Here is a 110,795-nt window from a genome sequence, read left to right on the forward strand (position 1 = left end):
ATGGGAGGGAGGGTGGGGGGCAAAAAAAATCAATAAAATATATTTTAAAAAATCTATTTTCATCAAGGTCAGCCTTTACAAAAATAAAAAATAAAATAAAAAATAAAAATAAAATCAACCGCTAGGAGCCAGGGAACTGAAAGTGAAGTGTGGTGTTGAGTAGTTGACTATGTTGATTAACCTGTTAACCGAGCGGGACCTATAAATCCGTCAAACGTAAACAATATAGGGAACGGGTAGGACGTATGAATACATCCTTGAAATATACGTTGCGCCCTGAGAGGAATGGTATATATTTTTTGTAATTTTTAAAAAATATTTTATTGATTTTTTTTACAGAGAGGAAGGAAGGGGGAGGGATAGAGAGAAACATCGATCAGCTGCCTTTTGCACACCCCCCACTGGGGATGTGCCGGCAACCAAGGTACATGCCCTTGACTGGAATAGAACCCAGGACCTGTAGGTCCGAAGGCCGACGCTCTATCCACTGAGCCAAACCGGTTTTGGCTATTTTTTGTAATCTTTATAATTGTTGGTAAAAATTTGTAATTTTTTAATTCGGTGTTTCCATTTTTTTTGTTGGTATTCTTTTCTATTTGTTTGTGATTTTGTATTTTCCTTTGTGCTTTATATATATATATATATATATAAATAAACAAAATATATATATATCATTTATTTTAATTAAGTATAACTAACTAAAAATAATAATAATATGAAATTACGTCCTCCGGGAGTGACGTACTGACACGTCCTAGTGAAAGAGTACCCATGTGCCCATTACAGGTTGCGTCATTAAAAAGGGAACTCCCTGGTTAACAGGTTAAATTCTGTGTTCCAGGCACTGTGCATGAACGCCACATGTGGTATACATGCATCCTGTCATTTCACCTTCACGACAGACCACATGGCATGCCCTGAGTATGATCTGCAACTTACAGGTGAAGCTCCGAGAAGACAAGCGACTCAATCCAAGGTGACAGAGAACACCTTATAGTTGGAGAGACCTCTTACAGTTCCCAAAGTCCGTGTGCTTGCACTGTCGCAGAAAAGCCTCACAACCTCCAGAGGAAAAGAGAAGCCTGGCATGTTAGAGTCCATGCCCTGACCCGCTCAGGATCTCACAGCTGGGGGAGGCGGGCTTCAGACTGAGGCCTTCTGATCCCCGAGGTAGGGATCCTCCCTTGTTACCCAGGGACCCTCTTTAGCCCACCTGACTACCACGCTTGGACAGTCCCCTGAGGCCCTGAGTGGAAGGGCAGGACTCAAAGTGCTAAGTTCCAAAGTGCCATTCCTGCTGCTCACATCTTTTTTACTAGTAGCTGCATGGATTTTAGGCAGATTACTAACCTCTGCGTGCCTCCGTTTTAAATCTGTAACGTAAAACCTATGTATAGGGTCGTTGGGATGCTTGGTTTGTAAACAACTGGGTTTTGCCTATTAAAAACATTGTACTGACCAGTAGGTTTTGCCTTTCACAGTTGAACCAGATTTTTGTACATTCAGTTTTCAATTTGATCTGATGGGTAAAGACCTTGTAAAAATATGTATAGGTAAAAGGGAATAATAAATTTTCAATAATTTAACTCTAAGCCTTTGAATCTTAGGTCATTTAGTTTCGTTTTAAATGCAAAGTAAATGTTAGCAAACCTCTTTTCCTTCTATATATATATATTTTCTGTTAATCCTCACCCAATGATATATATATGCCTATATATGTATATATATATATGTATATATATGTATATATATACATATATATATACACATATATATATATATTTTTTTTTTCTTAAACATATTTCCATTGATTTCAGAGAAGAATGGGGAGGGAGAGATAGAAACACCAATGATGAGAAAGAATCATTGATCAGTTGCCTCCTGCACGCCCCCTACTGGGGATTGAGCCTGAGACCCATGGATGTGCCCTGGGCCAGAATTAAACCCAGGACCCTGCAGTCCACAGGCCAATGCTCTATCCACTGAGCAAAACAAGCTAGGGCATGGTATTTTTTTTTTTTTCTTTCATTGATTTTTAGGGAGAGGAAGGGAGGAGAAAGGGAGTGAAAGGGAGAGAAACATTGATATGAGAGAGAGACATCTATCAGTTGCTTCCTGCATGTGCCCCACTGGGGCCCTGGATCAAACATACAACCCAGGTACATGCTCTTGACCTGGAATTGAGTGCTCCGGCCAACATTGCAATCACAGAGCTACACCAGCCAGGGCCCTTCTATATTTTCTTTAGCTATGTTATTAAAAAAATTTAAACCAAAAATTATTAACTAAAGAGCAAAAAATAATTGTTAATGCTTTCTGGTTCACTTTAACTAGTACATGTAATGGATGGCTAAATAGATTGCTAAGATGTGAGTCTCTTTATTGCTTATAACCTAGTTGGAGTCTCCTGGGCTCTTGCTCAAGTAAGTAAACCACTCAGCTAATATGCTGACTCAGTTGTTGGTTCTCATCTTCTTCTCTTCTTGTCGACTCAGCACCCAGTCAGTTGTATATCCTTTCTACACCATCCCTTGGAAGCTTGTCCTGACACAGCTTTTGCTGGTATCCAACAAGTTGGAACAGAAACCTGGTTTAGTCAGAGCGTACAGAGCCAGTAAGCAAATTGCCAATTTCAGTACTGCTACTGGAAAAGGCTGTTTTGTTCTTTTGGACCCTTTTACTGGTGTATATTTTGGGAGAGTGATAAAGTATAAGCACATTTCTCTCAGCGTGTGATAGCTGATGGAACCCTATACTTGGAGTAGGCAGCTGTAGGTGAAACCAAATCTTGAAAAGAATCCTGGTCACCCTAGCTGGTTTGGCTTGCTGTATAGAGCATCGGCCTGTGAACTGAAAGGTCCCAGGTTTGATTCCGGTCAAGGGCATGTACCTTGGTTGCGGGCACATCCCTAGTAGGAGGAGTGCAGGAGGCAGCTGATCGATGTTTCCCTCTCATCAATGTTTCTAACTCTCTATCCCTCTCCCTTCCTCTCTGTAAAAAATCAATAAAATATACTTATTAAAAAAAAATCCAGTGAAGTGATTCCAGACAGGAGCTAATAGCTGTGATGTTTTGGTGGAAGCTGCTACGTGATATTCATTTAAGCATTTCCAGAATTTGAATGCTAAAACTTTATGACCCAGGCAAAGGGAAAGGAGATTTGAATAGCAGCTAGGAAACCAGACTTTTTAGTCCCTGATTTTCCTGCTGGGAAACTTCTTACTCAACTTAAACCTCCTAAATAGTGTTAATGAAGAGTAAGAGTTGAAGCAGTATAAAATGTAAATTATATATGTTTATTGATTTATGATTCACAAGAAGACTGTACATCAAACTCAGGATCTGGAGAGAGATGGAGTGTCTGATGTATCTCTAAGTTTTTATTTAGAAATCTGAAGTAATCACAAAATGTTAACATCTGTTAAATCTGGGTGGCAAATACACATTTCTTTTCTGTTGTATTTCTATAAAATTTAAGTACTTACTAATTAAGGCATAAAAGTGTCAATAGAAAACATCTTACATATGTGAAAATGAATCATAAATCAAATTTAACTCTCTATATTTTTTTGTAGAATTAAAGTTTGTAAGGTAAATTATTTATTTACTAGAGACTTGGTACATGGATTCAATCACTGGTGGGGTCCCTCGGCCTGGCCTTGGGGGTTGGGCTGAAATCACAGCCTGACATTCCCTGAGGGGTCCTGGATTTCGAGAAGGTGCAGGTCAAGCGGAGAGACCCAATCGGTGCAAGAATAGGGCCAGGGAGGGACCGCGGGAGAGCTCCAGGGTATGTCTGGGACCCAGCAGCAAGCTAACCTACTGGTCAGAGCTTCTGCTTCCTGGTGGTCAGTGTACATCATAGCGACTGGTCAAATGATCCAATGGTTGGATACTTAGCATATTAGGCTTTCTTTATATAGGCTTTTTGGCTAAGTTTTTTAGGGATGAGGCATTCTGACAATAGTCATATGCAAATATTTGGGGAAAAGTGAACTACCCACCACCACCATCATTGTCACTGTCACCATCTAGCCTTGGATATGTTAACTTCCTAGATAGCTGTCATTAACAGTATAAATGGGATCTTTATCTGTTAAAAAGTGGTGATCTGCCAGAGCACATATATATTTTTTTAAATATATTTTTATTGATTTTTTACAGAGAGGAAGGGAGAGAGATAGAGAGCTAGAAACGTCGATGAGAGAGAAACATTGACCAGCTGCCTCTTGCACACCCCCTACCAGGGATGTGCCCGTAACAAATGTACATGCCTTTGACCGGAATCGAACCTGGGACCTTTCAGTCCGCAGACCGACGCTCTACCACTGAGCCAAACCGGTTTCAGCCAGAGCACATATTTTATTGTTGAGTTCAGGCTACTAAGTCTCTGACTATGTGGTTCAACTGTTACCTGTATTTATAAGTCCATTTTAATGAGGATATGACTCAGATAAATGTTGACTTAATTAGTATTCACTGAATCTTAAAAATTGGTATTTATTTGCTATCAGTCAAAAAGAATGTAACATTATCAGAGTATATTGCTGGCTCATCTGTTTGGGTGCTTAGCTTCTGTTGGAAACAACTGCTTGTTTCAAAAGACAAGAGATGTTCTTCCAAGGGGAAAACAGTACATTATTTACATGATACATTTAGAAAACCATAGCAAATAATATTACTATAGGAACTTTTGGCTATGAAGCAATCCCTAACCCTAAACATAAACCTAACCCTAAGCTGAATCCTAACTCAAAACCTAAACATAACTAAATCAAAACCTAACCCTAAAATTAATCTAACTCCAACCCTAACCTTAAACCTAATCTTAAAGTTAACCCTACTATAACCCCAAACCTAACCCCTATCACTAACCATAACCTAACTTTAACCTTAAATATAATTCTAACCCCAACACTAACCCTAACTTTAACCTTAAACCTAATCTTAAAAGAAAACTCTAAACCTAAAGTTAGACAATTTTTCTATCTTTTTATAGTTCAGATAGTTAAAAGGAAGACCTTTTAAAAGGGAGCAGTGAAATTCAAATGTTATTACAAATTAACAACTTTTTTTTTAAATGAATTCTATGTTTGTTCTGTTGTGTGTGTGTGTGTGTTTTAAGTTAAGATAAAAACACTGGCCATATTCTAAAACTCAAACACAGTTTACCCTATAGATAAAATTTTCTTTTAAAAATATTTTTTATCTCAGAGAGGAAGGGAGAAGGATAGAAACATCAATGATGAGAGAGAATCATTGATTGGCTACCCCCTGCTGGCCCCCTACTAGGGATCAAGCCCATAACCTGGGCATGTGCTCTTGGCCAGAATCAAACCCGGGACCCTTTAGTCCTCAGACTGACACAGTACTCACTGGGCCAAACGAGCTAGGGCAATAAAATTTTCTTAATGGAATTTTTGAAGAGAGATCACAGAAATTGAGGATATTTCAGGATTTGACTACTAAAACCTTATTTATGACCTAGGCAAAAGCAAAGGACATTTAAGATAGCAGAAAGCCCAAGCATTAGTCCCAGATTTTTCCACTGGGAAACTTTACAGAGAGAGTTAAGGAAGAAGCTGAAATCAGGGAAATACCTGGGTAAATGAATTTAATGTTTAAAAAAAAATAATATATATATACACACACACACATATATATTAAAATATATTTTATTGATTTTGTACAGAGAGGAAGGGAGAGAGATAGAGAGTTAGAAACATCAATGAGAGAGAGTCATCGATCAGCTGCCTCTTGCACACCCCCTACTGGGAATATGCCTGCAACCAAGGTACATGCCCTTGACTGGAATCGAACCTGGGTCCCTTCAGTCCCCAAGCCAACGCTCTATCCATCGAGCCAAACTGGTCTCCGCTTAAAATATATTTTATTGGGCCGAAACCGGTTTGGCTCAGTGGTAGAGCGTCAGTCTGCGGACTGAAAGGTCCCGGGTTCGATTCCGGTTAAGGGCATGTATCTTGGTTGTGGGCACATCCCTGGTAGGGGGTGTGCAGGAGGCAGCTGGTCGATGTTACTCTGTCATCGACGATTCTAGCTCTCTATCTCTCTCCTTTCCTCTCTGTAAAAAATCAATAAAATATATTAAAATATATTTTATTGATATTTTACAGAGAGGAAGAGAGAGGGATAGAGAGGTAGAAGAGAGAGGGATAGAGAGCTAGAAACATTGATGAGAGAGAAACATCGACCAGCTGCCTCCCGCACACCCCCTACCGGGGATGTGCCCGCAACCAATGTACATGCCCTTGACTGGAATTGAACCTGGGACTTTTCAGTCCGCAGACCGACGCTCTTCCACTGAGTCAAACCGGTTTTGGCTAAATTTAATGTTTTTTAAAAATTGACTTCAGAAAGAAAAAGAGGGATAGAAATATCAATGATGAGAGAACCATTAATCAACTGCCTTGCATGCCTCCTACTGGGGATTGAGCCAGAAACTTGGGCTGGTACCCTAACTGGGAATCCAAACCTGAACTCCTGGTTCATGGGTGGATGCTCAACCATTGAGCCACACTGGTGGGGCTGAGTAAATAAATTTTTTTTTTTCCAGCCTTTCCACCAACACATATTTCCTTTTATTTATTAACTCATCACAAACTACATACTATTGCTTAGGCATAATATTTAGTAGTGATACTATACAGATAAATAAAACAACTCTTGCCTTTTAAACTCACAAAAGAGCAGGGTAAATGGAAATCCACAGACAAACTTAAAAAGTGATAAATATGAATTAAATTCTTTATGTGTGCCAGATTCTATTCTACATGCTGGGAATTTAATAGTTAATGAAATACAAGTGTTCCATTCTCATGAACTCACTAGGTATACCAGTTAATAATGGAGGATTTTGTAATCAAAGAAAACATGATAATTTCAAGAGAAATATCTAAAGTTCTTAATTCAAAGTAATGTCCATCACTAGCTACACATTTTCCCCATCTTTTAGGTAATTTGTGGATACTATCCCAGTAGAACTTTTCTTGTTTTAAAGAAAACCATTCAGAGACCCAATTTTCCACTTCTTCATATGTTTTAAAGTGCTCCTCAGAAAGTTCGTGTGCCATCAATCAAAACAAGTGGAATTCTGAAAGAGCAAGATCTGGTAAATATGGCCGGTAGGTTATGAGTAAATAAATTTTAAAAAAATGTATTTTATTGATTTTTTTACAGAGAGGAAGGGATAGGAATAGAGATCTAGAAACATCAATGATAGAGAAACATCGACCAGCTGCCTCCTGCACACCCCTACCAGGGATGTGCCGCAACCAATGTACATGCCCTTGATGGGTATTGAACCTGGGACCTTTCAGTCCGCAGGCCGACGATCTATCCACTGAGCCAAAATGGTTTCGGCTGAGTAAATAAATTTAAAAGAGCAATGTTACATATTATATAATGATTTCATGATGCAGAAAATGCTATGAATCGAATTCAGGATCTGGAGAAAGATCATAGAAAATAATCAACAGGCCCTCGCTGGTGTTTTCAGTGGTTAGAGCAGATGATGGGAAAGGAAACCAGTCCATGTGTCTCACATCCATGTTTCTCTCTCTTCCCCTCCTTTCCTTCCTTGCTTCCATTCTCTCTGAAGGCTTCATGCCAGTGGGGCCTTGTAAAACATTCTCAGGTGAGGATTTAAGAAAAGTAACCAAGGATAAAAATATATTAAAAATGTATATTATCAGTGGAATGCAACTTTTAAAACTTAGTTTTACTGTGATTGTTAATGAAATGACATACTAATATATGTAGGAGATGCCCTAAGTCAGTGGTCAGCAAACTGTGGCTCTCCAGACACATGTGGCTCTTTGGCCCCTTGAGTTCTTAGCAAAGGCCAGCTTAGGAATACCCTAATTGAATTAATAACAATATACCTACCTATATAGTTTAAGTTTAAAAAATTTGGCTCTCAAAAGGAATTTCAATCGTTGTACTGTTGATATTTGGCTCTGTTGACTAATGACTTTGCCGACCACTGCCCTAGGAGGTTTGTAATCAGACCTTGCCTACTGCAATAATCTTCTGGCATCCTTGCCAGTTCTTTTTAGGCTTCTAAGATTTGAGGATTTCTGGAGATGGGGGATTCAGTGAGTCTCAATGTAAAGCACTAGTCTGAAGCTAGCTCCAGGGAAGCCAGTGCCCCTAATTCCACACCCAAGGTGACTCAGACACTCGCCAACCCTGCATGGTATGGCCTGCACCGTGAAATAAGCACACACACTTTAACATTCGGCTGCTTCTCTGGCAGTGCGAAACGACACTTTGGATCTGGCTGACTCCCTTTACAGGCTCGTCTTCAGGAATACACTAAATCACCCCAGCCAAGTCCATTTAATTGCTCAAGCTCTTCCACGCTTTTTAGACACCATTAAAAGCCTCCACATCTGTTTACAAGGCCCCACTGGCACGAAGCCTTCCCTTTCTCTCTGCCTCTGCTACTTCACTCGGCACTTTGCGATCAAACACAGCGCTTCTTGAACACCTGCATGTAAGCACTCCAGGCTCAGGCTGTGCTCAGTCTGGGAGAGTGGATCCAATGAATGAGAGGCCAGCTGAGCGGCAGGAAGGCTATTTTTAACCCAGAGGCGGTCGGACCCAGAGAGGACCACAGCCCGGGCTCCCGCGGTGCCTCCGTTATTCTCCGCGGCGGACAGGGTGGGCGGGGCCTCGGCGACCCCCTCTGTCCCGGCCCTCGGGCCGGCCTCCAGGTTTCCCGGCAAGCCCCGCGGCAGAGGAGGTGGGGAAAGGAGGTCACCGCGCCTGCGTGCTAGGAGGCATGACCCGGGTGGGAAAGCCCTTCGCGTCCGCCATTTTGGCTGCCTCTGTCGGTCCGTTCAGTTACCACGTGAACCGCCGACGGAGACCCGTGGTGGGTGGGGGGAAGCGGCGGCCGCGTATAAAGTGAGAAAGGGGGAAAAAAAAAAAAAAAAAAAAAAAAAGACAACGAAGGGGAAAGGGGCGTCGCGGTTGGGAGACGCCGGTGACACCCGAGGGCCCGGTCGCGGCGGTGGATCGGGGCATTCAAGGCTGAAGCCGCCAGGGAACGGCGGCGGTCGGACAAACACACTGACCGAGCCGGGCGGTGGCGGGAGCAGCGGGAGGAGCCGGAACGATGCCGGCCGTGAGCCTCCCGCCCAAGGAGAACGCGCTCTTCAAGCGGATCTTGGTGAGTGTGAGGGCTCCGGGCGAGCGGTGTGGGAAAGGTTCCGCCGGCACCCGGGGCCTGTCACCCGTAACCTCGGCCCGACGAGCTCCGGGCCACCCTCGCCCGGGACCCCGCCTTCGTGCTTGTCGTCTGGCGGAGTGAACTCTCTCGTCCACCCCTTCCCTACGGTCCCCACTCTGGCCCGTGCGCCGGGAGGGAGGTCTGAGGCTTCCTCCTCCCGTCCCCTCCTCACTCCGGAGGCTGTGGTCCCCGACTAGGCCCTGTCCTCCCAGCTCCTGGCTCGCCGGTCTCCATATCCCTCCCTGAGCGAAGGGAGCGCAGGCCGCCGGGCCTTGGGGAGCGAAGCCGGCCGCGGGGGCTGGAGCCCCGGCCTGGGCGGTGCGGGGGCCCTGCCGGCCGGCCGGCCGGGGTGGTGCCCCTGGAAGGAACAGGTGGGACGGATGCGGTGCGGCTCATTCATTGCCCGAGCGCGGCTCTTCCTCCGCCGGCTGGCCGTCCCTCCCTCCGCCTCTCCGCTGGGGATTCACCTGTCCCCGCCCGGCCGCCCGGCCGGGAGTCGCTTCGTCGTGACCCGGGAGGTTGGAAGGGGAGGAAGGAGTTTTTAAAAGAGAAAAGGAAGCTTTTTTAAACGACGACTTCCTCTTGGTTAGTTGCATACGTGAGTCTTCAGCATCTTGGCCTTTCTCTCTCTCTTTTTCTCTTTCTTGCTAGAGGAGGGACGGGACATTTATTTCGTAGTTTCTGAGCGGGAAGCAGCCCCACCCCATCACTCTCCTGTGGAGGTGGGGCGCATCGCGTGGGGGCGGCCCGGTCGGAAGTGAAAAGTAGACGAGAGGGTTTTTGCGGTGACTGAAGGGCATTAACACCAATGGAAAAATTTAGCAGCAGAGAATATAAGAACTTTTGAGACGGATCCTTTTTTTTTTTTTTTTTTTTTTTTTTTTTTTTTTAAATATATTTTATTGATTTTGTACAGAGAGGAAGGGAGAGAGATAGAGAGTTAGAAACATCGATGAGAGAGAGTCATCGATCAGCTGCCTCTTGCACACCCCCTACTGGGGATATGCCCGCAACCAAGGTACATGCCCTTGACCGGAATCGAACCCGGGACCCTTCAGTCCCCAAGCCGACGCTCTATCCATTGAGCCAAACCGGTCCCGGCGAGACGGATCCTTTTTTGACATTAGCTCAAACACATTTATTCTCTCTACATTTCGAAAGTGTGCAGTTTTGCTTTTTTTTTTTTTTTTTTCATTGTCCTAAGTGCAATGTTGTTTGGAGGGACGGTTTACCTTGTAAAATACGTTTTGTCGCCTTGGCGCTATAATTAACACATTATAGCACCTTTTTTTTTGTTTGGCATTTAATGTGTGGGTTGCCCCTCTCATGCAAACATTTCTTTGTGAAAGAATTAACTGTATTTGCCAAACTAAAGACTTTCAAAGTTTTTTTTTTTTTTTGGGGGGGAGGGTTGTATGAAAGTGTTTGTTTTCTCTCTTGCGATTTCAGTTTATTTCACTTGTTTGAAAAGTAGGACAACTCTGGGGATCCAGGTTTCCTAGAAATAAGAAAGTAATCCATGTTGAAATAACTTTGATTTTGCAAAAATAATCATATGTAATATATACATTTATGCATATTAAAAAACACCAGAAAGTCACATCAAATACCATGTAACTTTTAGTTTCCTTGACATTCTTATTGCTATTTTTGTTTTGTTTTAGGAGGAATTGGAGTGTCAGAGGGACTATAGTATAGTTTTGCCAGAACAATTTACTTATTTTTAAACCTTTTAAAAGACTAATTGGTGTTTAGGCTTGACTATAACATAGTTTCAGATGAGCAATTTGTCTTTAATCTTCCCCAGTTCTTTATTTTGAAAATTCAAGCTGAAAAGTTGAGAGAAGAGTATGAAGAGCATTTATAAACCCTTTACCTAGATTTAATATTTTGCTATATTTTCTCTCTCTCTCTCTCCCACCCATACTTATAAAAGAGTTAAAAGTAAGTTGCACACATAATAGTTCATTCCTAAATGTTTCAGCACGCATCTCCTAAGAAGGCCATTGTTCTGTAAAACCATAATACTATTATCAATCATTCCCTAATATTGTCTAATACCCAGTTCATATTCAGGTTCTCCCAATTGATAGGGGTAACACTTAAAAAAAAAAATCAAACTTTAGGGTCACATCCAGTTTTAACAAATAATACATTGAGATGCCTTGTACCCATTACCTAGTTTTCTTAATGCTAATACCTTGTAAAACTGTAGTTCAGTATCATAACATTGATACAATCTACCAGTCTTATTCATATTTTTCCTTTTTACTTGTACTGATTGTGTATTTAATTCTGTGCACGCTTATCACGTGTAAATTATATAACTATCACAACAGTCAATATACAGAACAGTTCCATTAGAACCACACCCACTTCCTTCCCATCGTCTCTACCCCCCAAACTCTGGCAACCACTACTAATTTGTTCTTTTTCTATAGTTTTGTCATTTCAAGAATGTTTACTAAAAAGTGCATAACTTTTAGGATTGGCCCTATTTATGTAACATAAAAGATTCATACAAGTTGTTGGGTTTATCAATAATTGTTCCTTGTTATTGCAGACTAGAATCCTATGATATGGATGTACCATAGTTTAATTATTTCATAGGATAACAATTTTTGATTAAGCATCAAAAACTTTTTGGTGGTGATGATAAGAGTGAACATTTAAATTCATTGCTAAAGTTAAAGTACTAAAGGATTTATTGGGATAGGTACATGTAGAAGAAAATTGAAAATCACTACCTGAAAGTAAAGGACATATAATGTCCTTAATATCTTACGTTGGAATGAAGAATGAAGAAAGTAATATTAATAAAAAGTATAATTAGTATTTGTTTTTTCAAAACTGTTTTTGTTTCCTCAGTGTTGTAGTTAGCTCTTTTGACTGTAAGTTTTTCCTCCAAGTAAGATAAAGGAAAAGTTGGGCATACTCTAATGCCTTGTAATCATGGTTCTGGGTTAGTAACTTAAGTCATTTCAGTGGCATTCAGCTTTTAAGCTACTACTTTGTTAGTTGTACCATACGTATCTGTAGTAAAATGTGTAGGAAATGAAATTAATTTGTGTTTTATAATTTCAAAATAATGAAGTATGTGTTTGTCTTAATTTGTCAAAGGAAACCTGGTTTACACATCAGTTTACAAAATGTTGCAGTTTTTTTGTAGTGGATTTGCCTGGCTTATTCTAGTCGACTTCATATCTAAAATTTAATTTTGTTGCGTATTTGGTCCATCCCCACCCCTCCACCCCCAATTGCTGTTTTCTGGCTATAAAACATTGTCATAAATTGGTCAGAATTTCTGCAAAAAGTGTCTTGTATATAATTTGTCTAACAAAAGGGTGGGAATATGAGTTTAATGTGGTATATATTATATATAGGAGTTTAGTTTAAAAAAGAGATACTTGTTTTTGCCAAACTTTTTTTTTTTTTTTTTTTTTGTAATTACACATTATTGTAACAATGTGAAAAACTAAGTCATTAAAAATTATGGCTTTGCATAGCCACTTTCTTAGGATATAGGTGAATGGTAGGAGAGATGAGCTGGTCAGGATAGAACAAAATCCACACTTCTGTAGATTTTAGCCCACTTGGAAAAGTTGGACATATCTCTTGCCTTGTAGTTAAGTGTTGCTAGGTTGGTGACTGGTGCTGCTTTCTTCTCTCTTCACTCTCTATGTGTTAATTTGAGTTGCAAGAAAATCATCTAACTTAGAAGTACTTAAAATATTGTACATTATTTATTTTTGGATTTTTGTCTGAATGATTTATGGTGTTAGTTAAAAGTCTAAAGAATAGAATTTTCCTTCCTAGAAAAGTGGTAAGAGAAGTTAGCATAGCATGGCGGTAATGTTTGTGATTTACTGAAAATTTACAATTTGTACTGTAGAATACAACATTCTGTGGAGATGGAAATGTTCTGTGTCTGCTCTGTCCACTGTGAGAGCCATTAGCTACATTTGGCTGTTGTACACTTGAAATATGGCTAATGGGATTGAGAAACTGAATTTTTAATTTTAATGAATTTAAATTCAATTAGCCACATGTGGAGGGTTATCATTTTGGACAGTTAAAAGACAGTGCCCACAGAAGCAGACATGGTGCCCTGAACGATTGCTGGACAGAAAGCTACTGGCCAACTGGCCTTAACTGAAGGGATTTCTTTACTTAGTCTGCATTCTTTTTTTTTCTTCTTTTTTAAAATATTTTATTGATTTCTTTTTTTCTTTTTCTTTTTTTAAAGGTATTTTATTGATTTTTACAGAGAGGAAGAGAGAGGGATAGAGAGAAACATCGATGAGAGAGGATCATCGATCAGCTGCCTCTTGCACACCCCCTACTGGGGATGTGCCCGCAGCGCAGGTACATGCCCCTGACCAGAATCGAACCCGGGACCTTTCAGTCTGCAGGCCTATGCTCTATCCTCTGAGCCAAACCGGTTGAGCCAAACCGGTCTCGGCTATTTTATTGATTTCTTACAGAGTGGGAGAGAGAGGAATAGAGAGTTAGAAACATCGATGAGAGAGAATCATCGATCAGCTGCCTCTTGCATACTGGGGATGTGCCTGCAACCAAGGTACATGCCCTTGACCGGAATCTAACCCGGGACCTTTCAGTCCACAGGCGACGCTCTATCCACTGAGCCAAACCGGTTTCAGCTACTTAGTCTGCATTCTTATTCCCTTTAATAATTGTGCTTCTGAAAACATACCGTATTTTTCGGACCATAAGACGCTCCGGACCATAAGATGCACCAGTTTTTAGAGAAGGGAAATGAAGAAAAAAAGATTCTGAAACAAATAGTGTCCTAAAATATTTTATGTGCATTAAAACCCAACATCACAGTCATAAACACATGTAATCAACCCTGTAGAGTAGGGGTGTCGAACTCAATCAGAGAAGGGGCCAAAATCTAAAATCCAGCCTAAATCACGGGCCGAATGGTTTACTGAACAGTCATAAACTGTCATTGTGATGGAAACGCAGCGGAGTGCAGTGATGACAGCGCGGTGCAGGCCACATTGCAAGGCCTGGCGGGACGGATTTGGCCTGCGGGCCTTGTGTTTGACACATGTGCTGTAGAGTAAACAGCAGCATTTAGAACCATTTTAGAGCCGGGCAAGCACACAGAGACCACACAGAGCCGGGCAAGTAAAAAACCTTTTTTTAAAAAAGTATATGTGTAGGCTATATTTGGACCATAAGACGCAGGGACTTTCCCCCCCCCACTTCTGGGGGAAAAAAAGTGCGTCTTATGGTCCGAAAAATACGGTAGTTCTCTCAGAGCATTGACTTAAATATATATATCTTCTTTGTTCATAAGTGTTTTTGGACATAAAAGACTAAGTCATATAGGGGATCACATGCAAAGGACTGTTTGTTCAAAATTTTCTCTCCTAGATATTTGCATGGCTCATTTTTTTTCTCATTTCTTTTAGAATTCTGCTCAGATGTCATCTAAATGTTATATAGAAGCCTTCCTTGACCAGGAGAAATCCTCCTCAATCAACCTTCTTATTTTCTTCCTTGCTTTCTTTTTTCCCCATACCACTTTTCACCACCTGACAAGTTATTTGTTTATCATATGTCTTTCACAATTAAAATGTAGTTTTTATGAAGCTATTTTGTTTTGTTCATTGCTATACTCAATAGAATAATGTACCAATACAGATATTTAATAAATATTTGTTACATGAAATGAGTGTTAAACCATTGACTACAGGGCAAGAAAGAAAGAGCTTTGGATTGTGTGCTTGCACAGAGATTTTTGTAGAAAGAAGGTAGTTAAGCTGAGCCTTGGCTTTGTAGAGTGTAGAGTACATTACTACTAGTATATGAGGTAATCGTAGGACATCTGGCAGAACCTGTATTACCTGGTAAGAACTTGGATGTTTCAATTTATGAATGAATCGTAGTATTAGTTTGTTTACATGGCCTTTCTCCCATCACAAGAGCATAAGAGAAAATTTGATTTTTTTGTTTGTTTGTTTTAGCATTGGAAGAAAAATAACATCTCCATTAAATGATGTGAGGAGCTTGCTGAATCAGGTAGTAGCCTTACAACTGATAAAGCTCTACAACTGATTCTAACACAGTTAGGGGTGAGAATCTGCATATGCTGTTACTAATATAAAATGTTAAAAGAGGAAATTTTTTTCTTTTAGTTTAGAGTTCTTTTGTGAGTTATTTTCAGGAAATTAAATAACCAAGTTGAATTGGAATTTGGAAAGGTATGCTGGAAGCTGGAGTGTCAGAACAAGACATGTAACCATCAGTGAGCGTAGGCAACCTTCAGTGTTCACTTCTAAATACGTACACCTTTGCTCTCTAATCCTAGGCAATAACCATATTAAAAAAAGAAAAACTTAAACTTCTTAGTGAAAATTGTTTTGAGAAGAATGTCATTTGCCAGTGCTGATGGCAAGAAAAGCAAGTGAAAAGGTTTAAAAGAGTGGTAGTTCTTAGTATAAAAATTAGGGTGTGGAGAGGAGGGAATTTTATGCTGTGATTGTATTCTTGACTTTTGGAAATTTCCCTAGTATATCTGTACTGTTTTGTAATGCATGCTGTATGTACAAAGCTGTATTTAAGTTGTAACTTGAAAAAAAATAATTTAACTTGTTGCATATGCATTTCCTTTCTTAAATAAGCTATGAATTATATTCACTATTTAATTTGTAATTAAAATAATTGCTTAAAATTTCCATTTAGTAAAAATAATCTTTTTTTTTTCCTATTTAAAAGTAAAATAAAAATAGAAATAAATGAATGAGAGGTTAATGTTTTTGTTCTTGACATTCCACTGAGATTTTCTTTGGTTAATAAAATAGGAAAAGACCTAGCCGGTTCAACTTAGTGGATAGAGTGTTGGCCTGCAGACTGAAGGGTCCAGGGTTTGGTTCCCATCAAGAGCACATGCCCGGTTTGTGGGCTTGATCCCCAGTAGGGGCCGTGCAAGAGGCAGCCAATCAGTGACTCTCTCATCATTGATGTTTCTATCTCTCCCCCTCCTCTCTGAAATCAATAAAATTATATTTAAAAAAATAAATAAAATAGGAACATATTTTCAGTTGGTATAATTTGAAATTTTTACTAAAACCTACTAGGGAAATTGTAATGTTATTTTTTAATTGAATTTACTGGGGTGGCATTGGTTACTAAAATTATATAGGTTTCAGGTGTACAATTCTGTAATACATTATCTGTTTATTGTATTGTGTGTCCACCACCCCAAGTAATTTATCTTCCCTTTATCTTCTACCTTCCTCTTTCCCCTTTCCCTCTAATAATCACTATACTGTTGTTTATGAAGTTTGTGTGTTTTTTTTCCTTAATCCCTTCACCTTTTCCCTCAGTTCCCCAATCCCTCTACCTCTGACTGTTCTCTGTATCTATTAATCTGTTTCTATTTTGTTTGTTCATTTTTTTTGTTCATTAGATTCAACATATACCAGTAAGTGAAATCATGTGATACTTCTCTTTCTCTGACCGGTTTATTTCGCTTAGCATAATACTCTCTAGATCCTTCTATGCTGTCTCAAGATCCTTCTATTTTACTAATGTATAATACTCTCTGATGTAAATGTACCACTGCTTTTTTATTCATTCATCTAGTGATGGATACTTGGGCTGCTTCGAAATCTTGGTTAAATGACGTTAAAATGAACATAGGGGTGCAAACATTCCTTCTAATTGGTATTTTGTTTTTTCAGGATGTATTCCTAGAAGTGGGAATCACTGGGTCAAATGGCATTTCCATATTTAATTTTTTGAGAAAACTTCACAATTTCCTACAATGGCTGTATCAGTCTGCATCCCCAGTACCAATGTACTAGGGTTCCCTTTTCTCCACATCCTTGCCAGCACTTGTCATTTGTTGATTTGTTGATGGTAGCCATTCTGACAGGTATTAAATGATACCTCATTGTCATTTTAATTTGCATCTGTCTGATGATTAGTGACTGGCATTTTTTCATATGTCTCTTGGCTATCTGATTGTCCACTTTGGAGAAGTGTCTATTTAGGTCCTTTGCTCATCTTCCTTTGGTTAAGTTGTATGAGTTCCTTAGATATTTTGGATATTAACCCTTTATCACATGTATTATTGCCAAATACATTCTCTCATACAATGTGCTCTCTTTTCATTTTGTTGATGGTTTCTTTTGCTATGCAGAAGCTTTTTATTTTTATTTAATTCTGTTTGTTTATTTGCTATGAGAGATGCCTGCGATTTTGCTGCCTATGGTTTTTTTTTTTTTTTTTGGATTTTTATGGTTTTATGACTTTTATCCATTTTGAGTTTATTCTTGTGTATGTTATAAATTGGTGGTTTAGTTTTATTTTAGTGCATGTACTTGTCCAATTTTCCCAATGCCATTTATTGAAGAGACTTTTCTTCATTGTATGCTCTTGTCTCCTTTGTCAAATAATAATTGAGCATAATGGCTTGCTTGGGTCAATTTCTGGGTTCTCTCTTCTGTTCCATTGATCTATATATGCCTGTTGTTGTTCCAGTACCAGGCTATTTTGATTACAGTGGCTTTGTAGTATAACTTAATATCTGGCATTGTGATTCTTCTAACTTTGTTCTTCTTTCTCAGGAGAGCTGCAGCTATTCGGGATCTCTTATGGTTCCATATAAATTTTTGGAGTATTTGTTCTAAATCTGTGAAATAATGCCATTGGTATTTTAATAGGGATTGTATTGAACCTATAGATTGTTTTGAGTAGTTTGGACTTTTTAAAAAAAAATACATTTTATTGATTTTTTACAGAGAGGAAGAGAGAGGGGATAGAGAGAAACATCAATGCGAGAGAAACATTGATCATCTGCCTCCTGCATCCCCCTACTGGGAATGTGTCCGCAACCAAGGTACATGCCCTTGACCGGAATCGAAACTGGGACCCTTCAGTCCGCAGGCCGAGGCTCTATCCACTGAGCCAAACCAGATAGGACCATTGGTTGCTTCTTGAATGTCCCCTCAACCAAAGGTCAAATCTGAAACCTTGGTAGCGGGATGGTGCCAAGGCTTTCATTTGTTGTTTTGTTAATTCTTACCTGAGGATATTTTTTCTATCAATTTTTCAGAGCGCATAGAAGAGAGGATGGGGGAGGAAGAAAGAGAGGGAGAGAGAGACATCGATGTGAGAGACACATTGATTGGTTGCCTCCTGTACCTGCTCCTTCTTGGGAACAGGGATTGAACTTCCAATCCAGGTACAGACCTGTGACGGGAATTGAACCCATGACTCTTCAGTGCTTACGCTGACCCTCTTACTTACTGAGCCACATTGACCAGGACCAGGGCTTGCTTGCTTGCTTGCTTGCTTTCTTTCTTTCTTTCTTTCTTTCTTTCTTTCTTTTTTTTTTTTTTTTTGCCAGTATCTGTCCATTTTCCCAGCACCACTTATTGAATAGACTGTCTTTCTCCCCTCCCCCAGTGTTTTATTTTTACTTTTATTAATTTTAGAGAGGGAGGGAGAGGGAGAGACAGAAACATAAATGATGAAAGAAATACCATTGATTGGGTGCCTCCTGCAGTGCCCCACACTGGGGTTTGAGCATGCATTCAGGGTATGTGCCCTTGACTGGAATTGAACCTGGGACCCTTTGGTCCAAAGGCCGACATTCTATCCACTGAGTTAAATCTGCTAGGGCTGAATAGACTGACTGTCTTTATTCCATTGTATGTTATTGCCTCCTTTGTCAAATATTAATTGACCATACAGTTGAGGGTTTATCCTGTTCTTTCTATTCTATTTATTCTGGTCTTTCTATTCTATTCCATTGATCTATGTCTATTTTTATATCAGTACCATGATGTTTTTGTTTTTTTTCTTAAATATTTTTATTGATGCTTTCAGAGAGGAAGGGAGAGAGAAACATCAGTGATGAGAGAGAATCATTGATTAGCTGCCTCCTGCATGTCTCCTACTGGAGATTGAGCCCACAACCCAGGTATGTGCCTTTGACTGGAATTGAGCCCAGAACCCTTCAAATTGCAGGCCAATGCTCTGACTACTGAGTCAAACCAGCTAGGGCAGTGCTGTGATGCTTTAATTACTATGGCCTTGCTATATAGTTTGATATCAGGTAGTTTGATTCCTCCAACTTTGTTCTCTTTTTTCTTTTTTCTTCAAGAGTACGGTGGCTATTTGAATTCTTTTGTGGTTCCACATAAATTTTTGGAATATTTGTTGTAGTTTTGTGAAATACACCATTGGTATCTTGATAGAAATTGTATTAAATTTAAAGATTGCTTTGGGTAGTATGGACATTTTAATCATGTTAATTATTCCCAATTCATGAACATGGCATATGCTCCCACTTGTTTGCATCTTCTTCAGTGCCTGATTATTTTCCATGTATAGGTCTTTCACATTCTTGCTTAAATTTATTACTAGGGTGTTTTTTTTGTGTGTGTTTTTTTTGATGTAGTTGTAAATGGGATTGTTTTCTTAGTTTTCCTGTCTTATAGTTTATTATTGGAGTACTAGTACCTGGTGCATGGATTTGTGCACATTGAAAGGGAATTAATTAAAGAAAGATTTGTGCAGTAATTACATTACTGCAAAATATTACATGTCAAAGTAGTATATATAATACCTATAATAATAAAAGTATAATATGCTAATTAGACCTGACAGCCGAACGACCTTCCCGATGTCCTTCTGGACAAAGCGGTGGCAGTGGGACGGAGGTAGTTAGGGGCAATTAGGCAGGCAGACAGGCAGAGGTAGCTAGGGGTGATCAGGCAGGCAAGCAGTTAGGAGCCAGTGGTCCCAGATTGCAAGAGGCAGTCGGACATCCCCTTAGAGGTCCCAGATTGGAGAGGGTGCAGGCTGAGCTGAGGGACACCCCCCCTACCCCCATGCACGATTTTGTGCACCAGGCCTCTAGTAGTATTATAAAATTAAAATGTGTGTGATTGGCACCAGCGAGAGCTTCATATATATCTTGCATGCATGAATAACTAGAGGGAGCGGGCCTAAGTCATCAGACTGACATCCTTAGCGCTGCTGGAGAGTCGGGAAAGGCTCCCACCACAGCCACTGTGCTCACCAGCCATGAGCCTGGCTTCTGCCTGAATGGCGCTCCCCCCTGTGGAAGTGCTCCTGGGTTGAGAGTCTGCCCCCGGTTGTCAGTGCACATCTTAGTGACCAGTCGTTCAGTCATTTGGTCGATTTCCATATTACTCTTTTATTATATAGGATTGTCAGTGTGTATCATATGTACCAGCTGGTCAGTCTGTTGGTCCGTCGGCCAGACAGTCAATGAGTAAATTGTGAAGTGGTTCACGTTGAATGTCAATAAAAACAACCAAATTCACTATCAATAATAACAGATTGAAATATACACATGTGATTGACGGCAGCAAGAGCTTTGCATGTATCGTGCATGTGAGAGTCAATGTTTAAATTGCCAGTGTGTGTCATATGTACTGGCTGGAAGGTTGGATGTATGTACAGTCAATCACTTAGACTTTTATATCTTTATATATAAAAGCCTATGCGACTGAACGACCAGTTGACTGGTTGCTATGACACATACTGATCATTAAGGGACAGTTGCTCAACACAGGATTGGGGTCCCTTCTGTCTGGATCAGGCCTGTGGGGATCAGGCTGAAAACGGCTATCTGACTCCCCCCCAGGGGTCCCAGGTTGTGAGAGGGCGTAGGCCAGGCCAAGGGACACCACCGGTGTACCCGTCTTCTAGTATATATAGATAAGAATGCAATTGATTCCTGAATATTTATTTTGTATTCTTCTACCTTATTGAATTCAGTTATCAGGTCTAGTAGCCTTTGGTGGAATCTGTATGGTTCTCTATATATAGTATCAGATCATCTGCTTGTAATCTTTTTTTTTTTTTAAATATATTTTATTGATTTTTTTACAGAGAGGAAGGGAGAGAGATAGAGAGCTAGAAACGTTGATGAGAGAGAAACATCGATCAGCTGCCTCTTGCACACCCCCTACTGGGGATGTGCCCGCAACCAACGTACATGCCCCTGACCGGAATCGAACCTGGGACCTTTCAGTCCACAGACTGATGCTCTACCACTGAACCAAACCTGTTTCGGCTGCCTGTAATCTTATTTTGAAGCTAGTGATATATTTCTAAAAAAATATATTTTATTTTTTAATTTATATCAGGAAGGGAGAGGGAGAGAGTGAGAAACATCAATGATGAGAGAGAATCTTCTACTCAGTTGCCTCCTGCACACCTCCTGCTGGGGATCAATTCCAAAACACAGGCATGTGCCTTGACTGGGAATTGAACCAGGACCTTCTGGTTCATAGGTCAGTGCTCAACCCCTGAGCAACACCAGCCTGGCTATTTCCTCTTTTTATTGTTAACTCTGTTTGCTACTAGGGTTTTTCCTTGGACAAGAGCAGAAATTTTAAGGAAAATTTGAGGTAAATTAAGTTGGATATTTGTTGTTACTTGTTCCATTAAGTCTTGAGACTTTTGTCATTTGTAATGAGTGACCTAATGTAATACTGCTTTTAAGGGAAAAAAAAAGAGATCTATTAATATCTATTTCCTTATACACATGCTGATTCTTGTTAGGAGAGTGAATTCTTAGCAGTTATTTGGAGAGGTATGCCATTCTGAATTATTTTCACAGGTCACATTAACAGGAGATAATTGGGTTAATGGCATCACATATAATTTCCATATGGAAGACTGCCAAATTATGTTAATTGGGAACATAATCATTAGGAACTGAAGCTTAATTACTGTTCTGAAGTGTGATAAAATAAAATGCTAAGTGCTATAGTATTAGCATTTCATTCCAATAAAGTGGAGTTTGATTTTTAATTTTAATTTGTTAAATGTTTTATTATCCTCATCTCATTGCTCCATCATTTCTCTTTTATTTCTCCTGGTTATGAATCATGTTTTCCTGTTTCTTAGCTTATTCACTCATTTTTTATTGGGTGTTGGGCATTATGAATTATACATTGTTTTTATTGGATTAACTGTCTTTAAAGACTTTAAAAAATATATATATATTTTATTGATTTTTTACAGAGAGGAAGAGAGAGTCAGAAACATCGATGAGAGAGAATCATCGATCAGCTGCCTCTTGCACACCCCCAACTGGGGATGTGCCCGCAAACAAGGTACATGCCCTTGACTGGAATCGAACCTGGGACCTTTCAGTCCACAGGCCGACGCTCTATCCACTAAGCCAAACCGGTTCCGGCAAGAGTGTTAGACTTTATTACAGCAGGCAGTGAAGGTACTTATACATTAGTCTGTGGCTTTGTTAGGGTGTGTCTCTGGAGTATACTTAATCCAGGGCTAGTTTTGTCTTCTTACTGAGTAGACTTTTCCACAATACTGGTGTATACTGAATTTAGCTGTTTATTGAAGCTCTATTCTGGCTACATGGAACTCTCGGTACCATGTGCATCCTACGAATTGTTGAACTTACTGCTTTGTTTGACTTCATGAAGTTTTATCCTACATATGCAAGACTTATTATTCAATAATTTGCAAATCTTGGATTTCTTTCTCTGAATAATTCCATTGTTTTTGCAGATGTTGTTGGACTTCAGTCTTTGTTTCTTCAACTTTGTGGACTATTGTGCTCTGCTTGGGATTCTCTTGTGCTGTGATCTATAAAGCAGTGGCATTTCTAAACTCATCATGGTTTATTCCTCCATCTCATAATGGTTCGCAATCCAGCCCTGCGTGTTGTTCAGTGTCTGACAACAGTTAATTTCATATTAGAGTCCCAGTGTACTAATTCATGCACTGATGGGATCCCTCGGCCTGGCCTGCACCTCTTGCAATCTGGGACCCCTTGGGGGATGTCGGAGTGCTGGTTTCGACCCAATCCCTGCTGGCCAGGCTGAGGGATGTGCACCAGACCTCTAGTATGCATATAAGACCTCTGGTTAATCTCTTTCCTTTTTAAAAAAAAATATATTTTATTGATTTTTTACAGAGAGGAAGAGAGAGGGATAGAGAGTTAGAAACATCGATGAGACAGAATCATCCATCAGCTGCCTCTTGCACACCCCCTACTGGGGATGTGCCTGCAACCAAGGTACATGCCCTTGACCGGAATCGAACCTGGGACCTTTCAGTCCGCAGACCAACGCTCTATCCACTGAGCCAAACTGGTTTCAGCATGGTTAATCTCTTTCCACCCTTTGCCCTCCCTGCTTCCCTCTGAGATTCATCAGTCTGTCCCATGTTTCCATGTATGTGTGTTGAGAGCATCTGTCCCTGGTGGTCGGATATAATGGTTAAGTGGAATGGCTTCCTAACTCTGTGTCATAGCTACCGGTTGAACAGTCACTTAGGCTTTTATATACATATATATAGATATATATATAGATATCTCTATATATCTATATCTATCTATCTATTTATCTATCTATCTATCTAGATAGATATTTTGTCCAGTTTTGTTTTTTAAATTGATTTTAGAGGAAGAGAAACATCTATTTAAAAATATATATATTTTATTGATTTTTTTTTATTGAGAGGAAGGGAGAGGGATAGAGAGTTGATGAGAGAGAACCATCAATCAGCTGCCTCCTGCTCACTCCGTACTGGGGATGTGCCTGCAACCAAAAGTACATGTCCTTGATCAGAATCGAACCTGGGACACTTCAGTCTGGAGGCTGACGCTCTATTCACTGAGCCAAACCAGTTAGGGCTCTTCAGTTTTGTTGTTGGAGAAGGGCAAGTACAGCCTCATCCCATCATGGCCAAAAGTAGTAGTTCTTTTAATACATTTTACACAAGTAAGTTTTTAGAAAGCTAATTGAGGGTTTTAAGAATAGTGCACTTAAACTTTCATTGTATGTAGGTTTTTCCTGGAAAATGTGACAAATTAAGTGACCCTTTTAACTAGCCTGGTCTTTATATCATAGTTTCCTTTAATGCTTTTTACTGTTGTTGTTATAATTATATTAGAGGCCAGTTACAGGAAGATTCCTACAAGAATAGGGTTTCCGCCCTAGCTGGTTTGGCTCAGTGGATAGAGTGTCTGCCTGTGGATTGAAGGGTCCTGGGTTTGATTTCAGTCAAGGGCATGTACCTTGGTTGCAGGCACATCCCCAGTAGGGGGCATGTAGGAGGAGCTGATCGATATTTCTAACACTTGGTAAGATGGCGCAGCCTTCCTTCTGAGCCCGTATGATATTTCTAACTTTCTATCCCTCTCCCTTCCTCTCTGTAAAAAGTTAATAAAATATATCTTTTTAAAAAGAGAATAGGGCTTCCTGTGGCCTTTCCGCTGCCTCACTCTCATCTCCGCTGCCTCACTCCCATCTCCGCTGCCTCACTCCCATCTCCGCTGCCTTGCTCCCTCCCTTATACAGCGCTTGGCTTCCTTCTACACTGTCTTCAGTCTTCGATCTGCCCCTGCCTGCATAGGCAAATTAACTGACATCTTTGTTGGATTAGTTTGCATACTCGCTCCTGATTGTATGTTGGGCGTAGTGGAGGGATGGTCAATTTGCATGTTTTTCTTTCTTTTAAAAAAATATATATATTTTATTGATTTTTTACAGAGATGAAGAGAGAGGGATAGAGAGTTGGAAACATCAATGAGAGAGAATCATTGATCTGCTGCCTCTTGTACACCCCCACTGGGAATGTGCCCGCAACCAAGGTACATGCCCTTGACTGGAATCGAACCTGGGACCTTTCAGTCCACAGGCCGACGCTCTATCCACTGAGCCAAACCGGTTTCGGCCATTTTTCTTTTATTAGTGTAGACTAGAGGCCTGATTTGTGGGTTCATGCACTGATTGGATCCCTCAACGTGGCCTGCAGAGATCAAGCCGAAACTGGCAGTCCAATGCCGCCTGCTGCTCTAACTCATTCCAGCCCCACTGCACCTGCTGTGGGCTTGTGCCCAGTCAGTCCTGATTGGAAGAGGCTTGCATCTCCACAGTGACGCCAGCCATGAGCCCTGTGTCTGGCACCTGTCAGTTAGCTAAGTGGTGCTCCCACTGTGGGAGTACACTGACCACCAGAGGGCAGCTCCTGTGTTGAGATCTGCCTCCTGGTGGTCAGTGCATGTCATAGCAACTGGTTGACCTATTGTTCTGTTGTTTAGGCTTTTATACATTAGATAAGAAAAATGTTATTTTTAAGCCTTCTGCTAAGTAAATAGGAACACTAAGTTTACTTGCTTAGTCTTGTGTTTTCTTGGTTACATATATTTGTTAACAACTCCCAAGTTATAACTTTTGTTCTCCCCTTCCTCTTCCTCTTATCTCCCAGGTCATTCAGCCTGCTGAGTGCTGTTGACTATGGGAGGGGCAGAGAGTTAGGAAGCATTTGCAGAGAAACTGGGACTGATGGACCTACTAGATCAGGGGTGGGGTACCTCTGGCCTGTGGATTCATTTGATCTGGCCCTGCCAAGGAATTAGGGGTGAGTTAATTAAATGTTTGACCAAGTATAGCAGGCTAATTTTCAAGTTGTTAATTTTGTATGGCCTGAGAATTATGTTATAAATATCCAAATGGCCCTTGGCAGAAAAAAAGTTTCCTCACTCCTTAACTAGAGGATGGAATTATGATGGAAAGAAAGGACCAAGGATAGTTTTTTTTTTTGTGTGTGTGTTTTTTAATCATCATCTGGTAGGATGAATTGAGGGGAAAGTATATGCAAAATGGAAAAGACTTGGTGAAGAATAGATTTTGGGGTGAAATCAGTTGTGTTTGGGATATGTTAAGTTTGAGATGTGAAAAAACAACCAAACAAGACGGTGAGTACATAGTTGGTATAGAACAACTATAGTTGGCTGTAGTATTGAGCTGTAAACAACTGGTTTCTTGATGCTACATGTAAAACGTTACTACACATTCTATCATCTTGTCATCTTTTGCATTAATTATCCCCCCCAGATTTTAAATATATTATTTCCAAAGTTGTAAGTAAAATTTATGACACTGAATATCTTTTAGATGCAGGTTTTGTGTTGTTTTTTCATACAGTGATTTAAAAAAATAATTATTATGAAATCACATGTTGATACCTAAAAATCAAATGATAAAAAAGAAAAGAAAAGGTAATTCCTCCCACCAAGCACCCTCAGTCCTAGCCATTTTATCTGGTATTTGCTTTCTTTTGTTTAACAATAAGTCACTATTTAATGATACATGACTTTTTTTTTGTGGTGGTTAATCCTCACCCGAGGATATTTTTTTTCATTGATTTTTAGAGACAGTGGAGGGTGGGAGGGAAGGACAAGAAGAGTGAGAGGGAGAGCTATTGATATGAGAGAGATAAATCAATCATTTGCCTCAGGGTTCTGGATTGAACCTACAACATAGATAGGTACCTCCGTGATTGTGATATGAACCCACAACCCCTCTGGGTGCTGTTTGATGCTATAACTACTGACCCTCACCAGCCAAGGTGATAAATGACTTTTAGACATTTGCTGACTTTGGTTATGGAAAATGAGTACTTAGAACCACATTATTACCATGTTTTCCTTCTTTCCTTTTCCTCATTACCTCATATCACAATATTTCAGTAAATTAGTACTTAATATTTACATCTTTATGATCATGTATGTGTTGTTCACTGTTAAGCCAAATTCTATATAATAAAGAGGTAATATGTAAATTGAGCATCACTCCAAGATACAAGATGGCTGCCTCCATGTGAACACAAGATGGCTGGCAGGGGAGGGCAGTTAGGGGCAACCAGGCCTGCAGGGGAGGTCAACTGGGGGTGACCAGGCCTGCAGGGGAGGGCAGTTGGGGCAACCAGGCCAGCAGGGGATTGCAGTTAGGGGTGACCAGGCTGGCAAGAGAGGGCAATAGGGTGACCAGGCCGGCAGGGGAGGGCAGTTGGGGGGAACTGGGCCGGCAGGGGAGCAGTTAGGCATTGATCAGACTGGCAGGGGCATGGTTAGGGGGTGATAAGGCTGGCAGGCAGAAGCAGTTAGGGGCAATCAGGCAGGCAGGCAGGCAAGCAGTCGGGAACCAGCAGTCCTGGATTGTGAAAGGGATGTCTGACTGCCACCGGGATCGGGCCTAAATGGGCAGTCGGACATCCTTCAAGGGGTCCCAAATTGGAGAGGGTGCAGGCTGGACTGAGGGACGCACCCATCCCACCCCATCCCATGCATGAATTTTGTGCCCTGGGCTTCTAGTCCTATCTAATAAAAGGACAATATGCAAATTAATCATTACTTTGACACAAATATGGTGATGTCCATAGCCACAAGATGGCAGTGCCCAGTCTTCTCAGCCCCGCTGAAGTCCCCCAGTACTGGGGAGGGTCAGGGGAGGTGGCTGCTGAGAGCGGGCAGCGTGAGCGGCCTGGCGGAATGCTTGCTTTGTCGCTGCCATGACAAGGCAAGCATTCTGCCTGGCTGCAGATGGACCTCTGGCCAGACTGGGGCACTGATGGGCCTCTGGGCAGCAGGTGTGGAGTGGCCAGGCCACACAGAGAACTACTGATGCACGGATTCATGTACAGGGCTACTAGTAATTACAATAAGATCACACTTCTTCCTTATATAAGCTTTTCTCCTGGAGTTAATTCCTATCTCATTTATGCAGTTATCTGGTTTTCTTTCCTTTTGTTAATTGACTTTAGAGAGGAGGGGAGAGGGAGAGGGAGATAAAGAAACATCAATGAGAGAGAATCATTGATTGCCTGCCTCCTGCATGCCCCACTCTGGGGATCTAGCCTGTAAACTGGGCATGTGTCCTAACTGGGGAATCAAACCATGACCTGGTTGCTCAACCATTGAGTCACACCAGCTGGGCAGTTGTCTGGTTTTCTGTAGACCTGTTACTTTCCCCCGAAATGTGCCTGTACTGCTGAAATGTACATATAAATACTATTTTCCATATTATGAAGTATATTAGTTCCAATTTTGCCCTTCCATGGTGTCCTTTGGCTTCCTGTTTCATTTTGGAGTTGTTGTTCTCTAGTTCTTTTTTCTGCATTAGATTCCTTAGTTACTAACTTTCATTTTGTCTTGTTGAATTTATTTTGAGTCTTTTTAATAAGCTTTTTAAAGGAAGAATACATAGAAATAAAATTTTAACTTTCTGAGAAGCTTTAAAATGTCACATTGCTCATATAGTTGATTGCTAATTTGGCTGGGAATAGAATTCTAGATTGAAACTTATTTTCCACTGAATTTTGAAGGCTGTGTATAGTTTTCTGGCTTTCAGCAATATTGCACTACTACTATGGAATAAAAGTTAGGTGCCATTATGATTACAGATCATCCTATGTTTGTTATTTTCCTTCTCTTTCTCTGGAAGTTTTTAAGGACCTTTTCTTTTTGGGATTTGAAATTACATTATGATGTTTTATAGGGTGGGTCTTTATCCTTTTTCTTCTTTATTACTTTGCACACACTTGTTTGTCCCTTTGCAGCTTGAGAGACTTCTTTCCTTTAGTTAAAAAGAAAATTTATTTTGAAATGTAAAATTTCTGCGCTTTTACTTTTTTTTCTTTCTTTTCAGATTTCACTTTATATAATAATTGTTGGACCTTTGAAGTGAGCTAATGATTTTATTTTTTCTAATCTATATTTTGCTCTTTTGTTTTACTTTCTGTATTTGAACCTTCTGTATTTTTTTTTACTGGGACATAAGAGAATATGGAAATAATCTTTGATATTCTAATGTGTGTTACAGAATAAAAAATTTAGCGTCTAATTGACATTTTACATTTCTTGCTAAAGTTGATTTTTTTTTTTCTTTGACAGAGATGTTATGAGCATAAACAGTATAGAAATGGGTTGAAATTCTGTAAACAAATCCTCTCTAATCCCAAATTTGCAGAGCATGGAGGTAAGTGTAAATATCATATGCTTACTTGTTAATATAAATAGACAAGGCTTTGCTTACTTATCTGGCTTCATTTATTTGGGTTCTATCACTCTCAGATGCCTTAATTTCCAGAGAGAATGGACTTTCTTATCCTTGACGTTTGTTTTTTTGAATTTAGTGTCAAGAAAATGATACACACATTTTATTTGAGTTCTGACTTATCTATTTTGAGAATAAGCATGGCAGGGGAGGCAGAAGCATCTAGTGGAATAAATATGCTTATTTAAGTTGAATCATTAAATTAATTTAAGATGTTATAAGAAAAATTTGCTTTAGAATTTTGAGCTGGGGAACTTTATTCCTTATTCAGAAAGTGCCCATTTGTTCTCAGCGTCTTTTTATTTAGCATTATATCTTAATTAGTTTTTCCAGACAGTCATATTTAATGCACGATTTGTATATTATAATGTTCTAAAATTTTTTTTGCCTTTTAGTTTTCGCATATGTGAGGGTAGAAGATTGGACAGTGAGATATTTGTAGAGAAAGGGAAGAGTGTTTAGCTAAACTTGTGATGAGGCAATGGAAAAATAAGCTTTCACAGGTCAGAGTTGTATAGTTAGGAAACATGGCTCTTTGGTAATTAATTTGATAGTTTTCTCACTATTGGAGAGAGAGTAATAGTTTTCTATTAGTTTTCTTTACTTTTATTAAATTAAGAGCACTGTTTTCTTCCTTTTTTTTTTTTTAATCCTCATCCGAGAATATTTTTCCATTGATTTTAGAGAGAGTAGAAGAGAGAGGGAAATACAGAGGGAAATATTCATGTGAGAGAAACACATCAATTACTTGCCTCCTGCAAGCATTCTGACCAGCGCCGAGGCCCAGGAGGAGCCTGCAACTGAGGCACATGCCCTTGACTGGAATCAAGCCTGGGGTCCCTTGGGTCTGCAGGCTGACGCTCTGTTCACTGAGCCAAACCAGCTAAGGCTAAAAGTTTTTTAATGTTAAAAATATTTTTTTGCTGGCCAGATGGATATTAGGTAGTTTACATTTTTTCTAAAGTATGCATACTGCTCATATAACTTTTAGTAATGTAATAATAGAATTTCAATATAGCAGAGATCAAATTTCAATGTTCTAAAGTTCAGTTTCTCATATTTTAACATACCTGAAATCAGGTTGCATATGAAGGATTGTAATTTAATTGAAAATATATATTTTTAAATTTCTTTATTAAGGTATCACATATTTGCCCTCATTCCCCTATTCTCATCCCCCACCCCTTCCCAGCCCCCTGAAAATATTTTTTAACATTCATAAAATAATGGTTTGTCGTAAACGTAATGGCAACCTGGGGCTCCATTAATTAAGGAACTTTTAAGATGTTTAGTAAAACTTGTAAGAATACATTTTACTTGTTTGATAACAAAGGGTTACTTTTTACAGTACCTTGCCAAATATATTTGTTTGCTTTCTTTTCATTTAGAAAAGCGTACAGCACTAGAGGCTTGGTGTATGAAATTTGTGCATTGAGTGGGGAGGGGGGTACCTCAGTACCCCAGCCTGGCCTGCACCTTCTTCCAGCCTGGGAGCCCTCAGGGGATGTCTAACTGACAGCTTAGGCCTACTCCCCTATAGTCGTACATCCCTAGTGCTGCCACAGAGATGGGAGAGGCTCCTGCCACCACCACTGCACTTGGCAGTTGTGAACCCGGCTTCTGGCTGAGCAGCGCTTCCCCTGTGGAAGCTCACTGACCACCAGGGGGCAGCTCCTGCATTGAGCATCTGCCCCCTGGTGGTCAACGCATGTCATAGTGACCGGTTATTCCACTATTTGGTTGATTTGCATGTTAACCTTTTGTTATATAGGATGATTTATAACAATTTAGTACATGATTTTTCCCCTCTTTTTTGCTTTTATTTATCTGTACTTTCCTATAAATGTTTTTCCTTTTGAACCATATTATCTTTTATTCCTACATAATTTTTCTATAAATTCTAAATTTTAGTTCTGAAAGTTAGGCAAATACATTATAATGAATATTTTTATTCTTTTTTACATCATAAAATATATATTATAAAATTAATTTTTTTCCCTTTTCTAAAATATTCATGTTGCCCTCAACTTCCTCTTATATTTATTTTATTTTTATTTTTTCATTAATTCTCACCCGAGGATATTTTTTCATTGATTTTTAGAGAGAGTGAATGAAGAGAGATACATATCGATTGGTTGCCTCCCACACACACCCCTACTGGGGTCAAGGCCAGGGATGGAACCTGGGACACTTCAGTCCGCAGGCTGACTGTATCCACTAAGCCAAACTGGCTTGGGCTCAACTCTTTCTTTTAATTTATTCATTGTGAGTGACAGGAGTCTGCTAACTTTTACTTTTATATTAAATAATATCCTCAAGAATCATTGTAAAAGAATGAAATTTATGCAAATCTGAAATGTGTAAGTATATAATTTATGTGTATATTTTAAGCATTGAGCAATGATTTTAATCTCTAATTTGGGTTCAAAGAAGTAAAGCCTGTTTTGTGAAAAGTTTTTCATACTTTAAAGTAGGGGTGTCGAACTCAATCAGAGAAGGGGCCAAAATCTAAAATCCAGCCTAAATCGCGGGCCGAATGGTTTACTGAACAGTCATAAACTGTCATTATGATGGAAACGCAGCGGAGTGCAGTGATGACAGCGCGGTGTGGGCCACATTGCAAGGCCTGGCGGGACGGATTTGGCCCGCGGGCCTTGTGTTTGATACATGTGCTTTAAAGGAATAATTATATAAGGTCACTCTATAGAATTTCCCTGAAGAATAGTTATTACTGTTATATCTTGTTAGCATATGAATTTCCAGATATTAATGCATTTTGTACCTTTCATCTAAAAAAAAAAAATATTAGGTCTAGTAATAATTAATGTCGTTTTCTAATACTTTTTAAAATCGAATTTATTTAAACAATACAACAAAATTTAATCAACAATATAGTTGCCATTGTTTTCTACTACTTGTGCCCAACGCTCAGGAAGCATTTTAATCCCTCTGTTGTAAAATTCTTGTGATTTTGATGCAAAAAATTCGGTCAATGCATTTTTGAGGCATTCTTCATTATTAAATTTTTTTCCAAGAAGAAAGTTTTGCAAAGAACGAAACAAATGGTAATCGGAAGGGGCAATATCAGGAGAATATGCAGGTTGAGGCAGAACTTCCCATTCCAACTGGCACAGTTTTTCAGCAGTGATTCTTGCAGTATGCGGTCGTGCGTTATCGTGGTGAAGAATTACGCCCTTCCGATTAATCAGCGCGGGTTCTTTTTCTCTTAAAGCTTGGGCTAACCTTTCCAATTGGGCACTATACACTGCACTTGTAATGGTTTGGTTAGATGGTAAAAGTTCATAATGAAGAATTCCTTTAAAATTCCACCAAACACACAACATCACTTTTTTCGCATGCAAGTCAGGTTTTGGCGTGGGCTGCGGAGCCTCGTTTTTGTCCAACCATTGAGGCCGCCTTTTCAAATTAACATACAGCACCCATTCTTCATCTCTGGTAACAATTTGCTCTAAAAACGGCAAACGGTTTTGACGAGAGAGGAGCGAACTGCAAATTGTGACTCTTTTGATTACAGTTGTTGTCGGTCAACTCATGAGGAACCCATTTTCCAAACTTTTGGACTTTGCCAAGTGCACGCAATTGATTGGAAATTGTTTTTTGTGAACAATTTAAAGTTGTCGCAAGCTCTTGTTGGGTAATTTGAGGATTTTGCACCAAAAGAGCTTGAAGAGCTTCTTGATCAAAATTGGACACACGGCCTCGACCACTCTTGTCATCTAACGAAAAATTTCCCTCGCGAAATTTCTCAAACCAACGCTGGCATTTTCTGGCGCTAACTGCATCTTGACCAAGAGCACTACAGATGTTTTTTGCAGCCTCACTTGCTTTTCTTCCTAATTGGAACTCGTAAAGCATGCAGTGCCGAATATGCTCTTCATCCGCCATCTTCTTAGCCCTAGTTTTGCAACAAAAACCAAACCAAACACAAACTTTTTCAAGCAAAACTTGTTAATTGCACTTCACACGTTCTGTAGATACCACGTGTTTGAAGGTTATGTCAATACAAGTCAACGCCAAGCAAGATTTTAAACGAATGTTTAAAAACGACATTAATTATTACTAGACCCGATATATAGGGATGCCTAGAGTACAGAAATGTGGTTTGTCGATTTTTAAAATATTTTAATTCTGTGCAAACCTGGAAAATTTCCTAATCTTCAGTTCTTAGGGTAACGTAACATTTTGTCTTTGAGATTATGGTTATCTTTTTTGTTGTTAACTATTTTAAATGTTTGATTTTCTTTTTCTACTTTTTATTTTTTAATAGAAACTCTGGCTATGAAAGGATTAACATTGAACTGTTTGGGTAAAAAGGAAGAAGCTTATGAATTGGTTCGTAGAGGTTTGAGAAATGACTTGAAGAGTCATGTGTGTATCCTTTTTGAGATATATATATATAAAGATTGGATTTGGGTTCTTGAGCTAAGGCAATAAGTAGTTTGGGAATCAGCAGTTTTATATTCCTCTTACCATGTAACTCCAGAGGAGTAGCAACTACCTTCATTCAGTGAACACTTTTACATATCTACTATGTTCTAATGTATCTATTTACAGATTAATGGACTTGCCTTTTTAAAGTATCTATGAAAACTCTTCCCATGCTTCAAAAAGAAGGCACCCCACAGACCTTGTCATGATGACAAAGAAGGGTGTACACTAAGGAATATTAGAGGCCATATAGAGCACTGATTAAGAGCATAGGTTTAGGAGTGTACTTCACTTAGATTTGAATCCCAGCTCTCCTTCTTTCTGGTTGTGATCTTAGGGTTTAGTTTCCTTATGCGTAAAATGAGAGTAATCAGAACCACCTTACTGTGGTGTTGTAAAGATATAATGATGCTTATCAAAGTCCCTGGTACTGCTAATTACTATGCTAGATAAATTTTAACAAAGTCCCTGGTACTGCTAATTACTATGCTAGATAAATTTTATTTTAGTAAGGGAAATATGAGAGTAGCAGCAAGTACAAATGTCTGAGGGAACATCGAAGGAAAGATTGTGGCTTGCTATTTTTTAAGTCATTTTTAAACAAATATTTTCCTGCCTATTTTGTGGGCAAACACAATTTTAAGTGCTGAAATACTTAGCAGATTTTCACATGTTTACCAGGCCTTTGGCATAGTACAGATTAAGAAAGGAAAGGGATTAATTTATATTCATCCTAAGCGTATACAGAACATTTCTGAGTATTATATGAAATGTTAGTTCATGTTGAAAAATTATCACAATTTCAGCCCTGGCTGGTTTGGCTCAGTGGATAAAGCATTGTCTGGGGACAGAAGGGTCCCATGTTCGATTCTGGCCAAGGGCACATGTCCAGGTTGCAGTCTCTATCCCTAATAGGGGGCCTGCAGGAGGCAGCCGATCAGTGATTCTCTCTCATTCTTTGATGTTTCTAACTCTCCCTCTCTCTTCCTCTCTGAAATCAATAAAAATATATTTTAAAAAAAATATCACAATTTCAGTAAAAAAAAAAAAAAGTGAGTTGTGAATAACCAGAAACTAAAAGGTAAGTAAATATTAATTAATCAGATTATTGTACAATAGATATCTTTTTATAATTTTTAATGATTGCATAGTGTTCTATATGTTATTTGCCATGGTTTATATAATTGGATTCCTCTTGGTGGACATAAGACTCCTTGACAGTAAATATTTAGGAGGTAAAGATTAAAGGCAGTTAAAAGGTGTTACAGTGCTCAAGAGGTGATTCAAATGGGGAAGAATGGAAAGGTAGATAATGGGGGCAGATTATAAAGAGTAGTGTGTTTTAGGCTTTTCAGAACCATGTTCCAGTCAACAGAAGATTTTTTTAAGCTTTACTTTGTCATTCATATTATGAAAAGATTATTTTTCAAGTAAATTTTAATTTTAAATATATACGTATTTTTAGCTAAACATGCCAACCTAGATATTCTATATTTTACTGTTCTTGAAAATCCTTGCTATAAAAGTTATTAAATTACAATTTTTAAAAATACATTTTATTGACTTTTTACAGAGAGGAAGAGAGAGGGATAGAGAGATAGAAACATCGATGAGAGAGAATCATCGATCAGCTGCCTCTTGCACACCCCCTACTGGGGATGTGCCTGCAACCAAGGTATATGCCCTTGACCAGAATCGAACCCTGGACCGTTGAGTCCGCAGGCCGACGCTCTATCCACTGAGCCAAACCGGTTTCGGCTGTATATATGTTTCTTATTAGACTCTTTAAGTTCTTTGCATGCAGGAGACTGCCCATTTGGGTCATCTACCACCCTAATTATTAAGACATTTTAATATATGTGGAATGAATATTTTTATTTTATATGTGGTTAATTTTTTAGGAACTTTGTTCTGCACTAAGAGTTTTCTTCTGAGGACCATGTTAGCTAAAAAAAAGAAAATATACATAATCAAAAAATTGTTTGTTGTGAATACCCATCCCTCTTTTTTCTTTAGATATTAGCTAATATTTATTGAGCATTAGATGCCAGCCAGTGAGCACTTTATATGTTATTCCAATTAATCACCAAACTAATCCTTTGCTTTATCGACTTTCTATTTACATTTTATAATTGAGGAAACATGGCCAGATTAAATAATTTATCGAAGGTCATAGAGCTAACAAGGCAGGCTAGACCTGTTTGCTCTGGTTTGAAAAGCTGTACTGTTTTCCATTGTATTAAACTATTCTATCTTTATATTATCTCCCTTTTATTTAATGCTTGTAATTTTATAAATAGCTATAGTTCTCTGTGTTTCCTGGGGCATATTATTAGAATACTATTTCTTGGCTTAACTAAGTCCTTTAGGTTGTATCCTTAACTAATTCTTTTAGGTTGGCATGTTTATGGCCTTCTCCAGAGGTCAGACAAGAAATACGATGAAGCCATTAAGTGTTACAGAAATGCGCTAAAATGGGATAAAGACAATCTTCAAATCTTAAGGGACCTTTCTTTACTACAGATTCAAATGCGAGATCTTGAGGGTTACAGGGTAAGTGAAATAGAGAATGTATTTTATTCTAGGAGAAAATACTGTTAAAATATAAACCTTTTTTTGAGTACTTTCTAATAACAAAATCTTCCATTTTAAAAAAGAATTTAATTAAATCTTACACCTTCCCCCAGCAGTGATTGTGTTAGTGACTGGACTATTCAGATTTTAAAAATAAATTATTTTACTTTGATGCAGTTAGATTAGTTAATTAAAATTTAGTTAATCAAATCAGTAAAAATTAACAATATTCCTCACATAGGCAATGCCTTTGTCTGCTATTAGCATTTAAATATTAGTTACATTTTTCTGGGAAGCAAATTTTTTTTGTTTATTTTTACCCTCATTGAAACTAACATTCTGTCTTTGTAGCTACATTTTAATTCTTAAACATTCTATAAATTAGATAATTTTGTTTCTTTTCCCCCCAGTAGTACCGGCTGAGTTGTTTTCTATAGATCTTAATTCAATAGTTGTGCTTTGTATTTTCTTTAAAAATGTTTTTCCTTTGTACTATCTTTCCCATCTGTCTTTTCTTAGAGCTAATCAGGAAATAATGATGAGTACCTAGTTATAACTTTTTTTTTTTTTTTTTTAAATTACAAGATTACCTTGGAGGCTTTACTGTACCCTTTTTAAAATACTTAGCTGAGAATATGTTTTTTTTAAATTGACTTTAGAGAGAGGAAGAGTAAAAGGAGAGAGAGAGAGAGAGAGAAAGAGAGAGAGAGAGAGAAACATTAATTGCCTCCTGTATGCACCCAGATCAGATCTGGAATTGAACCTGCAACCTGGGTATGTGACCTGACCAGGAATTGAACCTGTGACCTTTCTGTTCACTGGACATTGCTTCAGCCAACTGAGCTACATAGGCTAGGGCTTCATTGTGCTTCTTAAGAAATATTTTTTTGCTTCTGTAAAGCTATACAATATGGATATTTGAAACTGTTTTCTGATATTATTCCCTGCATTGTGTTGCAAATTGCTCAGTGTTGTGGGGAAATTAATATGATATTTTAAGAAGCGTATGCTTTCACTGTAAACCTAAGAAAAAGTTTTTTCCCCCTGCCTTGAAGGAAACAAGATATCAATTACTTCAGCTTCGACCTGCCCAGAGAGCATCATGGATTGGTTACGCTATTGCTTACCACTTATTAGAAGATTATGAAATGGCAGCAAAGATTTTAGAAGAGTTTAGGAAAACACAACAGGTAACACTCAGAAGCCAGACCTAGTAAACTAGGCCCAGTTGTAAATATACCTAAAAGAAAGAAGTGTGTAAGAATAGTATGCAAAGAACTTCCTAGAGGAGTTTACACTTTACTAATTTAATATTTAACAAATTTATCTTATAATCTCTATATCTATTTATCTGTTTACTTTCTTCTAAAAACATTTGTGAGTACTTGCAGACACAATGCTCTTTGACTCCTAAATGTTTCTATGTAGTATTTCCTAAGAATAACCCTATAGTTGTGAACTCTATAGGATGGTACTGTGTAGAGTATTTAAAACTTAAGAAACTTAACATTGATAGACTATCTAATCTCTAGCCCATTTATCAATTGTTTATATTCTTTCTAGATTTTTCTTTTCCCATTTTAGGATCTAGTTTAGAATCATATTTTACATTTGCTTATGTTTTCTTTTTGGTCTCTTAAATCTTTGGAAGTTTTGAAGACTTCCTTTGTACTTCATGACATTGATATTTCTGAAGAATATAGGTTATTGCTTTTTTGTAGAATGTTCATCCATTTGAATTTGTTTGGTGGTTCCTCATAATTTAGTTATAGTTATGTATTTTTGGAAGGAAACCACAGAGTGTTGTTGAGCCCTTCTTCAGCTCATCACATTAAGAGGCACAAAATGTCTGTCTGTTCTATTTGATCACTTAGATAAGGTAGTATCTTGTATAGGTTTCTTCACTATAAATTTATTTTTTCTTTGTTATTTTTTTTCTTTGTGTTAATAGACAATTCAAGATTTTATGGGGTAGCCTGTTCATCAAAGTTTACATTTATCCACTAGTTTTAGCATTTATTGATTATGATTCTTGCTTGAGTCAACTGTTTCAGTGATAGTTACAAAGTGGTGATTATTCTTATTCCTTCTAGATTTATTATTTGACATTCTGCTATTAAATAAGAGCTTTCCTTTCCCCCTATTTATTTATTATATGTAAGGACTTAGGGATTCTTAAGTCAGTGGGTTATAAGTTATTACTATCATTATTTACTTAATTGTTCCCTATACAGATCCTTACTAATTTAAAAAAATTAGTTTTATCAATCAGATTGTATCCTTAGACTTCTTGTATGTATTTGATTGTATAAACAATTTTCTAATATAAAAACAAAATTCTTAACTTAATATTCCTTATATCCATACATAGACATCCCCCGATAAAGTGGATTATGAATATAGTGAACTCCTTTTATATCAAAATCAAGTTCTTCGGGAAGCAGGACTCTATAGAGAAGCCCTGGATCACCTTTGTACCTATGAAAAGCAGATTTGTGATAAACTTGCTGTAGAAGAAACCAAAGGTATTTTTTTTTAAAGAATATAATTTATTCTAGCATTTAATTATGACAAAGAGCAAGGCTAAAAATTTAGTTGCTATTGGAAATTGCATGTAATTCAACTTTTTGATGATAGAAAACCTGTTTGAGTCATTTTTAATCTGGGAAAATTACATTTAAACAATGAATATTTAGGTAAAAAAATGTTGAACCATAAAAATTATTGAATGAAATGTCTCAAAATATTTTTTCTTTAAATAAAGTATTTTTGATCTTAAAATATAGGGGGTTGATAAAAAAACAACACAGGAGGTAATTGCTTATTTTTATATAAAATAGGATTAATTTTCTTAGAAACCTTAGTAGAACAGGATGTGTATACCAGATTTCTTATATAGATATATCAATCTTTACTAAAGTATATATGGGGCATTTCTTTTCTTTTTAAAAAAATATATTGATATTTTACAGAGAGAAAGGGAGAGAGATAGAGCTAGAAACGTCGATGAGAGAGAAACATCGACTAGCTGCCTCATGCCTACCGGGATGTGCCTGCAACCAATGTACATGCCCTGGACCGGAATCGGACCCGGGACCTTTCAGTCCGCAGACCGACGCTCTACCACTGAGCCAAACCGGTTTTGGCTATATGAGGCATTTCTAAAGTTCTTTGTAGTTTATCTGGATATGGAAAGAACATGAATTGAAATCAGAAATTTGGTTTTATATGTGTGTATTGCAGTAGGAGGACAGGTTTTTAAATAAAAATCGTTAATGCTGCCATTTATTATAGGGCTGAAAAAAAGGGAGTTTTATGGTTTTAAGAGTTGAGGGAGTGATAATGGAATATGAAAGAATGACAAATAATTAAAAATACAAGTACTTTTTAGGAATTATCATCTAAAATGTTGCTTTACCCTTGTTAGTCCAGGGAACTGAAATTTGCTGGTTCCAAATTCCATTGGCTTCCCTTGAAGTTGAACACAAGAAAACTGTGGTATCTGTTACATAAAACTGGAAGTAGCCATTGTTTGCCAGATGGATTTTGAGCAGATGATATTGCTACTGGCAAGAAAAAATGGAAATTTAAGGTTTCTGAACCTCAGTTATGAACTATAAATCCCGAACAGCTCTCTTTCATTTGAGTTGTCATCTCTTAATGGCCTATTAGTTATAAAGGGAGGAGATTTATGACTTAATGGAAATATCACTAGATTGGGGGAAAAAATAGTTCAATTCCTTGATTGGCTGGCTCCTAACTAGCTATATGATCAGGGGCAAGTCTTGGGCCTCAGTTTCTTTATGAAAGTACATGACAGTTTTCAAATTACTCTGAATACAGTATTTCATTTGCTTCTCTTGATAACTTTATTATAAGGAAACTGATGGGTAAAATGGGTTACAAGATCAACAAAATATTTTTATATATAGCATGTGCTTATGTTTACTTGAGAATGATCCAGTAGACACAGAATATTTGTTATAGTAGAGAGTTTATGATCTAGTGGATAAGTTTAAGGATTAGCCTTAGATAACAACATGATTAATTCATCCCCCATAACAAGAGATGATAGATTATATGGACAAATGGATGTGTAGATGTAGTGGGCATTTGGGAGTTCTAATTGCTTTCATTTTCTCAGTAAAGGAGGAAACAGAGCCATTGGTTCATTCCATAAAATGTGTTGAATACCTGCAGTGAGTCAGATATTGGGGGCAATATATATATAAAGAGAATAGAAAGGAACTGAGAGTAGAATCATCGATCTTTGGGAATTCCAATAATAAAGGCATTGTTTTTAATGGTGGGGTGGTAGTCAGGATAATTTGGGAACCTCTTGAAGTAGGGGAGTGGGCATATAGATAGGCAGAAAGTTTCATTCTTATTCCATCAGCTTCTCTTATAAAAAAATGTGGGAGAAGATGAAGGGAAGGAAATATGGGTGGTAAATAGGATATTTTGTATATTCTTAGTGAAGTAGGCTTTGGGTTAATATAAAGCAGGCTGTCAATCTCAGCACTTTTGAGATTTTGGGACCGAGATGTTGGGGGTGGAAATCTCCTGTATGTTGCAGAATGTTTAGCAGCATTGCTAGCTTCTATTCATCAGATACCATAGCATCCTCCCCTCCACCTCCCTTTACTGTGACAACTAAAAATTCTCCAGATATTGCCAAATGTTCCCTGGTTGGCAAAAGTGCCTCTGATTAGAACTGCTGGTATAGACATTAAGAATATGCACCCATTCAGCCAAATTGCGTGGGTTTAAATCCTGACTCTAACAATTAACTAGCTGAATGACCCTCAGCAAGTTGTACTTAATTAAGTCCTCTCTGCTTTAAAATTATGAAATTAATGGTAACCTAACTCATAGAGTTGAGAATTGAGTTAGTTAATGCATGTGAAACATTTCAAAGTCACTAGCATAAAGTAAGCACTCACTAAATTTTATTACCTGGTGAAAGCAAATGGTGTAAGGATGAAGTTATAGTTTGAAAATAATACTTTTGGTCAATAAGAGCTGTTCCGTTAAGGATAAGAATTTTGAGTAGTGTTTGAGGCTTACGTGAGTTTGGAGCTCATACAGTGTCTCAGTCCATTCATCTGATGACTTTGCTTTTTTGTGTGTGAGAAGGTGTGGAACAAACAATTTGGGATGATCCAGGCCTTAAATTGCTAAATAAGGGAGCTGAGGTTTGAGACTGATTTTGATACTTGGGGCTGCTAATAACCATTCAGGGACGAGATGGGTCGTGCAGCCCAGAGAAGACATGCAATGAGTCTACGGGTTGCTGAGAAGGCCTAAAACAGCATCGCCCACGGACCACTGGTGGTCCATGGCAACCGCTGGTTTAAGGAAACCTTTGGAACAGCTGGTCACCAACTGGTGGTCTGCAGACGACTAGTGGTCTGTGAGGTCCGAAAGGTTGGCGACCACTGGCCTAAAAGAAAAGAAAGGAGTGGTTTTTTTTTTGTAAGGTTGAAGGGTAGGATTAGTAAGACCAGAAAGAGGAAGACAAGTAAGTTAAGCTTAAAGCAAGATGCCTATTTGGTAGTTGGAAGCACTAGAAAACACAGGTTTTGGATGTCATGAATATAGGTCTATAGCAGAATAGCTTCATAGTTAAAAGATGATAAATTTAGGGTATTGGGGTAGGTCATTAATTTGGATGTTAAATTATCCATATGATGTCAGAAATAAGTAGTAGGTGATGGGTTTGGTGATTGTGTTAAAAGAATTTAAGAACTACCTTGGAGTTAGACAAATATCTGAATAAATTAAGGATGTGATGAGAATGGCATTTCTAAATTTGAACTTCAAAAAGGGAGAGACCACAATATTACATGGTAAATAGTCTTGTTGAAGAAGTTGGGAACTCAGGAGGATACCAAGTCCATCTACTTCTAAACATTGAGGAGATTTTAAAATTTGAGGAAAAGTTAAAATTATAACCAGAAAATATGTAGTTAACTTCATTTGTGTTTTATCAGGGGAACTTCTGTTGCAGTTATGTCGCTTGGAAGATGCAGCTGATGTATATAGAGGATTACAGGAGAGAAATCCTGAAAACTGGGCCTATTACAAAGGCCTAGAAAAGGCACTCAAGCCAGGTAGCATTATTTAAAATTTACTCTCTAAGTTTTAATTGCTTCTTTTGTTATTAACATGCATTTTAAAATATATATATTTTTTATTGATTCTTTACAGAGAGAAAGGGAGAGAGATAGAGAGCTAGAAATGTCAATGAGAGAGAAACTTCTTCCAGCTGCCTCCTGCACCCCCCCCACCGGGGTTGTGCCCACAAACAATGTACATGCCCCTGACCGGAATCGAACCTGGGACCTTTCAGTCCGCAGACCGACACTTATCCACTGAGCCAAACTGGTTTCGGCTTATTAACATGCGTTTTATTAACTCATCCAAAAGCATAACTAGAAAAATAAGTAGTTAAGAATTGGATCCGAATCTGAATACAAAAGTACATTTATAAACTTCCATTTAATATGGCAAACAGCATTTTCTGAAACTGCTACATAAATTCATAGAAATAGTTGAGAGGAAAATTTAGAAGCAACTTTTAAAAATTTACAAATGTGCCCTGGCCAGTTGGTTGGGCAGTCACATGTACCAAGATTGCTGGTTCAATTCCCCAGTTAGGGCACATGTCTGGGTTTCAGGCTTGGTCTCTGGTAGTGGGTGTGCAGGAGGCAGCTGGTCTATGTGTGTCTCTCACATTGATGTTGCTCTCTCTCCCTGCCCCTCCCTTCCTAAAAATCAATTTAAAATCTTTTTAAAAATCAAATGTAAAAAATTCACAAATGCAGCAGCAGAAGCATGAAGGGGAAATTTCCATGGTCAGAAATGAAGATGTCTCCGTAAAGGAAAGAAGCAAACATAATTTCTGTGGTAACCTGTGGCCACAGCAGAATCGCCTGCCGGGGCACATGAATATAGCTGCAATGTGGGAAGAGGGACTACATTTCCATCACTCAAATAAATTTGGCTTTTGAGACTTCCCTCCTCTCCTCCCCAATTTCCTCCATTACCCTCTCCCATGAACAGGACCCACTTGTGAGGATAGGCCCAGAAACATGTTATCTATGGATAGGCATGCCTGTTCCTCAGCCAAGAGAATCTGATTTGAAGCTATGTTTCTCTCAAGACTGGTATTGAGCCATTTCTGATACAATAAGATATGCAGGAGGAACTTTGTGACAGTGTCATGCTATCCTAGAACACCAGCTCATGAATAAGGACAGGGAATGGCAGCCATGAAATATGAATAGTGATGAGAAAATATCATTAGGAATCTGGGAAACGAAAAACCTAGTACTTAGCAACTTAAGACTCTTGATTGAATAAAAGAGAGGCCACAACTGAGGGGAAATTAGTGAAGTAAAAGATTGATGAACTGAGAGAAGCCTCAGCTGAATGTAAAAGAGAAAATACAAAAGAAATAAAGAGAAATGGAAGGTAGGGGACAGATCTAGAAGCTCCAAAGTAAATCAGAGGATAGGAGTTAGAAAAGGAGAGGTTGCCCCAGCAGGTGTTGCTCAGTGGTTAGGCACCAACCCATGAACCAAGAGGTCACCAGATCAATTCCCAGTCAATCCCCAATGCCTGGGTTGTGGTCTAGATCCCTAGTGGTGGCATGCTGGAGGCAGCCCAACAATGGTGTTTCTCTTGTATTGATGTTTCTATCCCTCTCCCATCCTCTAAAAGTCAATAAAAACATATTTAAACATAAATAAAGAACAAGATATATCCGGTCATTAAAAAAAAAAAGGAAGAAAGAAAAGGAGAGGTTGAAGAGAATAGTGGAAGAAACCATCCATGGAAATACAATAATTGAGCCATTCTCAGAACTAGAGTACAGCAGTCCTCAGATTTTGAAAAGCTGCATAGAATAGAAGAGGATAAAGAAAGTTATGTATTTTATATGAGTATAGATATTTAAAATGTGAAAATATTAGAAGGAAGTAAATATTCTGAAATGATTACTGATACATTTAAATGGTTAGATTATAAATAATTTTCTTCCCATCTGCAAATTTTGTTTAATATCCTATTTATATACCTTGAGAAATTTGTAATTTGTTAGAAAAATATAATATACTTAAATATAAAAATATTTTTTTGGGGTCTGCAGCTACTATGTTAGAACGACTAAAAATTTATGAGGAGGCCTGGACTAAATATCCCAGAGGACTGGTGCCAAGAAGACTGCCATTAAACTTTTTATGTGGTGAGTATAATTGCAAGGGGATGACAAGGATAGTATGATTTACAGTTTCCTTCACTTTAAACATACAAGGGTGCATATTGTAGGCATTGTTAGAGTTGTCTGGGTAATTATAAGTCAACAGGATTTTTTTCTTCCAAGGTGAGAAGTTTAAGGAATGTTTGGATAAGTTCTTAAGGATGAACTTCAGCAAAGGTTGTCCACCAGTCTTCAATACTTTGAGGTCATTATACAAAGATAAAGAAAAGGTAAAGCAAAATACTTTTTAAAAAAACTATAATTTCTTTGCTTAGTATTTGAAATAATTGATTCTTGCTTATCTGTGCACATAGTACACATTTCATGAATCTAGTATCAGTCTTCCTAGCTCATAGTTTAAATGCACCTGTGCCTCTTCTTTCTTTATCCAAATAATTTAGTACTTATTTGTTTTAAGTTAGTGTAGGGATTTTTCTAATCTCTGCTCATGGTGAAACTCAGAAGTGGTTTCTTTTTTTAAATTAAGTTTTAGCTCAGTAATATGTCTCCTTTTTATTTAGTATAAGAAGTTCTGTCAGAAGAGTTTATTTGCTGTCCCAATAAGCTAACTTACTCTTTTAGCTATATATTACAATATTCAAATGCTTGTTAAGAGGATGTTTTGATCTTAATTTAGATTATTTTGCTTGCAAGTACAGTGGCATCAAGACATGTTGGTTGGATTAAAAAAAATCAGTTACAGTGAAGAATCAGAAAGATGGGACAAATTAAACATGCTAAACACTAACCTAAAGCACATAAGGTACACTTATTTGCCAGTCTTTTGTTGCGAGGCCCAAGGCATGGGCTTTATTGATGACTTTCGCTTTTTTTATCTTGCATAAATCACATTTATAAAATGTGGTCTGTTATTTTCAGTTTGGCTAGAGAACTTGATGATTGCAAAAGCAGTTTTAATTGTAGAATTCCTATCTATTTTAATGGTATATATGGTTGTCTCATTTAAATCTAAATTGGTTAAAAATATCTAATTTATTCTGAGTCTTTCCACAGTACTCAACTTACAGAAACAGTTCTTTTCTTCTCATTTCTTAAGTTTACATAATACTGAATTAAATTTTATAATGATGATAATAAATGCAACTGATTTAAACAGGTTTGGGAAAACAAAACTTAGTAAGCATGTAGCTCAACTTGTGGGACCAGAAGAACATGGGCGCACCAGAATAACCTAGCTGTGGCCATTCATTCTCACAATTTTCTGAGGTAATGGAGAGAGCTAGTGTTAATCTATTGGATCAATTAAGTTGAGGTCATTAAAGAGAGCTTCTGTAGTAATAGAAGTCAATTTAATAAGCTTTCTTAGGAAGATAGGAATAAGTAATATAGTCATGACTCAGGAGAAGCCAGAAGAACATGGATACCCACTCAGTCTCCTGGACCTCAGAAACCCATCTACTGTTCTATGTTGATTTTTATTAATGCTTTCCTCCGGATTATGAAATTGAGAGTTTGTTTCACATAGTATTTAATTTTGATTTTTGAAGAATAAATGCTAATTTGGATTTTATTTATATGGATTGAGATAAAAATCATCCACAACACTACTTCTTTTTGTCCAACCTTTTCTTGATTTCTAGTTCAATTCGATGCTTTATTTTCTAGCAGGGAAAGGAGTTGCCAGTAAGTTTTTTAAAAGCTATGTCTTATACACAAGACATATGGTTTACTTGCCTTTAAGCTTTTAACAAATATGTTTTTATTGATTTTTAGAGAGAGAGAAATGGAGAGGGAGAAAGAGATAGAAACATTAATTGGCTGCTTCCTGCATGCCTCCTACCAGAGATCAGACTGGTGACCTCTTGGTGCATGGGGTGATAACCAATTGAGCCACACTGGCTGGGGACTTGGTTTTAAATTTTTATCTATAGATTAAGAGATTTATAAAAGTGTGTGTGAATGTTTATGTAGCCCTTTAAAAGTGAATTATACATTTTGCACATACATACATACATACATACATATATGACATATATACATGACATATATATAAAATATATAAATATATATAAATTTTTTACTAAAGTGTGCTTGTGTATTTGTACTCTAGGTGGCAATCATAGAAGAATTAGTAGTAGGTTATGAAACTTCTTTAAAAAGCTGCCGGTTATTTAACCCCAATGGTAAGTTTTCAAGTTTTGGTTTAAAAAATATCTTGAATTTTTTAATGTACTATGAAATTCTTAATTAGAAGATCATTACTGTTCCTTATTTAGGCAATAAGTTTAGTAAATGTAAATGATTTTCCCCTTTATGCTAGAGATGCATTAATTTAAACATTGTATGAAAATATTTTGGAAGGGAGAAAATTATATTAGCTTATTTAAACACATTTTATGTAAAATTAAAACCATCTCCAAAATAGATGATTATCCATTTACCTACCACCTAGCTCCAGTTACTTTTATTGCCTGGCCAAACTTTTTTCATTTATATTCTTACCTATTTCCTTCTACTGCCATGTTATTCTGAAGCAATCCCAAACATCACATAATTTCATTGATGAATATTTTACTATTCTAAAGATGGTGGCCATAATATCATCACCACACCTGAACATTAATACTTCCTTAATATCAAAGAAAAAAAGGTCCATGCTTATATTTTCAGCTTTCTTAGACACATCATTTTTTTCTTTTTGTGTTCAAAAATAGTTTGAATGAAGAACCAACTGAAATCTATATTGTGAATTTGGTTGATTAGTCTCTTCACTCTCTTATTTATTTATTTAAATAAATATATTTTATTGATTTTTTTACAAGGAGGAAAGGAGAGGAATGGAGAGCTAGAAACATTGATGAGAGAGAAACATCGACCAGCTGCCTCCTGCACACCCCCTATGGGGGATGTGCATGCAACCAGTGTACATGCCCTTGACCGGAATTGAACCTGGGACCTTTCAGTCCTCAGACCGACGCTCTATCCACTGGGCCAAACTGGTTTTGGCTTTTAACTCTGTTTTAATCTATAGGCTTTTTTCCTATCTTCTCTTCTTCCTGCAACTTTTTGGTTAAAGAAATTAGATATTCTTGAGTTTTTCTATAGTCTAGATTTTGCTGACTGTACTCCCATGGTGGTGTTTAACGTATTATTCCTCTATTCTCAGAATTTATTATAAATTGGTAGTTGGATGTACAATTGTTTTAAATTGATAGCCATTAGCCACATGTGGCTATAAAAAATTAAAAATTCAGTTCCTCATTTGCAATAGCCTCATTTTAAATGCTGCTCAATAGCCATCTGAAGTGACTGCCTATTGGACAGGGCAAATACAGGACAAGTCCATCATCACAGACACTTCTAATGGACAGAGGCTTGATGAGATTTAGAAGATGTGATGGGTGGTGGTATGTTCTTCCATCAAGAGAAATATAGTATTTGTTGTACATGTTAGCAACTGGTAGAAATTATAAACTGATTATATTCCAGCATTCATTTTTTGTTACCTTATAAAAGTAAATTTTTTCCATCTATTTGTGCTTATCCAGTATTTCATTATGCATAGGAAAAATAAGATAAATGCTGCTTTTTCTCCCTGCCTCTTCTACCTTTTTTTCCCCCTCTCCTCCATTTAAGAAAAAATAAATCTTTATTGTTCATATTATTACAAAAGTTCCTCATTTTCCCCCCCTCCACCAGGTTCTCACCCCACCCTCTGCCCTTTCCCCACCCCCCATTGTCCTCATCCATAGGTGCACAGTTTTTGTTCAGGCTCTTCCCACAGCCCCCACTCTCCTCTTTTCCCCAAGAATTGTCAGTCCACTCCCTTTCCGTCCTCTGATTCTATTATATTCAACAGTTAATATTGTTCATCAGATTTTTTTTTAATTCCCTTGGTTTTTAGATTCACTTGTTGATAGTTACATATTTGTTGTTCATAATTTTTATCTTTATTTTCATTCTCTTCCGAAAGAACCCCCTTCAACAATTCATATAATTCTGGTTTGCCGGTGATGAACTCCTTTAGCTTTTTTTTATTTGTGAAGCTCTTTATCTGATCTTCGATTCTGAGTGATAGCTTTGATGGGTAGAGTATTTTAGGCTGTAGGTTCTCGTTATTTATCACCTTGAATATTTCTTGCCATTCCTGTCTGGCCTGCATGGTTTCTGTTGAGAAATCAGCTGACAATCGTATGGGTGCTCCTTTATAGGTAACTACCTGCTTTTCTCTTGCTGCTTTTAATATTCTCTCTTTGTCTTTTCCTCTTGGCATTTTAATTATGATATGTCTTGGTGTGGTCCACTTTGGATTCCTTTTGTTTGGAGTTCTGTGCACTTCTTGGACTTGTAAGTCTAATTCTTTCACCAGGTGGGGAAAGTTTTCTGTCACTATTTCTTCCAGTATATTTTCATATCTTGTTCTCTCTCATCTTCTGGGACCCCCATAATTCTGATGTTGCTTTGCTTGAAGTTGTCCCAGAGTTTTCTTACATTATCTTCAACTTGCTGGATTCTCTTGTCTTCTTGCCTCTACGGAGGACTGTCCTCTGGCTCTTTGTGTTTCAAGTCTTTGACTTGATTCTTGCAATCTTCCATTCTGTTTTTAGGACTCTGTATAATATTTTTTATTTCAGAGAATGTATTCTTTATTTCTTGTGGATCCCTTATTATTTCTAGTTGATCCCTTATTATTTCTAGTTGATCCCTTTTCATATCTTCATAGGTCTTGTTTATTTTATCGGCCTTGTCTAGGAGATTCTTGAAAAACCTTATAAGCGTGGTTTTGAACTCTAAATCCAGTCGCTTTTTGTCCTCCATTTCTTTCGTTTGTGATCTGTTTCTTTGTCTCAGCATTTTCACTGCTTCCCTGAGTTGGTAGGGTGGGAGGATCACCTGTGCCTATGCCAGGAGACAGCCTTATTTGACTAGACTTGGAAAACTGCAAGAGCCTCTGTGCTCAGCTTGGATGGGGCGGAGTTTCAGGGTGGAGCCTACAGCATTGGCTTTCGGTTAGCCCCACCCTATGAGGTTTCTGAGTCTCAGTGTTCCTCATTGTCCTTCGGTACTCACTGCTTTGTTACTCGCTTCAAGCACTTCTGAGAGAAAGGTGCCCTTGAGTTTCGCCCGCTACCATTCTAGTCTCTCCCCCAAAGAGCCCGCAACTGGGGTTCAGTGCAGTTGGAATTGGGGATAAGAGCAGTCCGGAGCTTATGTCTCCTTCCTGCTAGGGCAATCTAGCAGCATAGTCAACAGTCAGTCCTCTGTGCACAATGTGCACGACTCCGGGGCTCTGCCTGTCGCTGCTCCCCTGAGCTTCAGCCTTACAGGCCAGATTCCCTCTGTATGAACCGAGGCCTGAGGGTCTTGCCCAGTACTGGGGTTCAGTGCTGTCGGAACTGGGGTTTAGCACAGTCCGGAGCTTTTATCTCCTTCCTGCTAGGGAACATCAGCCAGGCACTCAGCTGCCCCTTCTCTCCGGCTCCGTCCTCTCCGCGCGCAACGTGTCTCTGTACCTTATGCTTTTACAGCTCCTCTGATTTTCCTTCTGGTTTTCTCTTTCCTTCTCGTAGAATTTCCAGTCAGTCAATTTTCCTGTAGTTCTGGATATTGTCCACTTTATATTTTGGTTGTATATTTTGAAATTGTTGTGTGAGGCTGCAGTTAGGTGGTTACCTATGTCGCCATCTTGGTTTCTCCTCTTCTCCATTCTTTACCAGTTTTCAAAATAATGAATTGATTTAGTTTGTAGCATCCTTCAAAGATGGCTAGTACATGTTTGAAAGGTATTATGAATTCCTGGGTTTAAACATATTTGCTGTTTTATGTCTTTGCAATTTTAAAAAATATATATATTTTATTGATTTTTTACAGAGAGGAGGAGAGAGGGATAGAGAGCTAGAAACGTTGATGAGAGAGAAACATCGATCAGCTGCCTCTTGCACATCCCCTACCGGAGATGTGCCCGCAACTAACGTACATGCCCTTGACGGGAATCGAACCTGAGACCCTTCAGTCTGCAGGCTGATGCTCTACCCACTGAGCCAAATCAGCTAGGGCAAGTCATTGCAGTTTCAGTGGTTCTAGCCTTCTTATACCATGGTAGTAGTTGATAGCTTCCTTGCAATTTGATTATTCCAGTTTATCTTATACACTGCCCATAATGGACCTGTAATCAATTGTTTTTCCCCCCAAGGAGCCCTGGTTCTTGCAGTGGGAAAGCCCAATATGGGACCTGGGGTGCTCACTGCTATTGGTTTCATCATAATTTCTAGGTCTCAGATTAATTTTTATACTATTTAGAAGGCGTTACCATGGTTTCATTGGTTAATCATCATAATATTCCTTTGGTTGTCAGCATTTTCCTACATATTTTACAAATGTGGAAGAGGTTCAATGACATGCCCAAGAATATGCAGCATTTAGTTGCAGATCTATCAGATCGGGAGTTGGTGAGTTCCACTCCTATTGTTTGTCCACTGAGCCATCCTACTTTTACCAGGAAAAAAATATGTAGTCTATTGCTTTCTTTGAAAGCAAAGAACAATTCTCCGATTTTAGAAATTTGTGTTATAAAAGCACTCTTTAATGTGTGGGTTGTGTATTTAACCTACACATTTTCTTATGAGTATATAAAAGTTAAATTATGAAATAAAACATAGAATAAATATTTTTACTTATTTACTAAAAGATAACTTTTTTGTATATAGTTCTTATTCTACCCCAATTATGAATTGTTGCATATTCATCGTAGTATTAATATATATCAAGAATATTATAATCACCAGAATTTAACCACATCATAAATATATCTATATTTCAGTATATAGTGAGAAACCCAGTTAAACAGTTGGGCCTTGTTCTTTTTTTTTTTAACCTCACATTAATGGAAAATTTCTTTTGCCTTTTTTCCCCTCATATATAAATTCCTCATAGTTCTAGTACAACTTGTCTTTCCCCACCCGTTTCAGTTTCCTTTTAGGTAATATAGCTTTGATTTCATGTACCCACCATATTTATTATGTAAAGTTCTTACTAAATGCAAGGAATTGGGCTAGGTGCTAGATACAGAACAAAGTGTGATCCTATTCAAAGATCTTATACTAGTACATTTAGCGGTAATTTTGCAGTAGTTTCCTAAGTGACATGGTTCAAACTACTTTATTAATAAAGATAAAATGCCCATTTTGATGTGGGTATCCTCTTAATATAGATATATATAATGACTAATCTTGACTAATCTTGGTTTCTTTACTCTTCTACCCGTCTCCCCTACTTTTTAAAGATGATGGAAAAGAGGAACCGCCAACCACATTACTTTGGGTTCAGTACTACTTGGCACAACATTATGACAAAATTGGTCAGCCATCTATCGCTCTTGAATACATAAATACTGCTATTGAAAGTACACCTACGTTGATAGAACTCTTCCTTGTGAAAGCTAAAATCTATAAGGTAAAAATCTATTCCCTTTTTTTCTTATAGAGTAATGAACTTAGAAATTTTTTCTATATTTTATTGATTCTTAGTGCTATAAGAACAATGACTATTTGACAGGTCATAAAACATGAAGTAACAGGTATAGTACATTCTTAGTCTGACTATTGTTGCACTTGTCATGGTTATGCTAATTGGATCACTCATATCTATCTATCTATACACAGATATATGGTTATTTATATGTGGTTATATATTTTCATACATTCTCACACATATGTATCTGCTTATTTTCTTGGTTTTAAGTAGTAAGAGTGTAGGTAAGCAAATAATTATGTTTGCTGTGAAATATTTGTTTCTGTTAACATTTGAGTTTGATCATATATCAATATCTGGTAATGTTAATGAAATTAAACTAAAGATTCTATTCTGAATTTTACATATTATATCTTTTGCCTCCTCAATTCTTGGGTCTTGTATGAGAATTTCTAAACATATGTTTTAATATCATCTTAAAATACACTTGATCTTAGCCAAAAGGTCGAGAAGCGATAATATCATCTTAAAATAAAATAAATTATATTAAAATACAAATATAAGTTAGTAATAAAACTTACTGGGGAACCAATAACTTATTTACCAAAAAGAAAGAAATCAAGTAATGTTTAAAAGCACTTTTCAAAGCCAGGTTATGTTCATTAGTTTTGTGGCTTTGCCAAATGGACTAGTTGGGATCACTGTGGAATGTTCACTAATGGTCCTAATCAGTAATGTTTCCATGGTTCCTTTGGGTAGAAATTGGTCATCCCTTTGCCTTTTATGACCTTTACATTTAATGTTGTTCTCACTTAAAGGTTTAAATTATTATTCTTTGATTCAACCATTACTTTTGAGTATTTACTGTGTGCTAGCTCTATTGTAGGCAATGAGGTTATAACAGTTGTCAATAATATTAAAATAAGTCTTTACTATTAGAGAGCCTATATTCTACATGGCCAGAAAAGTATCAGAACTTATAGCAGAATTTATGCATCTGCATTGATTAGTCAGAAGAATACCTTTCACTTGTGATTTCAGTCGTTTATCAATAGATAACTTGCATAGGAATGTTAGCATACTGACTGGTTTATTTCGTTTTTGTACCCTGTAAGCATGCTGGGAATATTAAAGAAGCTGCAAGATGGATGGATGAGGCTCAAGCTTTGGATACAGCAGACAGATTTATCAACTCCAAGTGTGCAAAATATATGCTAAAAGCCAATCTGATAAAAGAGGCTGAAGAAATGTGCTCAAAGTTTACAAGGGTTTGTACAGCTAATAGTCTTAAAAATAAACAGTTCATACTTGTATACCTTACTTATTGTCAAAGTTTGGTTCTAATATATATCTTAAAAAATATATTTATTGATTTCAAAGAGAGAGAGACATCAATGATGAGGTAAAACCATTGATTGGCTGCCTTCTGCATGCCCCTTACTTGGTATCAAGCCTGCAACCCAGGCATGTGCCCTGATCTGGAATCAAACTGTGAATTTCTGGTTCATAGGTCAGTGCTCAACCACCAAGCAACACTGGCGGGGCAGTTTTTAATGTTTTTAACATAAAAATAGTCAGGATTTTGCCAATAATGGTTTGGCTCAGTGGATAGAGCATTGGCCTGCAAACTGAAGGGTCCTGGGTTCGATTCCGGTCAAGGGCTTGTACCTTGGTTGTGGGCACATCCCCAGTGGGAGATATGCAGGGGGAAGCTAATCGAGGTTTCCCTCTCATCGATGTTTCTAACTTTCTATCCCTCTCCCTTCCTCTCTGTAAAAAATCAATAAAATATATATTTTTTAAAAATAGTCTGGATTTTAAGTCACATTATTAGCAAAAAATTGAAATCAATGTTACTATAAAACATTACTAACTTTTTAGATGGTTGTACAATGTGTTTTGAAACTCTGATTTATATTGATGGATGATCAGATTAATTTTTTTAGAGATGAAAGAAATTAATATTAATTGAGTAACTGCTATGTGCCTAGTGTTCTGTTTCTTAAGTTACTCTCTAACCCAATTATATAGACATTTTGATTAGTTGTTTACAAAGGTACATATTTTTTGTGTGGTTAGAAATATTTTTTGAAATAGGAAATATCAGTTTCTTTCACATTTTAACTATTCCCTCTTAATTTAAGAATGGGTTAAAAAATGATTTTGAAATAATTCAGATCACTCAACCAAATTTTTCTGAAATCCTGTGGTAGAATAATGTATTTGGTAAGAAATGTTCTTGAATATGTATGATTTTCACATAGGAAGGAACATCAGCAGTAGAGAATTTGAATGAAATGCAATGCATGTGGTTCCAGACAGAATGTGCCCAAGCTTATAAGACAATGAATAAATTTGGTGAAGCACTTAAGAAATGTCATGAAATTGAGAGAGTAAGTACCCTGAACATACAAGTTTTTCATTTTACTTTCTTAAATATTAAAGATTTGGAGTAAATCCCATTTCCTCCCCTCTTTATAAGTTACAGTAAGTGATTTCTAAATATTAGTATTTACATTTTTCAGTTTTTATAACGAAAATATTATAGACTGCATTTTCTGCAGACTTTCCCATTGCTTACTCTTCCTGCAAGAATTCATGTAAAAATATTTATGGAAAGTTTGTATTTTATGTTTTCATTGATTTTTTTTTTTTAATGTTTCTTTGAAATAGCTGCTGTTCCTTTAGTAACATATACAAAGTTCATTAAGTTATCCTAGAAACCTGTTTTGTCATAGATTTGATTAGGGATACCATATTCCCTTGATATTTATGAGATGGGAGCTTTGAAGCCTTTTTACAATATTTAAATAGCCTACGTCAGTGGTCGGCAAACTGCGGCTCGCAAGCCCCATGTGGCTCTTTGGTTCCATTGAGTGTTCTAACACTATTTCTTCAAAATAGACTTGCCCAGGGCGGAAACCGAATTCTGCGTATGGACCACAAAGTTTCAATTGCCCTGTATATGCATGCCTGCATGTGATATTTTGTGGAAGAGCCACATACATTCAAGGGGCCAAAGAAAGGCCAGAGAGCCACATGTGGCTCGCCAGCCGCAGTTTGCCAACCACATGCCTGTGTAATTCCTCATATTTTATAAATTCATTGTTTTCATAGTCCTCTTCACTTTTGATTATTTTTTGTGTTTTTTTCCCCCCAGGTAAAAATAGATTATATTGTATAATTTTATGCTTCTTTTGTTAATAGGAGCACCCCAGAACTTAGTTGAATTGTGTTAGCTTCTGGTTGCCTGATTTACTTGCTGATTTCTACATACTAGCATTACTATTTCATAGCATTCATATTGGTATCCTTATAAAAGTTACCAAATACTGAATATTATAATATTTTACAAATCGTTCTAAATGTAAAAATTGAATGTTTATGCAAATCTTACTATATTACATCATTACGTATACTGTTTATCATGATAGTTTTATATAAGTACTAGAGGCCCGATGCATGAAATTTGTGCAAGGGACTCAGCCCCTTGTAGCCTTGTGTGGCCCTTGCAGCCCCGGTTTTGTACGGAAGGTGTCTGGGTGGTTGCTGGAAGGTTGTCCAGAAGGTCGTCCTGTTGGTCAGTCTAATTAGCATATTAACTCTTTATTTTATAGGATAATTAAGAAAGGAATAAATAAATGCTTTAAAGCATTATGTTTCCTTTTTATATAACAAGTAATTCAGTGCTTTGTATATGTATATATTTTGCTAATTGATGATGGTCAATTATATTTGCTTATTTGCAAAATTTTGGTATATTCAATGATTGTAACTTTTTATGTTATTTTACTAATGTTTTTATGCTTAAAACACTAGTTCCAAGGCTTTGAGTTTTGTAGTTTTCTTTGGTATTGCTCTATTTCAATGTAATAAAAAAGACAATTTTGTTAGCATTTTATAGAAATCACTGATGACCAGTTTGACTTTCATACATACTGTATGAGGAAGATTACCCTTAGATCATATGTGGACTTATTAAAACTAGAAGATGTACTTCGACAGCATCCATTTTACTTCAAGGCAGCAAGAATTGCTATAGAGATCTATTTGAAGCTTCATGACAACCCCCTTACAGATGAGAATAAAGAACGTGAAGCTGATACAGGTATGGTATAATATACAAAGAACTCTTATTATTTGCTGTGTATGAGTATGTGTATTTATGTTTTTGTGTAATATATAAATTTTTCCTGAGCAGTTTGTTAAGCATTTCTGGGAAGATACTATAACCAGCCCTTCACATCTGTGGGTTTTGCATCTGTGGATTCAACCAAACATGGGTTGCTTGGTGGCCCTGGCCAGGTTGCTTATTTGGTTGGAGCATCATTCCTTGTTAAATAAAAAAGGTCATGGATTTGATTCCTGGGTTGTAGGTTCGATCCCCAGTCAGGTGCACAGGAGGCAACCATTCAATGTAAAACTTGAATTTATCATGTGCCAAAGCACTGTACTGAATCCATGTAAACAAAGTGATGTTTGGTCATATCATGTTGTAGTCTACATGTAAATACTGCTTCATTATATAATGGACTTCAATATCCGGGGATTTTGGTATCTGGTGGGGGGGGGGGAAGATCCAGAGAATACTGAAGGTATACAAGCTTAGAAAATGATGACACTCACTTTGTGAATTTCTCTAAACAACAAAAGAAAAATACTATTCCCCTAGCCAGTTTTGCTTAGTGGATAGAGCATCTGCCTGTGGACTGAAGGGCCCCAGGTTTGGTTCAGGTCACATGCCCGGGTTGTGGGCTTGATCCCCAGTAGGGGGTGTGCAGGAGGCAGACAATCAATGATTCTCTCTCATCATTGATGTTTCTCTCCTTCCTCTCTAAAATCAATAAAAAAAATATATATATGTATCTTTAATATATTTTATTGATTTTCCACAGAGAGGAAGGGAGAGAGATAGAGAGCTGGAAACGTCGATGAGAGAGAAACATTGACCAGCTGCCTCCTCACACCCCCTATCGGGGATGTGCCCGCAACCAAGGTACATGCTCTTGACCGGAATCAAACCTGGGACCTTTCAGTCTGCAGACCGACGCTCTATCCACTGAGCCAAACCAGTTTTGGCTAAAAATACATACTTTTTAAAAAAGCACTGTTTACTTTATATTTTCAAAAGTTAAGAATTTGTAACTGATCATTAGCTTTTAAGAAGTTGACTTTTGTGTGTTTTACATTTAATAATTGGTTTATTCAATATTGTAAATTGCTAGCTCCAGTACTATAATTTGCTAACTATAAAATAATGTTGGCATTCTACATTAATGTTGACTGCCAGTATGTCTAGTTATTCCTCTTTTTAATAATAATTTGTAATTAACCCACTAAAAGATGAATATTGCTTGAAAATTAAAAGCCAGCTTGGAATTAAGCTATTAAAATTGTCTAGTGATTTATCATTTGACCAGTTGTTATTTTATTTTATTTTATTTTATTTTTTTTATTTTGTCATTTGATCAGTTTTTAAAATGCCATATATATATATATATATATATATATATATATATATATATATTCTTTTAAAAAATATATATATTCTTTTAAAAATGTATATTTTATTGATTTTTTTACAGAGAGGAATAGAAAGTTAGAAACATCAATGAGAGAGAAACACCGATCAGCTGCCTTCTGCACCTCCCCCTCCCCAACCCCCAGGGGATATGCCTGCAACCAAGGTACATGCCCTTGACCGGAACTGAACCCGGGACCCTTGAGTCCACTGAACCAAACCGGTTTTGGATATATATATATTCTTATTGATTTCAGAGAGAGAGAGAGAGAAACATCAGTGATGAGAGAGAATCCTGCCTCCTGCACACCCGCAACCTAGGCACGTGCCCTACCAGGAATCAAACCATGTCATTCTTCTGGTTTATAGGTTGACACTCAACCACTAAGTCATGCTGGCTGGGCTTAATAATTGCCTTTTTCATGGCAGGGTGTCAGTATATGTAATGAGAAATCTTTCTTAGATAATTATTGGGAAAATAATCTCAGAATGAAAGTGATCTAGCATACATGTAAAAGGATATAAATTAATTGTATGTCCAAATATTTTGTGACTGATGACAAAAATGTTACAGGAGTTGAGGCATAAAGAGTGTGTTAGATTTCTTTCTTTAATCCTAAATTTATTTGTCTTCTGATATTATAGTTGGTTGCATTGTGTATTCTTCCTCCTGCTAAATACCTTTGGAGTTTTTGTTGTTAATTCATGATTAAATTTTTTTTTTCATGATTAAATTTTATTTCCTGGTAGGCAAGAAGAGTTTAGAAATTTCTAAGGTCACACATTAAAATCATTGTACAGGTTCTCTAGAATCTGTTGCTACCTGTTGTTTCTTCAAGTTTAAAAAAGATACCAGTAAGATTCTACCGGACAATTTATAGTTGAAGCTGAGAGCTGAGATCCCCTGACTTTATTGTTTACCTTTTTGTTCACATGTCCTGGCTTTCTACTCTTTCTCATGTTGTACAAATAACACACAATTAACTATACAACATGAAACAATTCAGAAGTATCCTTAGTAAATATGAGAAATCTTTCACTTTTCTCCTGCCCAAAGGTTATCTCCTTTCAAATGATTATCTCTATGAAAGGTGCAGTTTCCTTTATACACAATTGTAATTTCCAGAGTTTTATGTATACATATACTTTACATATTCACTTTAGGGTAGTTCTTTGTATTTGCCCTTGACTGGAATTGAACATGGAACCCTTCAGTCCACAGTCTGACCCTCTAAGGCTAAGGCCCAGTGTCCTTGTTTTAATTTATCATTAGTTCATTAGCAATTATTTCATGGTTTTTTTTGTGTGTATTTTGGTATGCTGTGAGGCCCTGAAAATACAAAGATTATAAATAAAACACGGTCTCTGCTACCAACTTGCTCAAAAATCTAAATCGGAGACACATGTACACACCAAGTTTTGTGACAAGCAAAATACAGGGTGGGGCAAAAGTAGGCCTACTGTTGTGATTACATGAAACTATATTTTGTTTGTTTGTAATGCCAGTTTATTGCCAATAGCAGACTATGCCTGGGTCTAGTAGAAAATATATTAGTACTATAATGACCTCTTACAGATGTAGCTAGGCTGGAGCGGGGAGCAAGCTTTTGTGGACACTGATCCCTGGTAGGGAGTACAAAGTGGCTGTGATAATATCAGTGGAGAGGCCCTCCACCCTCCAGACCAATGGAAGTTTCTATTCCCTCCTGGTACCCAAAGGGGCCAAGTGGAGGCCAGGTTCTCAGCTACCTGGAGCTAAGTTAGCGGAAAAAGGCTGAAGGGAACCCTCAACAGGAGCAAAGAGGAAACCAAGGCTTGTATCCCAGAACATAACAGGAACCTGGAATCCCATGTAGTCACAGGATGACACAGGGAGGATGGCTGTTGGTGATCTGGGGATTCTCCGTTACTGGCCCCCGGATGGCCTCAATGTGATCTTTCTTGTAAGGGAAGCCCCCATTTTCCAGCTTAGAGAACACCAGCTGTCCATTGATCCGGATCTCAAAGGCCCCTGTACCCCCCAGGCGCGACTCGATCTCGATGACAGGGTATTGCTCCTTTACGGTGCTTGCCAGCTCCAAATAGGTCACCTCAAAGCCGCAGGGTTCACAGTACTCCACCGAGATGCGGACCCAGCTGCCTGGTTCCATCTCCCCGCGATGGGGCACTGCAGATATTGGCCGCATGTCCCTGCTTATTGCTGCCGGCTCCGTTCCAGCTGCTGCTTCCGGGTGTTACTTGAAACTGTATTATTGTATTATTATTTATTAATTTATTTTCCATACGGACAACGGTAAACCTACTTTTGCTCCATTCTGTTATTAATCAAATAAAGCACCAGTGCTTTGTCATTGGCAGCACAGAGTAGAGAATGAGTAAGTTTGACAAGGTAAGAGAAGACATGACTAGGAGAAAGCATAGTAGAAAACCATAGAGATATGAAACAACTTGTTATATTCCTAAAATTGTTAAGTAGTTTGATATTGATGTAGGAACTTTTATACTTTTATGCTTTGCTGTGGTTACAGCACCAAGTCTTCACCTGTTTTCAAAATTTTTTTGAAGTTGTTATAGGGTTTTCTGTCAAATTGTGGAGCCATTAAAAGGCTAGGTACACATTGGCATATGAACATATATAAGGTAATATTTATGGGAGTTTGTATGAGAATATTTAGAAATTATCATTACTAATCTGATTAATAGTCTTACAGTTCTGTTAATTAACACTTATTGCCTATAGCAAACATGTCTGATAAAGAACTAAAGAAACTACGTAATAAACAAAGAAGAGCTCAGAAGAAAGCCCAGCTAGAGGAAGAGAAAAAAAATGCAGAAAAAGAAAAGCAGCAGAGAAATCAAAAAAAGAAGAAGGATGATGATGATGAGGAAATTGGAGGTCCAAAAGAAGAACTTATCCCTGAGAAACTGGCAAAGGTACTTAATACTAGTGTTTATAACACAATTGCATGGTTTCATGACCAACTATTGTCATTTTATTTTATTATTTTTTAAAATATATTTTATTGATTTTTCACAGAGCCGAAGGGAGAGGGATAGAGAGCTAGAAATGTCGATGAGAGAAAAACATCGACCAGTTGCTTCCTGCACACCCCCTACTGGGGATGTGTCCACAACCAGTGTACATGCCCTTGACCGGAATCGAACCTGGGACCTTTCAGTCCGCAGATCGATGCTCTATCCACTGAGCCAAACCGTTTCGGCCAACTATTGTCATTTTAAAGTATCTTAATCATTTTGTTATAGATTTGAGAGCAAAAAAAAAATAATTTTTCAATTTAGTCATCTTCCTTTTTTCCCCTTGATCACTTTTCATGTTTAAAACTTGAAATAACGATCCTGACCCAGATAGTATAGATCAGTAATCGCCAACTGGTAGTCCACGGATAGGAGGTCTGAAAGGTTGGCGACCTCTGGTCCAGATGGTGTAGTGGAAAATTTGGGCTTTTGAGTCATTCTGATCTGGGTCCACATATCAGTTCTTTTTTTTTTTTTTTTTTTAATATATTTTATTGATTTTGTACAGAAAGGAAGGGAGAGAGATAGAGAGTTAGAAACATCGATGAGAGAGAGTCATCGATCAGTTGCCTCTTGCACACCCCCTACTGGGGATATGCCCGCAACCAAGGTACATGCCCTTGACCAGAATCGAACCCGGGACCCTTCAGTCCCCAAGCCGATGCCCTATCCATTGAGCCAAACCGGTCCTGGCCACATATCAGTTCTTATACTTCACTGTGTGTCTATGTCTAACCTCTCTGATTTTTTTTTTTTTTCCATCTGTAAAATGGGATTAGAAAAATTCTCTACTAGGAAAAGATGTTAGGGCTAGCGAAAATATATGTATAAAGAATGTAGTATCTATCTGTTATAAATGGAAACATGCATGTTTTTATATCTGGGCAATTTTAAAAAATATATGTTTTATTGATTTGTTTTTTAAGAAAGAAGAAGGGAGACGGAGAAAGAAACATTGGTGAGAGAAAAACATCAATTGGCTGCCTCTTGCATGCCCCTTTTCTGGGCATGTGCTCTAACTGGGAATCCAATGGGTAACCTCTTGGTTCATGGGTCAATGCTCAATGACTGAGCCATACTGGCAAGACTTTATGTAGGGAATCACTTGTTAAAAAGTGAGTTTTATATGTGTATCTTTAACCCATTTGTCAGTTTACAGTATTTCTTTATTGGACTTTGCTATTTATTTCTTTACTAGAGGCCCAATGCATCAAATTTGTGCAAGAGTGGCCTTCATTCCCCCAGCTTCCAGCACTGGCTTCCCTTTGGCACTCGGGACCAGGCTTTCCTCGCAGCCCTGGTTTCGTCTGGAAGGTCACCTGGAAGGATGTCCAGTCTAATTAGCATATTATTCTTTTATTATTATAGATTTTTATGAGGAAGGAATAGGGAGAGGGAGAGAGAGAAACATCAGTGATGAGAGAATCATTGATTGGCTGCCTCCTGCATGCCCCTACTGGGAACTGAGCCTGAAACCAGGGCATGTGCCCTTGACTAGAATCAAACCTGGAACCCTTCAGTCCACAGGCCAATGCTCTATCCATTGAGCCAAATCAGCCAGGGCTGACTTTGCTATTTAAACCTAATATCTTAGCTGAAACTAAGATACGCTATTCATTGTCACGAGCCATTTTGATTAATAACATACCTATACAGTTTCTCTTCTGGCCCTTGACATCCTTCTACTCCATGTAAAAATAATTGCATAATTCCTTTTATTAAAGCAATATAGTAATGAGGACATTGCCGTAGGATTCAATTTTAGCCTTACTAGTAATAAGTAAAAGTTCAAAAATTGTTGAATGCTTCAAAATTAAGGAAAATTATAATACCTAACAAATAGAATTAGAAAATAGTTTTAGAATTACTCAATATACCAGAGAAGATGGACAGTAATATAGCATTATTGCTATTAAAGTCCTATATAGAAATCTAGCTTGGATTTCATAAATATATATTAACACCCTTTCACGAATAATTGTATGTAATCTAGGAAAAAATATGTTACTTTTTTATTGTTTGGGGGAATTTATTTGAAGGGTATACTGTAAAGTAAGTAATCACAAAAGCCTTTAGGCTTTTGCCGGCTCTGCTCAGTGGTTAGAGCATTGACTTGCTCACTGGAGGGTCGCAGGTTCAATTCCAGTCAAGGGCTTGTACCTGTGTTGCCCCTGTCGGGGTGCGTGTGAGAGGCAACCAACCATTAGATGTGTCTCTGTCACAAAGATGTCTCTCTCTCTCTCTCTCTCTCTCTCTCTCTCTCTCTCTCTCTCTCTCTCTCTCTCTCCCCCCCCCCCCCCCATCCTCTCCCCTCTCCTTTCCACTCTTTATATCCTCACTCTCCCAGTGAGGATTTTAAAAAAAAGAAAGAAAATTGTCCTTTTAGGCCTCATGGAGAGCTGCAAAATTATTCAGGGATAATATCAACTTCCACTTTTATCCTCAGCTTTATTACCACTACTTTACTACCATGACTGCCTGCCACCATTATTCTTTCTACTTGCTTTCTCTCTACCCAATGACTTTCCTTAATGACTTTTTTTCTTTGTTACTCTTCACATCTTGCATTATAGGTCTTAAAGGAGAGGATCTATTTGGATTGAGTACCCCTGCAAAGCAGAATTCTGTACCAGGCCTCTTTATAGACTATAGGGTTTTCCTTGAGTCAAGCCTGTTTTGGCTAGTTTTGGATTAGATGTCAAGTTGTAATCTAATCTTGTAGACTCTCAGAACAAAATAATGCCTACAGAATGTGCTTCATTTGGAAGAAGCCTAGTGGAATGGACCCAGTTTCATAGACCATTCTTCAATATATACTATTCTTACCTGTTAGGCACATAGCACTCTCCCTATAACAACTGTCTTCAAGATGCTCCCCCCATCTAATACCAACCACATTTATCTGTATCCTCAATGTGGTGGCAGTGCCAAATTACATCAAGCTGTCACAACCAGAGCTGGCTTTGTAGGCCACTTTAAAAGCTCCTGGCATATCTGGGCCTATGATCTCTATTTGCTTTTTTTGTGATCCTTTATTTTAGGATTCTTGTGATAAATGGTAAGTTTAGTGTCTCCAGTTGAGGAATATATATATATATATATATTTAAATAAAAGCATTACTAGGTTAGTAATTCCTGTTAAGGAAAATAGGAAGAGGTTTAGTTAGTGAGTTTCATACTCAGTTAGTGCCATATAAGATCTAAAGTCTTGGTGGACACTGTGTTTCTTGTTTCTCCAAACTATGACGGGGAGTCGTTGGTATTTATAAGTTCCCTCATGCACTGCCCCTCCCATGTTTCTCCTTGCCTTCAGCCAGGATTCATCTCAGCTGGATTTTTCTTCCTATTGTGTCTGCACACACATTCCTTATCAGGCAGGGGTAATGAGTCCTTAGTATTCTGTCTGTATAGAGTTTTAATAGTTTTTAAACTTTTTGTTGTTATGCTGAGAATGTAGGGAGATATATTCCTGCACAACGTATCTTGGTATCTTAACACAGATTAGATTTCAGGTTAGTTTGTAAATTAATATAATCAAAACTTTCCTTGCAAATAAATGTCTTACATTGCCCATCAATACAGTTATGTTCTACATTTAAGTAAATTCATATCTTCATGACTGGATGTAAATTTTTTTTTTTTTTTTTTTTTTAAGGCAAAAATGAGTATGAATAATGCTGGCCATTCCAGCCATTATTCTACTCAGTAAACATAGGGGCCCCAATTGAGTCTAAAGTGATTTCGTTTAGTATAATGCTTGTATTTATTCAACTTCCTTATCTTCCTTCCTTCCTTCCTTCCTTCCTTCCTTCCTTCCTTCCTTCCTTCCTTCCTTCCTTCCTTCCTTCCTCCATCATCGCCTGAGGATAAGTTTTTCATTGATGAGAGAGAGAGAGAGAGAGAGAGAAACGTAATGTGAGAAAGAAACATTGATCAGTTGCCTCTCATATGTACCCTGGTATGTTTGTTCCCTGAACAGCTCACGAGATGATGTTCTAGCAAACAGCCACACCAGCCAGGGATGTTTCTGTGTTTCAATAGCAGCCATGTCTAAGTGATCTTCATTTCAATTTACAATCTTAGAGTCATGAAAAACTTTATGTAGACCCATGGCAATTTCCATTTCCAGTTCTTTTCCTTTCCTTGGTAGATGTTTCTCCACTGTATACCACAAATTCCAACACAGTAGAACTTAGAATCATGGGAATAAGAAATAAAATATTTACAAATGTCTGAGAAAGGTATACTTATGAGTACCCCTATTTCCTCCTTCATTTCTTAGTATCTGTAGCTATTAGAATGGTAGTACCATGTATTGATTTCTGGTTTAGAGGATGTATCCTTCAGAACAATGCCAACAGCTTTACATGCTGGTACAAGGCAACTCCCATAGATAACACTTCATTCTGTAATAATCTCTACAGTGTTTTTCTTATCCCTTTATCCTATTTCACATAACTCTTCTTTTTTTCCTTAATGGTTACCTTAATGGTTTCTCTTACTGTCTTTCTTTGGTTATATTGTATTTTCTTCCTTACTTATTGGATAGTTTCTATCCAGAGGTAATATAATCTCTATGGTTAAAATTCATTTTAGAGTTCAAAAATCTCCCTTCTTTAGATTATGGGAATTTTAATATGACAGTTATTATTGGGTGAGCTATATTTTTTAAATATATTTTATTGATTTTTTACAAAGAAGAAGGGAGAGAGATAAAGAGTTAGAAACATCGATTAGAGAGAAACATTGATCAGATGTCTCCTGGACACCCCCCACTGGGGATGTGCCTGCAATCAAGGTACATGCCCTTGACCAGAATTGAACCTGGGATCCTTCAGTCTGCAGGCTGACGCTCTATCCACTGAGCCAAACCAGTTAGGATGAGCTATTGTTTTTTAAAGTGTTTTTAATAGAAAGAGTAATATCATCCCTCCCCCCTTCCCCCACAACCAAATCTTGTTTCCATTTGTATAATCTCTTTTATTTTTGTTAGGTTGAAACTCCATTGGAAGAAGCTATTAAATTTTTAACACCATTGAAGAACTTGGTGAAGAACAAGATAGAAACTCATCTTTTTGCCTTTGAGATTTATTTTAGGAAAGGTAGGCAATTAGGATATAGTGGCCCTGATAACATTGATTACTGTATTTCTTAGATATAGTCTCTGAACTCCAATAGCCTCACAACTGTTTGGCAAATGCCAGTTCAGCTTGCCTGCTATGCACAATATGTTGTGGGGAGGTACAAGAATATGATTATTTCTTCTGGGACATTAAAATCAATAATAAATGTACATGCATAACTAGGATTAGGATCAGTTATAGTAGCTCTTATGTGTGTCTGTGGATAAAAATTAGTTAATATATGTAGAGCTTAGGATGGTATCTGGTACATAGTAAGCATTAGTAAATGTTAGCTATTGTTAAAAATGGAAGATCTGATGCTTGAGGTGTATCTTGAAGGATGGCTCCTATTTCTAAAAGAAAAGATGTGTAGAAGGGAAGAGGCTTTGTTAAGAAAACACAAGTTTGTGTAAATAAGGTAATGTTGAGGTTGGCTATATTCCCTGAGCCAGGTAAAATATAAATGAGAGTTCTTAGTTGCCAAGTTTAGAATGCTTATACTATATACTAGAGGCTCAATGCATGAAATTCAAGACGGGGGCCTAATCCAGCAGGTAGACATCCCTTTTGCAGTCTGGGCCCCCTCACTCCTTACTGCCTGTTTGCTTACTGCTTTTTACCACTTGACTTGCTGCTCCATAGCATTGTGGTGAAGGTGGGAGAGGCTCCTGCCACCGCTGCTGCCCTCACCAGCCGTGAGCCTGGCTTCTGGCTGAGCGGTGCTCCCCCTGTGGGAGCGCACTGACCACCAGGAGGCAGCTCCTATGTTGAGCATCTGCCCCCAGGTGGTCAGTGTGCATCATAGTGACCAGTTGTTTCGGTTATTCCACCATAATGGTCCCTTAGGCTTTTATTATATAGAAGATATTAGGTAATAAGAAGATTTTATGCTGTTGAATTGGTGTAATCCCAGTGGTTTATTGAAAAAGAAAACTTTATCACTAATACATTAAATGTCCAGTCTGTTTTATCTTCAGGATAGAAAGTATAGTGTCAGTCACCAGTGACTGACAGGATGCTTAGTGTGTTAAGATGATACATTTTGAAGAGAGAGAAACTGATTATTAAGATCCAATAGAAGATTGTTTCCAAACAATTTAACTGTCCTTCTAAAAAAGATTGAATAAAATGACACCTCTGTAGAGTATCCATTAAAAATCATGTTTACCAAAAGTAATTTATAATGTTAGGGAAAGCTTGCCATATACCATTGTTTGAAAATAGGACACAAAACTAACTATAACTTGATTTTCATTTTAATACTAGAAGCCTGGTGCATGAAATTTGTGCACTGGTGTGGTGGTGGGGGGTCCCTCAGCCAGCCTGCACCCTCTCGTAGTCCAGGAGTCATCAGTTGGACATCATTAGCGCTGCCGCGGAGGCAGGAGAGGCTCCCACCACCACTGCTGCGCTCACCAGCCATGATGAGCCCAGCTTCTGGCTGCGTGGCGCTCCCCTGGGGGAGTACACTGACCCCCATGGGGCAGCTCCTACACTGAGCGACTGCCCCCTGGTGGTCAGTGTCTGTCATATTGACTGGTTATTTGCTGTCAGGCCAAAACTTGCTCTTTGATATCCCTGAGGGGTCCCAGATTGCGAGAGGGTGCAGGCCCAGTCGAGGGACCCCACTAGTGCACGATTAGGGCTGGGGAGGGAGGTGGGAGGTTGGTCAGCCGGAGAGAGACTGTGGGAGGGCCCCATGGCATGTCCAGCCCATCTTGCTCAATCCCAGTCAGCCGGAACCCAGCAGCAAGCTAACCTACCGGTTGGAGCATCTATCCCCTGCTGGTCAGTGCACACCATAGTGACTGGTTGATCAGTTTACTGTCTCCCCCCCCCAGTGGTCAGTGCACATCATAACAAGTTGTTGAGTGGCCTTAGCATATCATTAGCATATTACGCCTTGATTGGATGAACAGCCAACTAGATGACCGGACAGTTAGCATATTAGGCTTTTATTATATAGGAAGATACAGGGGTATGTACAATAGAAAAATGGCCAAGAAGAAATTGATAAAAGATAACAGAGATTATCTCAAGGTGGAATTTGAATGACTAAAGTATGTTCTACTATATTTTCTATTTTCCACAATGATTATGTTATAATTTGGAAACTAAGTTTAATAGTCCAGTAATTTTTAAATTTTTAATAGTTACTGCAACTCTCTTTAAACCAATACTCTTAAATCAGTCCCAGAGTATAAAATGCAACAGTTGTCTTAGAGTGGGGAAGGGCAATCTAAATTCCATTCACTTGGCTTCTTGGCTATGCTTTAACCTCTGAAGGGCTCTCAGCATTGACAGTCCACTACAGGAGAGTGAAATGGGCTGTGACAAAGGGCATGGCAGTGCTTTTAGCTTTCTGAGTGGTGAGGGTAAGGGAAAAGAAAATGTCAGAGAAACCTGGGGTTTTGAATTTTGATATTTGGAGAATGGTACCAAATTAGGGAACTTTTAACAAAGAGGTATTCATAGATGATAGAAGTGCAGTGAGTATTCTTCTGTGGATTTCCATTCAACAGGTTGAAGCACTGCTGTAGCATGGGAACATGGGGGTGGGGGATGAGTGGGGAACAGCATAGACAGAGATTAGAACATCACTGAAAACTACCTTTCAGGGGAAGGAAGAGCCAGGGATTGACAGGAGAGAACAGTCAGGTAGGAAGCAGACCACTACACATGTGAGCAAACACAAGAAAGGAAATGGTTTTAAGCATATAAACGATTTTTTAAAATTTATTTAAAAAAATATATTTTACTCATTTTTTACAGATAGGAAGAGAGAGGGATAGAGAGTTAGAAATGTTGATGAGAGAGAATCATCAATCAGCTGCCTCCTGCACACCCCCCACTGGGGATGTGCCTGCAACTAAGGTACATACCCTTGACTGGAATTGAACCCAGGACCCTTCACTCTGCAGGTCAATGCTCTATCCACTGAGCCAAACCAGTTTCGGCAACAATGATTTAAATTTTTTTTTTTTTTTTTTTTTTTTTTTTTTTTTTTTTTTTTTTAATTTCAGAAAGGAAGGGAGAGGGAGAGAGATAGAAGCATCAATGATGAAAGAGAATTATCAATTCGCTGTCTCCTGTACGCCCCCTACTAGAGATTGAGCTCGTAACCGGGGCACGTGCCCTTGACTGGAATTAAACATGGGATCCTTTAGTCTACAAGCTGACCTTCTATCCACTGAGCCAGACCAGCTAGGCTCAATGATGTTTTTTATGTAGTGAGGAAAATCCCTTTATTTTGATTTAAGGACGTTAGGAAATGAAATGGCTTCAGATCTGTTTCTGTTGAAGTTTTAAATCATATTGTATAAGCTTCTTAGTAAATTGTTCTGAAATTGAAGAATCTCTTTGAAATGGACTTGTTTATATGGCATTAGTTCAAATATTGTTGAGTGCTATCTAAACTTTTTGTACTTCTTAAAACCTTTTTTCTTAAAGAATGTTGTATGAAAAATAGTAGTTAATGTTGCTAATCTGAGGAAATCATTGGCTTCAGTTGTATGTTCAGTAGATCAGATATGATTGACTATAAATTAGTTTTTCTATTTGTAAGATCTTAGATCTCCAAAAGAAGGCATCTTATTTTAGCAAATGATAAAACTATATCTCACTTTTTCTTTTTATAGAAAAGTTTCTTTTGATGCTACAATCAGTAAAAAGAGCATTTGCTATTGATTCTAGTCATCCCTGGCTTCATGAGTGTATGATTCGACTCTTTAGTACTGGTATGTTTTTGTTTACCATTTCTGAAATATTTGTGACTGTGTAAATGTTCTGTACAAGTTTACCATCTTAATCATTTTAAAACTGTTGCATGTTAAATTAGCTGAGGCCAAAGCAAAGTCCTTGTCTTTGTGCTGAAAGTCTTTATTTCTTAACGATAAAAAAATGTTACCTAATTTTGACAGAATTGTTCAGTTCAGGTATTTATGAATTACCTTTGTTTCTGTTTATAAAAGGTTACATGTAAATTGAAGTTTTGAATCATATGTTATTATATAAGCTTCTTAGTAAATTGTTCTGAAATTTAAGAATCTCTTTGAAATGGACTGGTTATCTCTTTATGTACCTGCTTTAGCACAGTTAGGTCACAGAATTTTTTGTTATTAAATATGTATAGGTTAAAAAGAACTTTAAAACAATCGTCATACTTTTCAAATATTTTGATAAGATTCTATACATTAGTTTTAATGAGTAGTAAAACTACAGAATTTTAGAGAATGAAAGGTGGAATTTTATTCTAATTATTTCATTTTACATTTGAGAAATTTGGGAACCCTAAAGATACTAAATTACTTATTCAAGGTAACAGATAATCAGTAATGAGGCAGGGATGAGAGCCTACGTCTTCATATTGTTCTATCTACAACAAGAGCTTTACGTATAGATAAAGCACTCCTATAGACAAGTAGTGCTGTTTTGGTTTTTCAGTGATTAGAGAAGGTGAAATGGAATTTTTACTAGAACAACTTGCAGAATTTAGAAATACTATTAGTTATCTCATTGCTTAAATACTCAGGCTCATATAAATACATTCATTATATAAAATAATGATATTAAACCAGGCATTTTTATCAGTTTTGAAAATTGCTACATTGTCCCAATTAAGAACATTGTTTTGTCTTCAGAGAAAAGGTAAAGCCTTATTTAAATTATTAGAGGCTTGGTACACGGATTCTTGTACAGTGGGGTCCCTTGTCCTGGCCTGTGCCCTCTCACAATCTGGGACCCCTCAAGGGATGTCAGATGCCGGTTTTGTCCCAAATCCGTGCACCAGGCCTCCAGTAGGCATATGAGATCTTTAGATATTTGCTTAATCTCTTCCCACCCTCCTCCCTGCCCCTTTCCCTCTGAGATTCATCTGTCAGTTCCATGTTTCCATGGGTGTGTGTTGAGCGTCTGCCTCGTGGTAGTCAGTGTGCATCATAGCTACCAGTCAAACTCCCTGTAAAATTAATGGGGCAGCATGTAGGAGTGGAATTACATCTTTTATCATCTATTTTGCTTTCTGTTCTTTTCTGGGAATGAATCATTTGTCAATGAAATGTCTTTGAGTGATGACACATAAATTTGAAATTCTTTAAATTTATATAGGTAAGCTCTTTAAATGTTGAATTGTCTTTAGATTTTTCTTAACTCCTACAAACTTTATCAGACTTTCTACTTGCTAATAGTTTGTTTTTAATTTGTTCAGCAGTGTGTGACAGTAAAGATTTACCTGATGCAGTTAGAACAGTATTAAAACAAGAAATGAATCGTCTTTTTGGAGCAACGAATCCAAAGAATTTTAATGAGACTTTTCTGAAAAGGAATTCTGATTCATTGCCACACAGATTATCAGGTAATCACTTTATTTTGCCCTTATCATGGCTGTGTAAGACAACTTTATTTTTTATTTTAATGGATCAATGGCGTTACACATTTTTTATGTGGAAGAGGCAATGTGTATACGTCACATTTTAATCCATGAAAACAGGCAACTTATATACGCTTCCTATATAATTTAAAATTTCCTTGACAAAATTATGACTATGAATCAAGGTCAGTAGTTTCTCCTGGTTCAGCATAGGCATTGTAGAAAAGCAAGTATAACTGAATTTAGCTATAAATTACATACAATGGACAAACTTTTTTTTTTTTTTTAGATAAATCTTTATTGTTCATATTATTACAAAAGTTCCTCATTTTTTCCCTTCTACCAGGTTCCCACCCCACCCTCTGCTTTTTCCCCACCCCCCACTGTCCTCATCCATAGGTGCACAGTTTATGTTCAGTCCCTTCCCACACCCCTCACTCCTTTTTTCCCTGAGAATTGTCAGTCTACTCCCCTTCCGTACCTCTGATTCTATTATATTCAACAGTTAATATTGTTCTTCAGGTTTTTTAATTCCCTTGGTTTTTAGATTCACTTGTTGATAGTTACATATTTGTTGTTTATAATTTTTATCTATATTTTTTCTTCCTCTTCCTAAAGAACCCCCTTCAGCAATTCATATAATTCTGGTTTGGCGGTAATGAACTCCTTTAAGGTTCTTGTTGTTAATCACCTTGAATATTTCTTGCCATTCCTGTCTGGCCTGCATGGTTTCTGTTGAGAAATCAGCTGACAATCTTATGGGTGCTCCTTTATAGGTAACTACCTTTTCTCTTGCTGCTTTTAATATTCTCTCTTTGTCTTTTGCTCTTGGAATTTTAATTACGATATGTCTTGGTGTGGTCTTCTTTGGATTCCTTTTGTTTGGAGTTCTGTGCGCTTCTTGGACTTGTAAGTCTAATTCTTTCACCAGGTGGGGGAAGTTTTCTGTCACTATTTCTTTCAGTATGTTTTCGATATCTTGCTCTCTCTCATCTTCTGGGACCCCCATAATTCTGATGTTGGTTCGCTTTAAGTTGTCCCAGAGGTTTCTTACATTATCTTCAACTTTTTGGATTCTCTTGTCTTCTTGCTTCTGCGGAGGAGTGTCTTCTGGCTCTTTATGTTCCAAATCTTTGACTTGATTCTTGCGATCTTCCATTTTGTTTTTAGGACTTTGTATAATATTTTTTATTTCAGACAATGTATTCTTTATTTCTTGTTGATCCCTTATTATTTCTTGTTGATCCCTTATTATTCCTAGTTGATCTCTTTTCATATCCTCATAGGTCTTATCGACCTTTTCTAGGAAATTCTTGAAAAACCTTATAAGCGTAGTTTTGAACTCTAAATCCAGTCACTTTTTGTCCTCCATTTCTTTCATTTGTGATCTGTTTCCTTGTCTCAGCATTTTCACTGCTTCCCTGAGTTGGTAGGGTGGGAGGATCAGCTGTGCCTATGCCAGGAGACAGCCTTATTCGACTAGACTTGGAAAACTGCAAGAGCCTCTGTGCTCAGCTTGGATGGGGCGGAGTTTCAGGGTGGAGCCTACAGCCTTGGCTTTCGGTTAGCCCCATCCTATGAGGTTTCTGAGTCTCGGTGTTCCTCAGTGTCCTTTGGTACTTGCTGCAAGCACCTCTGAGAGAAAGGTGCCCTTGAGTTTCGCCTGCTACCAGTCAGTCTAGTCTCTTCCTCAACGAGCCCGCAACTGGGGTTCAGTGCAGTTGGAATTGGGGATTAGAGCAGTCCGGAGCTTATATCTCCTTCCTGCTAGGGCAATCCAGCGGCTCAATCAACAGTCTGTCCTCTTCCCTAAATGTGCGGGACTCTGGGGCTCTGCCTTTCGCCTTACAGCCCAGTTTCCCTCTGTATGAGCCTGGGGCCCAAGGGTCTCACCCAGAACTGGGGTTCAGCACAGTCCGGAGCTTTTATCTCCTTCCCACTAGGAAATGCCAGCCAGGCACTGAGCCGCCCCTCCTCTCCAGCTCCGTCCTCTCTGCGTGCAACGAGTCTCCATACCTTAGGCTTTTACAGCTCCTCTGATTTTCTTTCTGGTTTTCTCTTTCCTTCTCATTGTAGAATTTCCAGTTAGTCAACTTTCCTGTAGTTCTGGATAATGTCCACTTTATATTTTGGTTGTATTTTTTGAAATTGTTGTGTGAGGCTGCAGTTAGGCGATTACCTATGCTGCCATCTTGGTTTCTCCTGAAGGAGAAACTTTTTACTTCTTTCTCCCATCATAGTACTCTTAAAATTCACTTGGATGTGACCGTCATCCTCCATTTCTCACGTGTTTGTATGACAGCAAACTTGACAGTGCTAAACACCTGAAACCATCCCACAAGCAAGGATTATCTGACGAATCTGTGCTAGCCAGCTAAATTCTGGATAAGATGGGATTGTGTGGCTGGTGATTTAGTAAGGCGCTTTAAAAATACCAGGCTAAAGCCCTAGCCAGTTTGGCTCAGTGGATAGAGCGTCGGCCCGTGGACCAAAGGGTACCAGGTTCTATTCCAGTCAAGGGCAGGTACCCGGCCCAGGCCCTTGTCGGGGCTCTTGTTGGAAGCCTCCAATTGATGTGTTTCTCTCACATTGATGTTTCTCTTTTCCACTGTCCCTAAAAATCAATGGAAAAATATCCTCGGGTGAGTATTAACAAAAAAAAAATCTGGCTAAGAAACCCAGCAGCTTTGTATGCTTTTGTGGACTTCTCAATTCAGAGTTTTGGCTCTTATTGTCAAGATTAGGTGTTCTCTTAAACCTCAAATTATGTTCATTTTTGAAAGAAAACTATACAGGGCCTTGCCACACAAAGACAAATGTTTTTAGAATATTTGCATTTCTTCATAGTCTCTCTTACCTTAAAAACACTTAAAAAAAAATTTTTATTGTTGACTATTACAGATGTCCCTCATTTCCCTCTCCCTTTGCCTCCCTACATCTTGCCCTTGTCCCTCCTAGGCCTTCACCTTCTAGTTAGGCTATTTCTGGTCTTACCTTCAGAATTTTTTTAAAAAAAAGACACTGTTTTAAATGACTATTTCTTATTTTTCTAATAAAGTGCCACAGTTTGTGCACATATGCCTTGCATTTTATATTTGAATGCATGGAGGATAAGATGCTGGTTTTACTTTGAAATAAAACAAATTTTTGTTTTTCTTTTCATTTAGCTGCCAAAATGGTATATTATTTAGATTCTTCTAGTCAAAAGCGAGCTATAGAGTTGGCAACAACACTTGATGAATCCCTCACTAACAGAAACCTCCAGGTAAAGAGTTTTTTATGACCTCTCTGTATGAGTACCTACCTACTTTTTATTCCTCTTTTCATCAAGAAAACAGTTGTCACAAATAATATTTTTGTTATTTATGCATTCAAATTATTATGAATCCATGTCAGAAAGTTACCGTATCTTAAATTTATTTAGTATTTTGTGTTTGTGCACACATGCATAGTTTAGTACTTGTCATTTAATAACTAGTTTCACATCTGTTACAGTTTTTTTTTTCAGAAAAATGTTTTAGTAAAATATATACATTTCAGAGTTAATTTTGGCTTTCAGATATCACATTTCTGAGCAAGCAGTGGTCTCAATAAAAATTCTAACATGTTTAAAATGTATTTACCACAGGTTGAATTTATATGCTCCTTTTATAGCTTGTAATATAACGGGGTAAAGTAGAGTGAAAGAATATGGGTATGCTGCAAAATACAGATTGTTTAAAAGCAAAGGACAGCTACTTTGTGTGATGAGCAGCCAGTATTTTAAGAAAGCACTTGTTGAAAGAGTTAAATATTTTCCTTTAATATCTTTAAGGTAAAAATTAAAATTACACTCCTTTCTTGCATAATTAATGCAGCATTTAGATCAGAGCATTTCTAGACTAGCAAGGCTTATAGTATATTATATATCTGGAAACTACATAGTGTTTTCCAAGTGGGAAGATGAGAACCGCAAGTCAACACATATCATTTAGAAATAGAAGAAGCAGATGTACTTAGGGGTTTGGTTGGAAGAATTATCACTTTTCATAAACACATTTTGTTTTTGCATATATGCCCTTTGTGTTTGAGATGATCTTTTCTGCTTAGTTATTGGACACATCTTAAGGTTCTTTTTAGTTTGAATACAAGGTTGAAAAGCAGTGTTTGATTTTGCCAACTGGCTCTTAGATTCCAAAAATATTAAAAGGCTTAAATGCATTAATTGATCTTTGCAAGTGAATTTTGACATATACAGGGCCAGACTAGGCCGAGTCAAGGTTGTTGCTTAGGATTCAGCACTTGCTGAAAGTGAGTGTCTCTTTAAATGTAGCACTCTATACACCTTGCTTGCCCAACCTTAGTCCTGGCCCTGCTTAAACATTCTTCCTTTATATTAGGGGTGTCGAACTCAATCAGAGAAGGGGCCAAAATCTAAAATCCAGCCTAAATCGCAGGCCGAATGGTTTACTGAACAGTCATAAACTGTCATTGTGATGGAAACACAGCGGAGTGCAGTGATGACAGCGCGGTGCGGACCACATTGCAAGGCCTGGCGGGATGGATTTGGCCCGCGGGCCTTGTGTTTGACACATGTGCTTTATATAAACCCTGCAATTCTTAAGAAACTAAATCTAATGGAATATATATATGTGGGAGGAAATGCTCTTATTTATTTTAAATATGGCCTCTTATTTAGACGTCGTTAATAAAAAATTTCAGATTCAGTAAAAAGTTTTCTTTGGAAAAGTTATAACATTATCTTTTTTCTTTCTTTAGACCTGTATGGAGGTATTAGAAGCCTTGTGTGATGGTAGCCTAGGAGACTGTAAAGAAGCTGCTGAAGTTTATAGAGCAAATTGTCATAAGCTTTTCCCTTATGCTTTGGCTTTTATGCCTCCTGGATATGAAGAGGATATGAAGATCACAGTTAATGGAGATAGTTCTGCAGAAACTGAAGAACTGGCCAATGAAATTTGAACATCACTAAACAAGCAAATGGAATGACTTTGGACCATATCTAGTATATAATATTTTTGTCACGCACCTGCTGCATTGCTCTGACTTAAGCAGAATGAGAAGAGTAAATGTTCTTGCCTTCAAATAGTCTTTTAAGTTTTTTATCCTGCTGAGAAAGTATATATAAAATACCTAACATATTACAGGATATAGGTTCAGTTTCTTAAAAAATTAAAAGCTGCTAAAATTGAGGGGTTAAAAAAAAGAGAACTATCTTCTTCCTACCTACCTACCCATGTTTTTAAACTAATTTATAGAAAATCTGGAGGCCGTTACAGCTAACAAAGCAGGTGTGTGGCAGAAATATTACTTTAAATTTGTCTTGTGAGATTTTACTATATCTCAGACAGCATAAATGCTGTTTTAGCACTGGATTCTTTCACTGAGCACAAAGAGTTGTTGGGGCTTTAGCATCTGACTGGTTTTGTTATGGGGTTGATTCTGGCTATAGGAAGTATGCAAATGTGAATCACTATTTACAGAGAAACCTACAACAGATGCTTGATGTTGTAGAAGCTGGGACATATAGATATCAAGCAGAATTCTAAGAAACCTAGAGGGTGTTCAATACGCTTGTGTTTCCAAAATTCACTGTACATGATCAGTTTGGCGTTCTTGTACCACAGTTTTTTTTAACTGAAGATACCAGTTGGAACAATCAATTTTAACTAAAACTTGAAGAACTAAAATAACAATGCAAACCTTTCAGCATTGTTTTGGCCAAACTTGTTAAAACTGTAATGCAAGAACCAAATGCACTGTGATATGGCACCAACTAATTAGCAAGCATGAGTTTTTTCACCCAGAGTGAAAAAAGGAAATCTACCATGGCTTGAAGTTAAAGAGCAGAACTCCTGACTACCATTCTATGACTGATCAAGAGACTAATAGTTAAAAAACCTCAGCAGGCCTTGTTCACGATATGCAGAAAAAAAGTGCTGCAGTTTAGATACCTCTGGAATTTTTCCACAGTGTCACAGGTTTGTAATACTTGAAGCCCTACATTTCTAAGAATATATTTCTTGCTCAGTTGTTTCAGGCAAGCCCAAGACTTTGTAATTTTTAAAGGGCCCAAGATTTTTTTTTTTTTTCAATAACAGACCAGCTTCTTTTTCCTGCAGTTACAGATGTAATTTCCTTTTTGTTGTCAAAATGAGGTACCAAATATGATGCAATAAATTGTTTTGAAAAACAGTTGTGTGAATATTTCAACTAATCTGTGTTGGGCTTCTTGAAATATACAGGTGGAAACAGAGGTTGCAAGCCAGAGGCGCTGTAGTATACTGAAAGGTTAGTGCAGACGGGAGCTCTGCAGATGGCCTAGTGCTGGTGTCAGGGAGTTCCGCAGTGCAGGTGCAGGGCAGCTCCAGCAGGTTTCACTGAGGGCTTGGATGACGCAGGTACTATGAATGCAATTTGTAATTAATAATTTGAAAGGAAAACAACTGTTATTTTGATTGAGGAAATGAGCCTTAATATGTTAAATCTATACACTGAGAACCAGCCTCCGACCCAAGGTTCTCACTGTATTGCAAGATCTGAGCAAATAAGATTAAGTGAATCAGTTGTATGTGTAATTGGTCTTTTTTCCATACTATTATGAAAAGTATATTCTAAAGGGAATTTTTAGAAGACTTGATACTTCCACTGATGGGACAGTTGTGATAAATTCAACCTTTCATAGTACATTCCTGCATTCCACATCCCAGTCTAATAATTCAGTGATGTAAAGAAAAGTACAAACTGAATTTGAGTGCTTCGTTATGTTTTATTAACTGACCCTATCTCAGGAACATCTTAATAGATGGCAAGAAACGCCAACATTTTTTTCAACTGTGAGTGGCAGCTGAAGTTCTTACTGTTGGGAAAGAACACTAGTGCTACCTCTGCCACTAATGAGGTGATTGGAGGAGGCACCAGCCATATGATAGGGGGTGTGTGTGAATTATGTTTAAACTCTACTGTATATTGAAATGGAATTATATTTGTTTTGACAATGTTGAAATGATGTAGATTGTCTTAGAATGAATATTCATAAGTACTCAATTCTCGATGCAGATACCACCGGTGAGGAGTTAAATTCCTAATACATATATTGTAATTCCAACCCAGTTTTACTGGAACTATTGAATAAATATTTTTTTTCAGGTTTACTTGATAGTGGATACATTGTCTGGTGTTAGGGGACCTTGACAGGGTCCATTTTATGTCCAGACATCACCCCTAAAACATTGTACTGTACTATATTGCCCTGAGTAGTATCAATGAGGTCATCTCACTTGCCTCATTTACTCTATTAATTCCAAATGATACTGTGTGGGGGTGGGGGGAACATGGTTAGAAAAACAAGTGGAAAAGAAAATGCAGTGATGTTATAATCTAAACAAGTGCCTTATGTTTATTGCTAAGAACTGGTGTTATCAACCCTTTTGAGAAGAAAGGGTCCCTTGACCTGTATTAACATAGGAAAGTAAAGTTCTTTTTGTTTTTCTTCATATTTACTACTCTTGTCATTTCTCATTTAAAAATTAAAGTCTGAGTAGGTTAGTTTCCTCAACTTTAGATAGTTGCATCATACTTTTTCTGTATCTATTATGCACAAGAATAAAGTTTGATCCTTAATAGCATGACTAAAAGTAGACCCAGCATTAGTGAATAGCTTTCCAATGGATTGTATGGGCCCTTGTTTTTCACGATGTGTTGCTGTTTGTCTTCCATGGTGTGTTGCTTTTAGAGCTGTGAAATGAAAGCTGTGTTCATGAGAAGAGACCAAGGAAGTGTGGTCTAGATTCAGGTAGGTTGTCATAAATTCAGGGAAGTCTCTTCTGCACAGTATTCTAGTTGCCATGTATAGCATCTGTTTAGTAAAAAGTAATAAGTATTAGATTTTCTTACAAGATACGTATATACTTGTCTCAGCAATTACTAGCCTTAAATTTTGAAATTACTCAAGAGAATTCCAAGAAAGACTGACCTTTCAGATGGAAGATAATCTTATTCTGGCTCATGCACCACTTCTTTAAGTTATAGACAGGGTTTCTTGATACCATTCTAGATCTAAACTTCACCTTATCCACTGCCAAAACAAAGTCCTAGGAAATGGCCGTGTTGCACCATAAAAAGCTGAAAACAAGTTTTTGATGATTGGAATGCTCACAACTTGTAGCAATAAGACACTTTGGAAAAGGTTATTCTTTATTGAATTGTACTTTGACCTTTCAGTATGTGACCTTCAAGAGGGAGGTTGAAATAAAGTATTGGTAGTATACAGGAGGTTGTGAGGAGAAGAATGCTCTTACTTTGATAAAACAGAAAAATTAAACATGCTCTAAATTATACATTCTATTTAACACTGCTACCTCCTTAGAGGGACAGACCCCTCTTATGATACAGTAATGGGCAGAGGAAAGGGAGCAGTATGTTGTAGGAAAGAGGACCTAAAGGTTTCCAGCCTCTCAGTTTATCCATTTGCCTTTGAAGTGATGCCGTCTTGGAATTGTAGCAAGAAAAAAAAAAATTGGTACTATTTAAATGAAAACTTTACTAAATTGTTGTTTATAGGCAAGCTTGGCATCTTAATCTTTAGTGCTCTTTATAGAGTTCTACTTGCCAAAAACAATATAGGCTTTGTTTCAAGGCTGCAATTATCAAGTATTGATACTTGGCTCTCTAATAAGACTAGTGTACTTCTTACATTTTTATATCAGGCTTTTCTTTGTGTCTATGTTAAGGGCCGATTATTTCATACAAATAGTATAATTCCCAAATTGAAAAATTGATGGTGGTGAATAATGATGGAAATTTTTTTTTTTTTTTTTAAATATGGAACACTTCACAAATTTGCGTGTCATCCTTGCACAGGGGCCATGCTAATCTCTGTATCGTTCCAATTTTAGTAATGTGCTGCTGAAATGAGCACTAATGATGGAAATTTTTAAATCTGTTATACAAAGATTCTGCTGTTGCTGAATCTTCAACTTGGCTTCAATAAATATAAATTATTGTCTCCTTTAGAAACAACATAGGAGTGAAGGGATTTTTGGAATATGTTCTGGATCCCATGGTTTTTGTTGAGTCAATCATTACGCTTGCCTGATCACCTGTACTTTGTGTAACAAACAAGAAGCCCCTCCATGTCGTTCTATGGCTATTTTCACAAACAATTATGGTTTCCTAACATTGGGCTTTCATAAACTTGCCACTAGTTTACTTTGCTCTGTAAGTTTACTGGGTGTATTTTCTAGTACTTAATGTCTCATTGCAAGTAGGATAGGGTTTTCTATCCAAAACTCGTGTTTCTTCATTAATGATGAATAACTAAATTAGCTACCATCTCCCTTATTATGAACTACCTTTTTGCCTTCAAGGAGTCATATTGCTGGTTGATTACTTTCCAAATGAAAAAGGGGCCATTATAACAAATCTGTCTCCTAGATCCTTTAAGTTCTGAATTGTGGAATATTAAATAATAATTCTTCCCTTTATTAACAGTAAAAAAAAAAATTACTATGCATTAATAACAATAATAGAAACATTCAGCAACACATTGAGCTAGCATTGTTACACTGTTTACATTATTTGCTCTGATGTTAATTGAAAAAGGACAGAAAAATAAGCCAACTGCTTCACTTGTATTTTTTTTATAATTTAAAATTTTTACTTTTAAGAGCCTACTTGTTAGTTCAAGCATTCAGTTTCACAGCATTTTTCTGACAAATGTCTAATTACAATATGAAGTTAAATGATTAATGCTTTGGTTCAGACTCATGTAAATCCATTTCTAATGTAGGAAATTTCAGGATTTACACTGGGTACCTTTTAGTATGAAGGTATAGTGACTAGGAAAATAGTGGATATTCAAGTTCTTGTTAAATTGCTGTAAATATTAATATTGCTCTACAGATTGTAGAAAATAGCAATAAAGTACTATTAACTTTCAGGTCACCTGTGAAGGCTCACAAATTTTTTATTATGTATTGAAGTATTCCCATTTATCTCCCCTTGTCCCTCTCTATTGGGCTTTAGGAACTTCTTCAAAATAAAAGATTCATTATATTTAGGTGTATTGAATTTCTCACGTCTAATTGTGGGTTTTTTCCCCTATAGTTTATCATGAATGGTTATGACTGGCCTTGTAGGAAGACCATCCTCTAACTTCTCAGTTGTCTGTTCATTGTGGCATATAGTTGGCAGTGAATCTATTCATCCTTCATGTCTTTAGCAACCACCCACCCAAATAACATATTCAGTGGAATTAAGTTACTACAAAGGTACGTTACACACCAGCTACTGGGAGGGCTTTGTTTTCTACAGCCTAGTATCTACTTTTAATCATGACAAGAAAGACACTAGGTAGGGATCTACAGAGGTTACTTCTAGATACGATCTACAGTCAGTGTTCATAACTTGTTGCTCTGCTCCGCCATTGTCTACTTAAGATAGACAGTTGAGTCCTCTTAAGTCAGACAACCTTGGTTGTGTGTATTAGAACCCCAGGGGAACTATTCTTAAAAATCTCTATGCCAAGATCTATTCACAAAGATTCTGATTTAAATGACCTGAAAACAGGCCTGGGTATTTGCACTTTTTTCTTTAGAATCACTACTACAGTCATTCTAAGGTGCAGCCAAGTTGAGAATGTGTTTGCTTAGGAAGCAGTTTAAAACAGTATTGGGTTTTTTTTCCCCCCCTCAAAGAGATCACAGAATGAAACAACTATGTAAGTGTGAAAAGTAACGTTCCCCCACTTAAAGGAAAAGAACTTGTATTTGAATTTTCTGTCAAGAGCAGCTGGTTAGTTTTAAGTCCATGCTTTTCCTTATCTAAAACATCTCTTCAAGGTTCTGTTAGATATCATGGTAACTTGTCTCCTGAAACAACTGTTGAAATATAATTGCCATAGGTAGATGTTTGAATTTTTTTTTGTTTTTAAATATATTTTATTGATTTTTTTACAGAGAGGAAGGGAGAGCTAGAAACGTCAATGAGAGACATCAACCAGCTGCCTCTTGCACCCCCCCACCAGGGATGTGCCCGCAACCAACGTACATGCCCCTGACCGGAATCAAACCTGGGACCTTTCAGTCCTCAGACCGATGCTCTACTGCTGAGCCAAACCAGTTTAGGTAGATGTTTGAGTTTCTTGAGTGGATGAGTACCAAGGCAAAGCACAGTTAGCAGGCTTTTAAATAAGGGTGATGGTAGATATTTCTCCCTGAAGAACTGCCATTTTTAAAAATAAACGAATGAATTGCTGTCACAAATGAGATGAGGAAGGAACCATGATTCTGAGACCCACAATTTCAATGTTGGCCTGTAAGTGTAGAACCTGGAAAGGAGGCTGACAAGCTATGGAATCATATCAAACTAAATCTGCTTTAGAGCTATTGAAATAGCATTCTGGAGAGATGTCCCAAATCTACCCAATCTAATATTTTTCTTTTGAAAAATACGAGTTGTTTTTCATAGCCTACCCCTCAGTTCTGTCTAGTTTATTCTTGACTAAAGAAGTTGATAAATGACCCTGGTAGTGCTGACACTGTTCACCATTCTTGCGTTGACAGAACTCGGATAGTTTTCCCTCACCTTGGCAAACTGGAAGGTTTTGTGTTTTAGTCTCTTCACATAGAAGATCTGCCTTATGCTTTTGTTACTTTTCTCTCATCCTTGTGACTAAATGCCAAATTTCTGGTATAAACCCAGTGGGTTGATGGACAACAATAATATGATGTAGTTAAAAATGTAAGCTTTAAGTCAAAATAGAACTAGGTTTAAGTCCTGACTCAGGTTCTTGAGGTAAGATGCTAAGAATTTCTCGTTCATATAGTTGTTGGAAGGATTACGTAACATGGCATATGAAGTGATTACCACAAGCATTAACTATAAATATTCATTATAAATAGTAAGCATTCCTACATGGTATGTTTTTCTACATACCAACAACTCAACATTTGAATTTTCCCCTAGTATTTTACTTAACGTGTGCTAGTATGTACACTATTTTGCCTTTTCAAAAAGAAACCAACCACCTGTAATCCCGCCATTCATTTTGACATTCATGGGAACTTACTAATGTTAGTAAACTTGGCAGATATGTTGCTGCTGTTTAAAATTATTGAGAGGATGTGAAATAATGCCAATTCCAGTGTCCCTCCTTTTATCCACACAGTAGTTACTGTATGCTTACTACCTCCAAGAACTATGTTTCATATTGAGGATATATGACAATCTTTGCTCTCACGTTTTTCCTAGGCTGGTAAAGGAGACAGAAAAATCAAGAAATGAATGCAACAGCAGTATGTAACTCCCTAGGAGTCAGTACACATTTCTGTTTGGATGTACTAGGAAGCAAACAGAACGTTCACTTAACTTTGGAAAGATAAAGATGAGTTTCCTATACAGACAAAAGATACTAGATTGTACAATATATTCAGGAATTTTATGTGAAGTATTGTGAATAGAATCTGGGAAAGAGGTGGGGGCTCAGTAAAGAGAGACTTAGATGATTTACTTACTAAAAGGCTGGGTTTGGCTTTGTGTAAGCAACGGAGAGTTAATGGAGACTTAGGGAAGGATGATTGTTTGGGAGAATTGTGCAACTACTGTGAAGGGGGAGACGAAGAGCACTATCGGAGGTGCCAAGCCTAGGAGACTCAAGTTGAGCTATGAATAATAGTTATCAGTATGTGCCAGGCAACTTAGTATTTTGCATCCATTAGATCACTTAATCCTTAAAAAAAAAACCATGTGAGGTAAGTACCACTCCCATTTAACAGAACACTTAAGGATCATAATTTGTCCATGGTTATACAACTTGTGATAATCTTCATTCACGCCAGGTGTGTCTCTCACTCCACAGGGTGCTTGCTTCTGATCAATATAACCTGCAAGAAGTAGTAAGGACAACAGTAAGTATGGAGAGGAGAGCAAGGTATACACGAGATACTAAGAAGCTGTTACATCAGCTGACTGTGTTGGAAGAAAGTGGGTAGTGAATGGAGAAGGAAAAGTTAACAAAGATGTCCAGAGTTTTGACAATACCCTGTTGTTGTCATTTTAATATCTATTTGTTGATTTCAGAGAGGAAGGGAAAGAGGAGAGAGAAATAGGAACATCAGTGATGAGAGAGAATCACTTATTGGTTGCCTCCTGCACCCCACCACAAGGGATAGAGCCCACAACTTGGGCATGTGCCCTGACCGGTAATTTAACTGTGACCGCCTGTTTCATAGATTGATGCTCAACCACCAAGCCACACCAGCCAGGCCAAAGTTTTTTGTTTTTGTTTTTTTTAAAACTTTTTATTCAAAGTATTACTTATTTCCCTTTTTCTCTCCCATTGACCACTTATAACCCATCCCTGCCCCAGGCCTCCATCATCTTATTGTCTGTGCCCATATATGCATACAAATTATTTGGTTGATCTCTACCCACCTCTGCCTTCCTTCTGAGATTCGACAGTCTGTTCCATGCTTCTATGTCTCTGGATCTATTTTGTTCAACAGATTATTTTGTTCATTAGATTCTACATATGAGTAAGAACATGTGACACTTGTTTTTCTCTGGCTAATTTCGCTTAGCATAATGCTCTCCAGGTCCCTCCATGCCATCTCCAAGAGTAAGATATACAATACTTTTTTACTGCTGCGTAATACTCCATGGTGTAAATGTACTACAGCTTTCTTATCCACTCATCTACTGATGAGCACTTGGGCTGTTTCCAGATCTTAGCTATTTTTTTTAATAATATATTTTATTGATTTTTTTACGGAGAGGAAGAGAGAGGGATAGTTAGAAACATTGATGAGAGAGAATTATCCATCAGCTGCCTCTTGCACACCTCCTACTGAGGATGTGCCCACAACCAAGGTACATGCCCTTGACAGGAATCGAACCTGGGACCTTTCAGTCCGCAGGCCGATGCTCTATCCACTGAGCCAAACCAGTTTCGGCCAGATAGCTATTGTAAATTGTGCTTCTATGAACATAGGAGTGCATACATCCTTTCTGATTGGCGTTTTGGGTTTCTTAGGATATATTCCTAGAAGTGGAATCAATGGCAGGTCCATATTTAATTAAAAAAAAATACAGTTTATTGATGTTTTACAGAGAGAAAGGGAGAGGGATAGAGAGTTAGAAACATCAATGAGAGAGAAACATCAATCAGCTGTGCCTCCTGCACACCCCCTAACTGGGGATGTGCCCACAACCAAGGTACATGCCCTTGACCGGAATTGAACCTGGGACCCTTCAGTCTGCAGGCCGACGCTCTATCCACTGAGCCAAACCAGTTAGGGCCCATATTTAATTTTTATGGAAACTCCAAACTGTTTTCCATAATGGCTGCATCAGTCTGCATCCCCATCAACAGTGTACTGGAGTTCCCTTTTCTCTACATCCTCGCCAGCACTTGACATTCAATGGTAACCATTCTGAAGGTATGAGGTGATACCTCATTGTCATTTTAATTTGCATCTCTGATCATCAGCGATTGAGCATATTTTCATGTTTCTTGGCCACAAACGGTGCTACACTGCTTATAACTGGTAAAGGGTTCAAATTGACAATCCTTACAGAAAAAAATTTCTCCATTAATTTATTCGTCATTTGCTGAATAACAAGGAGCTTTCAGAGTTGACAACCCCGCCCGCTCCAGTCCCGGTCGCTGCCCCGAGACAGCCAGCGGGAGGAGGAGGGGAGCGCAGCCGGCGCCCCCACCTGCGGCCCCGGGGACCTCAGCAGCGCGCCGACCACTGTGGCCCTCCCGGCGCCCGAGCTCCGCGACCTCCTCGCAGACCCGCCCCGGGCGCGCGCCCCCGGCCCGAGAGGCCCTGCGCCCTCTCGCGAGAGAGCCGGGCGGTGCCTCCTCCCCCTCCGCAGCCTCTCTCCGCCCCCAGACTGCACCGCTTCCTCCGAGGGCGGAGGCCTCCAGGGTGCTGGGCCTGGGCCGCCCCGCGTGGCCCTCGGCAGGCTCGCCTTGCGCGCCACGGTCAGGTCCCCGACAGGACTCGAGCTCCCCGGAGGGACGGGCGCCGGCCCGGGGGTCGCTGGGGTGGAGCCGCGGGCCGGGCGGTGGGCGCCTCCCCTGCGCGGCTGGGCGGGGCGGGGCGGGAGGTGTGGTGGCTCCAGCGACGTTGCGCGGCGCCGCCGGCGGGCTGATCGCGCTCGCAGCTCGCCGGCTTGCTCCGTCGCTCCGGTGGCGTAACTTCCACGCGGGTCTGCGCCGCCTCCCCTCCGCCTCCCCTCGGGGCGGGTCCGGAGAATGGCTTCGGAGATGGAGTCGTCGCTGGAGGCGAGCTTCACGGCCAGCGGAGCGCTGACAAGCTCCTCCGCGTTCCTGCCGCCGGCGCGCTCCCGCATCTTCAAGATCATCGTGATCGGCGACTCCAACGTGGGCAAGACCTGCCTGACTTACCGCTTCTGTGCGGGCCGCTTCCCCGACCGCACCGAGGCCACCATCGGCGTGGACTTCCGAGAGCGAGCCGTGGAGATCGACGGGGAGCGCATCAAGGTGAGCGGGTGGAGGAGCGTCTCCCGGGAGGGACTCCGGGATGACAGGTGCCCCAACCCCACGGCGGGTCCAAGGCTGGCACCGTGCAGGGTACACGCTCCTTCGTTTCCCATGCTGACGTGGAGACTGGAGTTGGGGATTGGAAAGGTTTGTGTATAGCAAACTACTAAGGCAGTGCTTCTCCGACTTTAATGTCATGCTAATTGCACAGGGATTTAAAAAAAAAAAATTTTTTTTTAAAAGGCAGGTTCTGCTTGCTAAGGTCCCAGGTGCTGCAGATGCAGCCAGCCCCGGGACCACCACTTGGAGTAATGAGGGTAGGGGCATCCACTGACTAGTTGTCAGTGTCTTTCTTATTTCTGAGAACCAGTGAAGTCAGACCAAAGGAATTTCTCAAGCATGGAAAATTCATTGAATAAATATGATTTATTAAACAGTCATCTGAGCGCTTCCTGAGATTGTGGCAGTAAAAGCCTTTTTGCCTTTGTAGCAAAACTTTACATCCAGTTTTGCTACAATAGTTTCTGTATAACCGTGAGTTGTTTGGAAAAAACCTGTTTTCTTGCAGAAATATTCTTTACGTGATTGTTCATGCTTGAGTGCCAGAAGCACATTCTTGGTACCACCTTCTCCTAATTCTTATTGGTGGCTCCTGAGACTAGGAACACAGAAATAGTGGAGAAGGCAGAAAGCCCAAGGCCAAGACTGGGATTCTGAGGAGCTGGAATAGGGCAATGGAGAAGGAGGATCAGGGACAGGGCCAAGGCCTCCTGATGGTATGAACCTTACACACACTTCTTCATTGCAAGCCACCCCCAACTCCTCAGTCATCTAATACCACCCCTCAAAGCATGTGCACCCTAGGAACTGCCCTGCCTTCCTTATACTACCTTTACTTTTTTTGCTTTAAGTGAGAATGTTCAGCTTTGCCTCAATTCCCCGGGGTGGTAGGTGCTGTACTGCATTCCTTATCCCACATCCTTGAAGCCGAACCATTTATTTTTTAGTTCCCTAACCATTGTTGTACTCCTCATCCCCAAAGAGTTTGTTTAAATGCTAATGATGGTAAAGGAGAAATAGGGTTGAAAACAAATGAGCTTTCTATAGGTCCTTTTGCTGTTTCATTTTCTTTTTTAATAAGTCTTTATTGTTTAGATTATTACAATTGTTCCTCTTTTTCCCCTCCCATAGCTCCCCTCCATCTGGTTCCCATCCCACCCTCTGCCTTTATCCACTCCCCACTGTCCTCATCCATAGGTGTAAGATTTTTGTCCAAAAAAAAATTTTTTTTTTTGTCCAGTCTCTTCCTGCATCCCCATACTCCTTTCCCCTGAGAATTGTCAGTTCACTCCCTTTCTATGCCCCTGATTCTTTTATATTCACCATTTTATTATTTTCATCAGATTTTTTATTCACTTGATTTTTAGATTCACTTGTTGATAGATATGTATTTGTTGTTCATAATTTTATCTTTACCTTTTTCTTCTTCTTCCTCTTCTTATAGAATACGTTTCAGCATTTCATATTATACTGGTTTGGTGGTGATAAACTCCTTTATTTATTTTTAAAAAATATATTTTATTGATTTTACACAGAGAGGAATTGAGAGGGACAGAGAGTTAGAAACGTCAATGAGAGAAATATCGACTAACTGCCTCTTGCATACCCCCCACTGGGGATGTGCCCGCAACCAAGGTACATGCCCTTGACTGGAATCGAACCTGGGACCTTTCAGTCCACAGGCGGATGCTCTATCTACTGAGCCAAACCAGTCCCGGCATGAACTCCTTTATTTAGCTTTTTCTTGTCTGTGAAGCTCTTTATCTGACCTTCAATCTGAATGATAGCTTTGCTGGGTAGAGTAATCTTGGTTGTAGGTTTTTGTTGTTCATCACTTTGAATATTTCTCGCAACTCTCATCTGGCCTGCATAATTTCTAAAGAGAAATCAGCTGACAGTTGTATGGGTACCCTCTTGTAGGTAACTAGCTGTTTTTTTCTCTTGCTGCTTTTAACATTCTCTCTTTGTCTTTTGCCCTTGGCATTTTAATTATGATGTGTCTTGATGTGGTCCTCTTTGGATTCCCTTTGTTTGGGGTTCTCTGCACTTCCTGTACTTTTAAGTTTATTTCTTTCACCAGGTGGGGAAAGTTTTCTGTCATTATTTCTTCAGTATATTGTTCTTTCTCTTCTTCTGGCACCCCATAATTCTGATGTTGGTACACTTGAAGTTGCCCCAGAAGCTCCTTACACTATCTTCATATTTTTGGATTCTTTTTGGTTTTCTGTTTGGTTGTTTTTTGCTTTTTTGTATTTCAAATCTTTGACTTGATTCTTAGGATCCTCTGTTAGGTCTAGTAATAATTAATGTCGTTTTCTAATATTTTTTTAAATCGAATTTATTTAAACAATACAACAAAATTTAATCAACAATATAGTTGCCGTTGTTTTCTACTACTTGTGCCCAACGCTCAGGAAGCATTTTAATCCCTCTGTTGTAAAATTCTTGTGATTTTGATGCAAAAAATTCGGTCAATGCATTTTTGAGGCATTCTTCATTATTAAATTTTTTTCCAAGAAGAAAGTTTTGCAAAGAACGAAACAAATGGTAATCGGAAGGGGCAATATCAGGAGAATATGCAGGTTGAGGGAGAACTTCCCATTCCAACTGGCGCAGTTTTTCAGCAGTGATTCTTGCAGTATGCGGTCGTGCGTTATCGTGGTGAAGAATTACGCCCTTCCGATTAATCAGCGCGGGTTCTTTTTCTCTTAAAGCTTGGGCTAACCTTTCCAATTGGGCACTATACACTGCACTTGTAATGGTTTGGTTAGATGGTAAAAGTTCATAATGAAGAATTCCTTTAAAATTCCACCAAACACACAACATCACTTTTTTCGCATGTAAGTCAGGTTTTGGCGTGGGCTGCGGAGCCTCATTTTTGTCCAACCATTGAGGCCGCCTTTTCAAATTAACATACAGCACCCATTGTTCATCTCCGGTAACAATTTTCTCTAAAAACGGCAAACGGTTTTGACGAGAGAGGAGCGAACTGCAAATTGTGACTCTTTGATTACGGTTGTTGTCGGTCAACTCATGAGGAACCCATTTTCCAAACTTTTGGACTTTGCCAAGTGCCCACAATTGACTGGAAATTGTTTTTTGTGAACAATTTAAAGTTGTCGCAAGCTCTTGTTGGGTAATTTGAGGATTTTGCACCAAAAGAGCTTGAAGAGCTTCTTGATCAAAATTGGACACACGGCCTCGACCACTCTTGTCATCTAACGAAAAATTTCCCTCGCGAAATTTCTCAAACCAACGCTGGCATTTTCTGGCGCTAACTGCATCTTGACCAAGAGCACTACAGATGTTTTTTGCAGCCTCACTTGCTTTTCTTCCTAATTGGAACTCGTAAAGCATGCAGTGCCAAATATGCTTTTCATCCGTCATCTTCTTAGCCCTAGTTTTGCAACAAAAACCAAACCAAACACAAACTTTTTCAAGCAAAACTTGTTAATTGCACTTCACACATTCTGTAGATACCACGTGTTTGAAGGTTATGTCAATACAAGTCAACGCCAAGCAAGATTTTAAACGAATGTTGAAAAACGACATTAATTATTACTAGACCCGATAGTTTGCTGCTAGATCTCTGTATATTATTTTTTATTTCAGTCAGTGTATGTTTAATTTCTAGTTGGTCCTTTTACATATCCTTGAGGATCTCGTAATTGATCAGCCTTTTCTAGGAAATTCTTGAAAAACCTTATAATTGTGGTTTTGAACTCTATATCCAATCGTTTGCTTTCCTCCTTTCATTTGTGACCTGTTTCTTTGTCTCCGCATTTTGGCTGCTTCCCTGAGTTGATAGAGTAGCTTTGTGTGCTAAGCCCCTATAGGGTCTCCCCCGTTACCTGAGGTGGACACTCTTGGTGCATCCCTTTGTGGGTTGTGTGCACAGTCTTCTTGTAGTTAAGCCTTGATTGTTGTTAGTATCACTGGGAGGAATTGATTTCAAGGCAATTGGCTGTGAGGATCAGTTGTGTCTATGCTGGGAGAACTTCTGTGCTGGAGACACCCTTATAAGACAAAACTTGCTTCAGTGGGGCCTTGGTGCTCACTGAGTCTGCCCCCTGAGTGTGTCCTTATGGACCTGAGGAGTTGTAATCTGTATGGTCTTACTCTGACCCCTGGGTATACTAGCTCTTGGATCTCCAAGGAGGTGCTAATTTAGCTTCTGCCTGAGGCCACTCAGCTGGAGCTATGGAGAGATCTGCAGATTCCTCTTCTTTGTTTGGGTTTTGGAGGTGCCCAGATGAGGCCCAGCTGTGAAGCAATGCAAGCTGCTGTGGGGCCTTGGGCCTTCTTTTGGATGTTCTGGGACTCACCGATTCAGCTGCAGTTTATTAGGTAAGTTTAGAATTCAGAGGACCAGACCATTCATATGCAAAAGCCTCTGCGCTCAGCTTGGATGGGGCGGGATCTCAGGGCAGAGCAAGAAGCAATGGCTTCCAGTCAGCCCTGCCCTAAGAGGCCCCTGGGTCTCAGTGTCCCACGGTAATTGCTGCAAGCACCTCTGAGAGAAAGCCGCCCTCGAGTTTCGCCTGATGCCAGACAGTCCAGTTTCTTCCCATATAAGTCTGGGTCCCCAGAGTCTCGTGTGGAACTGGAGTTCAGTGCAGTCAGGAGCTTTTGTCTCCCTCCCAGTTGAGAGTGCTAGCCATATACTCAGTTTCCAGCCCTCTCTGAGCATGAGCCTCCGTACTTTTGCCTTCCTCAGCTCCTCTGAGTCTCTGTGCTTTTCTCTTTCCTTCTAGTTGCAGAATTTCCATTCAACCAGCCTTCCTGTGGTTTTGGATGATGTCTGTTTTATCTTTATTTTATTTTATTTAGAAAAATATATTTTCTTTTCTTTTCTTTCTCTTTTCTTTTCTTTTCTTTTCCCTTTTCTTTTCTTTTCCCTTTTCTTTCCCTTTTCTTTCCCTTTTCTCTTTTCTTTTCTTTTCTTTTCTTTTCTTTTCTTTTCTTTTCTTTTCTTTTCTTTTCACATGAAGGAAGGGAGAGGGATAGAGAGCTAGAAACATCGATTAGCTGCCTCCTGCACACTCCCTATTGGGTATGTGCCTGCAGCCAAGGTACATGCCCTTGGCTGGAATTGAACCTGGGACCCTTGGTCTGCAGGCCAATGCTCTGTCCACTGAGCCGAATTGGTTAGGGCCCATTTTATCTTTTAGTTGCAGTTTTGAAATTGTTGTGCGAGGCAGCAGTTTAGGTGTTTATGCTGCCATCTTGGTTTCTCTACTGCTATTTCATTTTCACTTTCATTTTTCATTGTCCCATTGAAGTTGCCAGTGATGGTCCTTTGGGTGCACTGTATTAGGGAGTTAAGACAGATTTGGATGCAATGCAGAGGAAAATACAGAAGAAGGAGGGGCTGAATATTTTTCATCAGAATTCGGTTAGGCCCAGGAACCTGTGAGAAAATGATGGGGGATCTGAGGTTTCAGAGGGTGTTTAGTTTGGAAGAAGCAGGAGTTCTGGGAGAAAATGCATGGGCTTTGGAACCCAACTGACCTGGCCCAAATCTGAACCTGAAAAGGGGTCACACTGACCTGTGTTCTTAGTAGGGTGACAGCTTTTCCCGAGACTACTGCAGTTTTAGAACTGGAAGCCCCAAATACCTCAAATCCCCTTATTCTCAGCAAACTGGGGTAGTTGGTTACTCTAGTCCTCAAGCAAGTTCCTTATCTTTTAGAATCTATTTTCTTTTTAATATATTTTATTGATTTTTTACAGAGAGGAAGGGAGAGAGATAGAGAGCCAGAAACATCGATGAGAGAGAAACATCGACCAACCCCCTCCTGCACACCCCCCACCAGGGATGTGCCTGCAATCAATGTATATGCCCTTGACTGGAATCGAACCTGGGACCTTTCAGTCCGCAGACTGATGCTCTACCACTGAGCCAAACCGGTTTCAGCAGAATCTATTTTCTTTTCTGCAAATGATATGGTATCAGGCTGGTGAGGATTAGATGAACCATCAGGTTTATACTTGGTAATCTTTCTTTTGTTGTTAATTCTCACCCAAGGGTATTTTCCCCCCCAATTTTTTTTTTTTTTTTTTTTTTTTTTTTGAGAGAAAGAGTAGAAGCGGGGGGAGTGACAGAGAGAGAAAGAGAGAAACAGGTGTGAGAGACACATTGATTGGTTGTCTCCTGCATGAGCAACAACCAGGGCCAGGGATGGAGCCTGCAACTGAGGTAAGTGCCCTTGACCAGAATCAAACTCGGGACCCTTCAGTCTGCAGGCCTTTTAAAAAATATATTTTATTGATTTTTTTTACAGAGAGGAAAGAAGAGGAATAGAGAATTGGAAATATCGATGAGAGAGAAACATCAATCAGCTGCCTCCTCCACACCCCCAACTGGGAATGTGCCCGCAACTAAGGTACATGCCCTTGACTGGAATCAAACCTGGGACCCTTCAGTCCACAGGCCGACACTCTAGCCACTGAGCCACACTGACTAGGGCCATAGCTGGTAATCTTCCCTGGTGGCTTCACATCATTATTCCTCTCTGGCACTATCAGTTCTGAAGCAGTATAACTAGAGAGTGAAGCAGAGATATAGCAGATCATAGGCTGACAGCTGAAGAGGAGAGAAATTACCCCCAAATGGGAGCAGAGTGTTTTTAAAAAATAAGTACAGGGCCATAGCCAATTTTTTCAGTGGTTAGAGCATCAGCCCTCCAACTGAAGGGTTCCAGGTTCGATTCCATTCAAGAGTGCACACCTCAGGTGGAGGCTCAATCCCCGGTTGCAGGCTCATTCCCCAGTCCGGTTGGGATGCATGCAGGAGGCAACCAGTTGATTTATCTCTCTCACATCGATGTTTCTCTCTCTCTGTCTCTCCCACTTTCTTCCACTCTTTTTAAACATCAATGGAAAGCCCAGCCAGTAAAGCTCAGTAGTTGAGCTATTAACCCATGACCTATGAACCAGGAGGTCATGGTTTGATTCCCATCAGGGCACATGCTGGTAATGTGGGGGGCGTGCAGGAGGCAGCTGATCAATGATTATCTCTCATCATTGATGTTTCTCTTTCTCTCTCTCTCTCTCTCCCTTACTCTCTGAAATCAATACAAAAATATATTTTAGAAATCAACGGGAAAAATATGCTGGGGTGAGGATTAACAACAACAACAAAGATAATAATAAAAAAAATAAGTAGAGAGAAGGGAGGCAGGGGAGGAGTTGAGATTTGATGGCCCTTTACCTGTTTCTGGATTGCCTTTTATACTGTAAGATCACAGATGAATCAGGTACAAATTTCAGAGATACTTAGCATTGAAAAATATAAAAATATGTCCAGTGTATAAAGTTGAGTACTTTACTGGGATGAGTGCTGGCAGTGATAAGTAAACCAAGGCTGCTGTGTGATGAATATGGGAGCGTGAATATATTTTATTGATCTCAGAGAGGAAGGCTGCCTCCTGCATGCCCCCTACTAGGGATCAAGCCCTCAGCCTGGGCATTGCCCTGATCGGGAATGTAGCCATGACCTACCCGTTCATAGGTCGACGCTCAGCCCCTGAGCCACCACAGCCGGGCATGTTAAATAATTGTAATTGTGGAATGGAAAAATTTCAGAGAACATGTTTTATAGCAGTGACATTTCAGGAAATGTCATCAAGTCTCTATTTGTTCATCTGTTCCTAAGTACATTATACAGGTTGTCCCCCAAAATGAATACACACTTTAACAGCTGATATCTGTTACATTTTGAAAATGTATTTTAATTATCACTGCCTTTGCAATTATTCAGAGTGTGTATACATTTTTTTTTGGGACACCTCTGTATGTATGGTTAATAGAGGGAATCCAGGGGGAGGCTCAGTATGTCCCTGTCCTTGCTTTTCTATCTGCCTTCTCTCCTTTAGTAGTAGTCTCTTCAGCTGTCACTTCTACTACTAAGATAACTTCAGAACTTCCTCTCTTCTTCTCGGTCATTCTGCATTTCCTATTGTCTTCTAGACATTGCTATTTGGATAACCCTCCTTTGTCTCAAATGTCTGAAGGAATCCATCTTTTTGGCAAATCTGCCTCTCCTGTTTATCCTCAATATCACCCAGAGAAAGAAAGAGGGTGACTGCTAAAGGTATAGGATTTCTTTCTTTCTTTTTAAAAAAATATATTTTATTGATTTTTTACAGAGAGGAAGAGAGAGGGATAGAGAGTTAGAAACATCAATGAGAGAGAATCACCGATCAGCTGCCTCTTGCACACCCCCTACTGGGGATGTGCCTGCAACCAAGGCACATGTCCCTGACCGGAATGGAACCTGGGACCTTCCAGTCCGCAGGCCGACGCTCTATCCACTGAGCCAAACCGGTTTTGGCCTAGGATTTCTTTTTGGAGTGATAATAGCATTTGGAATTAGATAATGATGATAATGGCGCTGCTGGGGAATATACTAAAAACCACTGAATTATACATTTTGAAAGGGTAAATGTTATATGTGAATTCTATCTCAGGTGTTTTTTTTGTTTTTGTTTTTTTTAAATTAAAAAAGCCCACTTTAAACTGTATCTTTAACATTTCTAAAGATATTTTAGAAATAATGTGGATGACTCATATAAAAGCTGTCCAAAAAATTGGAGCTGATCTTTTCTTTTTAATAGCATTTTCTGTGGCTCAAATATTCAAAAGTGATATCATCAATGAAAAATGATTTGTAATATTTGAAGCATAGTCTATAAGTTCTTTTTAAAAACCCACAAAAAGGAAATATACCCAAATATTAACAATGGTTATCTTTAAGGCAATTTCCCTCTTTATTTTTATCTTATATTTTCTGTGTGTCTCTTTTACATTCTTGAAACAAACAAAAAAAAAATTACTCAGAATTTAGACCTGCCTCGAAGAACTGTCCTCCGTAAATGTAAGTAATGAGGAGGAGGAGGATGTTGATCCCAAAGGCAACCTTTGTTTGTTTTATTTTGGGATGGGATTGACTCACCCATATTCCTCTTCCCACCAATCCTGCTCAAAACTCTGTGCATTCTAATTACATCAAGATATCCGGGAAACAAGAGGTATGAAATAATAACTTCATACTTTATTGGAGAGCCATAAAGGTAATTACTAAGTTATCGAGGCATTTGCTAAGGACCATTTACAATATCTCCTCTGTTGTTGCTCTATGAAGTCACCAGTTTAGGCTTCCAGTCCATACTTTGAATATCTATACATTGTACACATCTTTCAGTTAAAAGTTATTTAAGGAAATAGGATTTTAGTATTTTTTACTGTGACCAGTAAACCCTCATTTACTAGTAACTCCTTTTTTTTTTTTTGAAATAAACCAAGGCAGGATAATTCAGTGTTTTGAGATCACACAAGATTTATATTTAGTTTTAGATAAAAATTTTCCTCAATTATCCCATATTTCCACTAGGAGATAGTGTAATAGTTTTGTTGGTAGAGATGTTTGGGATAGATAAGTAATCTTATTTATTAAAAAAATTTCAAGAGGGCCTGGATTTCATAGAATGTATATATTTGTTAATTTGGGGGTTAGACCCCATGACTCTTAACATTTGTATTGTCTATTTTATTTATATATATATAAATATATATATATAAATATATATATATATATATATATATATATTATATATATTTTTTATTTAATTAATCCTAACCTGAGGATATTTTCTCCATTGCTTTTCAGAATGTGGAAGCGGTGAGGGAGGGAGCAGGAAAAAGGGAAGGAAGAAAAAGAGAGAGAAAGGAACTTTGATGTGAAAGAGATACATTAACTGGTTGCCTCCTGCCCTTGCCCCAACCAAATGAGGGTGGGGAGCAAGCTACAACCCAGATACATGCCCTTGACCTGGAATTGAACCTGTGACCCTTTGTGGGGGCTGATGCTCCAACCACTGAGAAACACAGTCCTGGACAAGTTTACTGTTTTAAATTAGCCTTGTGAAGGATAGACAAGGGCATATAGTAACCAAATTTATAGCAGTTGGACACTTATGTTTGTTAAAATCTGATATAGTTTTCTCTTAATATTTTAAAATTCATTTTTTGGAGCAAAATTTCATCCAGTCAGATCTGATTTTCTGAGATTTATTTATTTATTTTTTAAAAATATATTTTATTAATTTTTTACAGAGAGGAAGAGAGAGGGACAGAGAGCTAGAAACATCAGTGAGAGAGAATCACCGATCAGCTGCCTCTTGCACACCCCCTACTGGGGATGTGCCTGCACCAAGGTACATGCCCTTGACCGGAATCGAACCTGGGACCTTTCAGTCTGCAGGCCGACGCTCTATCCACTGAGCCAAACCGGTTTCGGCTGATTTACTGAGATTTAAATGCTCAGTTGAAATATTTGTTCCGTTACTTGCACTAATTATGAGGTTTGTAGACTAACACCATGAAATTTAGCTCCCATAAATAACACAGAAAAGGTGTTATGGAAGGGAACTAAGTAATATAAGTGAAGAAGTCCTAAAGACCATGAAGTGAATCAGATTTTCAGTATGAATCACTGGAATGAAATTTCCTCTGTGAAATAGGAATTTCCGTTTCCTCTTCTTTTCATGTTCAGATCCAGCTGTGGGACACGGCGGGGCAGGAGCGCTTCAGGAAGAGCATGGTGCAGCACTACTATCGCAACGTGCACGCCGTGGTCTTCGTGTACGACATGACCAACATGGCCAGTTTCCATAGCCTGCCGTCTTGGATAGAGGAATGCAAACAGCATTTGCTAGCCAATGACATACCGCGGATTCTCGTGGGAAATAAATGTGACTTGAGAAGTGCCATTCAGGTACCTACAGACTTGGCACAAAAATTTGCTGACACACACAGTATGCCTTTGTTTGAAACCTCTGCTAAAAACCCCAATGATAATGATCACGTGGAAGCTATATTTATGACCTTGGCTCATAAGCTTAAGAGCCACAAACCATTAATGCTTAGTCAACCCCCGAATAACGGAGTTACCCTGAGGCCTGAACCAAAGCCTGCGATGCCGTGCTGGTGCTGAGTAACCGTCTTTATGATGCTGCTGAATTTTGACTAAAGAAACACTTTGAAAGTATAGCAGTGATAGTCGTAAGATTTACTCTCAAATGTAATGGATCGTCCTGGCACGTCACTGTTTATCATCGTCATGCTCCCTTCTGTCTTTGGTCTTTACGTAATCGGGATTGTCACTGTCAGCACAACTAAGACGTTGGTTTTCAGGTGAGGTTGAAAAGGAAGCAAAGGTAGGATGGTCAGAACATCTTTCCATCAGAGCCCCGTGAAGGAGACTCCAGGTGGAGCACCATGGAGTGTCAGAGTCAGTGACTGTTCAGGCCTGTGTTCCTGAGATTGAAAAAAGAAAATAGTAAGGGTTTATACACACTTCATGGTGTGTCCTTTGAGAAGTATTCTCAGTAGGATCCAAACTTGTATTTGCCTCTCCCTGGAGTTCTCTTTTTGTATTATTAGTGGCTTAATTGTATTATTATCGTTACATTTTAGAGCTAGACTTTAGTTCCGGTGGGAGGAGAAGGCATAGAATGTTTTCTGGGTCTCAATTCTTAAACGACTTTCCCAGCAGTGCTAGATACTTAATATTTCTAATCAATGCCGATGAGTTCTATAGAGATCATTGTTATTTTTAAGAATAATTTGAATTGTTTTCTTACTAAATTCTATTAAATTACACGAAGACAAGTCAAATTCTAGTGCAAATGAAGTGACATAAGGTGCTTTATATTTTATTATGAAATATTTAAACAGTAAAAAAAAAAAGGAATCGAAAGCATACGAGGATCTGTAACTTGGGGGAATATAGGTAAATGTGGTCTGGTTATCACAGGAGACTTATTGTAGCTTTTAGTAATTTTAGGATGTGTCTCCAGCTCCCTCATCCCCAAACAGCTTAATGACTCAAGGCTGAATTCACAGATCATTTTCCGTTTGGATTGTAGCTCTGAGAATACACCTCTAATTGCTATGAGTGTACATATATTCCTGTAATAGTATCTATTGTGTTACAGTACACCCATTTTTTAAATCTTTAAATTTTATGGCCACAACATGCTATTTCTCCTCAGTATAAAAATCAAGTTAGATATTGAAAAAAATCTTGTCTATCCCTCAGTGGGGGAAAGAACATTTCAAAATGTTTTTTACCCTAAATAGCTTTGCTTTGAATTTAAGACTTTGCACATAGAAAATAGTAAACTTGCATATGAAACTTACATGAATGGAATGTAAGCCATGAACTTTGACTGAAATGTGCACATTGACTAATTCTCATAGATTGCTGTTCTTGATCATTTTAGAGAAATCAAGCCAAAAGATGATTGTACTTTTATTCAGAATGTGGGAAATCAATTAAATATGTATCGAATCTAATTTCAGATTTTTGTTTCATTGTCATGGTGGTCCTAACTGAATAATTATAAAAATGAGATAATTATATTAAATGAACTAAAAGTAATAATTATAGAAAATAATTGTTCAGTTTTAAATATTAGAGCTTAAGGAAATCAAGTTGGCTTTATTTGTGTGTAGAGAGATTAATGCATTTTTCTTATGTTAAAATTAAAAATGATTTGACTTTATGTAAATTCATATTTGTAACTTTAAAAAAAATATTTTTTACTGATTTTTTTATAGAGAGGAAGAGAGAGGGATAGAAAGTTAGAAACATCGTTGAGAGAGAAACATCTATCAGCTGCCTCCTGCACACCCCCCCCCCCCACTGGGGATGTGCCCGCAACCAAGGCACATGCCCTTGACTGGAATAGAACCTGGGACCTTCCAGTCCGCAGGCTGATGCTCTATTCACTGAGCCAAACCGGTTTCGGTTTTGGCTGTTTGTAACTATTTTTATAGTGAAACAGTGACAACTGTAATAATTGTGATGGGTGTGGTAGTTTTTTAAAGAAAGGAATCTGTGTATTGCTTTTCAAAACATTTTCTATAGTGGGGAAAGAAAGTTTACAGACTTCCCAAGCACATTTATGTTTTTTCATTATGTTATGAATGGTTTTTAAAAAAGGAAATTAACTTTATTTCTTTTTAAAAAACTTAGTAGGAAGTATTCTTTATAGTTCTGTGAAAGGATTTATTTTTTCACTTTAATATTTATTAATTTAAAGTTATTTGTATCTCATTTGTAATGATTTATTGTTTTAATTTTTTCTATGTATGTTTTGTCTTTTAAAAGAACTTACATCTTAATTGAATGGATAAAGCTTTTAGATATTTTCTAAGATGTTTATAAAATAGTTCATTGACTATTGAGAAATCACTTTCAAAATGGTGGCTATCAAACAACTATTAATTTTAAGCACAAATCACACATTTTATAACTCCTGTGTGAATTTATTTGAACTGTGACCTTTAATTGAAAACATCGAATATGTGTTGGAGAAGCCACTTTGAGAACACCAAAGAAAGCTAATCCAGAGTCCAATGTAGCTAGCTATTGATGACAGTGCTTTATTGACAGTATACAGCTATGTTTCCTTATGAAATCTCAACTCAGTGCTTTTGTTTGTAATCATGTCACTGTACCATTTCCTTCATGAAATTCAATAAACCAGCTTTGCTGTAAAGAAGTTGTGTTTCGTTTGGTGCCATTTAGATGATTCCCTGGTATCTTATGGCAGAGAAAAAGACTTAACCAACTAAAAGATAGGCTAGCCAAAACCGATTTGGCTCAGTGAATAGAGCGTCAGCCTGCGGACTGAAGGAGTCCTGGGTTCGATTACGGTCAAGGGCATATACCTTGGTTTTGGGCACATCCCCAGTAGGGGGTGTGCAAGAGGCAGTTGATCGATGATTCTCTCTCATCAATGTTTCTAACTCTCTATCCCTCTCTCTTCCTCTCTGTAAAAAGTCAATAAAATATATTTAAAAAAATAAATAAGTAAAAGATGGGCTAGACATTTTCTTTCACAAAATGACACCATTCAAATTGTTCATCATTTGTGTAACGACAGGTGTCTGGGATGTATTTCATACTAAGGACTATGCTACTTTAAGAAAGTTTTATTTATATATTTTTTTATATTTTTATTGATTTCAGAGAGGAAGGAAGAGGGAGAGAGACAGAAACATCAATGATGAGAGAGAATTACTGATCGGCTTCCTCCTGCACACCCTTCACTGAGAATTGAGCCCACAACTGGGGCATGTACCCTTTACTGGAACTGAGCACAGGCTGACGCTCTATCAATTGAACCAAGCCAGCTAGGGCAAGAGTTAGTTTTAGAGAAACAAACATAATCTATCCCTTCCTGGTGACTCTTTGGAAATATTTCCATCTGCTGGGCTTTGTTTCTGAAATCTGTGTTACCTGTAAATGTGCTCCTCTTTGAGCATTTTAAAAGTTAAAATTTCTGCTCTCTTTCAAAATGTTTCAAACTAAGACTTAACACTAGAGTTTGGATCTATTTGTTAAAATAATGTAGCCTGGCCAGTATGGCTCAATGGTTGAGTGTTGGCCTATGAACCAAGAAGTTATGGTTCGATTCCAGGTCAGGGCACATGCCCAGGTTGCAGGCCCAATCCCCAATGTGGGGTGTGCAGGAGGCAGCCCATGAATGATTCTCATCATTGATGTTTCTACCTCCCCCTTCCTCTTTAAAATCAATAAAAAATAATTTTAGAAAAATGCAACATCCAGTTAGTTTTTAAGAATTGGGGACAGGGAAATCTAGTAAATGAATTACAGTAAAAACCTTAGTGTAGTTGGTGGGCAGGATTGAAAACTCCGGTTGATAATATTCTATTTGATCTTGAGGATCTTTATGAGGTCTTTCTTCCACCCGTAACTTTGACAGCCATTAAATGCAAGTATCAGCATATACTGGATTTAGCAATAGATCATGAAGTGTTAAGATTTCCAAAATAATGAAGCATATTAAATTCCCCCACTTTCATTCCATTTCTCCCTAGAATACTACTGTGGGAGGAGAGGAACCACTTTCATTAATTCTGCTTCTAGGAGCCTTGATTTCATATAATAGGGTTTTTACATCTTCACAGTCAGCATCTAGCTTTTGATTCATTTGTCTCCTCCACAACCACCCTTTTCCCCTAAAGTGTTCAGCATTTGATGATCATTCATGTCCTTAAGTGATTCCTCTTGATTCTTTAACAGTTTGGCTCCAAGTGGTTTTAAGAGGAAAAACATTCCTGATGTGATGGTTGAGTCATGCTTGCTGGAAATGAGCAATTCATGCCCAGCACACACCGTAGCAGTACTGCATTCAGACTTTGCTGAGAACATGTGTCTTCTGGGAGTTTTGTTATACGAAAGTAAAAAGTCACTCTGCTTTTAACGCCTTTGCTAAGCTTAAAAAAAGTCAATTCTTTATTAAAAAAAACAAAACACTTAAAATACTTAAAATCCTCATTTTTCTCTTGAATCATCATGCAAGCAAGGTTCATCTGATTCTAATAACTGAATCTCAGCAAGACCTCTACAAATCATGTTATGTCTCCCAGTTTCCCCGCCTGCAAAGTGGGGTCAGTAATACCACCTGTCTTTTTTTTATGCCTTAAGACAGTTATTAGGTTGACTTACACTAATGAAATCCTCTTGGAAGCATAAAGAGGACTCCTTCAACTGAGAAAGCAGTGTCTAATACAGACTTCTCCACTTTCTCTTGTATTTTTGTCTTATGAGAGCCACCATCTCTAAATTTCCTGAATTAAGTTAGATACTTATGATTTCAGATACCCTCCATAGCAGAAACAAAACAAAAAGCTACCAAACTCTTCCAAATTGTGAGTCTCCTCCTGGAGTTTCTGACCAGTTCAGCTTCTCAGATTACATCTTGTAACTCCTGTCTTAGAGGCTGGGCTGCACCGGCAGGAAGGAAACCTTTGTCTCTGAGAAGCAGCTTTTCTCTCTCACCCTTTCCACTCTCTGAGCCTCAGGACTCCTTGCTTGAGCCCAGGTTTGGGAACTTGGGCAATGGCAGCTGCCTCAAGGAGGCAGAGGTGTTTGTGGCTTGAAGTCCATTTCTATTTTGGAGCCACAGGATGAGTCACCCTCTCCTATCTCCTGCCACCGGCAAGCTAGTTCTCTGTCTGGTAGGTAGCTCTGCACCATGCCTGGGCCAAGGCAAATTCTGAAGACCTCAAAAACATAAAAAAGGATTGACCCCAAAATATGAAAACAAAATGTAAGAAACAATAAATTAAATGTCTATAAACTAAAAATTATGCAGGCATTATTAGTTGATAACATTCGTATTCATAAAACATTAATTATATATTTAACAATATATTTTTATTGAATTTAGAGAGAGAAGAAAGAAGAGAGAGTACACAAGAGAAACATCTATGTGAGAGAGAAACATCGATTTCATATGCATCCCACCAGGGATTGAACTGCAACCTGGGTATGTGCCCTGACCAGGAATTCAACCAGTGATCTTTCGGTGCACGGAAGTCACACTGGCCATGGCAAAAACCCACATTATTTATGTTTTAAATCAATAGGTTAGAGTATTTCCTTTCAAAAGGACCACGTACCATGCCTCCTGAGAGATTAACTGATTATAAAATAAGTGGTTTATTTCTGGCTAAACCATTACAAATTTTTTTTCAGAAAAACAGTACTAGGGATGCATTTTAATATATTTGATATGATGTGCAATGAAACCTTCAAAAGAAAGAGTTCTTGGAGATTTGAATATAACCTGTGTTCTAGATGTTATTAGGGAATGCTTCTTAATTTTGTTAGTTGTGATAATGGTTTTAAGTGGGAGAGAATTAGGAGATATCTATATAAGTATTGAAGGGTGAAGTGTCTTGATGTCTGCAAAATAATAACTATATGGTGGAAAGGAGGTGGGCTAGGCTCATTTATTCTGCTCATAGGAGCCTTGGTTGTGGATAACAGTTTGCATGTCTTTGTGGTCAGTATCTTTTATTTGAACGCCATTTGTTTCCTACACAATCACCCTCTTCCCTTAAGTGTTTCATTTGTAAACCACTCAGCATGACAAACACCTGCTTTCAAAAATGTCTGCAAAATGATAACAAATATATATATATATATATATGTATATGTGTGTGTGTGTGTGTGTTTTATATACATAGACAGTCCCAACTTATGAGAGTTCAATTTAGGATTTTTTTTTTATAATGGTCACAGAATAATTTGCATGAGATATTAAAGACTTTATTATAAATAGGCTTTGTGTTAGATGGTTTTACCAAACCGTGGGCTAATGTAGGTGTTCTGAGCATGTTTAAGGCAGGCCGAGCTAAGCTATGATGTTCGGTAGGTCAGCTATATTAAAGGCATTTCCCACTTACGCTATTTTCAATTTGTGATGGGTTTATCAGATGGAACCCCATGATAGGCATAGGAGCATCTGTACACACACACATCTGCAGAGAGACTAAATGTGAAATGTTAATCAGTGCTTTGAAGAGCTCCAGGAGGTGAATCAAAGCAGTTGGTTTGAATAGAGGAGGCCCGTGAGGAGAGGAAATAAAGAGAAATGGGAATTTATTTATTTAAGAAATATTTGTATTGATTTCAGAGAGGAAGGGAGAGAAACATCAATGGTGAGAGAGAATCATTGAACAGCTGCCTCCTGCATGCCCCGCACTGGGGATCAAGCCTGCAACCCGGGCATGTGCCCTGACAGAAATCTAACTGTGACCACCTGGTTCACAGGTTGACCCTCAACCACTCAGCTATGCCAGCTGGTGAGGAATGCAAATGAACAGTAAGAGCCCCGTCACCAGGCATGTGATGCTGAGTCTGCAGGAAGCAGGCATTTTACCTTGACTGGCCAGGTCACCTTTACTTCCAAATGTCTTCTTCCAAGAGTTCCTCAGGTGTGTACAGCTGTGGCAGTTCAAATAGCTATTGGGCAATGTTGAAGACAGAATTTTCCAGTACGTTCTACTCTCAGCCAATCACAATCACCGCCCTCCCCCCCCTTTTTTTTTGTTACCACATTGGCTTCCCTGATTACCCCTCCCCGGAAGGGCCTGTCCTGTGTTAAGCACTTGTTATTCCCACTATGAACTCTTGTTTAGCCTCTCATTTCCTTTGGAGAAGTAATGAACAAAGGATGAGATGCATAAGGAAGACCCATTCATTTATTCAGCAAATATTGAGTGGTTGTCTTGTATGTTTCAGGCGCTGTGCAGGGGGCTAAGGATTATAGCCATGCACAGAGTGGACAGAAGTGGTAGTCCAGTGATGCTCATATCCCAGTGATAAGAGATAGCTAACAAGTAAACAAATCCACAGAGGAACTGGATTGGGATAAGAGATAACAATGAAACACCCTTGGGTGACGGGGTAGAGGGTGTACACGGGCCTTTCTCAGACACCAGGGTGGGCAGGGAAGGCATCTCGGACACGGACCATAGGAGTAAAAAGCTGACAGTTGAAAGGGCAAATCACACAATGAGCTGGAGGAGAGCACAGGGCAGAGGAATGAGCAGGTGGGAAGGCCCCGAGCCAGGAACACGCTTGGCACGTTTGAGGAACAGAAGGGCTGGCGGGCCTGCTGTGCCGAGCATGGGGGAGAATAACTGAATGACACCAGAGGGGAGAGGAAGCCAGTCCCTGGTGAAGAGTTTGGATTTTATTCTAACCCCAACAGAAAGGAAAGCCGATGGAGAGTTTCAGCTGAGGAATGGTGTGACCTGCTTTACTACTTTTAAAGGTCACTCTGGCTGCTTTATGCAAAGTGGATTGGAGAGTAGCAGTAAGAGATGAAGGGGAGCAACCCAGCCAAGGGCTCCTCTCAGGGACTGCCCGCCCCTCCTCCCCACATCTCCTGGCCAGCACTGGATCTGGTGGCCAGGTTAGCTTAGACTGTGCATATGTCTAAACTAACCTGGCCACCAGGAAGACAAAGGAAACAATGGCTTGTGAATGAGTGGCTTTTGGGTAGCTAATCCAGTGCTGGCCACGGGAGCCACCTGCATTATACTTAAAACAAGCCTGTGCAGTAGAGGGGCAGTTTTTATCGGATTGTTTGTGAAGGAGAAATGGCATTAAAGAGCACAAAGCTCACAGGGCCTGAGTCCTGATCTTTGACTACAAACTGCCCCTTCATTGTCCTGGGCCCGTCAAAGGCTGATTGCAGCCACACGTGTCCTGGTGCATCGAGTAGTGAGGCCTTCTTCCAGCTCTGCATTCAAAGTCAAGTGCATCTGAGCTCCCATCACGGCTGAAGGTACTGGGGAATGCCAGTGTATCAGACAGACAGTAGCATGGAAAGAAGTCTTTTTTTAAAAAAAAATTTATTTTTAAAAAATATATTTTATTATTATTATTATTTTCACACAGAGGAAGAGAGAGGGATAGAGAGTTAGAAACATCGACCAGCTGCCTCCTGCACACCTCCTACTGGAAATGTGGCCACAACCAAGGTACATGCGCTTGACCGGAATCAAACCTAGGACCTTTCAGTCCACAGGCTGACGCTCTATCCACTGAGCCAAACCAGTTAGGGCAAAGAAGTCTTTTTAAAAACGAGAAGGATAAATTAAAATAATAGCGTCTTCTGTTACACTAGGAAATCGTATTTTTTTTTCTTTTTCTTTTTTTAGGCTTAAATAAGATAGAAGTTTATTTTGCTCACTGGGATAGTTCAAGGCCGGTCACAGCCACCCAGGCTGGTGGGTGACTCTGCTCCACGTGATCGTTCCGGAAATCGTATTTCATCAAACAGGACAATGGTAAGAGTACACACCCCAGGAGAGGTGGGAGGCAATTTGCTGGAATGTGGGAAGGACCTTAGAGGGCTTGTGTTTGCAGGAATATAGATGAGGTAGGTATAGTCAGAAAACCCAGCGTTGCTAATATTTAGCACATGACTGGACACTGGCTGTCAAACGGACACATGCCTTGCACATGTGGAGTCAGGCATCCTGATCCTGCAGTCCACCCTGATCCTTTAGCCCCCACACTGCACATTCACCCTCAGTGGGTTGTGACAGGATGAGCTTACCGGTGCCTGCTTTAAGTGGGTTACCAGTACTATTATCTTAGATGGTTAACTTTTTTCTAATTCTTCGTAATACGCCTAGAATCAAAACCACAATCCTGGTCTGGTCACAGGTAATGCAGACGTTGACTGTGGATTGAGGGGCTGTGCTGGCACCATCCGAATGTTTTCTCCAGGAACGGGAACAAGGGAGTTTTCACTGACATACATGGAACATTTAATGCTGCCTAACAGATCTAGCTCACAGTAGAGATTAGTTTGCCAGTGAGCCCGGGAAATTCGAGGAAGGCAATTACTTGGGCAGAATTACGACAGGTAATGTTGGCCCCTGTGACACTGGTGTTTGAATATGTTTATCCTATATAATAAAACCCTAATATGCAAACTGACCAAACATCGGAATGACTGGTTGCTGTGATGCGCACTGATCACCAGGGGGCAGATGCCCAATGCAGGAGCTGCCCCATGGTGGTCATTGCACTCCCATAGGGGGAGTGCCGGGCTCACAGCTGTGGCAGAAGCCTCTCCCCTCCGTGGCAGACAGGCAGTAAGGAGCGAGGGGTCCTGGACTGCAAGAGCCCTGGACTGTGAGAGGGTTGTCTGACTGCCAGCTTAGGCCTGATTCTTGGGGGATTGGGCCCAAGCCAAAAGGTGGACATCCCTCCTGGACTGTGAGAGGGTGCAGGCTGGGCTGAGGGACACCTCTCCCCTCCACCCCCAGTACACAAATGTCATGTATAGGCCTCTAGCAGTTAACAAAGTTCTCTTTTTTCTTCAACTTTTTATTATGGAGATCTAGAAACATAAAAATACACAATATATGAGAATGAACCCAGGTCACCATCACCAGCTTCAACCATCATCCACACACGGTCAGTCTGGTTTTATCTACGTCCCCATCCACTTTCTCCACTTCCTGCATTGGACTGTGCATTAAAAGCAAACAGCCTGATTGCTTTTATTTTTATTTATTTATTTAATTTATTTTATTTTTTTAAATATATTTTTTGTTGATTTTGTACAGAGAGGGAGAGAGATAGAAACATCGATGAGAAAGTCATCGATCAGCTGCCTCTTGCACACCCCCTCCTGGTAATGGGCCCGCAACCAAGGTACATGCCCTTGACCGGAATCGAACCCGGGACCCTTCAGTCCCCAAGCCGACGCTCTATCCATTGAGCCAAACCGGTTTCGGCACCTGATTGCTTTTAAAGATGTTTTATCAAATCAAGCTTTGCCGGGTTGAGAGCTATTTTTCCCCCTTTTTCTGGTGACTTTAGATATCTCTGCCCTGATTGGAACAAGGCTCCCAGAGAGTAACTTTTACATTATCCACAGGCAGACCACTTACTTTGATCTTAATTGCTCAGGAGTCTCTTTCTGAGCCTCGCCGCACTGCGCTGGAGAGCAGAAACAGCAGGCTTCCTGAGCGCTGCCCGGGGCGGCCCATGTGCAGGACCTCTGGGGGGAGGGGGGGGGGCAGGGACCTGCACAGTTGCACCTTCGCAGGGGATTCTGCCTGCTGAATTGAGGAGCAGAGCGCGGGTGGATAGCGTTCAGGTCGCAGGTTTCAAGCTATGGTGCTAGAAAACGGGAGAAGACTTCTAGAAACCCGCTGCCTTTTCCAGAAGCTCCTCCCTCCCCGTCTCTTGCTGGCTCTCACATCTTGCTGGGGCAGAGGCTCTGAGGCTGGACCTGACGTCCTGGTGGCTGTGTTGGGGCAGTTCTACAGAGTAAAGGACACGAATTTCTTTTTTTCTTTTTTTTAATATATATTTTATTGATTTTGTACAGAGAGGAAGGGAGAGAAATAGAGAGTCAGAAACATCAATGAGAGAAAGTCATCGATCAGCTGCCTTTTGCACACCCCCTACTGGGGATATGCCCGCAACCAAGGTACATGCCCTTGACAGGAATCGAACCCGGGACCTTCCAGTCCCCAAGCCAACGCTCTATCCATTGAGCCAAACCGGTCCCAGCAAGGACACGAATTTCTGAATGGTTAGTGGCTGCTCGACGTCTCTTGTCTTCAGGTCTTTGGCTGAGGCCTACGTGATGCAAGTCTTACTTAGGTAAGTGGTATTCACACACACACACACACACACACACACACACACGCTATATTGTAAATTGCTCTGCTATGCAAAGAAGTCTCTAGAAATGTCTCTAATGTCCCTAACCTATTGAGATAAATTAGTTTCCTTTTAGGGAACAATTTCTAGGTGTGGGATGGACACCCTCAGTGTGTATCCCGTTCACATGGTGAGCTTGAATATAGCTCCAGTTTTTTATTTTTATTTTAAGTGACTTAAGATTTCCTTGTTTTGGAGAAACTATATTACTCTGCTCTGTCTAGGAGCTCAAGTCTACAGTAACCGAGGAAGCTGCTTGTAGGTGAAGGTGTATCTACACACTTGCTTGTAATTTTGCACGGTTTGTGCACATGGGTAACTGGAAGGTCACTTCCCCTGGTGATCTGCGATTCTTACCACACCGTAGCTGACTCATTAGAAAAAATATGATAGGTCAGAGAAGATTTGATTGATTTAGGGTTAACATACTCATAATCCATGTTTTGCAGAAAACTGTGCTCTAGCCAGGTAGATATTCAAGAGCTCTGTGACATAAAAATGCTTTATTAAAAAAATATATTTTTAATTGATTTCAGAGAGGAAGGGAAAGGGGTGGGGGGGAGAGAGAAACATCAATGATGAGAGAGAACCATTGATCAGCTGCCTCCTACATGCACCACACTGGAGATCGAACTCACAATACAGGCCTGTGCTGTGACCGGGAATCAAACCATGAACTCCTGGTCCATAGGTCAATGCTCAACCAGAGCCATGTCGGCTGGGCAAACATGCTTTAGTTTGTTTTAAAAGATAAGTCAACTTTGCTCGACATAGTTAGTTGCATGCTCCAAAAGCACTATTAGCTCTTTTGAAATGTGAACTTATTTAAAAAATAAAAAAGCCCTGGAAATGGTGTCTTTATTGGGCTCGTCCACGTCCAACCTGGGGACAAAAATAAACACTGACCCAGAGTTCATGTTTGATTTTAAAATGTATCAAATCACCCCTTGGTTAACGTGTTTGCTTTATGGCTTCATTTCAGAAGCAGCACGAGAATGAATTCCCGCCACAAGAGGGAGCTGCACCCCGGAAAAACGAATGGGCTGCTCTGGGACGTGTCTTTTTATCCTGATGCTTTGCTATCGGGGTCCTCCTAGCCCTGGGCTACCTATTTCTAGAGAGAGCAAACCACGCGTGTCTTTCATACACAAACCAACCAACCCAGAGCCCTCCGGGCAACCAGCATCTTTAAAGGCTCTTGCACCCAGCCCACTCCCTCCACAGAGCTGGCTCCAGACACCTAGAGGCAGCCCCTGAACCCGGAGCCCACCACAGTGTCAAACCAGCCCCCTAAGCCTGCTCGCCCGGCCTGGCCTTCCTTCTCCCAGAAACCACAGCAGAGGCCCCTGCCCACACTTCCCCCCACCCCCCTCAGCCTCCTGCCTGTCCCTGCTGCTCCCTCAGGCGGCCCGCCCCCTGCTGGACTGCCCTCTGGGCCTGGGAACTGTTTCTATCTTGTCTCCTCATCTGTTAGCCAGCCCTTACCTGGAAAATAAAACCCACCTCTCAGCAAATTCCATTGTCGCTGCCTTTAGGGCATATCCGAAATTCAACCACTTCCCACCACCATCACCCCTTCCATCCCACCCACCATCATGCTGTACTTCCTGTTTCGGCCTGGGTCCCCGCTCCTGTCTACCCTCACCTGTTCACTCCCAGAGTGCCCAGGTACCCAAGGGGGGCAGGTCTTGCCACTCTTCTGCTCCACTGGAAGGGCTAACAACAATGAAAATAGCAAAGGAGTGTTTGGGACCTTCAGTAGACTAGGTGGAACAAGGCTGGTTTGTTTAGTAATTTTTTATTTTTTCAAATATATCTTATTATTGGTTTCAGAGAGGAAGGGAGAGGGAGAGAGAGAGAGAAACATCAATGATGAGAGAGTATCTTTGATTGGCTGCCTCCTGCACACCCTACACTGGGGATGGAGCCTGCAACCAGGCATGTGCCTTGACTGGGAATCGAACCACAGCCTCCTGGTTCATAGGTTGATGCTCAACCACTGAGCCACACCAGCTGGGCTGTTTAGTATCTTACATCATTGGTTGACCTCCCATCACACTCTGAGTTAAAAACAAAGTCCTTAAGGCTTTGGGGCCATATGGAATCTGACTCCCTGGCCTCCCTGCTCTTGGACACTCCACGCAGCTCCCCACTCAGGGTTGGGCCCCTTACAGCTCCTCCTGGACCCAGAACCTTTCCCCAGACCCCCCAGCTTGGGCTCTCCCCTCTCAG

At 39.0% G+C, this 110,795-nt stretch overlaps 3 protein-coding genes and 1 non-coding gene across 16 annotated transcripts; 2 read left to right on the plus strand and 2 right to left on the minus strand.

Annotated features, from left to right (window-relative positions):
• The first annotated feature begins 8,798 nt into the window (after positions 1–8,798).
• NAA15 (N-alpha-acetyltransferase 15, NatA auxiliary subunit) lies at positions 8,799–78,062 on the plus strand. 13 transcript variants are annotated; one of them, XM_036424811.2, is made up of 20 exons: positions 8,811–9,194; positions 28,984–29,068; positions 33,435–33,539; positions 35,991–36,148; positions 37,225–37,359; positions 38,541–38,694; positions 42,163–42,282; positions 44,322–44,417; positions 44,556–44,662; positions 46,504–46,576; positions 51,676–51,845; positions 52,979–53,131; positions 54,128–54,256; positions 55,758–55,971; positions 60,125–60,318; positions 65,414–65,522; positions 69,182–69,280; positions 70,750–70,896; positions 74,079–74,176; positions 75,670–78,062. In XM_036424811.2, the coding sequence occupies exons 1-20, from the start codon at positions 9,141–9,143 to the stop codon at positions 75,868–75,870; spliced, it is 2,601 nt and encodes an 866-aa protein (XP_036280704.1). In that variant the 5' UTR covers positions 8,811–9,140; the 3' UTR covers positions 75,871–78,062. The 13 variants fall into 13 exon arrangements, 11 of the variants coding, with proteins under 11 accessions (XP_045432360.1, XP_045432359.1, XP_036280709.1 ...); XM_036424812.2 differs by having other exon boundaries at positions 8,813–9,194; positions 70,753–70,896; XM_036424814.2 differs by lacking the exon at positions 54,128–54,256 and having other exon boundaries at positions 8,810–9,194.
• LOC118711620 (migration and invasion enhancer 1-like) lies at positions 58,874–59,631 on the minus strand. The gene has a single exon (XM_045576416.1). It carries the CDS (start codon positions 59,568–59,570, stop codon positions 59,241–59,243), a length of 330 nt encoding a protein of 109 aa, XP_045432372.1. The 5' UTR covers positions 59,571–59,631; the 3' UTR covers positions 58,874–59,240.
• A 1,663-nt stretch (positions 78,063–79,725) lies between the features above and the next one.
• On the minus strand, positions 79,726–79,827 carry LOC118712009. Its single transcript, XR_004985936.1, has one exon. It is a non-coding gene; the product is annotated as a U6 spliceosomal RNA (small nuclear RNA).
• Positions 79,828–85,808: 5,981 nt separating this feature from the next.
• On the plus strand, positions 85,809–98,795 carry RAB33B (RAB33B, member RAS oncogene family). Its single transcript, XM_036424838.2, has 2 exons — positions 85,809–86,419; positions 97,035–98,795. The coding sequence occupies exons 1-2, from the start codon at positions 86,171–86,173 to the stop codon at positions 97,473–97,475; spliced, it is 690 nt and encodes a 229-aa protein (XP_036280731.1). The 5' UTR covers positions 85,809–86,170; the 3' UTR covers positions 97,476–98,795.
• Positions 98,796–110,795: the final 12,000 nt, after the last annotated feature.

Source organism: Pipistrellus kuhlii, unplaced genomic scaffold (genome assembly GCF_014108245.1).
Source record: "Pipistrellus kuhlii isolate mPipKuh1 unplaced genomic scaffold, mPipKuh1.p scaffold_m20_p_8, whole genome shotgun sequence".
In the NCBI taxonomy this organism is placed as follows: Eukaryota; Metazoa; Chordata; class Mammalia; order Chiroptera; family Vespertilionidae; genus Pipistrellus; species Pipistrellus kuhlii.

Coding starts and splice junctions, on each gene's coding strand:
- NAA15 (XM_036424811.2), top strand. CDS start 9,141: ATGCCGGCCGTGAGCCTCCCGCCCAAGGAGAACGCGCTCTTCAAGCGG. Junction 38,695..42,162: donor TGCTGTAGAAGAAACCAAAG/GTATTTTTTTTT, acceptor GTGTTTTATCAG/GGGAACTTCTGTTGCAGTTA. Junction 44,663..46,503: donor TATACAAAGATAAAGAAAAG/GTAAAGCAAAAT, acceptor TTTGTACTCTAG/GTGGCAATCATAGAAGAATT.
- LOC118711620 (XM_045576416.1), bottom strand. CDS start 59,570: ATGCGGCCAATATCTGCAGTGCCCCATCGCGGGGAGATGGAACCAGGC.
- RAB33B (XM_036424838.2), top strand. CDS start 86,171: ATGGCTTCGGAGATGGAGTCGTCGCTGGAGGCGAGCTTCACGGCCAGC. Junction 86,420..97,034: donor TCGACGGGGAGCGCATCAAG/GTGAGCGGGTGG, acceptor TTTCATGTTCAG/ATCCAGCTGTGGGACACGGC.